This window comes from Opisthocomus hoazin, chromosome W (genome assembly GCF_030867145.1).
Source record: "Opisthocomus hoazin isolate bOpiHoa1 chromosome W, bOpiHoa1.hap1, whole genome shotgun sequence".
NCBI lineage: Eukaryota > Metazoa > Chordata > Aves > Opisthocomiformes > Opisthocomidae > Opisthocomus > Opisthocomus hoazin.
In genome coordinates, this window is record NC_134453.1 from 41,637,801 (window position 1) to 41,761,432 (window position 123,632).

At 46.0% G+C, this 123,632-nt stretch overlaps 1 pseudogene; it reads left to right on the forward strand.

The window, feature by feature from the left end:
- Positions 1 to 58,996: 58,996 nt before the first annotated feature.
- On the forward strand, positions 58,997 to 121,354 carry LOC142365556 (collagen and calcium-binding EGF domain-containing protein 1-like; annotated as a pseudogene).
- Positions 121,355 to 123,632: the final 2,278 nt, after the last annotated feature.

The window sequence follows — 123,632 nt, forward strand, 5'->3', positions numbered from 1 at the left end:
CATAGGCAGTTCCACCTGAACACGAGGAAGATCTGCTTCCCTCTGAGGGTGACAGAGCCGTGGAACAGGCTGCCCAGGGAGGTTGTGGATTCTCCTTCTCTGGAGATATTCAAGACCTGCCTGGACGAGGTCCTGTGCAACCTGCTGTAGGTGACCCTGCTTCGGCAGGAGGGTTGGACTAGATGACCCACAGAGGTCCCTTCCAACCCCTATGATTCTGTGATTCTGTGAAAATAAGCAATTGCAATTCGTCTTATTGCCATAGGGATGTTCAGTAATGGGTGTGATGGGCTGATGGTGGTGGTGCAGGCAAGGGTTTGGAGAAGGTGTGGGCACACATATGAGTTTGAGGAGAAGGAGAAAGAGTGATGGAAGGCCCCCAGGGGAGCAGTATCATTGATTTATTGTTTTTCACAGGTTCTAAAAATTCATCTGTCATGGAGACATTAACATGATGTGTTCTTCAGGTCAGGAGGGAGTTCCTCAGCAGCAGTTGCACCCTTCCCTGTGCCTGACTCCCAGCCCTTCTGGGCCACTTTCTACTGCTTTTGTGCTAAAGGCAAGCCCAGGGAACATTGCTTTCACCCAGAGGCCAGTACTCTTAAAGGTTCCCTGTAGACTTGATGCAGGCTACAAGCTGTGAAATATCTCCTGTTGCTTCATCTGGTGGAAGATAACATTTTTGACTTGACTATAAATATCAGTGTAGACAGTGCCCAGAGTTATAATTTTTGCTCTTCTGTGTGATATGTCTGAAAGCTGAGTCGGCAGAGTAGTAGAAACACAACTTTATTTACAGTACAGGTTCTGCATGTTCTTTGATTTTGTGATGAGGGTTTTTCCCGTAAAGCAACAGATACGGTACAGCCTGTCTCTTCTTTGTTTGGATAACTACCCAGTTTTGAAGGAGATGAACAAGCTAACAAGCTAAAAATAACCCCCTCATAGCACTGGAACAAGAGAGATGCTGTCACAGCCATGCAGTTCACATAGATTAACAGAAGGACAATAAAGGCTCTAGAATTTGAGTTAGCGTGAATGTTGTATCATCACATATGCAGTTTGTTTATCTGTAAATTCTTGAGCATGTACACAGTTGTTGGGCTCAGTTGAAATGTAATGTAGATACACTATGCTTGAATAAATGCCATCTATATAATAGATGAGGCTTCAGATATTTGATTCAAGTATGCAAGACACTTAATGCTTACGTATTCCATATCCTCTCATGTACTTAGGACGATATAAAATGTGGTTTTGGAACTAAAATCCAAAGCTCTCCACTAGCTGTGTCATGGGAACGCTCTCTGCAGTTGCGGGTTGACTTTGGTATTAGGAAGGTCTTGCTTTGTTCTCAGAAGAGTTGTTTATTTTGAGGATTGTTTATTGCTTTTTTTGTCCCTCACCCTAAATAAAAAGGTTGTCATTTTAAAAAAAAAAGGCAGAAGAAATTTATTGTTTGTCATGATGCATAGGCTCTGGATTTGTGCTAAGCCATGAGCTGAGTGTTTATTAAAGAAAATAGTGGAGGAGCTGGACTGACTTTCACACAACTTGAGTTCCATGTTTGTATCCTGTGTTTACCAGGACCAATCTTCTGGGACCTCTGTGCAGCACATGGAGACATCTCGTGGGCAACAATTAAACTGCATGGAAACATGCCATGCTTTTTGATGTAGGGAGGGGGAAAGGATAAAGCATGAAAAATAAAACACTAGTGATCTGTTTGCACACCGTTTCAGAAATGTATGAATTTGATTTCCTTTAGCTTAGAAAATGTTTCTCATGAAAATCATAATCTGGTCCAAAAAGGACAGGGAACTGTTTAGCTGGGAGCATCTTACTATTTCCGAGGCATGTGTTGTCTGTGATATCTGTTTCCTGGAGAACTTAACTGTATTAACCATTTCCTGCATTTCTTCCTGTCGTAGTTTAACCTGGCAACTAAGCACTAGACAGCCACTTGCTCACCCTCCCCTTCCCTTCCCTTCCCTTCCCTTCCCTTCCCTTCCCTTCCCTTCCCTTCCCTTCCCTTCCCTTCCCTTCCCTTCCCTTCCCTTCCCTTCCCTTCCCTTCCCTTCCCCCCAGTGGGGTAGGGACGAGAAATGAACAAAAGGGAAACTCATAGGTTGAAATAAAGACAATATGACAACAAAGTAAATACTACTACTAATAATGATAACAATTTTAATAATAATATGCAAAACAAACTATATACAAAGCATTTTTTTCTCACCACCCAATGACGGATCTGCAGCCAGTCCCTGAACAGAGATCATGGACCCCGTGGATTTTTGCAAATTTCATGAAATTCATGAAAAAGGCCAAATTATGTAATATTTCCTCTGGTGAGCTTGGCTGTCTGTCTGGCTATACTCCCTCCAAGCTCCTGCACACCTGCTCATTAGCTGAATATGGGAAACTGAAAAGAAGTCCTTGATTTCATAGCAGTGTCACCAAAAATCCGGGAATAAAACCTCGTAACACCACTGTAGTGTTTAAAGGCAGTCATTCTTTATTGCAGCGCTGGATGCACGGGGGATAATTCCACCGAACATGCATACCTCATACCTTTTCCATGCAGTTTATATAGATCAAAAATATACATATTTATTTTATTCATGCATATTCAATATTATTCTCTTTGGCGATTGGTGTAAACTTTCTCGCTTCCTATGTGGATTATTGCGCAGACTCAGCTACCCTCTTCTATTGTTTCTTTTTGAGTAGGTGGTATTACTTGAGTAGGGGGGCCAGTGAGTCAGTGGTCGCGATCTCCCCCTGCCGGAATTACCTTTTACCTACTAGGCTCGCAATCTTGGCAATCCCGGTCAGTTTCTTCAGTCCGCTTCACAAAACCTCACTCCATCATTTCTCTTGACAGAAACACAATTACCTATTCTTTTGTCTGCATTGATGGTTACCTAGAGACTAGACTCTCTGTCCCCAGACCTAATGTCCAGGTGGGTAGGGCTGTACAAGGGACATAGCAGCATTGTTCATGATCATGGTTAACTGATTCCATCACCCTGGTTATATTTCTCCCCTTTGGAAGTTTTGAAATAATCATTATTTTCAATACTTCCATCCTAAGTTAAATCATATTTAGTTACAGATTGATTCAATACTCTTCTGTCAATAATGATTCCATAACAATTTAATTATCCACTATATGATGGTGGGAGCATAGTGACCAAACCACTTAAATCTTGTCTTTTGGCTACTGCCTGAATAATCATTCAATTGAAAGCTGTTTTCTTAGTGAGTTCCTTTTTAAACAATAATAAACGAGTAATATCACTAAAAATACGATTAACAAATGTAGCCCAGTACTAATTAAGGATTTTACCTAGGAACTCAGATTCCACCCCAATCCATTGAAAATTTTGTCAAGCCAATTTTCTTCCAGAGTTCTTGGGAAGTATATTAACTGTTCTGCTTTTATTGACAGTGGATCCTCACTTCTTATTTTCACTTTTAATACTTTAAACAATGCTCCCATCATCATCAGTCTCCAGGTCAGAATTCATTCTTTCCATATTTTACAATGATAGCTGCACTTTTAGACATATTTTAAAATCAATTTTGCGGTCTTTGGCTCTCTATTGATGACTTTCTGTGAAGGGGCCTTCTTCACTCGAGTGTAGTGTATCCACGGTTCCACTCCTTCTACTTTGACAGCAGTGTAAGTTGTTAACAGTACCTGGAAAGGTCCCTTCCACTTCTCCTGCAGTGATTCAGAATTCCAAGTCTTTATGTACACAAAATCATCTGGTTGATATTGATGCACACGTGTATCCAAAGCAAGCGATCTGGTTAGCATAACGTATTTTCAGAGTGCTTCAAGGATTTTTCCTAGAGAAATCAAATACACTTTTAAATCTGTTTCCCCTGCTATTCTAATATCCCCTGGGATTAGAGGAGTTTGAAAAGGTCTGCCATAGAAGATTTCGTATGGACTTACACCATCTTTAAATCTTGATTGGATTCTGATTCTCAGGAGTGCTAATGGGAAGGCTTGTGGCCATTTTAAAGATACTTCTTGACAAATCTTACTTATTTGTCTTTTTAATGTCTGGTTCATTCTTTTATTTTTCTCACTTGATTGGGGTCTCCAGAAAGTATGTAAATCCCAATTTATCCCTAAAATTTTACTTACTTGTTGAACTATTTCTGCTACAAAATGTGGTCCCCTATCAGAAGACATGCCTATTGGTACTCCAAACCTTGGTATTATTTCTTTTAGCAATATTTTAACCACTTCTCTTGCTTTGTTGGTGCGACAAGGAAAGGCTTCCAGCCACCCAGAGAATGTATCAATCAATGCTAATAAATATTTAAATCCATTTTGCCTTGGCAATTCAGAAAAATCAACCTGCCAATAGTCTCCTGGGGAGTTACCCTGTTTCGTAACTCCTAGGGGTGCCTTTTTCCGATTTAAGGGATTATTTTTGAGACAAATTAGGCACTTGGCCACTATCGATTTAATTATTCCTGTCATTACTACACACACTACAGATGATTTTAAACTCGAGACCATAGCATCTACACCCCAATGTGTCTGCGCATGCTTTTCTTTTGCAAGTCCTAACATAACTTGCGGGGTTACTATTACCTGCTTTTCTGGCGTTACCTACCACCCTTCTGTATTTTGTGATGCTTTCAATTGTCCTGCCAATTGTTCATCCAACTTACTATATTTTGGTTTCAGATTTGGGATTTTTATCTGTTTTACTGCTACTAGTGCAAGGATACCTCGTTCCGCAGCCTCCTTTGCCGTTTTGTCTGCCAATCGATTACCTATGTTTACAGCTGTCTGACCAAATTGATGAGCCTTGCAATGCATTACCGCCACTTCCTTTGGCTTCTGCACCTCTTCGAGGAGCTGGAGGATTTCTTCTTTATGTTTTATCGATGATCCTTGGGCTGAGAGCAGTTCTCTTTCTTTCCAGATGGCTCCATGAGCATGAATCATGCCAAATGCATATTTGGAATCAGTCCCTATATTTACCCTCTTTCCTTCTGCCATTCGCAAGGCTTGCTTCAACGCCACCAGTTCTGCTTTCCGTGCCGAGGTATTTGCAGGTAGCGTTCCTCACTCCAGTACCTCGGTGGTGGTGACAACAGCATATCCGGCCGTTCGTCTTCCTTCTTTGACAAAGCTACTCCCATCCGTAAATAACTCCAAATCAGGATTTTCCAGAGGTTCATCTTTCAGGTCCGATCTGCTGGAATAGACTTGTTCAACAGTTAGCAGGCAGTCATGTTCTAGACTTTCTATCGGATTTTCCGTCGACAGAAACATTGCTGGATTTACAATAGCTGTGGTTTTTAATTCCACATCATCTTGTTCCAGTAAGATAACCTGATATTTCAGCATTCTGCTGGGGGATAGCCAATGACCCTCCTTTTGTTCTAAAATGGTTATCACCATGTGTGGTACATATACCACCATCTTTTGGCCCATAGTCAATTTTCGATCTTCCTGAATCAGCAATACCGTTGCTGCCACAGCGCGCAAACATCCCGGCCATCCTTTACTCATGTTGTCAAGTTGTTTGGAGAAGTATCCTACTGGCCGCTTCCAGGATCCCAGACGTTGTGCCAGCACTCCAAGGGCCAGATGTTGCCTCTCATGGACAAACAGCTCAAAAGGTTTGGTTAGATCAGGTAAACCCAAGGCAGGGGCCATCATCAATGCCTTTTTAAGTTCAACAGTGTTCCCTTTTCCTGGTTCTGTTTCTTCCATATTTCTAATTCTTTTGCCAACTGATTCCCATATATTGTGGGGCTGTTCTTAAATCCTTGTGGAAGTACAGTCCATGTCAATTGCATCTTTCATCCTGCAGCAAGGCTCTCCCATTCAAAAGCAAATATGCTTTGACTTTGTATATCCAGACATATGCAAAGAAAGCATCCTTTAAATCTAGTACAGTAAACCATTTATGTTCCTCTTTCAGAGATGTCAGTAAAGTACAGGGATTGGCTACTGCTGGGTGTATATCTTGAACTATCTGATTTATAGCTCTTAGATCCTGGACTAGTCGATATTCCTTGCCTCCAGATTTCCTTACCGGTAATATAGGAGTGTTATATTCTGACTCGCATTCTACCAAAAGTACATATTCCAATAATTTTGTGATTAACCCCTCCAATCCTTTTCGAGCCTCCCACTTAATAGGATATTGTTTTTGTCTTACCAGTTTGGATCCAGGTTTCAAGGTCACTTTTACCGGTTCTGCCAATTTGTACCGTCTCGGCACTTCATTTGCCCAAACCAAGGGGATTACTGCGTTTTCCACCTCTTCTGGAATTTTTTCCTCCTTAAAAGAACCTTCTAGCATAAATACTCTTGCCTCTACGGCTTTTGATTCTGATATCAATAATTCAGTTTCCCCATCCTTAAAGGTTATTTATGTCTCTAATTTACTTAGCAAGTCTCGTCTTTATAAAGGCAAAGGATATTCAGGTATATATAGAAACTGGTGTGTTACCTAATGTTTTCCCAATTTAAATTTCAACAGCTTTAAGAAAGGTTAATTTTTTTTTTTGCTCTGTCGCACCAACATCTACTGATTTACGACTACATTTCCCTTTACATGTGTTCAGTACTGAATGAGTAGTTAATTATTGTTTTAATTACTTTGGCTACTCTTTCGGGATCCTCCCAATAGGTGCTTGCAGTATCTGTCCATGATCTTAAACCAGTTATTGAGAAAGGGACTTTTACTATTACTGGACCATTATTCCCTACTGCTTCTCGGAGAGGGGCTTGGAGGGGAGCGGATTCGGCCACCCCCCCCCCCTTTCCTTCCCCGTGTCCTTCCTGAAACTGGGATGAATCCTCCTGCCCCCTCCTCCCATAGGAGAAGCAGAAGGACTATCAGCTTCCAAGTTTCGATCCTCCTGATCATATCCCCATCTCTGGCGAGGTGCAACCATTAATTTAACATCATTTTCCTCAAGTCCATATTTAAACACCTTTTACCAATACCACAAGCAGAACAAAACTTTTAAAAATCCTCTTCAGATTTCCCTTTCTTTAAAACCATCACCCTAGGATTTTGTGGATGTATCCCACACTGCTTTTGCCATTCCGGATGATTTCTCAGTGTGAAAAACAGATCTGCATATATTATCTCATTTACCTTCCCTTCTGTAAAACAACATTAATTGCAAGATGGTATTATATCGCAGTGTCCCATTCCCTGGTCATTTTTCCCCACTTTCCAAGGTATAGCTTGGCCACCGATGATTACAATAATTAATTGTTTCCGAGTCAGAGGATCACCCCCCAGATCTTTCCAATGCCTTAAAATACATCCCAAAGGTGTACTTTGTGGGATTGGCTTTTTACTCGGAAATGTGCCCATCTCCCAAACGACCAGTGGTTGTGATTGTGCGCTATCACAGGCACTAGTCAGAGGGACCCCAACCCTTGCTGGAGCTCCCTCTGGGATCCCAGATCCCTGCCGGAGATCCCAACCTTGGAGACTTCAAGCCCCCCGTTGAAGACTCCCCCTTTAGGCCCCGCTCCACAGGCTTTCGCCTAGCAGAGACTTACCAACCGAGGTACCTTTTTAGCCCAACCCTGCATGACTTTCGCTGCGCCTTATGAGTAGGCTTCAGTGGGACTCTAAACCATGTCCTGTGGGACTCTAATCCACATCCTACCAGCAGCTCCGTTACTTGTTAAAAGAATGCCTTATTTAATTTTCCAGGGGACTTACTTGGAATCCTTCGGTCCAGGGATCAGAGGTTCTCCTCGAGAATCCCTCGATGCCGGCTGGAGGTCCCGTGATCCCATGGATCCGTCGGTATTCACAAGCAGGGTCCCACCTGGGTCGCCAGAAACTGTCACCGAAAATCCGGGAATAAAACCTCGTAACACCACTGTAGTGTTTAAAGGCAGTCATTCTTTATTGCAGCGCTGGATGCATGGGGGATAATTCCACCGAACATGCATACCTCATACCTTTTCCATGCAGTTTATATAGATCAAAAATATACATATTTATTTTATTCATGCATATTCAATATTATTCTCTTTGGCGATTGGTGTAAACTTTCTCGCTTCCTATGTAGATTATTGCGCAGACTCAGCTACCCTCTTCTATTGTTTCTTTTTGAGTAGGTGGTATTACTTGAGTAGGGGGCCAGTGAGTCGGTGGTCGCGATCTCCCCCTGCCGGAATTACCTTTTACCTACTAGGCTCGCAATCTTGGCAATCCCGGTCAGTTTCTTCAGTCAGCTTCACAAAACCTCACTCCATCATTTCTCTTGACAGAAACACAATTACCCACTATGGTTAGCGTTAATGGTTACCTAGAGACTAGACCCTCTGTCCCCAGACCTAATGTCCAGATGGGTAGGGCTGTACAAGGGACATAGCAGCATTGTTCATGATCATGGTTAACTGATTCCATCACCCTGATTACAGCAGCAACTGAAAACATCAGTATTATCAACATTTTTCTCCTACTAAATCCAAAACACAGCAGATACTGGGAGGAAAATTAACTCCACCCCAGCCAAAACCAGGACACTTCCTATTTAAAAGAATATTTTAAAACTTTTTTTTCTTCAAATCATTATTATTAATTTTAGCAACCATTTGGAAACCTGAATATGAAATCTGCTTGTCGTGGTTTAGCCCTCCCTAGTAACAAAGAAAGAACCATGCTCTCACTCTATCACCCCTCCTCCTGCTGGTTTGGGGAGGAGAATGGAAAGAAAAAGGCAAAACTCGTGGGTCAGGATAAGGACAGTTTAACAGAACAGAAAAGGAAGCAAACAGTAACAACAACAATACCGATGATAAGAATACACAAAACAAGGGAATACATAGAGCAACTCTCGCACCGCCCAATGCCCAGCACGCTCCTGAGCCATGATTAAACTGGCCCTGGCCAGCTCCCCCACTTAAATACCAAGTATGACGTCACATGGTATCGAATACCCCATTTTTTTGGCTAGTTTGGGTCAGCCTACTGGGCTGTGTTTCCTCCTGGCTTCTTGTGAAAGTCAACCCTATCCCAGCTGAATCCAGGACATTATCCACCCCTTATTCTATACTACCTACATCATGCCCAGGGTCCACACTTTCCAGTTTTCTACTATCATTTATTTTGTTTTTATATATATATATATGTGCACACATATGTACAGAGATATATCGTTCCCTTAGTCTACATACCATCCCTCTAAAATGTCCATCGAGTTCATTTAGTGCATGATGTTGGGCTCCATCTGTTGTAACAGTCCTTCAGGGCAGGAGAGATGACTTGTGGTGTTGGATGGTTTCATGCTGCATCTGGAGCTCACGGCTGGTTTTATCAAAGTTCATCCTTTATAATTTTGGATGATTCTTACTGTAATACCATTGATATAGCATATAGCAACTACAGTACTGATGAGATACCGTGGCATAGTTATTTAGCAATTAACATAATGCAATATAATTTACTGGCTATTCTCACCCAAAATCAAATCCCTACGAGGTACACAGATTTCCCCATCCTTCTGCATCACCCACCAGGTACACCCAGGTCCTTGAGTAAAAGCAATCCCATGGAAAGGTTTGCCTCTGCCTGAGGCAGGACTAACCCAGACTGTCTTCCCTAACATGTTCCTCATGTGCACTATGGGGACTTTGTCCCCTTCTACGGGGCGTGGAAGTTTTGATTGGGCAGGGCCAGCCCGGTTGGTGGATCCTCTGGTGTTAAACAACCAGGTGGCCTTTGCTAAATGAGTATCCCAGTTTTTGAAAGTCCCAACCCCCATTGCTCTCAAGGTGGTTTTTAGCAGCCCATTGTACCGTTCGATTTTTCCAGAGGCTGGTGCATGGCAGGGGATGTGATACACCCACTCAAGACCATGTTCTTTGGCCCAGGTGTCTATAAGGCTGTTATGAAAATGAGTACCGTTGTCCAACTCAGTTCTTTCTGGGGTGCCATGTCGCCACAGGACTTGTTTTTCCAGGCCCAGGATGGTATTCCGGGCGGTGGCATGGGGCACAGGGTAGGTTTCCAGCCATCCGGTGGTGGTCTCCACCATTGTGAGCACATAGCGCTTGCCTTGGCGGGTTTGTGGCAGTGTGATGTAGTCAATCTGCCAAGCCTCCCCATATTTATATTTTAGCCATCGTCCTCCATACCACTGAGGCTTTACCCGCTTGGCTTGCTTGATTGCAGCGCATGTGTCACATTCATGGATAACCTGTGCGATGGTGTCCATGGTCAAGTCCACCCCTCGGTCACGAGTCCATCTGTATGTTGCTTCTCTTCCTTGATGGCCTGAGGTGTCATGGGCCCACCCCACTCTAGTCTGGCAGCAATATCTTGCCACAATGGGGCAGCCCAGATAGGTTTGCCTCTGCGCTGCCAGATGCTTTGCTCCCATTGCTGTAGCCACCCCCACAGGGCATTTGCCACCATCCAGGAGTCAGTATAGAGACAGAACACTGGCCATCTTTCTCATTCAGCAATGTCTGAAGCCAGCTGGATGGCTTTCACCTCTGCAAACTGGCTTGACTCACCTTCTCCTTCAGCAGTTTCTGTGACTTGTCGTGTAGGACTCCATATAGCAGCCTTCCACCTTCGATGTTTTCCCACAATATGACAGGACTCATCAGTGAACAGGACATATCGCTTCTTGTCTTCTGGCAGCTTGTTATACAGTGGGGCCTCTTCAGCATGTGTCACCTCCTCCTCTGGTGATACTCCAAAGTCTTTGCCTTCTGGCCAGTCCATGACGGCTTCTAAGATTCCTGGGCAACTGGGGATTCCCATTCGGGCCTGCTGTGTGATTAGCATGACCCACTTACTCCACGTAGCATCAATTGCATCATGTGTAGAGGGGACCCTCTCTTTGAACATCCAGCTCAGGACCAGCAGTCGGGGTGCTAGGAGGAGCTGTGCTTCAGTGCCGACCACTTCTGAAGCAGCTCGAACGCCTTCATATGCTGCCAGAATCTCTTTTTCAGTGGGAGTATAGTGGGCCTCCGATCCTCTGTATATCCGACTCTAAAACCCCAGGGGTCGACCTCGAGTCTCCCCTGGTGCTTTCTGCCAGAGACTCCAGGTTGGGCCATTCTCCCCGGCTGCGGTGTAGAGGACATTTTTAACATCTTGCGCTGACCGGACTGGACCAAGGGCTACTGCATGAACTGTCTCCCGTTTCATTTGTTCAAAGGCTTGTCGTTGCTCAGGGCCCCATTCAAAATCATTCTTCTTCCAGGTCACTTGACAGAAGGCTTTCAATGTGGCTGTAATTTGGGATGTGCATCCTCCAAAAACCCACAACACCTAGGAAAGCTTGCGCTTCCTTTTTGCTGGTTGGTGGAGACATAGCTTCTGTTTTGTTGATGACATCCATTGGGATCTAACAACACCCATCTTGCCATTTTATTCCTAAAAATTGGATCTCCTGGGAGGGACCCTTGACTTTACTTAGCTTAATGGCAAAACTGGCTTTCAGAAGGATTTTGGATTATTTTCTCCCCTTTTTCAAAGATGTTCAGGGGCATCACCCTGTTCTAGTGCAGTCTGGATCAGTCCGTGGCAAATGGTGGGACTGTGTTTCCACTCCTGGGGCAGTCGATTCCAGGTGTACTGGATGCCCCTCCAGGTGAAAGCAAACTGTGGCCTGCACTCTGGTGCCAAAGGGATGCAGAAGAACGCATTAGTGGTGTCAGTGGTGGCATACCACTTGGCTGCCTTAGACTCCAGCTGATATTGAAGTTGTAACGTGTCTGGCACGGCAGCGCTCAGTGGTGGCGTCTCTTCGTTCAGGCCACGATAGTCTACTGTTAACCTCCTGGTCTCCTTCATGCCATCCATCGACTCGGGAGGGGTGAGGAGAGAGGTTGCCAGTGAAGACTGAGGCAAAAAAGTTGTTGAGTACCTCAGCTTTCTCCTCATCTGCTGTTGCCAGTTTGCCGGTCTCGCTCATGAGCAAGGGTACGCTTTCTTTGACCATCTTTTTCTGGCTGACATACCTGTAGAAGCCCTTCTTGTTATTTTTCGCATCCCTTGCCAAGTTCAGCTCCAGCTGTGCCTTGGCCTTCCTGACCCCATCCCTACACAACCGGGCAGCTTCCCTATACTCTTCCCAGGAAGCCCATCCCTGCTTCCACTGCCTGTGCAGTTCCCTCTTCTTCCTTAGTGTGACCAGCATCTCTTGTCTCAGCCATGCCAGTCTCATCCCTTCTCTGCCCGACTTCTTACACTTGGGGATCGAGAGCTCTTGTGCTCTGTGGAATACATCCTTAAAGACCTGCCAGCTCTGTTCTGTTCCCCTGTCCCTGAGGACCGTTTCCCAGGGAGTCCTTCTGACTATCTCCTTGAAGAGCTGGAAATTTGCCCTCCTAAAATTTAGGGTCCTGACTATGCTCTTCGTTATTTCCATTTCCCTCAGTAGCATTAGTTCCACCAGCGCGTGGTCACTGCAGCCCAGGCTGCCTCCGATCTTGACATCCCCAACGAGCTCACTCGCATTGGTGACCACCAGGTCTAGTATCGCATCCCCTCGGGTAGGGGTGCTTATTACCTGGCTTAAGAAGTTGTCCTCAATGCATTCCAGGAACCTGCTGGATTGCCTACAGCTTGCCGTGTTGCTTTTCCAGCAGATGTCGGGGTAGTTGAAGTCCCCCAGTAGGACAAGAGCCTGCGAGCGCGAAGCCTCCTCGAGTTGGAGGAAGAACGCTTCGTCTGTCAGCTCCTCTTGATCTTGTGGCCTGTAGTAGACACCAACCACTAGGTTCCCTTTGTTGCGTCTCTCTCCGATTCTTACCCATAAGCTTTCGACCTGCTTGTGGTTATTCTTCAGGGACAGCTCTTCACTCTGTAGTGTTTTCTTGATGTAAAGGGCAACGCCCCCACCCCTCCTTCCTCGCCTGTCCCTTCTGAACAGCCTGTAGCCATCAAGAGCTACATTCCAGTCGTGGGATTCATCCCACCAAGTTTCCGTGATGGCAATCAGGTCGTAGCTTTCCAGCAGGACGATTGCTTCCAACTCCTCCTGTTTGTTTCCCATGCTGCGTGCGTTTGTATTAGAGGCATTTCATCTGAGCTGTTGGCCTCGTTACCTTCATAGCAGAGCACCCCTTTTTTCCCTTGAGATGTGGTGATGAATGGTGGCCAAGGAATCTCAGTTTGTGCGATATTGCTGCCGGTGCACCATCCTGGTAGCAATGGGCACCTGCTGTTCTTCAGTTCACAGCAATCCCACAACAAAGGGATCTTCTGAGAGGCCAGGCAGGGTAGAGAGCTGTTTGATCTTCTCTGTGTTCGCAGTGGCCACACCAAACGCCTATCGGTACCCCTTTGGGTCCTTGAAGTATCCTCTCCTGAGGCAGTCTATGCCAAGAATACAAGGGGTCTCTGGGCCGGTCATGATGGAGTGCTTTTCCAACTTGTCCTCGTCAAGCTCAACTCAGCCTCCAGTACAGACAATTCTTGGCATCCCCCTGTCACTCCAGAGATCCAGATGGGTTCTGTGCCCCTATACCCTGATGGTATCAGCGTACACTGTGCACCAGTGTCTACCAAAGCCTTATACTTCTGTGGGTCTGATGTGCCAGGCCATCGCATCCACACAGTCCAGTATACCCAGTCATCCCTTTCCTCCTCCTGGCCAAAGGCAGGGACCCTCTATTCCTGTTCATGGTCAGAATACTCACTATCTGACCCTTGTGGCGTCAGACCAGAAAGCCCCTCACCAGGATCAAGGGAGGTGATTTCAGTTCTTCTGTGTCTGGGAGATCGCTGATGGCCTTCTTGTGTCTCAACAGCAACTACGCTGACAGCCTTTTTGGGTGGCCCTTTCTTAACAGCTGTCTTCCCTCTCAGTTCGCATACATGGGCTTCCAGCTTAAAGGTGGGTTCACCATCCTGCTTCCTCATGTCTTCCCCCTGGTCACACAGGAAGAACCAGAGTGCACCGCGCAGCATGTGCCTGGGGCTCCCTTTTCCTCTGACCAGGCCAGGAGAGGACTGATTTCTTGAGGCGTCCCTGACACCTGAGACTCTGTCCCATAGGGATGAGGAGGTGCAGAGATTTTCTTCAAAGTTTTGGAGCCAAGAAGACACTCTCTCCACAGTTGGTGTATCCATATCCGAGCAATATATTGCTGCCAAGCTGATAGAATATGATGCTGGGGCACCTTGAATTACCTTCCTCCACATGGCCCATGTGCACAAGACATCCTCTGGATCTTTGGAGACCTCATCATCATCATCATCATCATCATCAAGATCACTGTAGATGACTTCCAGCACTGCTAATTCTCTCAGGTACTGGATGCCTTCATCTGCAGTAGTCCACTTTTCTGGGGAGTTTGCAAGATCTTCCTTGAATGGGTATCTTGCCCTCAACACTTGAGAGGTGCCATCTCCAGAGACTGCAAATTGCTGCCTCTTTTCAAAGTCCTCTCTCAGTCCCTCGGTTTCTAGCAAGAGATCCCAGCTGTCGGGCTTCTTTCCCTTCCAGTTGCTAACTGTCTTCCCCATTATCCCAGCATCAGAGCAGCCAGGCAGCAATCTGCTCACCTGGCTGGCAGCTGTAATCTTTCCGCATGTCTCGAAGTTCCGGGTAGTTTCCGCTTCCTGTTTGAGTTGTTTCACTCCTTCCCCCACTTCCCTTGTTGAAGGAGCAGCTTCTTGATCAAACCTTTCCTTTTCTTCCTCCTCTCTTACTAATCAACGATATGGACCCGTTGCTCTCCTTGTCCACTGTTATTTGTTTTTCACTAGTGGGGCAATTTTACTGTAGTTGTTGTTGTTTGGGTCCCTACCTCAACTCTATTGTCCTCAGATGCAGTCTGGGTCCCTGCCTCAGCCGCAGTCTTCTGAGTGTACTGAGCTGTGGCTCGATAGGCACAGGCCAGGCCCCAGTACAGTGCTAGAAGCTGCTGGTTTTCATTGGGGTAAACAAGGCACCCTTCTATCAGGAGGTGCATCAGTTTGCCCGGGTTGTTTGTCTGTTCAAGTGTAAAATCCCAGGCTAGGGGAGGTGATAACATGATCAGCTTCAGCCATTTTCTTGCCAGCTTGCACACATGAAAAAATACTGTTTAGGATCATGTCTGACATGAATTGACTAGCAGAGTTACTGTTTGCCTTGACAGCGATCAGCATGCTTAATTCAGCTCCTCCAAAGCCAGCCAAGAGTGCCTGCTCAGTGAGATAGGCATAATGCATCACCATTCATTGGATGTGCTACAGCAGCTTCACCATTCTGGAACCAAAATGAGGCTTCCATGAAATGAAATGGAAATAAAGTACAAGGGAAGAACTTTCACTTGTAAGTATCATTAAACATTCAGAAATCCAAGGCTATGTTCCTGTACTGACTGTAACATTCAATTCTATTAACATTATTTCTTCAGAGAGGTAGCTGCTTTCTTTGAATAAATAACATTCTCAAGAAAACTTGAGATTCAACTCAGATTCAACTTTAAGATCTACTTCTACTGAAGTTATTTTGTTACTTATAAAGACACACAGCAGTATTGTACTATTCTCAATAAATTCTTTGTAATGTTGAAAGAATCCTTCCACCAAACACACATACTTCAATATCTGTATTTCTGTAATATATATTCATGTCATATATAATTCTATACTGAAGTATGCTCCCCTCTGTGATGCATGAAGTATTTCCTTTATTATCAGAAAACATTATGCTTTCTTCTAGTTAATATAATGTATTGTCATGTTTTGAAATTTTTTTCATACTACTTTTTGAGCCTAAACAAGTAGCATTCAATCAATAGTTCTGTGAAATACTCATTTCATACACATGGGGTGCACATATTTATATTTATATATATAATATATATGCAAATATATACATATATATAATATAGACTAGAACTATGCAACATGGTGTTAATTCACAGAATTGTAATTTTTAGTCCACAAAGCAACATCCTGTAACAAATAACATTTCAATAAAGACTGGTTTAATTAACAAATGAGATAATCTCAACACCAGATTCCTGTCCAGCAGAATCCATGCTTTAGAAAACAAGGTCAGAAACCAAGCAACTGGTGTTTGCCTTGTGATATATAATCCCATGTTCCAAGACACTGACTTTTTTCGGCTTTTTCCTGAAGGTAATCTGAGCTCTTCGGTGAAGCGTGTCTGTGGACACAAGGACCAGAGGGTGACTGGGGAAACCAGGTTCCTGGAAGTCTTCTCCGACCAGGCTGAAGGGCAAGTTCCGTCTTGCCCCAAGTCTCCCTAAAACATGGTGAGGGGCTCTGCCCATCGCTATCTTTTTTCCCACCTGGCATTCATATGCAATATTGCTATAACATTCTTCAAAGAAATCATTTTGCGACAGCCATCCTTCAGTGGCTACAGGCAGCAAAATACAGCGCAAAGATCATTCTTCATCTCTCAGTGTCAGTGGAGTCTCTTGGTCCAAATCCACAAAGCCGAGGTCTTCCCTGCTTCTCAGCACGCCGTGTCCAAGGGCAGCTCACGTTTCCGGGCAGAACAGCTTCGTGAGGAGGTTCAGGATCTTCTGCCGCAGGTCCCACTTGTCGCCGATCCTGCACAGCTGCAGGGCACACTCCGCCACCGCCTCCCGCTCTGCAGGGCACACGCACGGCCGTCAGCCACCTGCACCGCCGCCTGCCCACCCATATTTGGCTTTAATTCTAATGAGATCTTGGCAATATTGTAAATAAGGTCGCTTTTTTCTCAATATTAAACCCCATCACTGCCACGAGCAGCGGCTGTGCCCCCCCCCCCCCCCCCGCCTCCCCCGCTGTGGCACCCCCCAGGTGCTGGAGCCGGCGGGTGGCGAGCAGCGGACCGGGCGAAGCGCCCACGCCCAACCCGCTCCCTTCACCCTCCGGTACCTGCGGGAGCCTTGCACAGGGTCCTGCCGGGCATCATCGCGGCGGCTGGGTACCGCACGGCTCGGCGGCGGCAAGAGAGTGCGGGCGGGCGGAGCGCAGTGGGCTTTCCCCGCACCATGACGTGGGGTAACCGCGAGGGAATCCCGCCCCCCCGCTGGGCAGGTGGCGGCATGCTGGAGCGCGCCACGAGCGGTGCGTGGCCGGGGCCGGGGCAGGTGCTGGGCCCCGGGGACAGCGCCTCCGCTGCGGGACAAAAAAGAATGGCGGGATGGAGTGTGCTTGAACAAGAGGAGATGGAGGCATGGGATGGTGTCACCGTTTAGCTCAGGGCGGCAACAGAGTGGCAGATGCTCTCTATAAAACCCCGCCTTCCCACCAGAGGAAGGAAAAAAAGAGGAAAAGGGAGAGAAACTTACAAATTGGATATTAAAACAGCTTTACTAATAACACTAATAAGACTAATAATATTAATAATAAGAGAAATAAAACAAAATATACAAAAACGATACTGAGTTTCCCGGAGTTGGGTGCTGGGGCGCTGGCCTCACCCCAGCAGCTGCCAGGCAGGCACCAGAAAGACCCGGGCTGGCCTCAGCAGTACACAGGAACTGGACTCAGGAATGCACGGATTGGAATCTGAATCAGGATCGCAGGCAGGACAAGGAACAGGGTCGTCTTCAGAAGCTGGCCATGAACACAGAGAGCGAGACCCTCATGATCCCCCAGCTTTAAAGTGAGTATGACGTGCATGGCATGGAATACCTCATTGGTCAATATCAGGTCACCTGTTCTCTCTGCCCCTCCCTGCAAGTGCAACCCTTTACAACTCCTCACTTGCAGGACCTCAGAGATCTGTTGGTGACCTTGGCTGCTATTGTAATAATTATAAACAGGGGCCTTTTTCTGCATTCCTTTCCTACCATTAGCTCAGTGTAACTATAAACATTAGGTGTTATCAGCTTTGGAGCGGACACTATCTGTAAAATATGCAGGCAACTTCAGAAAAATGCAGTTACTTAGAAGACCTTAGCTGTAAGGAAGATTCACTAAAAGGGAATCAGTTCTGTTTTAACCAAAGCCAGGACAGATGGGCTTGTGGGGGGCCAGGGGGTGTGGAGGGATGGGATTTGCATCTTCTGGGCAAGAATAGGTGGAGGGGTGGGGTGTGCTTGTGCTGGGCAAGGAGAGATGGGAGGGTGGGCTGTGCTTGTGGTGGTGGTTCAAGAGAGATGGACGAGGTTGTGCTTGTGCTGCGGAAGAGGTGGAGGGATGGGGTGTGCTTGGACAAGCAGAAGCAAGGAATGGGTTGTGCTTGTGGTGGGCAAGAAGATATGGATGGATGGGTCTGCTTGCTCTTAGTCAGGAGGTACTCCTGACAGCACTGTGTTATTATTCAAGGTGATGGTGACCTTGGCCTCAAACAAGTCGTAGAGAAACAAGCTGGTCCATATCATGTGCCATTTGCAACTTGGGGCCTCCCTCCTGCTGCTGGATCCTCCCTGTGGCAGTGCAGTGCCCACATGATGTGTTGCTGGCTAACATGCACCAGGGTGTGCTTAACTGTGCTTGCTGCAATTTTAGATGATGCTTTTTACAAGAAACAAGAGCTGGAATTATAGTTGCCCTTGTGACTTTGTGATTGTTGCACAGTGTTGGGAAAGCTGCTAGTGATATGTGAGTCACTCATCTGCCTCCTGTCCCTCGGAAAGTTGATATTTGATGTGGTGGCACATAGGATGGACTTTTGTTTTTAGGGGGAAATGAAAACAGTTTGACGTAAAGAGAGCAAGAGAGCACAGATGTGCCAGACATAACAAAGAACTGATTTGTGACTGAAAGCCAGTAAATGCCCACCTCTCCCATCGAAACACAGCTTCAAGCAGGAAAAGACACTGTGGTATAATACAGACCCACAAGGGGCTGTCAAGAAGCTCCTTTCTGTGAGATCAGAGCCTCTGAAGTCAAGTGTCTAGAAATGCTGATGACTTTGAAGCCTATTAGAAGAGGAAACTTTCATCAGCTCAGTTCGGAAACCTTTTCCCCTGCATATGTGCTGGAATTGATGGCACACCTGAAACAGGGCTGGAATTTATCTCCCTGTGTAGGAAACCTCAGCCTCTGGTGGAAGGCAGCAGGCCCAGTGGTGCCGTAGGGCTGGCATGTGGGAGAGGCAGCGGTGCCAGCTCATGGATAGGGCATTTCTCAGGGTGAGATGTCCAAATGAAGGCTATAGCTGGATGAGGCTTTTACACGGCCGTTCCCAAGACAGCGGCTGGGCTGCAGCGGGCGCTGGCTCTGGTGGCATCCCACAGTGTGCTCTGCTGGGTTGTGACCTGACAACTGGTGTCAGAGCACTTTAAGTTGGCCATAGAGGAGTTTTTTGAGAAGGTGTTGCCTTCATCCCTCATCCTTTGGTATAAAACCTATACTGCATATAGGCTTATTTGCCTGATGATGTATTCAGGGTCATTTTTCAGCTGTGTGAACACCCTTGTTTGTAACCCAGCCCCGTTCAGGGAGAGCTTCCCTTTGACTGTATCATTCCCGTTACATTAAGAAACTGTTTCTTCAAAATAAACCTATTGGGTTTTAGATGGCAGAAAGGCAGGTAAACAGCTCAGGAGCATGTCAGGCTGTGTGATGTGTTGTCCCTCGCTGTGGAGGTGTTGTGGTCTGAAGCATGCGATACTCAGGGCTGCATCTCATGGCCATAACATGGGCTGAGCAAAGCCTGATGGCTGCTCTGTAAATCACGACAGCCCCTCCAGTGGGCTGGCGCAGGGGGCCGGGGTGCTTACCTAGACCCCTGCGTGTCCCCAGTGCTCTCAATGCTCAGCAGTCCCAAATGCAGGGAAAGCACTCACGAACTCAGGCTGCAGGGAAGGACACACCGGTCCCTTGTGCTGCTGGGCATACGTGTGTAAGGTTGCGCATTTATTTTGCTTGTTTAGGCAGAGCCAGAGATGACCTAGGACTTGTTCTTTGTGAATTCAGAGACAGATCTAATACTTGGGCAAATTATTTAAATAACTGTTCCTCCAGTGAGGCCAAAAAAAAATGAACCTTGATCTGGTCCTGCTTAGCAATACTTCCTCACCCAAAAGGAGGATGATCTTTAAAGGCAACTTCTCCCTATATCTCTGTGGCAACACCAAGAGATGGGCCCTTCTTTTGGCCCAATGTGGATGAGGAGATGCTTTCCCTGCCAGGGCAGCTGGGCACAAACCAGTGGACGAGTAGAATCACAGGGATTAATTTATTTCTTTATTTTATTTTAAAATAGTGGTAGGGTAGTAAGAACAGTGGGGGACTTTAATGTACAAAATGGGATAATAGATCCACCTGTGAACTGGAGTATCTGAAGTGCTCATCTCTGGCTGAGTGCCAGCCCATCGCTACAGTCAGAGCTGTGTATGAGTGCAGTGGTGTAAGGCAGGAAGCCCCACTGTTTAGAGGGAAGCTGACTTGCACCAGCTCCAAATGTGGCCCAACTCCCCATAGGGAGAGGTCAGCCTGATTGCGCCTTACTGATGTGTGAAAAATCAGTCTGTTATGGTGGGAGCAGCACATGGCAGGGCTGCTGCCAATTATAGGATTGCACAACAGAGGCAGAGCAAAAGAAAATACGTTGTAGTTTCAAACCACCAGTGAGCTCTGATGCTTTTTTGTTTCAGTTCCCTTAAATAAAGCAGTGTAGCTGTGGGAAGCACAGACCTCTATGAAGCTGCTCTACTGGAGCAGTCACAAAAGCTGTTTCTTGCTGTGGCTCCACTGAGCAGGACCACAGGTCCCCATGTGGGCACAGCTGCAGCGGGGTAGCAGAGAGCAGCAGCCCAAGGAGCACAAGCCTCTCAGAGCATTCTTCCAGTTTATTTCTGTTTAACATAATTTAAAGTTAGCACAATTACACAGCTTAGAAGAGAGAATCATCTTGAGATAACATGCTCAGAGCTTCGCTGGTGTCTGGGCGATGTGGTCTAACCAGGAACGTGTTATTGAAAGCCAACATGTGACTGACTCAGTATGAATAATACCAGAGGGTAGACTTGCTGAAAGGAAATCAAATGTTGCAGAAATGAAATCAAGAGTAGGAGAGAAAGGAAATTAGCTGTTTTTTCTCTGAACTCAGTTATTTGTGCTGAATCAGATTCAAGCTGTTTCTGCACATCCCTATAAGATCTTAAATAAATCTCTGGTACTGCTTTGTTATTGGAGTTCTTCTGATCTTCCAAAGGCTGTCTGATGTTGACAGCTCGTGTGTTAACTGAGAAGTGTTTGTTTCTCTCTCTCCCTTTTCCTGTTTCTGCAAACCACAGAGTCGGTGATTCTTGTTGATCCTCTCAGGTCCAAGCACAGGTGCAGGAAACTCAGCTCTATTGCCAGGCGTACAAACCAAAGGTCATTTTGGGAAAGCATGTCAGGGTGCGGCCATGCTGAGCGTGGGTGATGATCACTGTGTGCTGGCCTCAGCGGGCTTCCTTTTTTTTTTTTTCCATTTCTTAACTCTCACTCTAACTCTCTTGTTTGCTCTTCTCTGGTACCTTTCCTCCAGGGATCTTTCTCATCATTACAAGTAAAGCTTCAGAAATCCTCAAGCCTTAAGCGTTAGTCCCAACTTCACTTTTCAAGGAAGCAGCTTTGTTCTGTGTTAGCAATTTTCTGGAGGCAACTGCAGCAAAGCTTCAGTCTCCAGCAGCTGCTGCTGCACTGCCGACACTTCCACTATGGTGAGGGAAGAGGTGAATGCAGATTTAAATAAAGTGAAATACTCCAGCTAATTCAACTTTCAGTTGCTGTTGTGATCCAGCACCAGACAGGAAAAGAAACTATGGAGAACTTCCTGCCTGCTGCTCGGATGTAACCCCCACTTGCACAGGTCTTATCTGCTGTTTAAATGTTACCTAATGGCCCTACCACTAATTCTTAGGCTCTCCCTCCTATGTTGTTCTCTCTTGCCTGCTTCCCTTGAAAGCTTAAACATATAATTTTCTTAGCAAAAGGTGAACTGCATGGCTTGTTCATATATCACAATGCTCTGTCACTAGCAGAGGGGATGAACACCTATCTTTTCCTCTGCAAGCACCTGTGTGCCAGGCAGGCTGCACTAATTATTTGCAAAATGCTTCTGAAAGATGATTCGCATGTGTCTAATCTGGTGCCCACCAAAGCCAGGGTGGGAAAAGCAGTTTTCCTACTGACAGCAATAGCATTTGGTTGAGGATGGGGTTGGATACCAGAACCCCTCCTTGATATAGCCGGAGTGTAAGAGAGTTTATATTAACTATGTGCTCTTTAATCAAGGAGTAACTGTAAAAAAACTTAGTTGACTAAATTTTCCTGGTCTTAGGTTGTTATACAGTCAATTCTAAATTAGCCGGGGCAGATTATCTGGTGAGCTGAATTTTCTGTGAAAGCAGAAAGCAAAGATGTTGCAAGTGGCTCCTTGTAAGGCCATTATGGATTCAGCCCATTGGTAGTCACCAAAATGCTTTCTGAAGAGCTAAAAAGGACGTAAGAGACAGCAAAATTCATTAGGTAGTTTGTTAAGTGGATTTTAGCCCTCGTGAAGATGACAATATCCTCATGAAGGCCAGTCTTTGAACTGCTATCCAGAAGAAGTAGGTATTAGTAAAGTAAATGTTGGCATTGATCACTGTTTATCAGGCTAGTGGAGTATTTGCTGAAGAACTCTCCTTCACATGCATAGGTGTCTTTGCAAACACCAAGAATACAGCTGCGCCATCACTGCTGGGTTTTTGCAGAATTCCTTCCTTGGATGGTGACTATGATTATTTTCTGTCTTGATATCTTTGTTGAGAATTTGAATGTGCTCCATTTCTGGAATTCATCATTGCTTTCTGGTCTGCCAGATTTTTTTTCAGGCTCTGGCTACCTCCTATTTCCTGTTCCCTATGCCTCCTCTGCACTTTGTCATAATTTTTGTATATAGTCAATACAGCAGATGTGGAAAAAAAATGGGAAATCCCATATGGGAGACACTTGGCGCTTTCCTGGCATGCCGGTGCCTTGCAGCTGAGCCAGCAATCTGGTAACCCATGCAGGGCTCATTATCAGTCACTTGCTGTGAATCACTGAAGTCTAACGGGAGAATTAGGGAATCCAAAGGAGCTTTGCTGGACACCGGCATGGTGACCTGGGATTCCTGGTCTGGCAGCAAGCTGTCCCTCAGTGCTGCAGTATCTCTCCTGTACCTTTCCAATGCTCTTCAGTTGGGACAGGAGCTATTTTGCGTGGTTAGAAGATTTGCAGACTATTCTAAACAATATTTTCTCTGTGCTGGGTTTTGGAAGTGCCTTGTTTGAATAATCTCTAATTGGATAAAGAATCACTTAGTGCCCCTAAATCCTACAAAGCAAATTTAAAGGGGAAAAGATTTTAATTGGGGAACTTAAGGCAAAAGGCGAACAGAATTAATAACAGAATTAATACCTTGAACCAAGGTAGAACGCAGTATGTTTTGTGAAACCTTCTCCTTTGCAATTTTTAGGGCTTAACTGTTTTATTCACTGTAAAGATTAGAACTCTACATTGGGAAAAGGTAGACGGTATGTTCAATGTTTAAGAAAGTGTAGGATCTCCTCTACAATTTGAATTGTCAGTGTTTTGTATGAATAAGAGATTAGGTGTGTTTGGTTGGGGATTTTGGGGCCATGTTTTTGCTATAACAAGGAAATACTGAGAATATGGTTTGGATTTCATTTCAAAATGTCTGTTTAGGAAAAAAAGGCACAAATGTGTGAGACTATATTGTGAGTAGATTATCACAGCCCAGACCTCAGGAGCTGGCAGGTGTATGGGATCAGGATGTGCCCCTACCCCACACATGCACACACACAAATACACAAACACTGCTAAGATATACCCATTTTGGGGTGCTCCGGTGAATACCGGCAGTCTCCAGCCACCAGAACATCACTGGGAGAGGCTGGACCATTTCAATTTCAGGATCTGCATGCTGCATTGTGGCAGTGTGAAACCTGCTTTATGCCCTACCTCTCCATACTAATGGTCCCTGCGCAGGTTGTGCTGGTTGAGAAGTGGGGCAGACTGAAATCATGTCTTGGTGAAAGCTGGCAGGGAGGCCACAGACTGTGAAGGCAGAGGGACCACTTGGTTCATCACTAGACTGACAACAGAGTTGGTATGAGAGGACTGACAGCATCCCATGTTGTGAGACAAAGCTTTGCCTCTGGTTGCTCTGAAATGAGTTAATTTCCTTTTCGGTTTTATTTTTCATATGTAGAAACATACACAGAGGGAGGAGGGTGTGACTTTTGCTGCTTGTTCTAAATGGGAGAGAAAATCAAAAGCCTCCCTGGAGATGGAAAGTCCCCTACAGCTATCCCACAGATTTGCCGCAGGAGCTTTAGCCAAGAAGGGCTGCAAGAAGAAATGCATCAGTGGCAATGACCTTGCACGGAAATGGAAGGAGTCTTGTCCCTTCCTGCCAAAAAGTGCTCCCTTTGAGGATCTCAGTGCTTTCTCTATAGGTGTGAGCAGCTTGTAGAGAAGAGGAGGACATGCTTGAAGTGGTGGGACAGGGTGGTCAGATGCAAACATGAGTGCTGTCCTCCCTCAGCACCCACATATTACCATGCTGACCTAAGGGCTGGATCTATCCACTGTCTCCTTCTTGACTTCAGGGGAGCCCTGTGATGGGGAACATCTCCACATGGCACCACCAACCTGCAGCCTGTAATCACAGAATCACAGAATAGTAGGGGTGGGAAGGGACCTCTGTGGGTCATCTAGTCCAACCCTCCTGCCGAAGCAGGGTCACCTACAGCAAGCTGCACAGGACCTTGTCCAGGCGGGTCTTGAATATCTCCAGAGAAGGAGACTCCACAACCTCCCTGGGCAGCCTGTTCCAGGGCTCCGTCACCCTCAGAGGGAAGAAGTTCTTCCTCATGTTCAGACAGAACTTCCTGTGCCTCAGTTTGCACCCATTGCCCCTTGTCCTGTCACTGGGCACCACTGAAAAGAGCTTGGCCCCATCCTCCTGACACCCACCCTTCAGATATTTGTAAGCATTTATAAGGTCCCCTCGCAGCCTTCTCTTCTTCAGGCTGAAAAATCCTCCCTTTGCTAAATGAACACCACATTCGAGAACCTGCTTTATTTCTAGGTGACATCAGAGAAAGCAAAACCAGCACAGAGCTGGTCGTGTTTGATGTCCACGCTGGCTCTATACACGGGGACAAGCTTATCCCATGCATCCACAGTTATATGCTGAGTCCCTTTGCCCCGGTATGCACGCTGCAGGTGTGCTGCTGTGGGATGTTGGTGGGAGAGGGAAAGCTGATGGGGTGACCTTTGGCATTAAGAGTGCAAACAAACAAGTCACAAATAAGAAGTCTCCCTTCGAGGGTTAGGACATTGTGTTCTTCCTCACCAGAGATCTCTCTGCAGATGCACCAGCCAACTCTAAGGGGTATAAAGGAGTGTCCCTGCAGCCCTGGGGGACACTGGGGTTTTGCAACCTGGGATCAACAGGACCCTGATGAATTAGTCAAGAGCCTGTGTGGTGATGTGGGAAATTGACGTTTAGTTTGATTTTGCTATATCTTTAGTTTAATTTTGTTATATAGCTTTGCAGCTATGTTAAGGGAAGAGTTAAACACTGTTACTTAGTTTAGTCCTGTTCTTTGTAATGTTGCTAACAAGGACTGTTGTGGCTCAAATGTAGCTAACGAGGACTGTTGTGAGCTCAAATGTAGCTAACAAGGACTGCTTGAGAGACAAACGAAGAGAGACAAGGACTGATAACCAGAACTTTGTTGTCTGTAAGAAGCAACTCTCTAGCTGAAACTGTTTCTATGGTTTGGGACTCAGCCAACACAGACAACTCAGGAATTTTTGTGCCAAAGGTGAAAGCACACAGTGAGGAAGACTACGAGCCTTCATCCAGAAGATCCCCACAGACGACCACCAGACAACACTGCGCAAGCGCTAAAGAGGGGCTGAGTATGATAATGAATTCCTAGAAATAATTACAATAGTCCAGCCTACTTGGATAAGCTTTGTAATAAATAGGTGCATGCTTTGTGACTTGGTGTGCAAGTTAGGAGGAGCGATCCCCCTTGCACCCGGTGCCGCAATAAACATACCTGCATTATAACTCTTTGTGAGTTGTGGAATTTGTTTCAGCACGTCAGTGGTGGGTCAATGATAAGGTGTTATGGGTACTTACTTTCCCTGTCTGGATCCTGATACTGCAGGCAGGAGTGTCTGAGGGAGATGCTCTGAAGTTGCCACTGGAGTGTTCAGAGAAGCCAACAGGGTACCCTGGGTGTTGGTGGGATGTTCCATGCCAGGAGGGCTGTAGGGTCCCACTGAGCATGGCAGGGAAGGAGAGGAAGCTAAAAGACCCCTTTGCGGGGCACCTGAAGCAGGCTGCACCATGAGCCCTCATCCACCCCTGCAAAGACTCCTTGGGGGCTAGTGGTCCGTGCCCCACTGGTGCAGTTCACCTCCTGCTGATAGGAGGGTGTCTGGCTGGCTGTCTCCCCTGCCCCAGGCATCCCTACTGACCCTGTGGTTGCTGGGGTGTCCCTGGTGACCCCATGGGATGTGACACTATTAGGGTGACCATAGCGACCTCCATGGCATGTGAGTTCCTCAGGTGACCATGGTGACCCCATGGGATATGACCCGCCAGGGTGACCTTGGTGATACTATGGGAAGTGACGCCCCCCAGGTTGTCCCTGGTGGCTATGGGTGCTGGGACATCCCTGGGCTGGGAAGGGGCAAGCAGTGTGGGGCTGCTTCCCTTGCAGCCCCAGGCCTTCCCTTGCTGGCCTCTTGTGGAGTTCCTCAGTTTCTCTGGAGACTTGGTGTTGCCACCACCACCTCCTTCTCCTCGCTGGTGATGAACATCCCACTTACCATCGCTCAGGCTGGGGATACATTTATGCCTATACGCATAGAAAATCAGGTCATGGGAGAGTCTGTTTAAGAACAAAACTGAGAAAAACCTTTATGCAAAAGAGGAAGCAGTCATCAAAACTTGTCTACGTAATTATGGGCTGTACACATATTTACTGAAACAGAGGAAATGGAACAACTTTAAACTATATGTTTAAAATGTGCTTCAGCCAATAGCCAGTATGACTAAAATCTATCTATTTTCACGCCTCTTCACTTTAGCCTTAACTGATGTTTCCACAGTTCAGTAATCTCTGGTATAGAGAAGAGGATAGGAGGCCTCACTACAATCCATTTTTATAGTGTTTCTCTGATTGTTTATCAAAGAATTATCAGAAATTCTTGCTTCTAAGTATAGACTAGCCCAGGATGTTGCAGATGTTGACAATGTTAGGTATGGGAGAAAGGGTCCTTTTAAAAGGATGAAGTTTTTGTGCAGTGACAATTTTTACTAATTTCTAGGTGATAAAGCATAGAGATGAACAGAATCGTGAGGAAAGCTGCACTCAATTAAGACCATTAAGCTATGTTCTCAAAGAGACTAAAAATGCAAAAACTGAGAAGATAAAGAGAAAAAGCAAAAAAACCTCCAAGGAACCCTTATGAGAATCAAACTCTTTGCCCCTCTCCCTCCTGTAGTGACTAGATGTCACTGTTTAGAACAGGGTGGCAATAAACAGAGTAGCAGATGCTCTTTATTAAACCCCACCCTCCCACCAGGGGAAAGGAAAAAGGAGGAAAAGGGAGAAAGACTTACAAACTGAATATAAAAAAGCTTTACTAATAAGACTAATAGTACTAATGATAAGAGAAATAAAACAAAATATACAAAAACGATACTGAGTTTCCCAGAGTGGGTGCCGGGGCGCTGGCATCCCTCCAGCAGCTGTCAGGCAGGCACCAGGAAGTCCCGGACTGACCTCAGCAGTAGACGGGAACTGGACTCAGGAATGCACGAATCGGAATCTGGATCAGGATAGCAGGCAGGACAACGATCAGGGTCCTCTTCAGAAGAAGGTGGTTGAGTCACCATCCCTGGAGGTGTTTAAAAAATGTGTAGATATGACACTTCGGGATATGTTTTAGTAGGAATGGTATTGTTGGGTGAATGGTTGGACTTGATGATCTTAGAGGTCTTTTCCAACCTATGATTCTATGTTTTCAACAGAGGGCTAATTTATTGCTCCACATGAGTGGGCACGTCACCACCACCCAGAAGTCACCCAGCAGAGCAATGAGTCATCTGCTGAAGTAGTCCACAGGCCAGTAAAATTCCCATCCATTATTCAGCTTTGCTCAGGTAACGTATCAAGTCACCCTCATTTTACAAACCAAGCCTTAAGTTACCGATTCAAAAATCACAAAAACCCACAAACTTTTTCAAGGTTTGAAGAAAATAAATATCTAAATTCTTGAACTCTGTGACAATGCAGGTTTTCAGACATTACTTGCTGATTGAAAGACTTAATCCTGAAAAAGTCCCTGCTTCAAAGCACACTGAAATCAGTCACCCTGTTTATGTCATGCTTCTGTAACTACATATATTGAAAGTTCCCCAAAGCCCAGCACACTAATCTTTTCTATTTAGAATTTTAAAAACCTCAGATCTCACCTTGAAGTTTTTCTCATTGCAGGTAACCTTTTGATTTAAATGTGGTTATTGATATCTGAGTTTTTCTTTACCTTGTAGTTCAGCCCTGGCTGATCGTGGTGACTTGCCTGTAAGATAATGCCATTTTCTCTGACCAGCTACAGTAACAGATCCCTTTGGGCAAAGTAGGCTGAGCAGTTCCTTTCCATCATTATTATGATGTGGTGTAATCAAAGATCAGTGTTGTCTCATTAAGAAGACCTTAATCTGTGTGACTGATGTTTATCTGACTTTATCTGACATTTTGTAGTTGATGTTTATCTGAAGTTTATCTGACTTAATGAGCTGCTGAAGAGGAGCACTTGCATTTACCTGGATTTCACTAAGTGCCTCTTATCTTGCTTTATTGTTTCTGGATTGTTGAAGAAGCAATGATCATCTGAAGGTGAGATCCCATTTGCCTTCCTCAGGGTCTACACTTTCACTTAATGGCAGTTACCTAGAGAAATAGTACTCTGGAAGAAAGGGCCTAAAAGCCAGTTATGAGAAAGGAGCAGGTTCCTTCAGAAACTTAGCATGTTTCTTAGAGCCTGGGCAACACGACTTGAGGGGCCAGATCCCACACTGAAAAACTGAGTTCCAGTGAAGCTGTGTGAGGCCTTCACATGCAGCTTACCTATGCACAGAAATGTTTCCCAATAGCTAATTTGATATTACATACTTAAAATTCACACTCTAGCATAAATTCCTCCAGTTTGCAGGCAGGCACAATACTGTGCTATTAGACAGATGACCAAAAGTTCATATCAGCTGTTTGCAAACAGCTGCAAGTTATCTCTGCAAGAGAAGAAAGAAACAACAACAGCCTCTAATTATTTGGAGTTGAAAAACAGATTTTAGAATATAATGATATGTTTAGGGATAGTTCTTGGCCAGAGAAACTAGTTATGTCTATCAAAATGATATTTTGTGACTGCTCCCCAAGTCTCTAGTCTGCAGTCCATGCTGGGGCAGAGATGGGAGCAGCTTGGCGCATTTTTCATTTGCAAGTTCCCCTCTGGAGCCTGGTACTGTTGGCACTGGTGGCTCATGGCTAACGCGAGTTCATGGAAGAGGGGGTTTGCTTTAGTTGGATAGTCTTTAATTACAATAACAATTTCAGTTAATTGGGAATATCAAATGAAATTTTCGCTTCTGATGCCATATCTTTGTAGAGGAGCTGGAGACAGCTGTGAAGGCTGTTTCTGTTTTGCATGAAAGCAATGCTGGTGCAAGTTCTGCTTCAAAGTCCTGAAGGTGCCTGAGTGAAAATTTTAGATGTGTGTTGGCAGTTTACAGCTCGCTCGGTTAGGGATTGAGTTTCCGACTTCACTAGAGTGCTGGGTAGGAAGGACGGTGGATGCAAAATGGCCTTTTTTTTGCCATTTTGAATACACAGCAGCAGAGTGGAGTCTCCATAGCTGTGCTGTTCGAAGCAAGGTGTTGTATTTTCAGGCCAGGGACCAAAAGGAGGAACATCCATGGTACCTGTCCATTGGCAGGGTCCATGTGAAAGCCAAGCTCCAGTCTCTGGCCCCAGCCACCTGCGGCAAAAAAAAGATGCGGCGAAGAAATCAGTTGGACTTTTTCTTTTCTCCAATCTAGTTTCCTTTATTCTGAAGCCAAGTAAACAAGTGAGCAAGCAAGCAAGCGAAAGGAATGAGAGAAAGCAGAACCTCTTTTAGCAGTAAAGAGCATATATTTATATCCACAGGTACAGGTCTGAGCTATGAGGCCAAACAGGATGTTTCCCTCCTTTCTCACACTCCCTAATCAGAGAGTTAGTTTTCTCACACAGTCATCCCTCGTGACTGTCTTCAGTCACAAACAATCATCCAGCTGCTTCAGGCGGTTTTCCAGCCTGACCTTTTCATGCACTCATGCATACAATAACTATTAATCCATGTGGCCTGCGTTCCCACAATTAATCTTGATTAATCTTCCATAGGTTGTGTATAGCTCCGTCAGCTACCCACATGAAGAAAACGGATGCCACTCCCCTGGAATCTGTACAACCAGCTGCAGCTCTGCTGCTGGTACTGATTTAATTTTGCATCTGGGCTTCATGCCACCTGCAAGCCTTGTGGGAAATGTCGTAGTTTAGCCTGGCTGGACAACAGGTGCCCACCAAAGCCGCTCTATCACTCCCCCTCCTCAGCTGGACAGGGGAGAGGAAATATGATGAAAGGCTCGTGGGTCAAGATAAGGACAGGGAGAGAGCACTCAGCAATTACCATCACGGGCAAACCAGACTCAACTTGGGGAAATTAGTTTAATTTATTACCAATGAAATCAGAGTAGGATAATGAGAAATAAACCCAAATCTTAAAACACCTTCCCCCCACCCCTCCCTTCTTCCCGGGCTTAATTTTACTCCCGTATTCTCTACCTCTTCCCCCCGAGTGGCTCAGGGGGATGGGGAATGGGGGTTGTGATCAGTTCATCACACATTGTCTCTGCCATTCCTTCCTCCTCACTCTCTTCCCTTGCTCCAGCATGGGGTCCCTCCTATGGGAGACAGTTCTCCACAAACTGCTCCAGCGTGAGTCCTTGTCCATGGGCTGCAGTTCTTTATGAATTGCCCCAGTGTGGGTCCCTTCCACGGGGTGCAGTCCTTCAGGAACAGACTGCTGCAGCATGGGTCCCCCATGGGGTCACAAGTCTTGCCAGAAAACCTGCTCCAGTGTGGACTCCTCTCTCCATGGGTCCACAGGTCCTGCCAGGAGCCTGCTCCAGCGCGGGCTCCCCACAGGGTCACAGCCTCCTTCAGGCACATCCACCTGCTCCGGCATGGGGTCCTCCCTGGGTTGCAGGTGGGTATCTGCTCCACCATGGACTTCCATGAACTGCAGGGGCACAGCCTGCCTCACTATGGTCTTCAGCACTGGCTGCAGGGGAAAAATCTCTGCTCCGGTGCCTGGAGCACCTCCTCCCCCCTCCTTCACTGACCTTGGTGTCTGCAGAGTTGTTTCCTCTGACATAGTCTCACTCCTTTATCCTGCTGCAATTTTTTTCCCCCCTTCTTAAATATGTTATCTCAGAGGCACTACCACCATCACTGACTGGCTTGGCCTTGGCCAGCAGCGAGTCCATCTTGGAGCTAGCTGGCATTGGCTCTATTGGATATAGGGGAAGCTTCTAGCAGCTTCTCACAGAAGCCACCCCTGTAGCCCCCCCGCTACCAAAACCTTGCCATGCAAACCCAGTACAACATTGTAAATAAAAATGTAGATACTTGTGAGTTTATCTTTAAATATATCTGACTACTTCACTTTCTACCACTGCAAAGGTCAAGGCACACAGTCATAGTCCAAGGAAACATGAGTCAACCTATATTTGTTTTTAATCTCAAACTTCTAGGACAGTAGTAATCTGCTCCACATATTTAGACAACTTCTTAAACCTCTAACTTAAAGAGCGTTTATTTATTGGTCTTTAGAAATGGTTTTGTTCTGGTGTCACAGACATTCCCAAGGGGTTTTACCAGGGGGTGTAACTGAAAGGTTAATCCCCAAAATGAAGCAGATTCTGCTGAATTCTGAGCAAAACATTTTCCTTGCTGAACTGGATTGAATTTTTACTATTAAAGAGGTATATCTGTTCTGCTTTAGCCCTGATTAGAAGAGCCTCACCTCTGTCCCTTAAGCAGGGTTAGCTGCAATGGCATTGTGTAAGGCAGACTGGCCAGCACTTAGAGGAGCAGGGGTATGGCCCCGTGAAGGATCCTTTGAATTTAAAAAAGTGGTTAAAATCCAGAAAATTATGTAAAATTAAAAACCTCAGCAAATGGATTATTGATATATATGGGATAATTGAGCATATGACCACCTGTCCTGGATTCATCTGGGATAGAGTTAATTTTCACTAGAAGCTGGTTGGGCTGACCCAAACCAGCCAATCAAATGGGATATTCAGTACCATGTGATGTCATGCTCAGTATTTAAGTGGGGAGCTGGCTGAAAGAGGGTGGTATTTGCTACTCAGGAGCAAGCTAAGCATTGGGTGGTGGGAACACTGCATGTTGTATATGCTTTTTATCAGTATTATTGACTGTTATTTACTTCTCCCTTTGCCATTCTGTCAAACTGTTCTCATCCCAACCCACGAGTTTTGCCTTTTCCTTCTGATTCTCCTCCCCATCCCACCGGGGAGGGAGTGTGAGCGCAACTGCGTGTTGCAAACTGAGGCCAAACCACAACACCACCATAAAGAGGATGGTTGAAAATGAGTATGAAAACTCAGGGAAGAACTTTAGCTGTAGTAATTGTGAGTAATTTAACCGAGGCGCCTGCAGAGCTGGTCTCTGCACCGCCCTATACTCCTTCCTTTGTATTGTCCCTCCCAATTGCCTCTGCTGTCCCCACTGCTTCTGCTGGATTCCTTGATCTTGTAATGCAGCCAGCGGTGAGTGTGGGTGTGTGTAATGTTCTTCCAGTGTTTCATGTATACATCTGTCACACCTGGAACCCTGGGATTTGATTATGTGGGGAAATCAAACGCCTAGGTTAAAGGAAGATGCAGGTTGGTGTGCATCATTATTTTCCACTAATTGTTTGGGATATGATCCATCCTGGGCCGATGTTGACTTGTTGAGGGAGTCCTTCTATCCAGAAGAGCAGGATAAGATAGTTGAAAAGAATGTAGAATTGACCCTACAGGCAGGAGGAAGTCAGACTTCCTGTCCTCAGGTTGATCCTTCTTGGGATTCTAATAATCAAACAGATAAAGATAATTGCTAAACAGTGGTTGGAGATCTGATAAATGTGATTAGAGCTTTTGAGGAGATAAGAGTAAATTGAACTACAGGAATGTAGACAGAGGCCAGAGGAACACCCCAGCAACTACTGGGGAAGATTTTAACAGGCTTTAATGACATACAGGGGAATGACTCTCCAGAAGTTTAATAATGAATTGGCAGCAAGTGTGTGTTGTAGTTTGGCCCGGCTGGCAACAAAGGACCATGTGGTTGCTCTATCACCCCTCCCCCCTCTGGGGCGGGGAGGAGAATGGGAAGAAAAAGGCCAAACTAATGGATCGGGATAAGGACAGTTTAACAGAAGAGCAAAGGAAGCAAACAGCAGCAACAGTAATACTGATAAGAACAGGGAAATACACAGAGCAACTCTCTCACCACCTGATGCCCAGTTCGATTACCCTCTCCCTGGCCAGCTCCCCCACTCAGAAACAAGCATGATGCCACATGGTATGGAATACCCTGTTTGTTTGGCAAGTTTGGGTCAGCTGGGCTGGCTGTGTCCCCTCCTGGCTTTTTGTGAAAATTAACCCTATCCTGGCCCAACCCAGGACAGTGTGTTTGTGGACCAAGCCACTTCTGACATCTGCAACTATTTTAAGGATTACATGCCAGGGTAGAAAGGAGAAAATTTGAAAGATATTATATTACCTGGAGGTTCTAGACTTGTACGATATGTAAATGATTTGTTACTTGCCAGCAAGACATACAAAGATTGTTTGAAAGATGCTATTTGTTTATGTTCTTTAGCAGAACAAAGGTCACTGTACATCTCTTTCTAAGCTTTAGCTGTATCAACAGAAAGTAAAATATTTGGAATTAATATTAACAGAAGGACAAATATTAATAGACCCAGAACAGGTCCGGGCTATGGTAGAAATACCTCAACTGGTAACAAAGAAACAACTGTGAGGATTTTTAGGCGCAATAAGATACTGCAGACCCTGGATACCAGGGCTAGGGGAGATAAGTAAGCCGCTGACAGAAGTTACCAAGGCAGAGGAAGTGGAGCCTATACATTGCACTCCAGAGAGAGAAAAGGCTTTCCAAGCTATAAAAGGAGCATTAGCTTCTGCTCTGGCACTGAGATGGCTAGATTACTCCATGTCCTTTGAACTATTTGTGCATGAGAACAAAGGACTAACTAGTGGAGTCCTTACTCAAAAGCTAGGTCCACATGGCTGCCCTGTGGATTATTATTCAACTCAACTGGATCCTATAGCAGCAGTGAATAATTCCTGTGTTAAAGCAATAGCAGTAACAGCGACTATCATTAAAAAGGAGCAGACCATTGGTTCTGGGTCACCCAACAACTGTATGTGTCCCACATGAAGTAGAACTGATTCTTAAACAGTATGCTACACAAACATTGTCCCCACAAAGTGTGGCAGCATGCCACAATAAGTTACGGCAGTCAAAAAGCAAGCATGCAAAGCAAAAGAAAGCAGACAGAAGCAGAAGCACTTTACTGGGTATCCATAACATTTTTATATTCCCTTGTCCCCCACCCTCAGAATCTCATTGGTGAGGGTCTCTTGGCACGCAGTTCCTTTTTTCTTCTGATTGATCATCATGCATCATTCACCTGACCTTCACTCTTGGCTAGGAGTTGGGGTCTTGTATCCTGTTTCTTTGTTCCTTTCTTCCTGTTCTTCAACCACAGGTGCACAAAATAATTAGCTCAAAGATATAGCTGAAATTCATTAAGATTGTCAAGGCTACCCATGGCCCAGCCGATTCCCACATCTCCCCCTTTTCGTTTTTCTACTAAAAATGCAGTGTTTACCATCCTCTGCAGGGCCCTTTGCAGACAGGATAGTAAACATGGAATGATGAGAAGGAGGCCATAGATAACACACAATAGAATTAACCCAATCCTCATCAAACCTTTAAGCCAACCACTAATTCCTCAATCACTAAAAAGACTTTCTATCCAACCCCATCCATCTTCAATCTGCAGCTTTTTAACTTCCTCTTTCAGTCGTTGAAGGCTACGGTGAATAGATTCCGAGTGATTGGAGAGATTCATACAACACATACCATCAAATTCTTCACACCCATGCCCTTGTGCGAAAAGTAAAAAATCAATTGCTGCGCGATTTTGCAAAGTTGCGTGTCTAACCGAATCAACATCTAAAAGCAAACTACTTAAGGCCTGAGAAGTAGCATTAGTCTGCTTGGCTAGCCAACATCCCAATTTCTTCAGGGTAGCCAGAGCCTGAGAGGCTGCAATCCTGGGAGCTAAGAGTGACGCAGTGATTATTTCACCACTATTCCAAAATTCGATATTGTCTTTACAATCTGAGGTAAAAGCGTGAATTGCTCTTTTCCCTCGGTATCGTGTATTTCGGTGGCCAATTATCATGGTCGGATTTGTTGTTAAAAGCAATAATCTCCCCAGACTACAGGGACCTCCCTTTATATGGGATGGGATGGCCGGCCAAGCACAATTCCCACAAATGAGAAATACTCCATGGGGTAAAGCAAGTGGTTGATTAGTTGATTTAGATATGTTGCTTGTGGTATAGGTGCACCAAGCGCTTGCGTTGTGATATATAATGTTCGATGTATTAACGCTCCATGCATGTGTTTGATTTCTCCCTGTATAGTTAAAATACAAACAAAAGTCCATTTGTATGGAGCCAAGTAACTTTATCTCCTGAGGCTCTAATTGTGTCAATGGCAGCTGAACTGTCCATAGGTCCCACATATCAGTGACTGCCGTTGTTTGGGGGGACCACACTGGTCAGTGCTGATGGTATGGGCCATGCATCCAAAGGGACACCAACAAGGCATGTTGAAAAGGGGTTCCCTGGAGATGCAATGGACAGGCAAATTGCATCTTGTCCTGTCAGATTCGCTAGCGTGACCTACACATTCATTTTTGGTTGCGGTGGCACCCATATTGCTTGTATACACCCAATCAAGCTTAAGAGGATCGTTATCATTTCCATCTTATATACTGGTCTGTGTTACAGCAAAAATAGTGGATCGAATAGATCTCACGGTATTAATTCTTTTACAGTGAATGCACAATGGTGTTAAGGTGCGATTCAGATAAATGCGTTGATTACCATTAAAATAAATCAAATGCTTTTTACAAAATATACAATGTGCAATAATATACCCACAACAGCGTTTACAGACTAAACATATAGACACCTGCGGCCTAGTGAGGCCTGATACACAACTCCTTACAGTCCCAAACAAATCACTTCCCATCAAACAGTGTGTTATCACTCAAAATGTCTTCTGATGCTTCAGGGTCTTTTGTAGATGCCTGTTGCTTGTCTAGCGCCAGCTTAATGCACTTTGCTGGGAACCATTTGGGTCCCACATTTGTGGAAACACAAGCATACCCGTGCTCCCACATTCATAGTTCCCATGGGCCTGTCCAAGCTCCTGATTGCAGATCCCGTTCCAACACTTTTGCCTTAGGCCGTATGTCAGCACTCTGTAAAGACAGAAAATGAGTTAGGATAGGGGGCGATTCTCGAGACGCCGGAAGTGTTAGGTGGTTCCAGGTGAACACAGCTTTGTGCAAACGGTCATGTGGAGTGGCTCCAAGCATTCCCCCTTTTTGTTTTTGCAAAAGGGACTTGAGCATACAATGCACATGCTCAACAATAGCCTGACCAGTAGAAGAATGAGGAATGCCAAGAATATGGCGAACACCCCAGGTAGAAAGCAGTTGAGTAAAAGACTGAGAAGTATATGCAGGGCCATTATCAGTTTTTACAGCGGAAGGAATGCCTAAAGCAGCCCAAGCTCGCAAAAAGTGAGTTTTGACATGTAGAGCACGTTCACCACAATGTGCAGAGGCCCAACAGGCACCAGCAAGGGTGTCCACAGAAACATGGACATAAGACAAGCGGCCAAATTCAGGTACATGAGTGACATCTGTCTGCCAGAGTTCTAGAGCACAGAGATCTCGGGGGTTAACGACTGGGGCCATACCTGGGCCAAGTCGTCGGCAGTCTGGGCATGCGGTAATAATAGCCTTGGCCTCAGAAAAAGGAATAGAAAAACAATGGGCAAGGGCACGGGAGTCTTGGTGGAAGAACTGATGAGACAAAACAGCTTGTTGTAGCTGGTTAGGGACAGGAGTCTAATAGGCGGCAGAAACAAGAAGGTTAGCATGAGCATTTCCTTCAGTTATAGTTCTCAGTAAAGAAGTGTGACTGCAAATATGCAAAACATAAAATGGGTGCATGCGTCGGGAAATAACAGTCCAAAGCTGCTTCAGTTGAAAAAACAAAACGGAATTATTAACTTCTTTCAATAAAGCTCGTTCAATCCGGATGACAATATTTACAACATAAGCAGAATCACTAACGAGATTAAAAAGAGTAGAGTGAAATTGATTGAATGTTGTCACAATTGCAGCTAATTCAACAATCTGAGGGGAACCAGACACAGTTTGTACAATGGACTGCCACTGGGTTCCATCATGCCAAGTAATTGCTGCTTTACTCGTTTTTCCGGATCCATCGGTAAACACCGTAGGTCCTTTCAAAGGAGTTGGTGACACCAGAGGGCGCTGTATTACCTGAACTTCGGAGTGCAGTTGTAAAAATTTATGGCTGGGTAGATGATATGAAACGCGTCCACTATATCCTTCTAAGGCAATTTGCAAAGAAATGGCATTGTGAAGGCACCAAGTGAGATAGTCCTTTTTCATAGGAATTATAAGAGTATCTGGTTCTTTACCGCTCAGTTGAACACATTGGGGTCGACCCTTCATAATGAGTCGAGCAACCAGTTCAGTCTGTGTACTTATAGTTTTCTGAGGGTGCGCAGACAGGAAGACCCATTCCAAAACGTGAAGTGGGCCGTCCCAGGCATCGTTCAGTTGTCCTATAATTCCTACAGGATGATATTCTACCAACAGAACAAACAGAATCACAGAATCACAGAATGGTAGGGGTTGTAAGGGACCTCTGTGGGTCATCTAGTCCAACCCTCCTGCCGAAGCAGGGTCACCTACAGCAGGCTGCACAGGACCTTGTCCAGGCGGGTCTTGAATATCTCCAGAGAAGGAGACTCCACAACCTCCTTGGGCAGCCTGTTCCAGTGCTCCGTCACCCTCAGAGGGAAGAAGTTCTTCCTCATGTTCAGACAGAACTTCCTGTGCCTCAGTTTGTGCCCATTGCCCCTTGTCCTGTCACTAGGCACCACTGAAAAGAGCTTGGCCCCATCCTCCTGACACCCACCCTTGAGATATTTATGAGCATTTATAAGGTCCCCTCTCAGCCTTCTCTTCTTCAGGCTGAACAAGCCCAGTTCCCTCAACCTCTCCTCGTAGGGGAGATGTTCCAGTCCCCTCACCATCCTTGTAGCCCTCCGCTGGACTCTCTCCAGTAGCTCTTCATCTTTCTTGAACTGGGGAGCCCAGAACTGGACACAGTACTCCAGATGAGGCCTCACCAGGGCAGTGTAGAGGGGAAGGAGAACCTCCCTCGTCCTGCTGGCCACACTCTTCTTGATGCACCCCAGGATCCCATTGGCCTTCTTGGCAGCCAGGGCACACTGCTGGCTCATGGTTAACCTGTCATCCACCAGGACACCCAGGTCCCTCTCCGCAGAGCTGCTCTCCAGCAGGTCCACCCCAAGCCTGTACTGGTGCGTGGGGTTGTTCCTCCCCAGGTGCAGGACTCTGCATTTGCCCTTGTTGAACCTCATCAGATTCCTCTCTGCCCAACTTTCCAGCCTATCCAGGTCACGCTGAATGGCAGCACAGCCTTCCGGTGTGTCTACCACACCTCCCAGTTTGGTGTCATCAGCAAACTTGCTGAGGGTACATTCTAACTCTTCATCCAGGTCATTGATGAAGAAGTTGAATAAGACTGGGCCCAGTACTGACCCCTGAGGGACACCACTATTTACCAGCCTCCAACTAGACTCAGCACCACTGATGACAACCCTCTGAGCTCTGCCATTCAGCCAGTTCTCTATCCACCTCACCGACCACTCACCCAGCCCACACTTCCTGAGCTTCCCTAGGAGGATATCATGGGAGACTGTGTCGAAAGCCTTGCTGAAGTCAAGGTAGACAACATCCACGGCTCTCCCTTCATCTACCCAGCCAGTCATGTCATCGTAGAAAGCTATTAGATTGGTCAGGCATGATTTCCCCTTGGTGAATCCATGCTGACTACTCCTGATAACCTTCTTTTCTTCCACTTGCTTGATGATGGCCTCCAGGATAAGCTGCTCCATCACCTTTCCCGGGATGGAGGTGAGGCTGACCGGCCTGTAGTTCCCTGGGTCCTCCTTCTTGCCCTTTTTGAAGATTGGAGTGACATTGGCCTTTCTCCAGTCCTCGGGCACCTCTCCTGTCCTCCAGGACCTCTCAAAGATGATGGAGAGTGGCTCAGCAATGACATCCGCCAGCTCTCTCAGCACTCGTGGGTGCATTCCATCAGGGCCCATGGATTTGCGGACGTCCAGATCGCTTAAGCGATCCCTCACACAGTCCTCCTCGACCAAGGGAAAGTCATCCTCTCTGTAGGCTTCTTCTCTTACCTCCGGGGCCTGGGATACCTGAGGGCCAGTCTTAGCACTGAAGACCGAAGCAAAGAAGGCATTCAGTAGCTCTGCCTTCTCTGCATCCTCCGTCACCAGGACACCCGCCTCATTCAGCAGTGGCCCCACATTGTCCCTAGCCTTCCTTTTGCTGCTGATGTAGTTGAAGAAGCCCTTCTTGTTGTTTTTGACATCCCTTGCCAGCTTCAATTCCAGGTGGGCCTTGGCCTTCCTCGTCGCATCCCTGCACGCTCTCACCACGTTCCTGTATTCTTCCCAAGTGGCCTGCCCCTCTTTCCACATTCCATGGACCTTTGTCTTCCACCTGATCTCCGCTAGAAGCTCCTTGTTTAACCATGCAGGTCTCCTGCCTCCTTTGCTCGATTTCTTTCTCAGGGGGATGCATTGCTCCTGAGCATGGAGGAGGTGACGTTTAAACAGCGACCAGCACTCTTGGACCCCCCTGCCTTCGAGAGCCCTGGCCCACAGGATTCCGCCCAGTAGCTCCTTGAAGAAGGCAAAGTCAGCCCTCCTGAGGTCCAAGGTTTTGATCCTGCTTATCGCCCTGCTTCCTCCACGCAGGATCCTGAACTCCACCATTTCATGGTCACTGCAGCCGAGTCTACCTCCAACCTTCACATCCTCCACCAGTCCCTCCTTGTTTGTTAATACAAGGTCCAGCAGCGCGCCTTTCCTTGTTGGTTCCTCCACCACTTGCATCAGAAAGTTGTCATCGATGCTCTGTAGGAACCTCCTGGATTGCGCCTGCCTAGCTGTATGGTCTTCCCAGCTGATGTCAGGGTGGTTGAAGTCCCCCATGAGAACCAGGGCCTGTGACTGTGAGGCTTCTTTCAGCTGCCTGTAGAAGGCCTCATCAACTTCCTCCTCCTGGTCAGGTGGCCTGTAGTACACACCCACCGTAATGTCACCCTTATGAGCCTGTCCCGTAATTCTAACCCACAAGCTTTCAACTTGTTCCTCATTTGCCCCCAGGCCAAGCTCAATGCATTCCAGTTGCTCCCTCACATACAGAGCAACTCCCCCACCTCTCCTTGTTGGTCTGTCTTTCCTAAAGAGTCTGTAGCCATCCATGACAGCATGCCAGTCATGCGAGTTGTCCCACCACGTTTCTGTGATGGCGACCAAGTCATAGCCATCCTGCTGTATAATGGCTTCCAGCTCCTCCTGTTTATTGCCCATGCTACGTGCATTGGTGTAGACACACTTGAGCTGGGCTGTCAATCTCACCCCTGGCCTTGGCACTCCAAGCCTGGGCTCATCCCTGGTGAGCTGGGCAATATCCCCTTCCCCCTTCGAACCTAGTTTAAAGCCCTCTATACAGAGTAATAGGCACTTGTTAGTCAATACGATACACTTGTTTCGAGTTTACTGCATTTTCAACCACCCTGACATCAGCTCATCAGCTGGGAAGATCATACAGCCAGGCACATGCAAACCAGGAGGTTCCTGCAGAGCATCGATGATAAATTTCTGATGCAAGTGGTGGAGAAACCAACAAGGAGAGGCGCTCTGCTGGACCTTGTACTAACAAACAAGGAGGGACTGGTGGAGGATGTGAAGGCTGGGGGCAGGCTCAGATGCAGTGACCATGAAATGGTGGAGTTCAGGATCCTGCGTGGAGGAAGCAGGGCGATAAGTAGGATCAAAACCTTGGACCTCAGGAGGGCTAACTTTGGCCTCTTCAAGGACCTATTTGGAGGAATACCGTGGGCCAGGGCTCTCGAAGGCAGGGGACTCTAAGAGTGCTGGTCGCTGTTTAAACATCACTTCCTCCACGCTCAGGAGCGGTGCATCCCCCTGAGCACTCTACTGCCAAAGGGATGGAGAAGAATGCATTAGCGATGTCAATTGTAGCATACCACTTGGCTGCCTTTGACTCCAGCTGATATTGAAGTTCTAGCATGTCTGGCACGGCAGCACTCAGCGGTGGTGTGACTTCATTCAGGCCACGGTAGTCTATTGTCAGTCTCCACTCTCCAGTAGATTTTCTCACTGGCCATATGGGACTATTAAAGGGTGAGTGAGTTTTTGTGATCACTCCTTGACTCTTCAGTTGATGGATCAGCTGATGGATGGGGAGAAGGGAGTCTCGCTTAGTGCGATATTGTCGCTGGTGCACCGTTGTGGTCGCGATTGGCACCTGTTCTTCTTCAACCCTCAGCAACCCCACAACGGAAGGATCCTCCGAGAGACCAGGCAAAATGGACAGCTGTTTAATTTCTTCCGTCTCCAAAGCAGCTATGCCAAAAGCCCACCGATACCCCCTTGGGTCCTTGAAATACCCTCTCCTAAGATAGTCTATCCCAAGGATGCATGGAGCCTCGGGGCCAGTCACAATGGGGTGCTTCTGCCACTCCTTCCCAGTGAGGCTCACTTCAGCCTCCAATACACTCAGCTCTTGGGACCCCCCTGTCACTCCCAAAATGCAAATGGACTCTGACCCTTTGAAATCTGATGGCATTAAAGTACACTGTGCACCACTGTCCACTAGAGCTTTATACTCTTGTGGATCTGACGTGCCAGGCCACCGAATCCACACCGTCCAATAAACCCGGTTGTCCCTTTCCTCCACCTGGCTGGAGGCAGGGCCCCTCTAATCCTGGTCAGAGAATTTGCTGCTCACCTGCTGTAAGAATGACTTGGAGGTCCCCTCCAGAGGATCGGAATCAAGATCAAACTGCCTACCTGGTCTGGAGAGCTGGCTGCTGGAAACTGGAGCGCCATTTTTCCTAACAGAATCCCCTTTGGTGATTGTTTTACCTCGCAACTCACGCACTCGTGCCTCTAGACTTGAGGTGGGTTTTCCATCCCACTTCCTCATGTCCTCTCCGTGGTCACGCAGGTAAAACCACAGGGTGCCCCGGGGTGTGTAGCCTCTGTATCCGCTCTCCTGAGCAGAGAAACGCTTGCCCCTAATAGCTGAGATGCTGGCCCGTACAGGTGGGGAGTAGGACATATTCTTTTCTAGTCGCTTGACCAGTTTCTCCACAGCTGAGACAAGGGAGGAAGAGAGACTTTCCTCATATTGCCGGAGTCTGACAGCCACCTCATCCACTGTTGGTGCCTCTTTACCTTTCCAGTCTACTAGTGCCAGTGAGTTGGCATATGAGGATGGTGCGCTCCGCACAAACTTCCTCCACATGGATTGTGTGCACTGGACTTCATCTGGGTCTGTGGGTAACTGCTCCCCTTTCCATATTGGTCCACTTGCCAGGATAGCATACAACATCCTCACTGAAGGGGTACCTCTCCCTCACGCCTGAGAGAAGTCTCCTCCAGAGGCTGAGGACTTGTTCCTTTTTCCCAATGGCCTTGTCAATGCCCCCTTCCCTGGCCAGGGATCCCAGCTGCTTGGCTTCCTTGCCCGCTAACTCCAAGCTGCTGGCCCCGTTATCCCAGCACCGCAGCAGCCAGGTGACAATGTGCTCGCCTGGGTGGCGGCTGAAATCTTTGCGCATGTCTCGCAGCTCGCTCAGGGACAGGGACCGGGTGATGATCTCTGTCTCTATCTCCTGCGATGACCCTGGCTCATTGTCATCCCTCCCAGAGTGATCTGCTCTCTTTGCGTCTTTCTTTAGTTTTACAGGGGCGACTGCTACCGGCACAGGTTGGTTTTTGGGCTCAGCTGCGATGCCTGCTGCTGGAGTTGGGGCTGGAGCAGCTGCTGTGCCCATCGGGGAAACCGGGGCTGCCCCTGCAGCTGTGGCAGCGGCAGCGGTTGTGCCGGTTGGGGAGGCTGTGACTGCCTGCTGAGCTGGAGGGGCTGCAGGGCCGGCTGAAGGGGCAGCGCTAGTCACAGTGCCTGCAGCTTCATTCCCCCCACTTTCCCCTTTAGGGCACTGAACAGTGTTGAACAGGGCTCGGTAGGCGTGGGCCAGACCCCAGCACGTGGCGGTGATTTGTGTCTCTCTGGAGTTCCCAGGGTGGCAGTACACTTTTTGCAGTTATTTTACTAGTTTGTCGGGATTCTGCACTTGCTCAGGGGTGAGTTTAAAAAACATTGGGGGTGTCCACTGCCCTAGGTACTTGCCCATGCTGTCCCACACACCAAGCCACTCACAGCTATCCAGCCCCAGGGCAGGTCTCTGCAGGATGCTGTTAACTACTTGTTTAATCCTAAAGAAAACCTGAAACCCATTCGGGAAGCATAACAATAGAAACCCGCTGGCCTGAGCATCCCATGGGACAGGGCTCTGAGCAACCTGATCTAGTTAGTGGTGTCCCTGCTCACTGCGGGGGGAGGTTGGACTAGATGACCTCTAGGGGTCCCTTCCGACCCAAACTTTCAGTGATTCTATGATTCTACTCGAAATTCTCAAAAGCCGTTGGGACTAGCCTGAAGGAGAGAGGGGGGGCGAAAGAGTGGGGGAAGGTATCCCCTCCGGTTTTCCCCACAGATTGAGTTTGATTATCAACAAATTCTAAGACATAGGATCCGAGGTATGGAAATGACCGCAGTGCCGCATGCAAATACAAGCCTAATTTCATGTACATTGATGTTATCATGTCATAAGTCGACATCATACAGTACAACAAAATCGTAATCCTGATCCTTTTCCCTGAGGTAATGAACATCACCACAGGGAACGCATACACCAGGTACAGATTTACATACCACAGCCATTTGATCAAAGTCAGTAACATTTTTACCAGCGACTATTTAACTAACACAGTAAATGCGTACAACAAATTATAACAAAATGTAAGAAAGCTGTTTTAACACACGCTGCTCAGCCCTGCCGTTATCTCCGCCCCACGCTTGGGTGCCAAATTTAATGTTATGGTTTGGCTGCGGCCGGCAACAGAAGCGCCACGCAGCCGCCCCTCCCCCCACCGGGGTGCGGAGGAGAATGGAAAGAAACAGGCAGAAACTGGTGGGTCGGGATAAGGGCAGTTTAACAGAACAGCAAACAAAGAGAACAGGAACAACAATGATATATATAAGGGGAATACACAAAACAAACCCGCAGAACTGAGCCGCTGTCTCCCAGACCGCCGCCACGCGCTCCCGAGCCGCGAGTGAGTTTCCGCCGCCCTGCTCCCCCCCAGGAACCCAGCATGACGGCACACAGTATGGAATATCCTGCTCTGTTTGGCCAGGTGGGGTCAGCCTGCCTGGCTGTGCCCCTTCCTGGATTCCGGTGAAAATTAACCCTGTCCTGGCCAAACCCAGGACACATGTTGTCGCAGTTTAACCCAGCAGCCGGCAACTAAGATCCAACAGCCGCTCACTCACCCCTCCCCTTCCCCCCAGCAGAATGGGGAGGAGAAATGGACAAAAGGGAAAACTCATGAGTTGAGATAGACAGTTTAATAAGGCAACAAAGGAAATAATAATACCAATAAAAATACTACTAATAATGATAATAACAAATACGCAAAACAAACTATATACAATACAATTTTCTCACTGTCTGATGACCAGTTCGCAGCCAGTCCCCAATCAGTGATCGCAGAAGGCTAAACTCATGAATTTTGCAAATTTCGCATAACTCCTGAAAAACACCGAACTCCCAGAAAATTTCGAACTCCCGGAAACAAGAAAAGCAGAAAACTTCCTCCTCCTGTCCAACCCCCATTCATAAACTAAGCATGATGTCTATGGTATGGAATATTTCCATTGGCCAGCTTGGACTAGCTGTCTGGCTATGCTGTCTCCCAGCTCCTGCACAGCTGCTCATTAGCTGAATACGAGAAACTGGAAAAAGTCCTTGATTTCACAGCAACAACTCAAAACATCAATGTCATCAACATTCTTCTCATACTAAATCCAAAACAGAGCAGCTACTGAGAGGGAAATTAACTCTATCCCAGCCAAAACCAAGACATCATCCACCCCTTATCCTATACCATTTACATCATGCTCAGGCCCAACACTTTCCAATAAAATACCACCACTTTTCCTGTCTTTTGATACATAGACACAAATATCATTCCCTTACTCATCCAAAGTCACAGCTATCATTCCCTCTAAAATGTCCGTTGAGTTCATTTAGTCCGTGACTTTGGATTCCATCTGTCATAACAGCTTTCAGGGCAGGAGAGATGGTGCAAAGTCCACTCAGTCGGTAGAGCAGCATTGGGCTTCAGTAAGATGCGGTGGGCAGATGACACTGGACGCAGCAAGAGGATGGTGTGTTGTGTTCAATTAAAGCACGCTGCATCTGGAGCTCATGCCTTGTGTATCTGGCATGGCTCATGTCCACGCTCTGTGGATTGAAGATGACAATCTCATGGAAGTTGCTGGGTCCCAGTTGTTGAAGTCATTTCTCATTCTGTCACCACTGCACCTTGCTCAGTTTCCTCAAAGTTCATTCTTCATTAATCTGGGTGCGTCTTACTGTAATACCTTTGATATGACATATAGCAACTAAAAGAATCAATGACGTGCAGAATTATACAGCAATTAAAACTATACAGTTCAAATTATTGGCTATTCTCACCCAGAATCAAATCCCCGTGAGGTACACATTGGACTTCCCCATCCTTCCGCATCACCCACCCATAATGCACGACCACTGCATCAGCCATAAATGTGTATCAAAATGCTTGAAGGTTCCACCACCCAGTGCTCTCAGAGTAGTTTTTACCAGTCCATTGCATCGTTTAATTTTCTCAGAGGCTGGTACATGATAGGAGATATGATATACCCACTCAATGCCATGCTCTTTGGCACAGGTGTCTATGGGGTTGTTTCAGAAACAAGTCCCATTGTCTGACTCAATTCTTTCTGGGGTGCCAGGTCTCCACAGGACTTGCTTTCAAGGCCCAGGATTATGTTCTGGGCAGTGTCAGGGGGCACAGGAAATGCTTCCAAACATCTGGTGGTTGCCTCCACCATTGGGACCACACGGCACATGCCTTGGCGGGTTTGTGGCAGTGTGATATAGTCAATCTGCCAAGCCTCCCCATATGTATGTTTCAGCCATCCTCCATACCACTGAGGCTTACCCGCTTGGCTTGCTTGACTGCAGTGCATGCTTCACAATCGTGGATAACCTGTGCGATGGTGTCCATGGTCAAGTCCACCCCTCGGTCACGAGCCCATCTGTATGTCGCATCTCTTCCTTGGTGGCCCAAGGTGTCATGGGCCCACACAGTTATAAACTATTCACCCCTATGTTGCTAATCCAAATCCACCTGAGATACTTCAGTCTTAGCAGCCTGATCCACCTGCTGGTTGTCTAGATGTTCCTCAGTGGCCTGACTCTTAGGGAAGTGGGCGTCCACGACGCACTTTTACAGGCAGCTTCTCGAGCCAGACAGCAGTATCTTGCCACAATGGGGCAGCCCAGATGGGTTTGCTGTCTGCGCTGCCAGTTGTTCTTCTTTCATTGCTGCAGCCACCTCCAGAAGGCATTGGCCACCATCCATGAGTCAGTATAGAGATAGAGCACTGGACACTTTTCTCATTCAGCAATGTCTAAAGCCAGCTGGATGGCTTTCACCTCTGCAAACTGGCTCGACTCACCTTCTCCTTCCGCAGTTTCCACAGCTTGTCCTGTAGGACTCCATACAGCAGCCTTCCACCTCCGCTGCTTCCCCACAACGCAACAAGACCCATCAGTGAACAGGACATATTGCTTCTCATTCTCTGGTAGTTCATTATATGGTGAGGCTTCTTCAGCACACATCACCACCTTCTCTGGTGATAACTTGAAGTCTTTGCCTTCTGGCCAGTCCATGATTACCTCCAGAATTCCTGGGCGACTGGGGTTTCCCATTCGGGCCCACTGGGTGATCAGCTCGACCCACTTACTCCACGTAGCATCAGTGGCATGATGCGTAGAGGGGACCCTCTCTTTGAACATCCAGCCCAGGACTGGCAATCGTGGTGCTAGGAGGAGCTGTGCTTCAGTGCCGACCACTTCTGAAGCAGTTCAAACACCTTCATATGCTGCCAGAATCTCTTTTTCAGTGGGAGTATAGCGGGCCTACGATCCTTTGTATCCCCGGCTCCAGAACCCCAGGGGTCGACCTCGAGTTTTCCCTGGTGCTTTCTGCCAGAGACTCCAGGTTGGGCCATTCTCCCCGGCTGCGGTGTAGAGCATGTTTTTAACATCTTGCCCTGACTGGACTGGACCAAGGGCTATGGCATGAACTATCTCCCGTTTAATTTGTTCAAATGCCTGTTGTTGCTCAGGGCCCCATTCAAAATCATTCTTCTTCCGGGTCACTTGATAGAGGGGGTTTACAATCTGGCTGTAATTTGGGATGTGCATCCTCCAAAAACCCACAACACCCAGGAAGGCCTGTGCTTCCTTTTTGCTGGTTGGTGGAGACATAGCTGCTATTTTGTTGATCACATCCATTGGGATTTGATGGCGCCCATCCTGCCATTTTATTCCTAAAAACTGGATCTCTTGTGCAGGTCCCTTGACTTTACTTCGCTTAATGGCGAAACCGGCTTTCAGAAGGATCTGAACTATTTTCTCCCCTTTCTCAAAAACTTCCTCTGCTCTGTCACCCCATACAATGATGTCATCGATGTACTGCAGATGTTCTGCAGCTTCACCCTTGTCCAGTGTAGTCTGGATCAGTCCATGGCAAATGCTGGGACTGTGTTTCCACCCCTGAGGCAGTCGATTCCAGGTGTACTGGATGCCCCTCCAAGTGAAAGCAAACTGTGGCCTGCACTCTGCTGCCAAAGGGATGGAGAAGAATGCATTAGCGATGTCAATTGTAGCGTACCACTTGGCTGCCTTTGACTCCAGCTGATATTGAAGTTCTAGCATGTCTGGCACGGCAGCACTCAGCAGTGGTGTGACTTCATTCAGGCCACGGTAGTCTATTGTCAGTCTCCACTCTCCAGTAGATTTTCTCACTGGCCATATGGGACTATTAAAGGGTGAGCGAGTTTTGCTGATCACTCCTTGACTCTCCAGCTGGCGGATCAGCTGATGAATGGGGAGAAGGGAGTCTCGGTTAGTGCGATATTGTCGCCAGTGCACCATTGTGGTCGCGATTGGCACCTGTTGTTCTTCAACCCTCAGCAACCCCACAACGGAAGGGTCCTCTGAGAGACCAGGCAAAATGGACAGCTGTTTAATTTCTTCCGTCTCCAAAGCAGCTATGCCAAAAGCCCCCCAGTAGCCTCTTGAATCCTTGAAATAACCTTTCCTGAGGTAATGTATGCCAAGGATGCACGGAGCCTCGGGGCCAGTCACAATGGGGTGCTTCTGCCACTCCTGCCCAGTGATGCTCATTTCACCCTCCAATACAGGTAGCTGTTGGGATCCCCTTGTCACTCCCAAAATACAGATGGACTCTGACCCTTTGAAATCTGATGGCATTAAAGTACACTGTGCACCAGTGTCCACTAGAGCTTTATACTCCTTGGGGTCTGACGTGACAGGCCATCGAATCCACACAGTCCCATAAACCCACTTGTCCCTTTTCTCCACCTGGCGTGAGGCAGGGCCCCTCTATTGCTATCTGCAGTAGTTGTTATTGAGGAATAAGTTCGCGTGGCACGCATGGGTTACCCCATCCTTGGTACTCACATCCTGTAAGAACCAATCAGAAGTTCCTCCCCTAGGATCAGAAGTAAACTCAACCCTTCTGGTCTGTCTGGGCAACTGCCCACTGTAAACTGGAGCAGCAGTTTTCCTGGGAGAACCCTAATTTCTGATTTTTTTTCCTTGCAATGCGTGCACTCGTGCCTCCAGGGTTGAGGTAGGTTTTCCATCCCACCTTCTCATGTCTTCTCCATGGTAAGACAGGTAAAACCACAGGGTGCCTCGTGGTGTGTACAGTCTCTCTTGAGCAGGGGCACACTTTCTCCTGGTAACTGAGACACTGGTCTGTACAGGTGGGGAGTAGGACCTATCCATTTTTTGAAACAGTTTTTCGAACAAGGTTTTGGATTTTTCAGATAACCTTTCCACAGCCAAAACACAGGCCTGTAGGGAAGAAGAGAGATTGTATTTGTATTGCTGGAATTGGCCAGCCACTTCATTCACCGTTAGTGTCTCTTCACCTTTCCAGCTCATTGTTGCCAATGAGTTGGCATACAATGACGGCATGCTCCGTACAAACTTCCACTACATGGGCTGTGTGCACTGGACTTCATCTGTATCTGTGGGTAACTGCAGGTTCTCCAGGTCATAATAAATCAGCTCTCGCACAGCTAGCTCCCTCAGGTACTGGATACCTCTCTCCATGGTGGTCCACTTGCCTGGATAACACACAACATCCTCACTGAAGGGATACCTGTCCTTCACGGCTGACAGAATTTGCCTCCAGAGGCTGAGGACTTGTGTTCCTCTTCCAATGGTCTTGTCAGTGCCCCCTTCACTGGCCAGGGATCCCAGCTGCTTGGTTTCCTTACCCTCTAATTCCAAGCTACTGGCCCTGTTATCCCAGCATCGCAGCAGCCAGGTGACAATGTGCTCGCCTGGGTAGTGGCTGAAATCTTTCCGCATATCTCGCAGCTCGCTCAGGGACAGGGACTGGGTGATGATCCCTGGCTCTGCCTCCTTCTCTGCTCTCGTGATGGCCCTGGTTCTTTGTCATCCCTTACGGGGCAAACTAATTTCTTTGCATATTTCTTTTTCCGTATGGGGCGATTGATACCGGCACGGTTTGATTTTCTGGTTCAGCCGTGGTGCCTGCCACCGGGGTTGGAGCAGCTGCCATCCCCACTGAAGGGGCTGGGGTAGCCACGATGCCGGCTGGGGGGACTGGGGCAGCTGTGGTGCCTGTCTCGTTGTTTTCCCCCCTTTCCCCTTTAGAGTACTGAATCATGTTGAACAGGGCCGGTCAGTAGGCATGATCCAGGCCCCAGCACATTGAAACTGTATCTCCCTGGAATTCCCAGGGTGGCAGCACATTTCCTCCAAATATTCTACTAGTTTTTCAGGATTCTGCACTTGTTCAGAGGTGAAGTTCCAAAACACTGGGGGTGCCCACTGTCCTAGGCCCATGCTATCCCACACACCCAGCCACTCATAGCTATCCAGCCTCGGGGCAGATCTCTGGGCGATGTTGTTAACTATTTGTTTAACCCTAAACAAGACCTGAAACCGATTCAGAAGACATACCAATAGGAGCATGCTGGCTTGAACACCCCACAGATACTCGAAATTCTCAAAAGCTGTTACGACTAGCCTGAAGGAGAGAGGAGGGGTGAAAGAGTAGGGGAAATGATCCTCTCTGGTTCTCCCCATAGATTGGGTTCGATTATTAATAAATTCCGAGAGATAGCATCCAAGGTATGGAAATTACTGCAATGCTGCACACAAATATAAGCCTAACTTCATGCCCAGTGATGTTGTCATATCATAAGTCGATATTACACAGTACAGCAAAATCGTAATCCTGATCCTTTTCCCAGAGGTAATAAACAACACCGCAGTGAATACATACAGCCCACATACATACCACAACCATGTGACCAAAGACAGCAACATTTTGACCAGCAACTATTTAACTAATACAATAAATGGGTACAACAAATTATAACAAAGTTGTTTTAACACACTGTGCTCAGCCCTGCCATTATCCCCGCCCCACCTTGGGCACCAAATACTGTCGTGGTTTGGCCCTGGCCGGCAACACCGCTGGGGTGGGGAGGAGAATGGAAAGAAAAAGGCAAAACTCGTAGTCAGGATAAGGGCAGTTCAACAGAACAGCAAACGAAGTGAATGGTAACAACAACAATACCTATAAGAAGAATATACAAAATAAACAGCAGAAAACGCACAGAGAAACTCTCACCACCCAATGCCCAGCGCGTTCCCGAGCCGCGATTCCCTTCACCCCCCAGTCAGCTCCCCCACTCACAATCCAGCATGATGGCACATGGTATCAAATACCCCATTTGTTTGGCCAGTTTGGGTCAGCCGGCCTGGCTCTGTCCCCTCCTGGCTTCTGGTGAAAATTAACCCTGTCCTGGTCAAACCCAGGACACCATGGTATGGAATATTTCCATTGGCCAGCTTGGACTAGCTGTCTGGGCATGCTTCTTCCCAGCTCCTGCACACCTGCTCGTTAGCTCAATATGCGAAATTGGAAAAAGTCCTTGATTTCATAGCAACAACTAAAAACATCAGCATTATCAACATTCCTCTCACACTAAATCCAAAACACAGCAGCTACTGAAAGGAAAATTAACTGTCCCAGTCGAAACCAGGACACACGTTTAACTAAAAATGCCTCTGACAGAAAGCAGAGACTTTTTGTCTCCTAGATGAATTAAGGGCCATAATAGTGTTTGTGATGAGCAGTATCTTCCCTCTGTCTCAGTATTTTAATTCAATGCATATTTTATGGCTTATTTCATACGTTGGGCTCCAGAGGTAAGATAACACCTTGTACCTACTAGGCAAAATAAATAAAATATTTTCACTTTCAGAGTTTCTCATCTTTTCAAGATATGACACAGGATAGCTGGAACAAGGACATAAGAAGCGTAATCACCTTCCCCCAGCATTTTAGCCCTTCTCCTCGCCCTCTGCTCTTTGCCACCCAAACATAACTGCATGCTGCTGTGACTATACCACTGTCTTCTCAGTATGTTTTCCTACGTCTTTACTGCTCCGACACATGCTCTCCTGGATGCTCAACCATCCTCTTTTAGGTTGTATTACCTGTTTAGACCTGGGCAGACCTCAGCCCCTGCTGTAAGGTTCCCTGACATTTCTTCAGCTCCTTTCACTTCTCTGCTTTTCCCATGCATCTTCCTCTTTTTTTCCTGTCCTTTCTCTCCCCTCCTTACTGTCCAAGATCTGCTTCCTGTGGACCCATGGATCATCTCTAACAGCTTTTTCTTTCACTCATTGCCTTTGCTCTGCTTATTTCTTTTTTGCTTCATGCAGCCTTTACAGATCAAGCGACTCTGTTAATCACAGAGAGGTTAGGAAGACACTCCATCACTCTCTAGGGAGCTAGATATAATTATTCAGGACATGTTTTTTTCTCTCTGCTGTCTGGTTCTGGCTTTTTTCTAAGATGGGACACTGCTCTAGATGCCTCCTGGATTTGAAATGGCATGGGAAAACCCCACATTGCCCAAACCTGGGTGAGTGCAACTAAGCTTGGACTGTGCAATATCCCTTAGAAGTACAAGTCTGGATCTGGACAGATTCAATCTGGGCATTCACCTGGAAAGGAAACTAGTTCACAAATGACCAACACGAGGCCTTTCAAATCCAAAAAGTATCCTAGGCCCAAGATGTTCTTTAAAACTTATGTTTTCTGTTTGTTTACACCTTCAGTCCTGCTCTGATCTCCCCAAACACATCAGTGCCGACAGCTGGAGATCTGGTGGAGTTGCCACCAAGGCACTTGCTGCAAACACAATGTTGTACTGGGATTAAGACTATTTACAATAACTGGTTACTTGCTTTTAAATTGAAGCAGATGGAAAATGCACTGATGAAAATGTCAGTTGTAAACAGATTAAGAAAAATCACAGTGATACATCTTTTAAAAAAAAAAACACAACCCCAAAGCAAAAAAACCCCAAATCCAACACCACCCCTCACTCCAAAACATGATGTTCATAATATTTTTAAAGGTGAGGATAGAAAGCAGGGAAAAATAATTTTCTATGTTCAGGATCACCATTAAACTTTCAACCCTCCCTGTGCATTTGTACTGAGCCTAATACAGCAGGCTCTGACTGAGTTCTATGAGAAGTAGGATAATATTATAACTGTTTGAGATCTTGTGAGCTCTTCATGGATGCAAATGACCTCAGTGTATTTCTAAAGAGTCAGGATTTCCCTGTACACCCTTCTCTTTCTGTTCTGCAGTATGTAGAGGTTGTGCCTTTCCACTATGGAAATGGGCTTCTGAAAAAGCCTCTTCTGAGGTGGTGATCAAAGTTTGCTTCTGAGATGTTCCAGTTACCAGCAAAACCCAGAAAAGAAACTTGAATTCGTATTATTAATTTAACAACATCATTATGAATGAACTGTAAGAAACAACGCATTTTCCTACATAAACAATACAAACAAAACTTCTGACAAGCACTTTACTGCATTGATTTCCTCATTCTTTTCTTTGAGAGCATTCCAAAATTTAGTGTGCCGCTTAATAAAATTCATACATGCTTAGAATCATAGAATGCTTAGGGTTGGAAGGGACCTTTAGAGGTCATCTAGCCCAACCCCCCTGCAGTGAGCAGGGACATCTTCAACTAGATCAGGTTGCTCAGAGCCTCATCCAACCTGGCCTTGAATGTTTCCAGGGATGGGGCCTCCACTACCACTCTGGGCAACCTGTTCCAGTGTTTCACCACCCTCACGGTAAAAAATTTCTTCCTTATAACTAGTCTAAATCTACCCTCCCTTAGTTTAGAAACATTACTCCTTGTCCTGTCACAACAGGCCTTCTAAAAAGATTTTCCCCATCTTTCCTGTAGGCCCCCTTCAGGTACTGAAAGGCTGCAATAAGGTCTCCCCAGAGCCTTCTCTTCTCCAGGCCAAACAGCCCCAACTCTCTCAGCCTTTCCTCATAGGAGCGGTGCTCTAGCCCTCGGATCACCTTTGTCGCCCTCCTCTGGACCTGCTCCAACAGCTCCATGTCCTTCTTGTGCTGGGGGCTCCAGAGCTGGATGCAGGACTCCAGGTGGGGTCTCACCAGAGTAAAGGGGCAGAATCCCCTCTCTCGACCTGCTGGCCATGCTTCTCTTGATGCAGCTCAGGATATGGTTGGCTTTCTGGGCTGCAAGCGCACATTGTTGGCTCATGTCCAGCTTTTCATCCACTAATACCCCCAAGTCCTTCTTGGCAGGGCTGCTCTCAATCCCTTCATCCCCCAGCCTGTATTGATATTGGGGGTTGCCCCGACCCAGGTGCAAGACCTTGCACTTGGCCTTGTTGAACATCATGAGGCCTGTAACCTGATACCTTTCTGTCCTAGTCTCTTTATACAAGCGTTCTCAAACTCCAGAGGGATTTTCCTCTGGCTCCTGTCATACTTTATACAATTTAGACCCATTCCCATTTCCTTTTGCACCAGAAAAATTCCTCCCTCCAAAGCTTATCCAGAACATGTTACAATAAAATAACCTCTCTACTTCTCAACCAATCAGTTAACACAACACACACATCCTAGAGGGGATCTTTTTAAAAACCCTCTGCTTACAAACTGTGTATCACTTAAGTACAACAATATATATACATACAGTGTACAACTAAACTATCTCAACCAATATGTTTATATGTATATGCACATAGAGGTCATTCGAGATTACATATACAGTATATACAATATACAACCCAAAACCAGAGTCCCGAAATGATCGATCAGTGCCAAATAACCAGAGAATTTGTAACCCCACAATAAGTACTGATTTGTAAATATCCCAAAGCCAATTCCCAAATTCCCTATTCAATTCTCAATTCAGTTCCCAAATTGTACCAATTCTCTTTAAATAAACCAAATCCCATACATTATTATGTTGTTTTTGAGTGAGAGGTTCTCCCCCTACTTTTCGCAATGTTTCAACATACATCTCAGGGGAGACTTTTCAGAATCCGCCCTTCCACTGAGGGTTCATCATTATAAAATACAACAACACAAAAGACAAAACTATATCCAAACACACAACAAATCCATAGTTCCAATATTCAGACCAAACAAGACGATTAACTAAGTTGGGGGACTCTAACCTCTTCTACTTAAGTGGGACTCACATTCTTGCTTGAGGCCTGTGATAGTCACTCCTTTGTTTTTTGCTTAATCTTTGTGAAACTCCCTATCATTCTTATGCATCACGTACCCCTCCTGTACATCACATACATTTCCCCCCCATCACATCATGCACCCTATTTTACAACATCACCAGCACCTACACAGAAGACCTCTAGCTTTCTAGAATTGCTATATAAGTCACCAAGAGGTGTGACTAAGGGCGGAGACTGAGTGATAAAAGACACATGTGCAAAGAGCCTGGTTTGTGCCTACCACCAGAGGATGCCATGCCTGTTGTCATTGTGGGATCCTAGGGTGGTGATATACCTCTTTTCGTTGTTCTTCTTTTATCTCTTTTCTTTACTCTTCCACTTATAGACATTTTTTATAAGAACCCACATTGCCAATGTTTTCCAAGTTACCTCTGTTATAAATAAAATGCTTAAATTGATCATTTGGTGTAGTTTCACCTTAATTTAGCCCGAGGGCATTCACAGAACCGGAGTTGCTTCCCCCCCCCCCATAGGTGGGATTCGACAGCATCCTGTCCTTCTGGCATGTCGACTGCACCACTTAGCTTGGTGTTATCTGCAAACTTGCTGAGGGTGCACTCAATCTCACTGTTGAGCAAGTCAAACTAACATGACCCTGCACAAGAAATCACTTTCTGCTTATTTACTATATATGAAAACAGTCCCAGATAATTCTTTCCCTGAGGCAACAGGAGTATTTCAGTGTTTCCTTAACCACCATCATCTTTCAACACTTTCCAGGAAGCCAGCCTTGTTCTCAGGATGGCCCTGGCTGCACCGTCATGAAAGCTGAGATGAAGCTCATGAAGCAAAATGATGAAACCCTCAACTTTAATGTATTCAGCAGTAACAGAGTTACCAACTGCAAAGTAAGGATATTATTGCATGGTGCTGTTTAATCTCTCTTCTATCTACTATTGATCACACTTAAATTTTTTCATATATAAAACTTTGGGGCCTGCTTTAGCAAAGAGTTGAGTACAGGATTAGCTTCACCTGCAGGTTACCTTGTTTAAATTAACAAGACTGTTTGCATGAGTTTAAAAAAAGACATATGTAAGCTGCTATAATATTTTTAATTAAAAAGATAATACAGTGCTATGTGGGTGGGAGGCATTAAACAAAAGGCAGAGAGCCAAGTTAAGCAATTCAGGTAGTGAATCAGATCTACACTGAATGGCAAAAGTTCTTGAAAAAAAACTCTTTGGAGGGATACTTATCCCAGGCCTATATAGGGATCCTTTTAAAATCAGTCCTTCTGAAGTCATGACACTTGAGTAAGGGTTGGAAATCATCCAAAGGATTTCAGTTCTGTGTTCAGGTATGATTCAATTTCTAAAAAAAATAGAGCATTTTGGAAGGACTGTGACCACTTCTGGAATGTGGTAAATTAAATCCTTTGTTATCTATAGACAGACATCATAGGGGTTACAGCAGTGCTGTAAAGATCTGTTTCAGATCTTGTCACTGGATACTTTCTACTTGGGGCAGGAGAGTAAAGAACACAATGTGGAGATAGGTGTCTCCTGAGCACTTGGATCCAAGCACCCAGATCCTGCTTTTGTTCCTGTTATCTCCCAATCAGGAGCGGCTGTGTGAGAGAGACTGAGAGCTTAGCCCTGCAAGAAACACCCACAGTTTTCTCTGGCTTCAAAACAGCAAGTCCTGTCTTTGCTTACTCATTATTTGTATAAAGGGAAAGAGGTAATTATAAAGGAATCAACATCCAAAACATTCTCTCAACAGCAAAAACAAGGGGGGGAGAAATATATGCCATGCAGAATTCCTTAGCTTAACTGAGCATGGGAATAGAGAGAATATGCAGTGGCACCTAGAGTGGAAAAATACCTTGAAGTTGGGAGTTCACAGTGCATACAGCAGACCGTGGTGACAGCAGATGCTGCGCAAGTCAGGGAAAAACTTCTGACAAGCCCTAGAATTTCCCAAGTAAGAGTCCATCTATCATTAGTCTTCTTCTATGTACCGAACAATGTACCAAAGGGATTAACAGCTTTAATCATAGCTGATTCATACATGGGGATAAGCACTGTTATTTTTTAACTATTAGGATCTTCCTGTTATAGAAAGGGGAAACTGAGGCACGAAGTGGCGAAGTGACATGTTCAAATGTTGCCTGTGGCAGAGCCAAAAATAGAAGGCAGGTTGCTCAAGTCCTTTTACACCCCCTTTATTACTTCTGTGCTGGTTTAGTCTAGGAATTACAATTTGTTACTTGCATATCCCTGACTTTTCTGGCTGTAGTAATATACAAGTACAAATCTGTTGCTCACATATCCCTGATTTTTCTGGCTGTAAAATGAGATTATTTATACTACAGGTGAAAGTGCTAGTAAGGCTGACTTGCACACCCTCATTTCCCTGAAGCCTTTCATGCTTGCAGGAGGTTTTGTGATGATCAAAGCCAATGCATCAGCCAAACACTTTGCAAAGGCATTGTCATTTTGCAGGTTTGCTCCCCTGGTTCTGTTATGGTCAAAGAGACTGAAATATTTTAAATTTGGAATAAATTTATTTAAGGCAAATGAGCAACGCAGCGCTGGGCGGCCGGGGAGTCTCCTGCTCCACCAACGGTCCGCAAATTCAGGAAATTACAGTCCATATTTTATACTTCCACGACTTCCTCCTTTTCGGCAATCTCCTCCCCGCTTTTTACGTCTTTAGTCCTTTCTGCGCAAACTCAGTCTTGTTGCTAGGAGGTCGGTCCTCTTCTTCGGCTGGTCTCGGGATTAAGGCAGTAGGTCTTCCTTAAGCGGCTTTATCTCTTGCGCTTGTGTATTTTGTTCGTCTTGCATAATTCTAAGCATTTCTTCCTTATCAGTACATTTCAAGGCTTACAGCTATCACAACAGGATATCGCTCAAGGTCTACAGCTAACATCGGTTTAGACATTTAGCAATATACATAAATCTTTGACTACAAGCTCTATTTGAACAGCAAATTATCTGTTCCTATCTTTCGTTAACTATTACAGTTCTAGGAAGTTTAATCATGAAAACAGGATATGATACAATAGGCCAGACCTGATGCATTATTTTATCAAAGTCTGTTGTTGCTAATCTCCTTTTTATGAATGGTGAGGAAGTGGCAGCCATACACAAGGATAAACAACTGTTGCAGCAGAGATGCTTTAAACTGTTCTGTTCCTTTGTGAAAGAGATTTAAGATAAAACCAATCTAAAGCATCAGTGATGGTGCACAGAGAGCCGCTTATCAACCCCAGATAAGTATCAGACCTTTCCCTTTCCATCACTTTCTGCCCCGCTCACCCTGGGGTGGGCACCCCCTGCACCTTTCCCCGTGCTCCCTGCAGCCAGGGGCGGGGGGGTGTAGGGTGGTGTCCCACCACCCTTGCTGCACATCTGCCGCAACCCTACCTTGCTCTGCCGCGGAGCCACATATGCCGGCACATCTGGGCGGGCGCGGCCCCTCCCTGTGGGTATATCTGGCGGACGCGGGGGACGACCCTCCGCCGGGGTAGGAGGAGCAGCGGATTAGCACAGCTTCAGCGGTGGCTGGGGTGGGCAGAGCCAGCGCGGCATGCAGGGGAGAGGAGGCTTGATGGGGCGGCTGGCCGGCAGCCTGGCCTCGCTCCGGCTGCTGCTGCTCCTGGCGCTGGGGCACGCCTGGACCTACCGGGAAGAGCCACAGGACGGCGACAAGTGGGTGTTCCCCCATCGTGGACCCCCGTGCTCCTGTTTCTGTGCGTTTTCCCCCTCATCCACCACCTTCTTTTTTCTTCCTTTTTCTAATAATCCGACTCTCCGCCTTACAGGAAGTTTTGTTCCGAGAACAAAATCGTCACCACCCGGCACCAATGCCTGAAACCCACGGGCGAGCTCACTATCTGCTTCAGGGTGTAACCACAGTGATGGAATTAGTTAATCATAAAGCACGAACAATGCTGCTATGTCCCTTGTACAGCCCTGCCCATCTGGACATTAGGGCTGGGAACAGAGGGTTTAGTCCCTAGGTAATCATTAATGTTAAACAGTAATGGTGAAGGGTGATTTTTAATAGAAATAGCGTTAGCAAATAGTTGCAGGTGTATTTGTGGTACCTGTCTATTGTGTGAATTAACTGAAGCAAAAAGTCATACATCTCCCCCCAAAGAAGTTAGTGTTAATTAAAACTAGCAGGTGCCTAGAACTGGTCAAGACGACCCGTGCCGCAGGGACAAGAGCCAGAAGAGGACTGAGTTTGCGCAGAAACTGTGATGAAGAGGATAAGCCTTCATCTTAGGACCCCCGACGACCACCACTAGGAGGCACTGCGCAAGTGCGGGTGGGAGGAGTGTATGAAAATGGACTGATTTGACTATGAAAGAAAGGGCTTATGTAACCAGATGAATATGTATATTTTGATCTATATAAACTGCACGGAAAGGGTATGGGGTATGCACGTTCGGCGGAATTATCCCCCGTGCATCCGACGTCGCAATAAAGAATGCCTGCCTTTTAACACTACATTGGTGTTACGAGGTTTTATTCCCGGATTTTCGGTGACAAGGGGAGGGCGCGGAGCCGCGGGGAACACGCTGCGCCGCCCCGGGGGGAAGTGTGGGGGACACACGCGTGTTGACTGGTGGCAGGCGCGGGAGATGCAGACGTTTACATTTAGGTAGATGAATCATACTCTCAAAATGACAAACTCGTTTAGCAACCAGCTCTGGAGGAGACTTCGGCAGAGGCATCTCAAATTAAGTAAGATGAATCCAACCCTAAGTTTTCATTTTTCAGGTGTGTATTTGAGAAAGTGGTATTCACCATCCCAAAACAGCAGACTGTGAATGAGTGTTTCCAAATCGCTGCATTGCACCATAGGTTGTTTTGGCTCATGTTTCAAATCTTTTCTGTATCTATGACTGCTAGGACTGCCTTGCTTTAAAAAAGGAAAAAAATCAATTTCCATGTAATCATGTGTTTTCAAGGTCTAGCCTTTAGGATCGGGTGAGGAGGGCTCCATCCCCCTCTCTGCAATGTCTCTGTTTTGTGATGTCCATTTCACAAGAGCTGGGCAGCATCTTGGAAATGGTGTGTGGCTCAGCAGAGCAGCTTTGCACGGATAACATACCTGTGCTGTGGTATGCTGCTGGTCCTGCCCCTCTGAGATGTGTAACACCGATGCAGACTAGCAGCATCACCCATCTGTGATGATGAACCTTAGAGGAAGAGCAGCATCCCCATTGTTCCTGGTAGCAAGGTGTGCTTCCAGCAGACATGTGGAAATAACCTTGGCAGAACATGTTTTAATTTAAGATTCACTGATATTTCAAGATTGAAGTTGATAACAAGATGACAGGAAATGTGCAAGTGTTGACTAAGCCTGTGGTGCCTCAAGGTGGGTTTTAGGGCATTCAGGTACTTAGGAATTCAGTTTTCGCATCTAGAATGACAGGGAACATTTAAAAAACTTCAGCTGAAACAGAAACTCAGCTGTGGCTTTAGGCAATTTTCACTTCAAATTTCTGAGAAACTTGGTTTTGATGTTGTAATATTTATTCTTACAAAATTTCTTTTTTTTTCTTTTCCTAGACACTTTTTCACAGTATTTCATAATGACAATAGTTGTAAATAATATAGTAATTAAAATACGTTGTTAGCGATAGTTTAAAAAGATAGTTTATGTCAGCTGGTATTTACTATTAGCATACGCACCTAATATCTTTTCTAGGTCAAAGTATCTTTTGTGTAGAAATTAAACAAAATGACACAAAACTTATGTCATAACATGCCAGGCATAAGGCAACATGCACCACTACTAATGATCTGCTGTGCCCTAAGTTAAATTAAAAAAGTAATAAATTTAAAGTCAGATGTCAAAATTCTTGAGCAAAATTAGTTTTCCAAAGCATAAATTCTTGACTGAAAGCAATTTCATCCTTTTTGATCTCCTGCTGGGATTTTTCATGAAAATCACGTTTGCAGAGTATTTCAATAAAAATAGCATCTATTCGTCACAAAAATCACTTCTTGATTTTTTTAAATTTCTTTTTTAAACTAGATTTACTCATGAATAAAGATGAGCCAAATAGAGGGCCAAGCCAAAAGTAGGGCCAAGCACTGAGAACATATTTGCATTTTTCCCTGTGGTCATAGCAACCTTGTACATAATTAGATGTATTTTTTCTTTTTGAATGTGTGCAGTCTGGCCCTTGGCTTAGTTTTGTATTTTTTTAAATTTTCTCTGTATTTATTTTCATAAGAGTACAGAGGAACAGATGCAAAAAGCAGTTGGAGCTTGTGCAATATAAGGAATTGGCTGGATGGCCACACTCAGAGTTGTGGTCAATGGCTCGATGTCCGGGTGGAGACCAGTGACAAGTGGTGTCCTTCAGGGGTTGGTACTGGGACCGGTGCTGTTTAACATTTCTGTTGGGGCCATGGACAGTGGAACTGAGTGCACCCTCAGCAAGTTTGCAGATGACACCAAGCTGAGTGGTGCAGTTGATTTGCTGGAGGGAAGGGATGCCATCCAGAGGGACCAAGACAGACTTGAGAGGTGGGCCTGTGTGAACCTCATGAAGTTTAACAAGGCCAAGTGTAAGGTCCTGCACCTGGGTCGGGGCAATCCCAAACAAGGATACAGGCTGAATGATGAGTGGATTAAGAGCAGCCCTGCAGAGAAGGACTTGGGGGTACTGGTGGATGAAAAACTGGACATGAGCTGGCAATGTGCGCTTGCAGCCCAGAAAGCCAACCATATCCTGAGCTGCATCAAAATAAGTGTGGCCAGCAGGTTGAGAGAGGTGTTTCTCCCCCTCTACTCCCCTCTCGTGACACCTGTGTTCAGCTCTGGGGCCCCCAGCATAACAAAGACACGGACCTGCTTGAGCGGGTCCAGAGGAGGGCCATGAAGATGATTAGGGGGCTGGAGCACCTCCCCTATGAGGACAGACTGAGAGAGTTGAGGTTGTTTAGCCTAGAGAAGAGAAGGCTGCAGGGACACATTATAGCAGCCTTCCAGTACTTAAAGAGGGCTTGCAGGATAGATGGGGAGGGACTCTTTATCAAGGAGTGTAGTGATAGGATGAGGGGTAGCAGTTTTAAACTGAAAGAGGATAGATTTAGATTAGACACTAGGAAGAAATTCTTTACTGTGAGGGTGGTGAGGCACTGGAACAGGTTGCACAGAGAAGTAGTGGATGCCCACTCCCTGGAAGTGTTCAAGGCCACGTTGGATGAGGCTTTGAGTGCAAATTTTGCAAATTTTCAGTGCAAATCTCCTTTAAACTCTTGTACACAACTGCACAAAGTACCTGGTACTAATGACCCCATCATGTATGCATGGAGAAGAAGTTCTGCAGATTTATTGATAATGAAATAGTCCAATTAGACTCTGAATTCCTACTGTCTGCAAAATTAATCAAATTTGATGGAGTTTGGACAGCATGAGAGCATGAGGCCCCAATTACATGTTACTGTCTTCTCCAGCTGTTTGAATGTGATGATAACCTGTTTCACTCTCAGAAATTTAAACAGTATGTTGGCAACTTAAATTATACGAATGTTGCTGCAGTTTTCTTCAGTGCTTCCATGTGTTATCACTTGCATGTCACAATTCATTTTGTACATCTTAGCAGTAGTCCTTTTCATTACAGTCCTTCATTCATTTTCGTTTTAAACAGTACTTCCGTACAGTTTCTGTGGTCAGCATCTGGAATGGGCGTTCCCTGGCTTTATCTTGATAGTTTAGCAGTGTTCCAATAAGGGGATGGTAGTGGTCCTGTCACTTCCAAGTTCAGGAGGCTCAACATGCAATCTGGTACAATTTATTAATTGGAGTTTGCCCCCTTCTTAAAAACCAGCAAAACTTGATCACCTAATTAATTATATATACTAACTGTATATCAGGAGAGCTAAATATTATATTCAGTTAGAATTCGGTGAGAGTGGTGAAAATGATTCAGTGACGATATACAGACTTAAAAGAAACATTTGCTAGTAGGAAGCCATTTGTCAGTCACCAGTTGTAGGAAGATTCAAGCATGAAACAGATGGGAAAATGAGAATATTTGTATCCCCTGATGTCCTGGGTTTGGCCAGGACAGAGTTAATTTTTCATCAGAAGCCAGGAAGGAACACAGCTGGGCGGGGTGACCCAACCTGGCCAAACAGCAGGGTGTTCCATACCATGTGCCGTCATGCCGGGTGCTGATTGGGGGAGCTGGGTGGCAGGAAGGAGTCGTGTCTCAGGAGCGTATGGCGGCGGTGGGCAGTGAGAGTAGCTCTCTGCGTTCTGCTGTTTTGTTTGGTGTATTCTCCTTATCGGTATTGTTTTTGTTGTTACTGTTCCCTTTGTTTGCTGTTCTGTTAAACTGCCCTTATCCCAACCCACCAGTTTCTGCCTGTTTCTTTCCATTCTCCTCTGCACCCCAGCGGGGGGAGGGGCGGCCGCGTGGCCCTTCTGTTGCCGGCCGCAGCCAAACTAGAACATTAAATTTGGCGCCCAAGCGTGGGGCGGGGATAACGGCAGGGCTGAGCAGAGGAGGTTAAAACAGCTTTCTTAGATTTGGTTATAATTTGTTATACGCATTTTCTGTATTAGTTAAATAGTCGCCAGTAAAAAATGCTGCTGAGATTGATCAAGTGGCTGTGGTATGTGAACCCGTACCTGCTGTATGTGTTCCCTGTGGTGATGTTCATTACCTCGGGGAAAAGGATCAGGATTACGATTTTGCTGTACTGTATGATATCGACTTATGACATGATAACATCACTGGGCATGAAGTTAGGCTTATATTTGCATGCGGCACTGTGGTCATTTCCATACCTCAGGTGTTAATTCTCTGAATTTATTAATAATCGAACCCAATCTGTGGGGAAAACTGGAGGGGATACCTTCCCCCACTCTTTCACGCCTCCTATCTCCTTCAGGATGGTCCTAACGGCTTTTGACAATTTCGAGTACCCGTGGGATGCTCAGGCCAGCACGCTCCTATTGTTACGCCTCCTGAATGGGTTTCAGGTCTTGTTTAGGGTTAAACAAGTAGTTAACAGCATCCTGCAGAGACCTGCCCTGGGGTCAGATAGCTGTGAGTGGCTGGGTGTGTGGGACAGCATGGGCAGGTGTCTAGGGCAGTGGGCACCCCCGGTGTCTTTGAAACTCACCCCTGAGCAAGTGCAGAATCCGGACAATCTAGTAAAATATCTGCAAAAAGTGTGCTGCCACCCTGGGAACTCCAGAGAGACACAAATCACAGCAATGTGCTGGGGCCTGGCCCACGCCTACCAAGCTGCCCTGTTCAACACTGTTCAGTGCCCTAAAGGGGGGGAAACAAAGCGGCAGGCACTGTGACTGGCGCTGCCCTCCCAGCTGGCCCTGCAACACCTCCAGCCCAGGAGACAATCACAGCCCCACCAACCGGCACCACCAGTGCCACAGCGACAGGGGCAGCCCCGGCTTCCCCAGCGGGCACGGCAGCTGCTCCAGCTCCAGCAGCAGGCACTATGACTGACCCCAATAACCAACCTGTGCTGGTAGCAGTTGACCCTGTAAAACTAAAGAAAGATGCAAAGAAATCATATAGCTCCGGGAGGGATGACAATGAGCCAGGGTCATCGCAGGAGATAGACAGAGATCATCACCTGGTCCCTGTCCCTGAGCCAGCTGCGAGACATGCGCAAAGATTTCAGCCGCCACCCAGGCAAACACATTGTCACCTGGCTGCTGCGGTGCTGGGATAACAGGGCCAGCAGCTTGGAATTAGAGGGCAAGGAAGCCAAGCAGCTGGGATCCCTAGCCAGGGAAGGGGGCATTGACAAGGCCATTGGGAAAAAGGAACAAGTCCTCAGCCTCTGGAGGAGACTTCTCTCAGGCGTGAGAGAGAGGTACCCCTTCAGTGAGGATGTTGTATGCTATCCTGGCAAGTGGACCAATACGGAAAGGGGTATTCAGTACTTGAGGGAATTAGCTGTGCGGGAGCTGGTTTACTATGACCCAGACGATGAGCAGTTACCCACAGACCCAGATGAAGTCCAGTGCACAGCATCTATGTGGACGAAGTTTGTGCGGAGCGCACCATCCTCATATGCCAATTCACTGGCAGTAGCAGACTGGAAAGGTAAAGAGGCACCAACAGTGGATGAGGTGGCTGTCAGACTCCGGCAATATGAGGAAAGTCTCTCTTCCTCCCTCATCTCAGCTGTGAAGAAACTGTCCTGGGAGTTCCAGCAATTCAAAGAGAGCATGTCCTACTCCCCACCTGTACGGGCCAGCATCTCAGCTATTAGGGGCAAGCGTTTCTCTGCTCAGGAGAGCGGATACAGAGGCTACACACCACGGGGCACCCTGCAGTTCTACCTGCGTGACCATGGAGAGGACATGAGGAAGTGGGATGGAAAACCCACCTCAGCCCTAGAGGCACGAGTGCGTGAGCTGCAAGGTAAAATAGTCACAAAAGGGGATTCTCTTAGGAAAAATGCCACTCCAGTTTCCAGCAGCCAGCTCTCCAGACCAGGTAGGCAGTTTGATCTTGATTCCGATCCTCTGGAGGGGACCTCCAAGTCATTTTTACAGCAGGTGAGCAGCAAATTCTCTGACCAGGATTAGAGGAGCCCTGCCTCCAGCCAGGTGGAGGAAAGGGACAACCGCGTTTATTGGACGGTGTGGATTCGGTGGCCTGGCACGTCAGATCCACAAGAGTATAAAGCTCTAGTGGACACTGGTGCACAGTGTACTTCAATGCCATCAGATTTCAAAGGGTCAGAGTCCATTTGCATTTTGGGAGTGACAGGGGGGTCCCAAGAGCTGAGTGTATTAGAGGCTGAAGTGAGCCTCACTGGGCAGGTCTGGCAGAAGCACCCCATTGTGACTGGCCCCGAGGCTCCATGCATCCTTGGTATAGACTATCTTAGGAGAGGGTATTTAAAGGACCCAAAGGGGTCCTTTAAATAAACTGCTCCCCAGTTCAAGAAAGATGAAGAGTTACTGGAGAGAGTCCAGCAAAGGGCTACAAGGATGGTGAGGGGACTGGAACATATCTCCTACGAGAGGCTGAGGGAGCTGGGCTTGTTCAGCCTGAAGAAGAGAAGGCTGCGAGGGGACCTAGTATATACTTACAAATATCTGAAGGGTGGGTGTCAGGAGGATGTGGCCAAGCTCTTTTCAGTAGTGCCCAGCGACAGGACAAGGGGCAATGGGCACAAACTGAAGCACAGGAAGTTCCACCTGAACATGAGGAAGAACTTCTTCCCTCTGAGGGTGACGGAGCCCTGGAACAGGCTGCCCAGGGAGGTTGTGGAGTCTCCTTCTCTGGAGATATTCAAGACCCGCCTGGACAAGGTCCTGTGCAGCCTGCTGTAGGTGACCCTGCTTTGGCAGGAGGGTTGGACTAGATGACCCACAGAGGTCCCTTCCAACCCCTACCATTCTGTGGTTCTGTGATTCTGTGGTATCGGTGGGCTTTTAGCATAGCTGCTTTGGAGACGGAAGAAATTAAACAGCTGTCCATTTTGCCTGGTCTCTCGGAGGATCCTTCCGTTGTGGGGTTGCTGAGGGTTGAAGAACTACAGGTGCCAATCACGACCACAACGGTGCACCGGTGACAGTATCGTACCAACCGAGACTCCCTTCTCCCCATTCATCAGCTGATCCGCCAGCTGGAGAGTCAAGGAGTGATCAGCAAAACTCACTCACCCTTTGATAGTCCCATATGGCCAGTGAGAAAGTCTACTGGAGAGTGGAGACTGACAGTAGACTACCGTGGCCTGAATGAAGTCACACCACCGCTGAGTGCTGCCGTGCCAGACATGCTAGAACTTCAATATCAGCTGGAGTCAAAGGCAGCCAAGTGGTATGCTACAATTGACATCGCTAATGCATTCTTCTCCATCCCTTTGGCAGCAGAGTACAGGCCACAGTTTGCTTTCACCTGGAGGGTCTTCCAGTACACCTGGATCTCCAGCCTGCAGGCTGTGGGCACGGGCCGCACCAGATACATCAGCCTTGAGCTCCGGATGCAGCAAGTGACCGCCCATCACCACACATCACCTCTCCTGCCACGGAAGACCATTACGACAGATGGAGCCCGAAGTCATGGATTAAATGAACTCAACGGACACTTTAGAGTGATGATGCATAGACTAAGGGAATGATATCTGGAGACAGGAGAAGTGGTGTATGGGATTTCTGGAAGAGCAGGGACATACTGTGAGGAACCCAGACACTCTGAATATGGACTTGATCGGTTTTTAGCAGCACAGGTCTCAAGGCCATTCTCAGACCAGCTGCAGGTAAACAGTCGTTCTATGAATAATGAGTACTGCTTATGTAACCCGGGTGTTTTATTGATAGATGTTTTATGCATCGTGACCAATCATAACTGAGTGCTGTATAGAGTGTTTATGTGTAGTGACTAATAATCAAGTGCTGTCTATATAATCCAGATTCTCTGCTAATAAAGTTGACTGTTATGGATCATATTGGTCGAGTCCTTGGCGTCGCCGCAACAAATGGCGCCCAAACAGGGACCCTCAGATCCGCACTAGCATCTACGGGTGATTTTTCCAGGAAGACCGAACCCTGAGGGAGTGGAGGCTGGCCTAAGGTAAGTGCTGCCCCGGCACTCGGGAGTCGCTAGCGCAAAAAATTGGGAAGAGAAAGCCTGGGAAATCCTGCCCTGATCAAGCAGGTGGCCGGGGAGGAGATGGGGTCCGCACTGACATAGGAAGAGTCAGCAGTGGTTAAGCTCCTCCAACATATCCTTTCTGTGAGAGGGTTACAATATGACTCAGCTACAGAATATCACAGAATAGTAGGGGTTGGAAGGGACCTCTGTGGGTCATCTAGTCCAACCCCCCTGCCGAAGCAGGGTCACCTACAGCAGGCTGCACAGGACCTTGTCCAGGCGGGTCTTGAATATCTCCAGAGAAGGAGACTCCACAACCTCCCTGGGCAGCCTGTTCCAGGGCTCCGTCACCCTCAGAGGGAAGAAGTTCTTCCTCATGTTCAGACGGAACTTCCTGTGCCTCAGTTTGTGCCCATTGCCCCTTGTCCTGTCACTGGGCACTACTGAAAAGAGCTTGGCCCCATCCTCCTGACACCCACCCTTCAGATATTTGTAGGCATTTATAAGGTCCCCTCGCAGCCTTCTCTTCAGGCTGAACAAGCCCAACAACCTTGAAGTCTCTGTTGCTTTGGGCGTGGAGAAAGGACTTAATCCCCTCAGTTAATGCTGCCTTTGAAGTTCAGACATGGGCGGATATAGCAACGAAACTGTGGGAAGGAATTGGTATGGGATCCAAGGAAGCGAGCAAATTCTCCACTTTGTGGAGGTTGAACTATGAGACTTTAAAAGCTATGAGAGCTGAGAGGGGAGCCGCTGCCTCTGCTTTCGCTGTGTTAACACCCGAGGGAGGGTCCTGCTCGGCGACTGGTTTTCCGTTCGCGGGTCCCAGCACCCTCGCGCTGCCTGTGTAAGCAGGAGGGGGTCCGAGTCAGCGGCCCGTGGAGGCAGGGGAACCCGCGGTCCAGGAGCAGGAGCACGCGCGGAGCGACCCGCTGACGCAGGAGTTTCCACCCCCACTGCCAGAATCGCTGCCACCGTCACCACGCCGCAGAGAGGGGTGCGTGGGGGCGCCGCCGCTGCTCCCTCCGATCATCCCATGTCCCCGAATCCTGTACCGCGGTATCCTCCACTTCCTACGCCGCCGTCTCCCAGGACTCCAGTGACTCGTTGCACAGACGAGAATGTTATGGACATTTCACTGCCGGAGCCACCAGTTCCTAACCCATATAACCCGTTTTCTCTTCCAGCCCCACCTTGCGCTGTGCCGTGGGATTGGGGGTTGGGAATCGGAGGAGGGTTAGGGGTATGGTGGAGAGGGATAGCTACTGTGATGACAGTTGCAGTTGGTGTGGTGGTGCGACTGTTGGTCACAAAACAGAAAAGGAAAAAACAGGACAAGAGTTGTTTTAATTGTGGAAAAAAGGGTCACTTTCGGAAGGAATGTGGAGTCAAAGGACCGGTTAGCCAAGGGGGAAGAAAGTGGTGTGTGAACTGTAAGCGGGATAACCACAATACCAGTGAATGCAGAAAATCAGGAAACAGATCAGTTGTTCGACTTGGATGTGTGGCAGAGAATCGGAGACTCTGTTCATGCAAGTCGGCAACCAAGAGGAGCAATAATTAGCTCCTGTTTTTTGAGCTGTTGTTAGCCTGACTCAGAAGTAATGGAGTGCCCGCGGAATCACTGGGTGTTTTTGGTGTTTTAACTTGGAAGGTGTCAGGAGAATTACCTTTTAAACATACTTCAAGGGGTGATGTGAATGCTAGTCGAGTATTAACAACTTGGCATTTGGTTTATGAAGCGTTAAAAGATGTGTGAGCAGAGAAAAAAAAAGTAGCCAGCGCCATTCAGAAAAGTCCTTTTGTTGCAAATGTACCACCTGAAGAAAGCAGTGAGCAGGGGCTGGGTCCAACAGGCCCTGAACAGGAATCGGGTCTGCCCCCTCCCCCTGGCTTGCTGAAGGATGGGACAGTCACCTAGAAAGGAGCGAAAGCTCCATTAAAAGATTTTACAGAAAATTTTGTAAGAACAAAGTCTTGCAGCTTAAAATCCCTGAGGAAATCATTACTTGGAAAAGAGTGCATACCGCTTTCAATGCTCTAAAACCCGCAGAAACTATCTTACAAGCAGCTGCTACTCCTCCACTGTTATCTCAAAAGCAAGGACAGAGCCACAGTTTTTTGAAATTTAACCCCACATATGATGAAATTCCTAACCCAACACGAGAAATGAGGGAGATAAATCCGCCAAAACCTGACGATCCTTTAAATCCAGAGGAATGGAAAGTGGGGTGCAAAATCCGGCATCCTGAAAGTGTACAACAGGGTCCCTCTACAGCAATTGGCGTACCCGACCTGAGATCAAAACAAGGTGAATTCCAACATAAAACTGCGCAGTCCCTCCGACACAGTAAAGCTGTCGTGCCAGCAGCCACCGCATCGGACGGGTCAGCGAACTGTACACCTGGTGGGGCACACGGCCCCCCCCCCCTTCCCCGCGCGGCCTGGCCCCGCCCCCCCCGAGAAGCAGCGCGGCGAGAACCATCTTAAGCGGCTGGACTTTGTTGTCTTTCCACGATTCTGATGGCCTTTCTAGATGAGTTGTCCCCTCTATTTACCTTGTTAAAAGAGACACAGATTTGTTATTTTCCCGAAGACTGACGCCAAAAGCAAAAACTGTCTTACAAAAGTTTCGGATAAAATTGCAATTGCCTTTACCTCCAGAATTAAAGTCAATTTACCAACAAGTTGTATATAACTTATGAGTTGTTTTTTCTTCCAGCCTTATGCTCTTTTAGGTCGGTGGTGTGTTAATGCGCAGGAGTTGAAGACTCTGGAATGGATCTTTTGGTATCATACGACCATGAAAACATTAACCACTTCTCGGAAATGTAATGATTATGTATGTTAACATGGCATAAATATCTGGTAGGAGTGTCTTTTCGGTACACACATTTGGGTAGAACTATCCCCTGTGCGTTCAGTACTGCAGTAAAGAATGCCTGCTTTCTAGAACTCCAAAATTAAGTTTTAGAGAGTTAATTGTTTTGCTGCTTTCTAGTAATAGATTTTGGGTACCCAGGTAGGACCCTGCTCTTGAACATCAATGGTCCGAGGGATCGCAGGACCTCCAGCCGGCACCGAGGGATTCTCGGGGAAAACCTCTGATCCCTGGACCAAAAAGTTCTGAGCACGGATCATTAATAAGGCAAAGGCATTCTTCCAGTATTGTTTCTTGTTGCCTGCCTGTTAGTCGAAGTGAAAGCTTCACAGCATTGGGCTATATCCCTGACGAGAAAGGAAAGCGTCCTTCCTAAACCAGAATTGAAAAGAGAGTACTCTTCCTGAAACTGAGGCTTGGGAGTTTGTCTGTTAAATGTTGAATATTATTGTAAGTCCTTGTCTGTTCATAAGTCTTTGCAATATTTGGATTTATGCTGAAAACTTGGTGTGCCTGTGTGTGTGTGTGGTCGCGACCATGAACGTGTGGTTTTATGTTATAGTGTTTGTATTTCTGTGATCTGATGGATTTATTTGGTTTCTGTGATCTAACGGATTTGTCTGGACTAAGTAACAGGTTTTGTGCCTTCCGGTTTGGTAAGTTCTGCAGGTATTGATTATTTTCTGGTTTTCCTTTTTCTTTTTGACTTTAGACTCTTGTGTTTGGACTCTGATTTATCAGGACTCTACAAGCATTTGATGCAACAGGGGTTAGATGTGCTGATGTTTGCAGCTTTGTGCTTTTATGTACATTAATTTTAGCCTATATAGTTAATGAGTCGCTAGGTGATTAATATGGTTAGCCAATACTGAATGTTAGGGATGTTTGTATGTGTGATAAGCATACCTATAACCCAAGTGCAAAATTATTGAGCTCATATTATTAATACACTGTTATTTCGACTCCTGACATGGTGAGATGCATCCCCTCCAATTGGCAATAATGATATGTTGTGGTCAGGCAGTGCTTGGATCCCACCATCCTCACAGAAAGAAAATTGGATGCAAGTAAATCAATCTACACCCATATGTTAGGTAACAGATTTGCCATCAATATGTATCATTCTCAGGCTAATTTGATCTTTCTTTATACCCAGCAGGTTATGGTATGCACTTCACATCTCTATGTCTTCAATTAGCATTTGTGTTCTTATGTCTGTTTTTTTCAGTATTGTTGTTTGTGTGGGCCTCTGAGAAAGTGGTAGCAAATGGAAGGCTGAATTATGTCAGCTCTTTTCATCAACAGCGTCTGGCTAAACAAAAAAGGGGGATGTGGGAAACCATATAATTTGAGACAGAACAGCACCGTCTCATGACCCTGAAAGATCAGCGCGTCCTGTGCCTCCCTTCTCTGTTCTCAGGAGATAAGCTGTTTTCACACATCCAGCTGCAAAAGATCCTGGAAAACAGCAACCGTGAACTGGCATTCGCAAATCCACGAATCCAAAGCTGATTGGCTCTAGTAACTATAAGGTATTCACTTGAGCAATATGTCCTTTTATTAACATTTGTGTTCTTATGTTTGTTTTTAGTATTACACCATAACAGGGCTGTTACTGAACCATAATGCCAATAGTGATGCTTACGCATGTCAATTTAGCAGTAAACAGTCGTTCTATGAATAATGACCAATCATAGTTTGAGTACTGCTTATGTAACCCGGGTGTTTTATTGATAGATGTTTTATGCATAGTGACCAATCATAACTGAGTGCTGTATAGAGTGTTTATGTATAGTGACTAATCATAACCGAGTGCTGTCTATATAATCCAGATTCTCTGCTAATAAAGTTGACTGTTATGGATCATATTGGTTGAGTCCTTGACGCCGCCGCAACAGTGGTGGTGATCAACTGGAAAATGGGGGAACTGGGCATGACGTAGATGGTATGGAATAAGGGGTGGATAATGTTCCTGAGCTGCTCTCTGTGTTCTGCCGTTTTGTTTTGTGGATTCTCCTTATCAGTATTGTTTTTGTTGTTACTGTTCCCTTTGTTTGCCCTTCTGTTAAACTGCCCTTATCCTGACCCACCAGTTTTTGCCTGTTTCTTTCTGTTCTCCTCCGCACCCTGGGGGGGGGAGGGGCGGCAGGGCAGCCGTGTACCCTTTTATTGCCGGCCGCAGCCAAACTATAACACCTGATTATGTAAATTTCTTTGTCTACTAGACTCTTGAATACTGTCGTAAATTGACTTGAAAGAAATAGTTTTGCTCCTGTTCAGAATTTTTTTACTTAAATAAAGGGCTAAATTAAGAAAACCAGCATGCATGAATTGGGCAGATGAAAATTTGAACCTGAATCTGCATATCCTGGAAGAACACTTTAGTGCAGACTCAAAGAGGGGTGGTCGCACCTCAGAGACGGGTAGCCTTTGGGATGGAGGTGTGTTTTGGTATTAAAATGATATTAAAATAAGCAAAGTTCATGAAAGGATAGCACTTTGGCAAGGTTTCGAAAACCTGTTGACTCAGGGGGCCAGATGAGCTGCTTATCAGTTCTAGAGGACCATTTCTTCCCGCTTTATCGTCACGGAATCTTCACTCCGCTCCATCCTTTATGGTATGTTGCAGGGAGTTGCTGTGTTAGTGGATTCCTCGCATGTCTGCTGCAGCTGTGTCCCACTCCATCATTTCTCTTGATAAAAACACAATTACTTACTGTGGTTAGCATTAATGGTTACTTAGAGAATAGATCCTCCATCCTAATGTCCAGGTGGGTCGGGTTGTACCAGGAACATAGCAGCACTGTTCATGTTTATGGTCAACTGATTCCATCACCTTGGTTACATTATCAACTGACTTTTCTTTTTAGAGATTTCTTTTCTATTGTTGCCATTGTGTTTCCTCTCTGAAGTTTTGCTGATCATTTCAGTTTTAATAGAATTGCAAAAGCCTCAATTGATATTATAATATAATATTATGAACAAGAAATTTCACAGAATCACAGAATCGTAGGGGTTGGAAGGGACCTCTGTGGGTCATCTAGTCCAACCCTCCTGCTGAAGCAGGGTCACCTACAGCAAGCTGCACAGGACCTTGTCCAGGCGGGTCTTGAATATCTCCAGAGAAGGAGACTCCACAACCTCCCTGGGCAGCCTGTTCCAGTGCTCCGTCACCCTCAGAGGGAAGAAGTTCTTCCTCATGTTCAGACGGAACTTCCTGTGCTTCAGTTTGTGCCCATTGCCCCTTGTCCTGTCGCTGGGCACTACTGAAAAGAGCTTGGCCACATCCTCCTGACACCCACCCTTCAGATATTTGTAAGTATATACTAGGTCCCCTCGCAGCCTTCTCTTCTTCAGGCTGAAAAAGCCCAGCTCCCTCAGCCTCTCCTCGTAGGAGAGATGCTCCAGTCCCCTCACCATCCTTGTAGCCCTTTGCTGGACTCTCTCCAGTAGCTCTTCATCTTTCTTGAAGTGGGGAGCCCAGAACTGGACAGAGTACTCCAGATGAGGCCTCACCAGGGCAGTGTAGAGGGGAAGGAGAACCTCCCTCGTCCTGCTGGCCACACTCTTCTTGATGCACCCCAGGATTCCATTGGCTTTCTTGGCAGCCAGGGCACACTGCTGGCTCATGGTTAACTTTGTCATCCACCAGGACACCCAGGTCCCTCTCCGCAGAGCTGCACTTCAGCAGGTCCACCCCAAGCCTGGACTGGTGCATGGTGTTGTTCCTCCCCAGGTGCAGGACCCTGCATTTGCCCTTGTTGAACCTCATCAGGTTCCTCTCTGCCCAACTTTCCAGCCTATCCAGGTCACGCTGAATGGCAGCACAGCCTTCCGGTGTGTCCACCACACCTCCCAGTTTGGTGTCATCAGCAAACTTGCTGAGGGTACATTCTAACTCTTCATCCAGGTCGTTGATGAAGAAGTTAAACAAGACTGGGCCCAGTACTGACCCCTGGGGGACACCACTTGTTACCAGCCTCCAACTAGACTCAGCGCCGCTGATGACAACCCTCTGAGCTCTGCCATTCAGCCAGTTCTCTATGCACTTCACCGACCACTCATCCAGCCCACACTTCCTGAGCTTCCCTAGGAGGATATCATGGGAGACTGTGTCGAAAGCCTTGCTGAAGTCAAGGTAGACAACATCTACGGCTCTCCCTTCGTCTACCCAGCCAGTCATGTCATCGTAGAAAGCTATTAGATTGGTCAGGCATGATTTCCCCTTGGTGAATCCATGCTGACTACTCCTGATAACCTTCTTTTCTTCCACTTGCTTGATGATGGCCTCCAGGATAAGCTGCTCCATCACCTTTCCCGGGATGGAGGTGAGGCTGACTGGCCTGTAGTTCCCTGGGTCCTCCTTCTTGCCCTTTTTGAAGATTGGAGTGACATTGGCCTTTCTCCAGTCCTCGGGCACCTCTCCTGTCCTCCAGGACCTCTCAAAGATGATGGAGAGTGGCTCAGCAATGACATCCGCCAGCTCCCTCAGCACTCGTGGGTGCATTCCATCGGGGCCCATGGATTTGTGGGCGTCCAGATCGCTTAAGCGATCCCTCACACAGTCCTCCTCGACCAAGGGAAAGTCATCCTCACTCTAGGCTTCTTCTCTTACCTCCGGGGCCTGGGATTCCTGAGGGCCAGTCTTAGCAGTGAAGACTGAAGCAAAGAAGGCATTCAGTAGCTCTGCCTTCTCCGCATCCTCTGTCACCAGGACACCCGCCTCATTCAGCATCGGCCCCACATTGTCCCTAGCCTTTCTTTTGCTGCTGATGTAGTTGAAGAAGCCCTTCTTGTTGTTTTTGACATCCCTTGCCAGCTTCAATTCCAGGTGGGCCTTGGCCTTCCTCGTCACATCCCTATTTATCTGATTAGAGCAAGGTACTGCTTAATCTCCAGTTATCTTGCAGGGAAATGCACTCCATGGTGGAATTTTGTTGAAAGTTTAAGAGAGGATAAGATTTTGAATTCTGTTTTGGTTTTGGAAAACTAAACATACACAACAGCTGTAATTCAATGGCTGCCTGTCAGTCCTTAGTTTGATTCGATTTCCTTTGCTGTGGTCGCCAAGGGAACAGATTGCTCTCCCTTACTGTGATAAGTTGTGAATATCTGCTGGCTAAGAGTAACACCAATGCCACACACGTGTCTGTAGGTTTCCATACAGTATTTTGGAGACCATGACTTTCTGGGTCACTTTGCTGTCTCAGGTCCTAAGGCTAGGGATCTTAATTCTTACTGAATTTTGGTGAGGTTAGGGACACTTTGCTCACCTGAGATCTCAGAATATATGGATGTTACTGGCTGGAGCAAAGCCTCCCGCAGCAAAATGTGGTGCTACTGTGGGTTTACTGTGCAGTGTCTCCTCAGTACAGTCAGTTCACTCCAAAATGAACCAATACAATTAATGATCTTTCAGAACATTGCATAATTACTGTGAGGGGTGCACTGAGGTAGAAATTGCTACAATTAAAGGATGAGATCTGGCAAATAGTTGTTCATGTAGTCCAGAAGTTTTTGATGTTCACATCAAAGCAGTTTGGAGAATTTTAAAACTGGCAAGCCAAGAGCTTTATGATAAGTGCCCTCCTTAGTGGTTTGATTGATAATGAAATCCAGGTACATTGTATTACGGTTTTCATCTACAGAATATAGTGTTAAATATGAACTGACTTTCCCAGGCATGTCGTCTAGCACAGAGACTCCAGACAAACAAAATAGTAGACTTCTTATGGCTGATACAAAATATGTATTAAAAATAGGCAGCCAAAGGGAATATGATTCTTGTAAATATCCTAGGTATTGTATATGCTCCCTAAGGCCAGGCTTCTTTGTCCTTAAAAAAGTGATTGCAGTCTCTCTTGCTAACAGCAGGACGTTATTAATACTTGTGTTACTGCTCTCATTGTGCTAGAGACCCGTTGAGCTGGATTGTTTTGTACTGATTGCAGTAAAAAATAAGTAAGGCAGAAAAGGGGGGAATGGAAGGATGAAGATACGGAGCAGCAAGAAAGAGAAAGGAAAAAAACAGGGGCATGGAACAGGCAGAAAAAAAAAGCACAAGAGCTAATTAATTAAGGTCAGGGTGTCGGTTTTGCGAAAAGGAGGTGAAAGCACAAACCGTAGTCCGTAGGGCGGAATTTGAAAGGAAGCCTCCACGACCCCCGAGAGTGGGCTTTGGGAGGAAAAATGTCGCGGAACCAGTTGTGGAAAGAACGGCTAGTGAGGGGTATCCCTCGAGAGTTGATGGACAGGCAGCCGCTGCAGAATTTGCAAATCTTAGTAGAGATGTGGAAGTCGAGAGATAAGAGCTTGCCGCGGGAAGTAGGCGTTCCTGAAATCCCCCGGCCCCCGGGGCCGGTACTGCCCACTGCTCCAGGGGAGGAGCCCATCGGCCCTCCCTAGCCAGGAAACTTCCCGCGCTGTTCCCAGTGAGTGAGCTGGGGGATGGTGGGTGGAAATATTTTAGAAGGCTCACTGAAAACGAGAAAGGGGATCTACTGGTAACTTTCCCCCTTGGCCCTTTTAAGACTCCTCCCACCTTTTTAGTAGATACAGGGGCCCAAATGTCCGCTCTGAGTGCTGACACTGCAGGCTGGAGTGGGGTTGTCCCTGATAAAAAACAGATATGGGTAACTGATGTGTTTGGGTATTCCAAACTTCTGCTGACAGCCTGGGTAAAGTGCTGGTTACCAGGGGACAACACCCCCACTGAAACCAATCATGGTATTGGGAATGCTCCCTATGAACATTTTAGGATTAGATTTATTCTAATAGTTCTAATTGGAGTTTTCTCTTGTTTTCTCTTGCAGGGAATAAGAATCTCAGGAAGAAGGAAGGAAAGAATCTGAGGAAGAAGAGTCTGAGGAAACCTTGTCGCAAGCCAAGAGCTTGTGCTGTTCTTAAGTTTGTCAATAGTTTGTGTGTTTTTCTGTCTTATAAACTTTTTAATATGTATATATTACTATTGCTCTCACTGTTTTGGACGACCTGTCTCCTCTCCTCTAGTACCGGAGAACAGGGTGGGAATGCCTCACATAATCTAGCGTGGGAACTGGTTCATGTATTTGTAATCATACCTATCAGGGAATGTGTATAGTGTTTCCCCAGTCTGTGGAACAAGGGTGGAGGTTTTTTGTCACTCCTACTGGGGGACTATAACCTTCTGGGAGCTTTCTGACCCATTTTTCTATCCTTTACTGAAGGAAGGGGTTAAAAGGGATTTTAGTAGAAGTAGCATTACCTAATAGTTGCTGTGCATTTAAAAAAAAAAAAACCCCCGATAGTGCTTATCTATTGTGTAAATTAACTGAAGCAGAGAGTCTTGTATCTCCATACAAAGGGGTTAGTTCCTGATAGGGGCTGGGAGTCGCCTAGAACTGGTCAAGACCGACCCTGCTGTATGGATGGGAGCCAGAAGAGAACTGAGTTTGCGCAGAAACAAGGGTCAATCAGCGAACACCGTGATGAAGAGGATGGGCCTTCATCTTGGGACCCCCGACTGTATCTCGATCTGAAAACTAATGATAATAGGAGCACTGTTCAGTGTATTAGAAGTAAGAACAGAAAACGTTGATTCACTGCCAATAAAAGCAGAACAATTAATATACCTCCTAAGGAGGACTCCAGAAAAAAATTTGATGATCGGACTTATAAAAGAATTTGCAAATGTACAAAATGTGACCCAAATAACTGCATGTCTTCCAATCCCAAGGGCGGTAGGAGAATCAGTCCCATGGGGAAATTCAACAAGACATGCAAGAAAATTGGCTTCATAAAATTTTTAATGGATTCAGGTAGAATATTAGTTCTTGGGTCAAATCTTTAATCGGTACCGGACTGCTTTTACTGGTAGTAGTTTTAATAATAATACTGCTCATTTATTATTGTCTAAAAAAGGAATTCACCAACAGAACAGCTTTTAATCGAATGATTATTCAGGCTATTACAAGAAGACAAAACCTTAGTGAGTCGGTTATAACACTTCCACCACCCTATAGCGAAACAAGTGGACTATAAGTGTAGTGTTGTAATTTTGAAAAGTATATTTTAATAGTATTTAATCATTATATGATCAAGAAAAATTTAATTATGGAAGTATTGAAAAGATAATTATTTCAAAACTTCCAAAGGGGGGAAATGTAACCACGGTGATGGAATTAGTTAATCATAAAGCACGAACAATGCTGCTATGTCTCTTGTACAGCCCTACCCATCTGGACATTAGGTCTGGGAACAGAGGGTTTAGTCCCTAGGTAATCATTAATGTTAAACAGTAATGGTGAAGGGTGATTTTTAATAGAAATAGCGTTAGCAAATAGTTGCAGGTGTATTTGTGGTACCTGTCTATTGTGTGAATTAACTGAAGCAAAAAGTCATACATCTCCCCCCAAAGAAGTTAGTGTTAATTAAAACTAGCAGGTGCCTAGAACTGGTCAAGACGACCCGTGCCGCAGGGACAAGAGCCAGAAGAGGACTGAGTTTGCGCAGAAACTGTGATGAAGAGGATAAGCCTTCATCTTAGGACCCCCGACGACCACCACTAGGAGGCACTGCGCAAGTGCGGGTGGGAGGAGTGTATGAAAATGGACTGATTTGACTATGAAAGAAAAGGCTTATGTAATCAGATGAATATGTATATTTTGATCTATATAAACTGCACGGAAAGGGTATGGGGTATGCACGTTCGGTGGAATTATCCCCCGTGCATCCGACGTCGCAATAAAGAATGCCTGCCTTTTAACACTACATTGGTGTTACGAGGTTTTATTCCCGGATTTTCGGTGACACGACGACCACCACTAGGAGGCACTGCGCAAGCGCAGCTAGGAGGAGTCTATGGAAATTACTTCTTGGAACTGATTTTAGTATGAAGCAGGGATAGGTTATGCATAGGTATAGGCGTATTGGTAAATATAATGCATATGTAATACTTGATTGTATAAGTTGAAGAGACAAGTTGCTGCTGGGCGTGCACGACTGATGGGACTACCCCCTGTGCCGCCCGGAGCCGAATAAACATACCTACTTTACAATCTTACAGATTGTGGAGTCTGTTTTCCGCACATCATTACCTTTTATTCTTTGAACCTTGCCCTCCCCAGATGTACAAAATTACCCAACAGTACTGGAACCCTTAGAGTTTGTAAATCCCCCACAGTATGATTCCTGTGACCTTTTTCAGTGTGACAAAGTTCTTATCAATGAAACCTGTTATTTATCTTTTAGACTATGAGGATACTTGGATTTGCCAGACCAGTATTTATCCTGCACCATTTGGATTGGCCTGGGGAAGCTCAGCTGGAAAGTTTTCAAACCCCATATACAATTCAAAAGATCTTTTGCGACTCTAATCCATAATAAGGGTTGGATCAACACTATTCAAGAACCAGATTACTGGACATTGGGAATGAGGATGGCATTCAGTCTTGAAGCTGTCTTTGTTCCCTCAGCGGTGTTCTTGCAGCATCAATGGGCCTTGGAAAACCTAACCTGGCAAGTCCACGTACTATCAAATTGGACTAGGTTTGCTTTCGGGGAATTAAATTTGTAAGTTCAACAAGTGTCAAGGAGCACTGCATATGTTGTTACTTAAGGAACAGGGCCTATGTGGGATGTTAAACCTGACTGAAGGAGAATGCTGTATTACCATTCACGATGCCACCACTTCGACTGAAGAAGCCTGAGCAAAAATGAAAGAAATATCTGACCAGATGGGAGAATTGTTCCAATACATGCAACTGAGTGACTGGTTTGATGGTTGGACTCCGGGTTTCTGGCTGCAGTACATACTATGATCCTTGGGACTCTCGGGGTGGGGAGCTTGGTTAATGAAAATAGGACTAACCTTAGTCACTGGTTTTATATTCTTAATGATAGGCATAGCTATTGTTCGTTGATTACCCATGCCATCTCTTCCTTTTCCTCTCTATTTGCTCCCTCTGTCCACTATGTCAGAATCACCACCCTAGAAGAAGATCTTTCTGAAGATGACGTCAAGATGTCTGTTTGAGCCAGGAGGTGGTGTACAGCCCCAGGCTGGTGTGGACAGTTGTCACAAACATCCCCAGGCCAGAGTGGGCAATTGTCTCAAACATCCGTCTTGGGAGAAACTGATAAAGATGCTCAAATTAATCAAACTCCTAAATCGGGCATTGTGCTTTGGCAACTTCCTCATCTTGATAAGGGAGTGTGGAAGACAGAGTGAAACCCTGTGGAGGCAGGGTGTCAGCTTGTGAAATCCACCTATGTCACATAGGCAAGGAAGTTGAGCACTTGCCTTTGGGGGAGGAATGTGAGACCACCAAGACACACACCCCCCCTCCCCGCCTCCCCCATGCCCACTGACTCATTTTCGAGAACTTTCGGGAAGCTATGAGACGGGCACCCAAAGGGTATAAAAGGAGAGGGGGCCAGCCCCTTGTGGCGCGCGTCCACCACCAGAACATCCAGACCATGAGATACGTGCCCACCACCAGAGGACCCCGACCACCAGCTCAGAGACCACCGCTGGATCCAAGGGTGGTGATATCTTTTCTCTTATTTCTTCTCTTGCTCTGTCTCTGGCTTTTTTGGCACATAAGGGTAATGTTATAAGTTTGTCAACCTGCTATATTCTGGGGTTTTGTGAAATCAGACATTGTGTTGTTGAAATCTTTTGCCAAGTCAATATCTGTTTCCAACCTCACTGCGCTAAAAGTAACATTATGAAGTTACAGAGTTATCATCTTTTGTAATTTCACTTCCATTCCAAGTAAAGCTTTTAGTCAAGCCTCTTGGTCATTGTTGTGACTCTCAGTACCACGCAGAGAATTAAAAATATCACCTTCCCCTATTCCCGCTGAGCGGGACGGGACAGCTCCCTAAGGCCAGGCTGCTTTGTCCTTAAAAAAGTGATTGCAGTCTCTCTTGCTAACAGCAGGACGTTATTAATACTTGTGTTACTGCTCTCATTGTGCTAGAGACCCGTTGAGCTGGATTGTTTTGTACTGATTGCAGTCAAAAATAAGTAAGGCAGAAAAGGGGGGAATGGAAGGATGAAAATACGGAGCAGCAAGAAAGAGAAAGGAAAAAAAACAGGGGCATGGAACAGGCAGAAAAAATAAAGAATAAAGACACATAAAAAGAAAAACGTCATCTTACTGGTGGCTTCTGTGACAGATACATGTGTGATAGAAGGGAGATAATCATTTCCCAAAGAAGTATAATTTAAATGCTTCCAGACTTCTATTTAAGTAGAACCCAGGAAAACAAAACATCAGCCAAAACAAAATCACACACACACACACACGCACCTTGGGGAGGATGCCTGTTCTCCCAACTAGACTTGGAGCTAAGCTACAAGAGCTGCTGCATCTTCCTTTGACAGCCTCTCCCCTTCTTTAATTTCCTCAGTTTGGAAAATCTGTCTCTCCTTCTGTAAAGCGCAGGTCTGTATGAGGGCAGGAGGAACACCTTACAGGCAGATACTTAAATTGCCCGTTCAGTATTTGCTCAGTTCAGATTGCCTTCGCTCATTGTCACAGCACAGAATTATTGAGAAGCAGTTGATCATTAAATATTTAAACTACACTTGGAAAAATAGATCAGGCTTGCTAGACATCCTAGATAAGATGGGATTGCCCATATTCTGCTTTGAAAGTCATTGCCCAGTAGGAAGAGCACACAGGGAACAGATTTTCTACACTTGTGCTGTTCCTGCATTTTTTTTGTCATTGCACGTTTGGGAGAGCAGTTACTTTGTGTGAGCAACAACATCACACAAAGTAGACATGTGCAAGATACCTGGTGTGGCACGTATTGGTGATTTACAGATGTGCAGAGAAACTTTACCAGGGATATATCACATTTCAGATTGCACTCGCTCTTGTGCGATGCTGGTACTTTGGGGCATGTGTGATAATGGTTTTTGTCGAGATTGTGCTGAATTCTCACAACCTTGAGTTTAATCTTTTGGTTTTGTCTTCACCGCAGTGCACCGAGTCCCGAGATGACTTTTTTCTCAATGTGTGAGTCGTTGCGGGGTGCTCAATATCGGTGTCACTTCAGCTGGAGCTATTGGGGTCAGAGGGATTGTAGTGGGCTTGTTTTGTGCCAAGTCAGTGACAGGGAGAAGATCCGCTCTGGTGACCTTCGCTTGTGTTGCTTATGTCTCCTACAGATCCATATGGATCTGTCCTGGGTTCGGCCAGGACAGGGTTAATTTTCACCGGAATCCAGGAAGGGGCACAGCCAGGCAGGCTGACCCCACCTGGCCAAACAGAACAGGGTATTCCATACCATGTGCTGTAATGCTGGGTTCTGGTTGGGGGGGAGCTGGGCGGCAGGAACTCACTCGAAGCTTGGGAGGGCAGTGGCAGCTACCGTCGGTGAGAGTGGCTCTCTCTGCCGGCTATTTTGTTTTGTGTATTCCCCTGGGCATGATGTAGTCATTATGGAATAAGGGGTGGATAATGTCCTGGGTTTGGCCAGGACAGGGTTAATTTTCACCGGACTCCAGGAAGGGGCACAGCTGGGGTGGGCTGACCCCACCTGGCCAAACAGAGCAGGGTATTCCATACCATGTGCCGTCATGCTGGGTTCCGGTGGGGGGGAGCGGGGTGGCAGGAACTCACTCGCAGCTCGGGTGCCAGTCCTGTCCGGGAGAGCGGCTCTCTGGGTCGTGCGGTTTGTGTTGTGCTTTTCTCCTCATCTGTATCGTTGTTGTTCCTGTTCCCTTTGTTTGCTGTTCTGTTAAACTGCCCTTATCCCAACCCACCGGTTTTTTTGCCTCTTTCTTTCCATTCTCCTCCACACCCCGGTGGGGGGAGGGGCGGCCGCGTGGCGCTTTTGTTAACGGCCGCAGCCAAACTATGACATTAAATTTGGTGCCCAAGTGTGCGGCGGGGATAACGGCAGGGCTGAGCAGCGTGTGTTAGAACAGCTTTCTTAGATTTTGTTCTACGCATTTATTTTGTTAGTTTAACAATTGCCAGTAAAAAATGTTTCTGGCTTTGCTCAAATGGCTCTGCTACGTAAACCCGTACTTGTTTTATGTGTTCGCTGCTATACTGTTCATTACCTCGGGAAAAGGATCAGGATGATGATTTTGCTGTACTGTATGATATCGACTTATGACATGATAACATCACTGTGCATGAAATTAGGCTTGTATTTGCATGTGGCACTGCGGTCATTTCCATACCTCGGATCCTATGTCTTAGAATTTGTTAATAATCGAACCCAATCTGTGGGGAAAACCGGAGGGGATACTTTCCCCACTCTTTCGCACCCCCCTCTCTCCTTCAGGCTAGTCCTAAGGGCTTTTAAGAATTTCGAGTACACGGTGGGATGCTCAGGCCAGTGTGTTTCTATTGTTATGCCTCCTGAATGTGTTTCAGGTTTTGTTTAGGGTTAAACAAGTAGTTAAGAACATCATGCAGAGACCTGCCCCGGGGCTGGATAGCTCTGAGTGGCTGGGTGTGTGGGACAGCATGGGCAAGTACCTAGGGCAGTGGGCACCCCCGGTGTTTTTTAAACTCACCCCTGTACAAGTGCACAATCCGGACAAACTAGTAAAATATCTGCAAAAAGTGTGCTGCCACCCTGGGAACTCCAGAGAGACACAAATCACCGCCACGTGCTGGGGTCTGGCCCACGCCTACCGAGCCCTGTTCAACACTGTTCAGTGCCCTAAAGGGGAAAGGGGGGGAAACGAAGTGGCAGGCACTGTGACTGGCGCTGCCCCCCCAGCCGGCCCTGCAGCCCCTCCAGCTCAGCAGGCAGTCACAGCCTCCCCAACCGGCACAACCGCTGCCGCTGTCACAGCTGCAGGGGCAGCCCCGGTTTCCCCGATGGGCACAGCAGCTGCTCCAGCCCCAACTCCACCAGCAGGCATCGCAGCTGAGCCCAATAACCAACCTGTGCTGGTAGCAGTTGCCCCTGTAAAACTAAAGAAAGATGCAAAGAAATCAGATCGCTCTGGGAGGGATGACAATGAGCCAGGGTCATCGCAGGAGATAGAGACAGAGATCATCACCTGGTCCCTGTCCCTGAGCCAGCTGCGAGACATGCGCAAAGATTTCAGCCGCCACCCAGGTGAGCACATTGTCACCTGGCTGCTGCGGTGCTGGGATAACAGGGCCAGCAGCTTGGAATTAGAGGGCAAGGAAGCCAAGCAGCTGGGATCCCTGGCCAGGGAAGGGGGCATTGACAAGGCCATTGGGAAAAAGGAACAAGTCCTCAGCCTCTGGAGGAGACTTCTCTCAGGCGTGAGGGAGAGGTACCCCTTCAGTGAGGATGTTGTATGCTATCCTGGCAAGTGGACCAATATGGAAAGGGGTATTCAGTACTTGAGGGAATTAGCTGTGCGGGAGCTGGTTTACTATGACCCAGACGATGAGCAGTTACCCACAGACCCAGATGAAGTCCAGTGCACAGCATCTATGTGGACGAAGTTTGTGCGGAGCGCACCATCCTCATATGCCAACTCACTGGCATTAGTAGACTGGAAAGGTAAAGAGGCACCAACAGTGGATGAGGTGGCTGTCAGACTCCGGCAATATGAGGAAAGTCTCTCTTCCTCCCTTGTCTCAGCTGTGGAAAAACTGGTCAAGCGACTAGAAAAGAATATGTCCAACTCCCCACCTGTACGGGCCAGCGTCTCAGCTATTAGGGGCAAGCGTTTCTCTGCTCAGGAGAGCGGATACAGAGGCTACACACCACGGGGCACCCTGTGGTTTTACCTGCGTGACCACGGAGAGGACATGAGGAAGTGGGATGGAAAACCCACCTCAAGTCTAGAGGCACGAGTGCGTGAGTTGCGAGGTAAAACAATCACCAAAGGGGATTCTGCTAGGAAAAATGCCACTCCAGTTTCCAGCAGCCAGCTCTCCAGACCAGGTAGGCAGGTTGATCTTGATTCCGATCCTCTGGAAGGGACCTCCAAGTCATTTTTACAGCAGGTGAGCAGCAAATTCTCTGACCAGGATTAGAGGAGCCCTGCTTCCAGCCAGGTGGAGGAAAGGGACAACCGCATTTATTGGACGGTGTGGATTCGGTGGCCTGGCATGTCAGATCCACAAGAGTATAAAGCTCTAGTGGACACTGGTGCACAGTGTACTTTAATGCCATCAGATTTCAAAGGGTCAGAGTCCATTTGCATTTCGGGAGTGACAGGGGGGTCCCAAGAGCTGAGTGTATTGGAGGCTGAAGTGAGCCTCACTGGGCAGGTCTGGCAGAAGCACCCCATTGTGACTGGCCCCGAGGCTCCGTGCATCCTTCGGATAGACTATCTTAGGAGAGGGTATTTAAAGGACCCAAGGGGGTATCGGTGGGCTTTTGGCATAGCTGCTTTGGAGACGGAAGAAATTAAACAGCTGTCCATTTTGCCTGGTCTCTTGGAGGATCCTTCCATTGTGGGGTTGCTGAGGGTTGAAGAAGAACAGGTGCCAATCGCGACCACAACAGTGCACCGGCGACAGTATCGTACCAACAGAGACTCCCTTCTCCTCATTCATCAGCTGATCCACCAGCTGGAGAGTCAAGGAGTGATCAGCAAAACTCACTCACCCTTTAATAGTCCCATATGGCCAGTGAGAAAATCTACTGGAGAGTGGAGACTGACAATAGACTACCGTGGCCTGAATGAAGTCACACCACCGCTGAGTGCTGCCGTGCCAGACATGCTAGAACTTCAATATCAGCTGGAGTCAAAGGCAGCCAAGTGGTACGCTACAATTGACATCGCTACTGCATTCTTCTCCATCCCTTTGGCAGCAGAGTGCAGGCCACAGTTTGCTTTCACTTGGAGGGGCATCCAGTACACCTGGAATCAACTGCCTCAGGGGTGGAAACACAGTCCCACCATTTGCCATGGACTGATCCAGACTGCACTGGAAAAGGGTGAAGCTGCAGAACATCTGCAGTACATCGATGACATCATTGTATGGGGTGACAGAGCAGAGGAAGTTTTTGAGAAAGGGGAGAAAATAGTTCAGATCCTTCTGAAAGCCGGTTTCGCCATTAAGCTAAGTAAAGTCAAGGGACCTGCACAAGAGATCCAGTTTTTAGGAATAAAATGGCAGGATGGGCGCCGTCAAATCCCAATGGATGTCATCAACAAAATAGCAGCTATGTCTCCACCAACCAGCAAAAAGGAAGCACAGGCCTTCTTAAGTGTTGTGGGTTTTTGGAGGATGCACATCCCAAATTACAGCCAGATTGTAAGCCCCCTCTATCAAGTGACCCGGAAGAAGAATGATTTTGAATGGGGCCCTGAGCAACGACAGGCATTTGAACAAATTAAACGGGAGATAGTTCATGCCATAGCCCTTGGTCCAGTCCAGTCAGGGCAAGATGTTAAAAACATGCTCTACACCGCAGCCGGGGAGAATGGCCCAACCTGGAGTCTCTGGCAGAAAGCACCAGGGGAGACTCAAGGTCGACCCCTGGGGTTTTGGAGCCGGGGATACGAAGGATCCGAGGCCCGCTATACTCCCACTGAAAAAGAGATTCTGGCAGCATATGAAGGCGTTCGAGCTGCTTCAGAAGTGGTCGGCACTGAAGCACAGCTCCTCCTAGCACCCCGACTGCTGGTCCTGGGCTGGATGTTCAAAGAGAGGGTCCCCTCTACGCATCATGCCACTGATGCTACGTGGAGTAAGTGGGTCGCGCTGATCACCCAGCGGGCCCGAATGGGAAACCCCAGTCGCCCAGGAATTCTGGAGGTAATCATGGACTGGCCAGAAGGCAAAGATTTTGGAGTATCACCAGAGGAGGAGGTGTCACATGCTGAAGAGGCCCCACTGTATAACAAGCTGCCAGAAAATGAGAAACAGTATGCCCTGTTCACGGATGGGTCCTGTCTCATTGTGGGGAAGCAGAGGAGGTGGAAGGCTGCTGTATGGAGCCCTACACGACAAGTCGCAGAAACTGCAGAGGGAGAAGGTGAGTCCAGCCAGTTTGCAGAGGTGAAAGCCATCCAGCTGGCTTTAGACATTGCCAGTTGAGAGAAGTGGCCAGTGCTCTATCATTACAGCGACTCCTGGATGGTGGCCAATGCCTTGTTGGGGGGTGGCTGCAGCAATGGAAGAAGAACAACTGGCAGCGCAGAGGCAAACCTATCTGGGCTGCCCCATTGTGGCAAGATATTGCTGCCCGGCTGGAGCAGTTGGTTGTAAAAGTCCGTCACGTGGACGCCCACATCCCTAAGAGTCGGGCCACTGAAGAACATCAAAACAACCACCAGGTGGATCAGGCTGCCAAGACTGAAGTATCTCAGGTGGATCTGGACTGGCAACATAAGGGTAAACTCTTTATAGCTCGGTGGGCCCATGACACCTCGGGCCACCAAGGAAGAGATGCGACATACAGATGGACTCGTGACCGAGGGGTGGACTTGACCATGGACACCATCGCACAGGTTATCCATGAATGTGAAACATGCGCTGCAATCAAGCAAGCCAAGCGGGTAAAGCCTCAGTGGTATGGAGGACGATGGCTAAAATATAAATATGGGGAGGCTTGGCAGATTGACTACATCACACTGCCACAAACCCGCCAAGGCAAGCGCTATGTGCTCACAATGGTGGAGGCCACCACCAGATGGCTGGAAACCTACCTTGTGCCCCATGCCACCGCCCGGAATACCATCCTGGGCCTTGAAAAACAAGTCCTGTGGCGACATGGCACTCCCAAAAGAATGGAGTCGGACAACGGGACTCACTTTCTTAACAGCCTCATAGACACCTGGGCCAAAGAACACGGTATTGAGTGGGTGTATCACATCCCCTACCATGGTACAATGGGCTGATAAAAAGCACTTTGAGAGAATGGGGGGTGGGACTTTCAAAAATTGGGATACTCATTTAGCAAAGGCCACCTGGTTTGTTAACACCAGAGGATCCACCAACCAGGCTGGTCCTGCCCAGTCAAAATCTCAGCGCCCCGTAGAAGGGGATAAAGTCCCTGTGGTGCACATGAGGAACATGTTAGGGAAGACAGTTTTGGTTAGTCCTTCCTCGGGCAAAGGCAAGCCCGTCCGCGGGATTGCTTTTGCTCAAGGACCTTGGTATACCTTGTGGGTAACGTGGAAGGATGGGGAAGTCCGATGTGTACCTCATGGGGATTTGATTTTGGGTGAGAATAGTCCATAAATAAATTGTATAAGCTTAATTGTTAAAATAACCCTGTCACTCCCTGTTATCACTGTTATAATTGTTATATGTTATACCAGTAGAAGCATAGTAAGAATCGTCCAGATTAAAGAAGGATGGACGTTTTGATGAAACCTAGCAGAGCACAGCGATGATGGGACTGGACCTGGTTTTGAACAACTGGCACCCAGCAACTTCATCGAGATCGACGTCTCCAAGCTGCAGACTGTGGGCACGGGCCGCACCAGATAACATCAGCCGTGAGCTCCAGATGCAGCAAGCGACCGCCCATCAGCACACATCACCTCTCCTGCCACGGGAGACCATTATGACAGATGGAGCCCAAAGTCATGGATTAAATGAACTCAACGGACACTTTAGAGTGATGATGCATAGACTAAGGGAACGATATCTGGAGACAGGAGAAGTGGGGGTGATCAACTGGACAATGGGGGACCTGGGCATGATGTAGATGGTATGGAATAAGGGGTGGATAATGCCCTGGGTTTGGCCAGGACAGGGTTAATTTTCACCGGAGCACAGCCTGGCGGGCTGACCCCACCTGGCCAAACAGAACAGGGTATTGCATACCATGTGCTGTCATGCTGGGTTCCGGTGGGGGGGAGCTGGTCGGCGGGAACTCACTCGCGGCTCGGGAGCGCAGTGGCAGCGGTGTTCCATGAGAGCGGCTCTCTCTGCGGGCTGTTTTGTTTTGTGTATTCCCCTTATCTGTATCGTTGTTGTTACTGTTCCCTTTGTTTGCTGTTCTGTTAAACTGCCCTTATCCCAACCCACCGTTTTTTTGCCTCTTTCTTTTCGTTCTCCTCCACACCCCAGCGGGGGGAGGGGCGGCCGCGTGGCGCTTTTGTTAACGGCCGCAGCCAAACTATAACAGGGTCACTCCAGTGTTCTTGTCTTTAAAATTCACTCTTACTAAGAGGCTGAGACTTGCACCTACCATCCAAGCAAGCAGAGTTGACATTTGACTTACAGTAAAAAAACTTCCCCCCAAAATTCTGCTCAGATTTTTTTTCTCTGTTGTCCGTTTTCTGTTTGCTCAGTTTCAATTTTAAAACTAATGGTGGCTTCTTTTGTAAACTAACAGTATCAAATGTCATTCTACTGCTCTACTTTGGCATTTCTTCTATGTTGTTCCAATTGTAAGCAAAAACAATGCAGAGTAGAATCCATACAGTGCTCACTCAGTTTCTTTTCGGCCTAGGAAAAGTAAGCAATTCATTTGCATCTCCTTGAGGGTAGCTCTGTTTAACAACCAAAGAGAAAAACAATTTCAGTTGCAGACAGTAATCTCAGAGCTTAGTTGCGTTTGGAAAATCCTTCTCACTATAGGAGTGTTTTCCATCATGTTGTGTTGATTTCATTGTTGATCCTGGTTCAAAAAATTAAGTACGAGTCCGTAAAGCATTTAGCTTACATCCAGCTATTAAAAACATGTACTTCTGGGTTTTTTGTTAAACTTAAATTCTAACCACATGCATTTTAATTCATGATCGCTACTGGAATTTAAATAAGGTGAAATACACAGTGATTATATTTACTGTATTAATATTAGCAGCCATAAAGTACTAAATGCACAGCAAACAGAATTTTTCCTCCTTTGTTTTCAAATGGGCTTGGAGCTAAAGCAGCGCAAACACAATGTTTTAAGTGGGCAAGAGAAGCAAAATCATAGCTATAGTCAGAATTTTTAAAGGGATTGTTCTTGGAGAATGAGTAGGCTTATTATAAGTTACACTAGAGAGAGGGAGTTTGGAGAAGCGTAGGACAATATTCATCTGGGCTAGCAAGTGTATGATGAACAATAGTCTTTCCATTGAGAAATGAGTGGTGCATAGCTTCCAGTGTAAGCCAGAAGTGTTCATGTTGGCTTCATAGTCTCATTACACTCCCTCGAGGGGGAAGGTTGACAGCCTAATTCTCTGTAACAAGACACGCAAGTCCAAGAAGTCAGACAGAATCTAAGAATCATTTAGGTTGGAAAAGACTCTTAAGATCATCGAGTCCAACCGTAAACTTAACACTGCCAAGTCCACCACTAAACCATGTCCCTAAGTGCCTCGTCTACACATCTTTTAAATACCTCCAGGGATAGTCACTCAACCACTTCCCTGGGCAGCCTGTTGACAACGCTTTCGGTGAAGAAATTTTTCCTAATATTCAATCTAAACCTCTCCTGATGCAACTTGAGGCCATTTCCTCTCATCCTATCACTTGCTACTTGGGAGAAGAGACCAACACCCACCTCGCTACAACCTCCTTTCAGGTCGTTGTAGAGAGCGATAAGGTCTCTCCTCAGCCTCCTCTCCTCCAGACTGAACAACCCCACTTCCCTCAGCCGCTCCTCATAAAAATTGTTCTCTAGACCCTTCACCAGCTTTGTTGCCCTTCTCTGGACATGCTCCAGCACCTCAGTGTCCTTGTAGTGAGGGGCCTGAAACTGAGCACAGTATTTGAGCTGCGGTCTCACCAGTGCTGAGTACAAAGAGACAATCGCTTCCCTACTCCTGCTGGCCACGCTATTCCTGAAACAAGCCAGGATGCTATTGGCCTTCTTGGCCACCTGAGCACACTGCTGGCTCATGTTCAGATGGCTGTCGACCAGCACCCCAAGGTACTTTTCTGCCAGGCAGCTTTCCAGCCACTCTTCCCCATGCCTGTAGCATTGCATGAGGCTGTTGTGACCCAAGTGCAGGACCCGGCACTTGGCCTTCTTGAACCTCATACAGCTGGCCTCGGCCCATCAATCCAGCCTGTCCAGATCCCTCTGCAGAGCCTTCCTACCCTCAAGCAGATCACAGAATCACAGAATCACAGAATGGTAGGGGTTGGAAGGGACCTCTGTGGGTCATCTAGTCCAACCCTCCTGCTGAAGCAGGGTCGCCTACAGCAGGCTGCACAGGACCTTGTCCAGGCGGGTCTTGAATATCTCCAGAGAAGGAGACTCCACAACCTCCCTGGGCAGCCTGTTCCAGTGCTCCGTCACCCTCAGAGGGAAGAAGTTCTTCCTCATGTTCAGACGGAACTTCCTGTGCCTCAGTTTGTGCCCATTGCCCCTTGTCCTGTCGCTGGGCACTACTGAAAAGAGCTTGGCCCCATCCTCCTGACACCCACCCTTCAGATATTTATAAGCATTTATGAGGTCCCCTCACAGCCTTCTCTTCTTCAGGCTGAACAAGCCCAGCTCCCTCAGCCTCTCCTCGTAGCAGAGATGTTCCAGTCCCCTCACCATCCTTGTAGCCCTCCGCTGGACTCTCTCCAGTAGCTCTTCATCCTTCTTGAACTGGGGAGCCCAGAACTGGACACAGTACTCCAGATGGGGCCTCACCAGGGCAGTGTAGAGGGGAAGGAGAACCTCCCTCGACCTGCTGGCCACACTCCTCCTAATGCATCCCAGGATCCCATTAGCTTTCTTGGCAGCCAGGGCACACTGCTGGCTCATGGTCAACCTGTCGTCCACCAGGACACCCAGGTCCCTCCTTCCGCAGAGCTGCTCTCCAGCAGGTCCACCCCAAGCCTGTACTGATGCATGGGGTTGTTCCTCCCCAGGTGCAGGACCCTGCATTTGCCCTTGTTGAACCTCATCAGGTTCCCCTGCGCCCAACTCTCCAGCCTATCCAGGTCACGCTGAATGGCAGGACAGCCTGCTGGTGTATCCACCACTCCTCCCAGTTTGGTGTCATCAGCAAACTTGCTGAGGGTACATTCTAACTCTTCATCCAGGTCGTTGATGAAGAAGTTAAACAAGACTGGGCCCAGTACTGACCCCTGGGGGACACCACTAGTTACTGGCCTCCAACTAGACTCAGCGCCGCTGATGACAACCCTCTGAGCTCTGCCATTCAGCCAGTTCTCAATCCACCTCACCAACCACTCATCCAGCCCACACTTCCTGAGCTTCCCTAGGAGGATATCATGGGAGACAGTGTCGAAAGCCTTGCTGAAGTTGAGGTAGACAACATCCACGGCTCTCCCCTCATCTACTCAGCCAGTCATGCCATCATAGAAAGCTATCAGATTGGTCAGGCATGATTTCCCCTTGGTGAATCCATGTTGACTACTCCTGATAACCTTCTTTTTCTTCACTTGCTTGGTGATGACCTCCAGGATAAGCTGCTCCATCACCTTTCCCGGGATGGAGGTGAACACTCCCGCCCAAGTTGGCGTCATCTGCAAACTTACTGAGGGTGCACTCGATCCCCTTATCCAGATCATTGATAGAGATATTAAACAGAACTGGTCCCAGTATGGAGCCCTGCGGAATACTACTCGTGACCGACCGCCAACTGGATTTAACTCCATTCGCCACAACTCTTTGGGCCCAACCATCCAGCCAGTTTTTTACCCAGCGAAGAGTACACCCATCCAAGCCATGAGCAGCCAGTTTCTCCAGGAGAATGCTGTGGGAAATGATGTCAAAGACTTTACTAAAGTCCAGGTAGATAACACCCACAGCTTTTCCCTCGTCCACTAAGCGGGTCACCTTGTCATAGAAGGAGATCAGTTTAGTCAAGCAGGACCCGACTTTCATAAACCTGTGCTGGCTGGGCCTGATTACCTGGTTGTCCTGTACGTGCCGTGTGATGGCGCTCAAGATGATCTGTTCCATAACCTTCCCCGGCACTGAGGTCAGACTGACAAGCCTGTAGTTCCCCGGATCCACCTTCCGACCCTTCTTGTAGATGGACATCACATTTGCTAACCTGGTGCAGTCTGCAACATGGATGAAGAAACACATGAAGTATTATCGCAATATTTTATGAGTAATGGGTAAATGCTGACAATTTAGAAAGTTGTGAAAACACACCAAAAAAAGTATGCTCAGAATTCTTTCTATAAGAGAGAGCAAATAACTTTACTGGATGCGTTATCTCAGTGTAAATAACTTCCTTCCCATGTGGTGAATGACTTCACTGACCCCATTTCTAGTATCTGTCTTAATAACCAGAGCTAAGCAAAAGAGCAGATAGTAAGGTTGGGTTGGGGGTTTTCTCCCTAAGAAAAAGAAAACCGTAAGATGTGGGTAAATTTATTTTACTTAAGTAGCTAATAAGAAACATGGCTTAGACTCAGACAACGCATTAATCATTGAAAATATGACTTTCAGAAAAATCAAGTAATGGGTTGCAGTGATTTTTTCTGAGTTCCAGCTTTTCTGGTGAAAGGTGGCTCTCTGTGGTTGTTCAGGCAAATCCTGCTTTATTCAGTCAGTTAAGAAATAAAGATGTGCACATATACATACTGTGGTCATAGGTGCTGCAGCATTTCCTAGGCAGTGGAAGACACGCACAGTACTTTCTGTTATTCACTCTCAGCTGGAAGGGCTAGGGCTGGCCTCGGACCTTGTGTCACATCCAATGTGAACGTAAATTATCTCTTTACAAAACTTTGAAAAAGTACTAAGTTTGGAAATCACAGCAAAGTGCATGCTGAGCAAGTCTGCAGGGAGGCCATCCTTTCTTACTCAAGATTTCACTATGTATCCCATGGAAAGATCTTCTCTCCACGTGAATTATGGCGAAACTGCAGACAACTACTGAGCTACTTCCTTAATACTCTTGCGCTGCAGATAGGCTTTGTCTGTGCATGTTCTGGCAGACAGACCTGGCCCTCATTTGAATTTTATATAGAATATGAGAAAAACAAGGATTTGGGGTTTTTAAGGTACTTTGTTGGCTTGCTTTTATAGTTGACTAATTATTTTTTGTAAGTTAATTGCCATATGTTATATTTGCATTTTTTCTGCATTGTGTATTTTTGAAAGTCAAGATGATCAAAAAGAAACATTGGGCAGGCACAATAAGAAGCCATTCTAACAAAAACCCCTTTGTACAATTGAACACAGTCATGCCATGGCCTTTGCTGACTCAGGTCTTCAAGATATAGCATGTTATATATATGTTCATGTTATGACATTGTCTGAAAAAATCTGGTTAAAAAAAAAAATTCTATCTTTTCCCAATAGGAAATTGGCTCTTTGATTAAACACATTTGCTTGACTGTATTATCATTATTTTCTACCAGCACCGACCTGTGCTATTGACCCAGCACAGTGTCGATACACCTAAACCTACATAAAATGTCAAGCAGCTCTTACGCCCCCTAAACTGCAACTCTTCTGACATTCATAGATCAGAAATAATGTGTCAGAGAGAGCAGATTTGACCTGCCTGACTGTGGTGAACGACTTCACGGACCCCAGTCTTGTGCTCAATCAGAATCATTTTATTATAGACGAAAGGCTGGACATGAGCCGGCAATGTGCGCTGGCAGCCCAGAGGGCCAACCATGTCCTGGGCTGCATCAAGAGAAGCGTGGCCAGCAGGTCGAGAGAGGTGATTCTGCCCCTCTACTCTGCTCTGGTGAGACCTCACCTGGAGTACTGCGTTCAGCTCTGGAGCCCTCAGCACAAGAAGGACATGGACCTGTTGGAGCGGGTCCAAAGGAGGGCTACAAAAATGATCCGAGGGCTGGAGCACCTCTCCTATGAGGACAGGCTGAGAGAGTTGGGCTTGTTCAGCCTGGAGAAGAGAAGGCTGCAGGGAGACCTGATTGCAGCCTTTCAGTACTTAAAGGGAGCCTATAGGAAAGATGGGGACGATCTTTTTAGTAGAGACAACAGTGACAGGACGAGGGGTAATGGTTTTAAACTAAAACAGGGTAGGTTTAGGCTGGATATAAGGAAGAAATTCTTTACAATGAGGGTGGCGAAACATTGGAACAGGTTGCCCAGAGAGGTAGTGGAGGCCCCATCCCTGGAAACATTCAAGACCAGGTTGGACAGGGCTCTGAGCAACCTGATCTAGTTAGCGGTGTCCTTGCTCGCTGCGGGGGGATTGGACTAGATGACCTCTAGGGGTCCCTTCCGACCCAAAACTTTCTATGATTCTATGATTCTATGATTCTATTGCTCAAGTGAATACCTTATATACTAATACAATAGCAATGCAAGAAATGTATTAATCGGAGTGGGTGGTGCACCCACTGCAGCCATCAGAGTACTTGCATTTGCTGTAATTTTTTCAGTTTTCCCCGTGTAATAGGATCATCTGGAGTGGATATGTTCCGCTTCCACGTCAGAAGTTGCTCCTTGAGAGTGAGTGTGGTCATCTCTGGCATCGGATTCTGTGTTGCATTCTTTCAGCTCATGATATCGTTTCACATATTTTGCTGGTATCCATCGAGGGCCTGTTGAAAGAGGAACACATGCATACCCTCTTCCCCACGTTATTAGTTCTACAGGACCTGCCCATTGCAATTCCCCAAATTCTTTATAACATACTTTTGGTCGAGCCACAAATGGAGGGACCATCCAAAATTGGCGGTCAGCTGCTGTTGTAAATAATTGATGATAGAACCATTCTAAGTACTGATCACCAGTGAGAAGGGGTCATGACAGAAGATTCTCCTATAGCCTGTATAAGGTTCATAGTAAACAAAGCCTGGAGACCATATTCTCATATGGATTTCCGAACTTCCTTAGTAACCTCGTATGGTAAGTAAGCATACTCTGGGGCTTGGTTGGGCTTATATACTACAGGCATGGCTTCAAGGATAGAAACATCTCCTTTGCAGAGCGCATCAATCCTACACTTATCTAAAAATACATTTGACCATCGGACAACATTCAATGGTCCCGTACGAGTCAGAGGCTGTGTAGGAGCCAAAGGGGGGGGGGTGTAGAAGCAGAAGGGAGTGGTTTAGGAGCAAAAAGGGAGGGGTTTAATAAGTGACATGCGCGATATTGATTTTTGTCGTTGTGCCTGTAAAATTTCATCTGCTGTGGGGGCGGGGGTTGCCGTAACCTTCACCGGAGTTAGTGGTGGGTATAAATCAGGTCCATCCCCCAGTGTCTATTTCTCCGGGATCAAAAGGATCGTCAGATTCTGGCGGATCTACCCCCCGCATTCCCTGTGTTGAGTTAGGGGTTTCATCGTACGCAGGACAAATATTTCAAAAGACTGCAGCTTGGTCTGTTCCTGCTTTTGCGAGAACGGAGGAGGGGCAGCCGATGCTTGTAAGATAGTTTCTGCAGGTTTTAGAGCATTTTAAAGCTGTATACACTGTTTTCCAAGTCATAATGATTTCCTCGGGGACTTCAAGCCGCAAGTCCTTTTTTGTCTGCAATTCCTCCCCTGCCTTTTCCCACAACGAGCTATCATGAACCTGAGGAAGGGTACCACGGGCAATAGTCTCTTATCCAAACTAACAATTTAACCAACTTTGTAACTGATACTGCAAACCCTTGCTCTTTCAAAATTCTCTGCAAAATCTCTTGATGGAGCTTTTGCTCCTTTGTAGCTGACTGTCCCATCTTATAATTTCCGCAGCTGCTCACCTCAATCGTTTCAGCGAAGGGTGATGTCTCCTCTTGTGTGTGCGCACATGTGCATATGTGTCTCCCCTTGGTCCCAGCTGTGGTTCACCACCGGTAATAATCTCCAACTCTGAATATCTTCATGTCCAAATATCTTTATATCCAAATATCATTATGTCCAAATATCTTCATGTCCGAATACCCACGTTCGGGCACCATCTGTGGTGAATGACTTCACAGACCCCAATCTTGTGCTCGATCAGAATCCTCTTTATTGCTCAAGTGAATACCTTATATACTAATACAATAGTTACTAGAGCCAATCAGCTTTGGATTCATGGCTTTGCGAATGCCAGTTCATGGTAGCTGTTTTCCAGGATCTTTTGCAGCTGGATGTGTGAAAACAGCTTATCTCCTGAGAACAGAGAAGGGAGGCACAGGACGCGCTGATCCTTCAGGGTCATGAGATGGGGCTGTTCTGTCTCAAGTTATACGGTTTCCCACACCTGACCACCTATGGAGCTGCTGCATCTTCCAGTGAAGAGATCTCAGGTGTCAGTTAAGCTATAGAAACTGTCCATGCATGTGCTCATAGACCCTGATGAATGAGAGGTAAAGTGCCTCTGTTTGAACTATTTCTGTTTGGGTGGAGCCATGCTGGGGGCTGACTGTCTGCCTGAACCTCAGCACTGTAAGGATAAAGTAAGAGTAATATTTTATCATAAGAACTCACATTCTGGCTCATTGTAGGGATTTCTGTGTCTGCTTTGCTCCTAGGAGGCAAATATTTCCTAGTGTGGACTCTTCTGTTTCTTCTTTTGACATCTTTAGCAAGAGATTCTTTAACATATCATGTTTATTTGAAACCAGTATAAAACTTTTGGTTTTCCCTTCACATTTCTCCTTTGCCTTCCATTTTTTAAAACATTAAATGGCCATCATGTATCTTTTTCAACATAATTGTCATGATAGAGTTTCAGAGTTGGCTTTTTGCTCAAGTTAACCAAAACCTCTATAATGCATGAAACAGCTCCAAGCCAGCTGTTGTCACATCCCAAGTCCCTGCTTTGTTACTGCGGACAGATATAGGTTAATTCTCACGTTAAATTTTTATCCTGTTATTATTTGCATTTCCAAAGCATTTCAGCTGCTGTAGGACCCTGAATCACTCCCTGCCCTCTCCCACAGAAGCATTTTCTCAGTTCAGCGTACCCCAGTCTCTTCAGCACTGCCACCAGCCACGGTATCCCAGCAAAGAGCAGGAGGTGGGCTAGGGGCAATGGCAGCCCTGCACCAGGTGGAAACAATTATGTGAGAAAGCTGTGGTCTGCACTGGATGAGTTACTGCTGATAGCTCCCAGATAAGCTAACTTGAAGTGGTGGCTTAATTAAGCCACATTCCTTACATCTTGCCTTTTGTCCTGCCTGTCTGGAGTGATGCTATCAAGCATCTACAGCTTTGCAAGATGGGGCAGGGGGTACTGTGGTGGTGCACCACTGTGTGTCAGGCACAGGGGGGACCCGCGGGCAATGTGACATTGGGGTGCTCCTGGAAAACTCAGCTCCCCTCCCAGTCTGCAAGGCAGTGTGCCACAAAGGCCTGAAACAGAGGTAGATCCTCTGCTTGCCTAGTCATAGATGTGTTTATTGGTATCAAAGGCTTGACCCTATATCTCCTCTTGTAACATTCAGCAATCCAGGAGCACCTCAACTTCCACAGCGGTGGGGGGGTAACTGACCCTTTCTCTGCTGCTCCTGCAGCTACCTGTCAGAAAAAAAAAGGTGAATTTGCTTTGAGAGAGACCCTTAGCTCAAAAATCCTCTGTGAATTTAGGCTTGTGCATGTTCCTGAGTGAAGATTGCATGAGAATCAGAAGTTGCTATATTTTTAATAGTTGAAGCACCCTATTAAAAACTGTAACAGATAAATCTTCCAGAAGTTTCTTCCTTTGGAAACCAAATTTAATCTTAACTAATCAACTTAATTTCCCAATAGATCCAGATTTTAGTGGTTGAGCTTCTTACACAGCCATGTATTAGTTCACGTTTGGTGTATGCTCACATGTACAGATGTGTAGCAACTGCCTTGCTGAAAGTTATTCAATAGCTAAAATTATCAGTGGGGACCCCCTCTTACCTCTCATTATATATAACAAGATTGCTGCTGTGCAACACTGATTAGACATGTCAACCTGGAGCTGAATGTCTGAAAATGAGTATTGCTATTAAAATGCCTTTGCTAATAATCAACTCATGCGTCCATCGTTTTGATGGATTTCTCTTTAGGAATGTAAAAAGGTAAAGCATGCAGGAACCCCAGGGTTGCAATGTAATGTTCAGAGAAACGGGTATTGTTGTATCGTCGTATTTCCTGCACATTAACCCTAAAGTAGCAGTTTCCCTGACAAAATCATGCTGATGGCTGAAGCTTGCTGTTGAGTACGGATTGTGCTAATACAAAGAGCTGTAATCTTGAATTGGTCAGCATCTCATGGCAGGGATGCCCTCCTCTCCCATCTCCCAGCCCTCTCTCCTTTCAAGACAGGCTGTATCTTCCTCTGAAGAGCAACTACAAGCAAGCCTTTATCAGCCTCCCTTCTTCCGCAGGCAGGAGGAGATGAATGTGTACTTGGAAAGACATTGGCATAGCTTGCAGCATATGAGCAACCTCCTGATGCACATTTGAACTCATTCCTCCTGCATTTGTTTGTACTGCAGATAAAACTTTACAGCAGTGTTTGGAGAAAAGTCTAATGAGGAACCACTGTTTGCATAACAAAGCAAGGCTTCCTCTTCAGATGTTCAACCTTCATTAAGCATAATTTATATTCCAGCTAATCTTTGGAAGCAGATAAAATATGGAGCCAAAGTTTGTTTTTACATAGTTTGGAGTAATGCATTGTTTAAGTGGTCAGTTGCAACTGATAGTTGATTTAAATTCAACATAATGATGATTTGTGATGGTTGCGTGTTGTCTAGTGGAGTGTCATGTCATTGACTGCCATGGCTTTAGCACTTTTCAGTGTCAGTTAAGGGATAAGATCAAATAGATGATTTCCCAGTTTTGCAGATATTTCAGCATGTCCACAGGGCCTGAAAAACTGTGAATTTGTAAAACACACAGGTTTTTTTTCCCCTCAGACTCATGTAGACTTGATAAAATAGTGCACTGAAACAGCAGTTTGCTTGTCTTGCAACAATCCTGGCAGCCACCACCCTGGGGACCCTTTGAAGGTCACCAGGCCCCTGCAGTGAGTAGCTCTGAGGGTGATAAGGGACATAGCTGTTTGTAAAGGCTCCTCAGTGCTGCTGGGAGTCCTGGTGACTTGCTGTGGTTTGCTGCCTAGAAAGCAAAGAAGCAGATATAGCTGAATGCATAAATGTCATCACAGGCCAGTGTGTAAGAAACATTAATTTCTCAGCACTCATTTGTTCGTATCATAGGCACATAAAAAGTGTCTGATCCTATTGAATCTTCACTGCAGTTTTCAACCCCTGCCTATATAAGATGCTCTCCCTCATTCCAGTTGAAATGCCCAATATATTTCACTTATCACCTTCCAGGTTTATTAAAAGATGAGAAATTACTGATAACATTTATCTTGTGTGTACTCCAAGTTGAGGCTTACCCCTTTCTGCAAGTTCACATTGTAATGACAGATGTTTGAAAACACCCTTCACCGTATCATGAAAATTATGACTTGAGCTGTGTATATTGACAGCACCAAGGTGTGCTGCATTCTTTCAACATAAGGAAGCAGGACTTTCAGAAATGACTTGCGATGTTGAGTGGGTCAGTGTTGGGGTACCCAGCCTCAGACTCCTCAGGCAGCTGGCCGTACTGTAATTTAAAAAGCCTCATGGATTGAGTGGTGGCTTTCCATGTCGCGTTCTTTAATGCTGAAATATCTCTAACTGCAAAGCTCAGGATCCTCATCTTGTTTGATTCATCACATCCATGATCTATCCATGACTGTTTTTAAAGGCAACACCAACCTTTAGAGAATGTATTTATTTATTTGTTTGTTTCTTTGTTCTATTGTTTTTCAGGAAAAAATGCTGTAAGGGTTACAAGTTTGTTCTTGGACAGTGCATCCCTGAAGGTATGTGATTTCACTGTTCTTACCGCTCATGTCCCTGTGCATTTGTCTTTCCCCATTTGCCCTGTTCTCCACACTGTCGGTTTGGAAGAGCATCCTGATGCAACCACAGACTCGGCCGTATCTCATGTGTCAGTGGGGGAACTGTTTCCAAGAAATTGTTGGAAAAATAAAAAGGTCAGCATCTTCCAAAAGTTTCACTTAGCATTCCAAGCCTTGATCCTCCTCTAAGTACACATGGCTGCACAGATCTTGTAACACAACCTGCTGCAAACACAGGGCAGCATTCTGCTCTTGGCTAGGTATGCAGGAGCCATCTGTGCATCCAGGAGCACGTTTCCTGGCTGATGGCTTTCGCCATGTATCCCTTGGATCTAGCACAGCTGATTTGGCTTGTAAGTGCACAGGGAATGGGTGACAAGCTGAGTTAGTCCGGCCTTCAGTTATTTATTTCCTGAAGACGTCAGTGAGGGGAGAGCACTACCAAACAGCATCTCTCTTCCACCACCTCTCCTGGTCATGGGCACAGCTTTCTTGTGACCAGGGGCAGAGGGAGATGGGGAATTACTCAGGGTAGTTCATGTAGTAGTGAAAAGGAAATGTTCCCCTCCTGGCAGAAGAGAACCACTCATACACTTTGCAAAGACAGTACCAGGGACCCAGTGCTCAGAGGTTGCTGCAGTGAGATCTCTTTTAGGAAAAGGCTGAGCTCTGCCTGCCTTAACCTTGGTGGAGGTCTCTGTTGGGTCTACCCAACAAGCCAATGGCTTCACATGATCAGTAGCAATGTAACTTCTTCAGTCATTCCCGCCACTTCACCCAATTTGGATGAAATAAATTGGCTCTGAAGTTATAGAAGAGGAACTGTCAGGCAGAAGTAAAGACGGCAAGCCAATAAACCTTGTTTGCTCCAAAAAGCAGGTTAAAAAGTTGATTTATGGTAACATATCCTTCTATTTTATGACATATGGAAAGCCTCAAGTTGACCTGAGAGTTTTCCCAGTTTGAGATGGTGATGTTTTGAAAAGTGACACATTAACATACTTGAGTCAGCCATTTTTTGTTACAGTCTCCAGCCAACCCAAACTCTTATCCTGCTGCTTTTTTTATAATTTCTATTTTCTTTGCTGCTGGCTGGAAACACTAGCAGACTGGTTGGGGGAAAAAAGCCATCTTCTTAAAACAGGAATTGTACATTTGCTGCTTCCTTGCAAAGGAATGGTTCATGGTGCCAGCCTGAACCCTGGGGAGATGGGTAGGGTTTGAGTGAAGTTGGTGCTCACAAGGACTTCCTCAGCCCATGGTTTTGCAGTGAGTTTTGTCTTGGTGTATGTGGTATGAGATGACAGCTCCAGTATGAGATGAACACTTGGAGGAGATGGTTATGCTGTGTTGTACAAGGCTGTTGTGTGCATAGTCTGGCACAGTCTGGCCTCCAGCTTTCCTATGGATTGTAACAATTTTATACACTGGTTATTCACTAAATAAAATGGATACAGCAGGAGAAGTAATAGGAGCAAAAATAAAGTGAGAGCCATGGCAAAAAATTATTTTAGGCTTCTACGAGGTTTTAGGTGATCATGAAAACAGCTTTAATTATGTACCCACTGACTTCACTTAATCCTGTCTATTAGCTGCATCTCAGTAACCTGAGAGTTTCTGTCATTAATTGAATTTCTCTGCTGGCTGTGGCTTCTCTCCCTTTGTATCTCCACTTATCTCCACTTCCCCTTTTTCAGCTCAGTCTATATTTTGCCTTGAACTTCAGAGGCCACAGCAATTGCTATAGCATCTGAGATGATCTGGGCCATTGGTATAGGGCCATGATTCAGTGAAGCACTCGTTTCACTTACTCTGTTACAATACATCACTTGGCTCTTCACACATTGTTTTGGCATAATCTTGACAGAGTAGCTGTATGAAATGCATATCTCGACACAGGCTCATAAATATATTACAGATGTGAGCCTATTAGAGTACAGTGACTTACCGTACCCTAATCTTCACATTGCTATTATTAAGAGTGATGATGGGTTTGTAGCAGTGTGTTCTTTGCTAGAATGGTTATATCTGGCTTTGAACAATTACTGTATGATTTTAATTAACTTTTCTTTATGATATACTTTCCACCCAGATTTGGCAGTTAGCCTCACAGTGCTTCACAGTATTTTGCATGGAAATGTTGCTATTAGCACTTAAAAATTTGTGGAAAAAAGTAGCAAAAAGCTTTTAGGTAATTTAATATTTGTGAGAAGAATTCTTAAGTTCTGCAAACTGGGAAAGTGCTCCTTGCTTAAAATCTAACTTTAAGAAATAGTCTAAAACTACTATAAAGCTGTGATTAGCATTTACAATTTTGCTATAATTCTTTGATTATGTCTCATGAATGTTTTATTTTTAGTTTTCTTCAATCCTCAAAAACAATGTAACTCAACTTTATTAATTAACAGAGAGATGAAATATTTGCTGTCATATCATCCAGCTATTGCCATAGGTATTTTTCCTAACCACGTTTTTCTCTCTCTAGACTATGATGTCTGTGCTGAAGCTCCCTGTGAACAGCAGTGCACAGATAACTTTGGACGAGTCTTATGCACTTGCTATCCTGGGTATCGCTATGATTGGAGAGGCACAGGAACAGAGAGAAACCTTGTTGCCTGGGTGGGTAGAAGTGTGTGTTGCACTTATCTCTGGTTAATGATGTATCCTGCTTCTTCAGTTCTTTTAGGAGTCAGTTTAGATCTGAAACCTTTCTTATTTTCATTACTACTACAGAATAAATGTGGTTTTTAACTATGTTAAGGACTGGTTCCTAGAACTAAGAGATCTAAATTCCCCTGGAATTATTAGGAGATAGCACCTAAAACAAGACATATGCACCCATACTCTTTGAGATGTTGGGCTGATGTAATTTTTCTTTTATTAACAACTCCTGCAGGTTTTGAGCAATATTTGGGATTTTGGCCTGAGAAGAGCGACATGATTCTAACAGTAACCCTCAAAGCACTATAACTGTGCCTGACTGTGAAAATAAATCCTTGGGGTTTGATTCAGATGGCATCTAATTCAGGACTGATCATTTACATGTGGTCCTTGTATGGCTAGTCCCCCCTGATTCAATAGTCCTGCCCTGCATGGTTTGCTGTGCCAAGGAGCCATAGTTTGCAGGATCAAGCTTTGCTTGTGAGCTTTTTGATGCAAAGAAACGTTCACATGGTGTTCACTGATAAAATGACAGGTGTGCTAATTATTATTATTATTATTAATATTAATAGTACAGTTTTCACAGAGCTCCAGCACAAAGCACCAGCGGTGCTGCAATTATTAATTTATTTAAACCCAAAGTCTCCTGATACCTTTAAAGGCAGTCTTTTATTGTATTTGAGGTCTGAAACCCCTGGCTTTAGGACATTTTCAAATCTTGATATCTCCAGATATTGATGAGTGTGCTATGAGCAATGGGACGCTGTGCTCTCAGATCTGTGTCAACACCATGGGCAGCTACAGATGTGTCATGAAGGCTATACAGAATCACAGAATCACAGAATGTTAGGGGTTGGAAGGGACCTCTGTGGGTCATCTAGTCCATCCCTCCTGCCGAAGCAGGGTCACCTAGAGCAGGCTGCACAGGACCTCGTCCAGGCAGGTCTTGAATATCTCCAGAGAAGGAGAATCCACAAACCCTCTGGGCAGCCTGTTCCAGGGCTCTGTCGCCCTCAAAGTGAAGAATTTCCTCCTTGTTTTCAGGTGGAACTTCCTATGCTTCAGTTTGTGCCCGTTGCCCCTTGTCCTGTCGCTGGGCGCCACTGAAAATAGTCTGGCCCCATCCTCCTGACACCCACCCTTCAGATATTTATAAGCATTTATAAGGTCCCCTCGCAGCCTTCTCTTCTTCAGGCTAAACAAGCCCATATCCCTCAGCCTTTCCTCATAGGAGAGATGCTCCAGTCCCCTCATCATCCTCGTAGCCCTGGGAGGAGGGCGGCAAGATGTACACCAAAGGAGATAAAGGTCTATGGTAATGTGGGGTAAAGTTCCTGGGCCAAAGGGCCATCTAAAATGTTGATCTGTTATAAAGAGGAATTGCTCTCTACATTAAACTTGGAGTTGGGGATCCAAAGCTGAGATGTAGCTAATGCCCCTGGAGAGCCCCGGTTGTTCACTGGGCATCCGAGCACCTGTGGATCAGTCCTGCGGCAAGCTCTCCTCCCCAGTTTGTGAGCTGCACACACAGAGCAGTAAATCAGTAGTCACATCTATAAAGAAAGAGCACAAGTATGTTGAAGGATGTGGAAAGCATCTTCCTCTGGAGAGTCAAAGTGGCTGAACTGTGAAACAGCTTCAGTTAGACCATATCTCCTGGATCATACAAATGCTAAAAGCCTTATTTTGCTCACTTACCAGCCTGGCTTATACCTAATTTGTGATCCAGAGTTCAGGAGACACAGAAAAAAAATTTGCCAGATGCTGACCCTTGTAAGCCTTCATTAATTAATGTTTAACATCTTTATCAATGATCTGGATGAGGGGACTGAGTGTTCCCTCAGTAAGTTTGCAGATAACACCAAGTTGATCTGCTGGAGGGTAGGAAGGCTCTGCAGAGGGATCTGGACAGGCTGGATCGATGGGCCAAGGCCAGTTGTATGAGGTTTAAGAAGGCCAAGTGCCAGGTCCTGCACTTGGGTCACAACAACCCCATGCAACGCTACAGGCTTGGGGAGGAGTGGCTGGAAAGCTGCCCAGCAGAAAAGGACCTTGGGGTGTTGGTCGACAGCCATCTGAACATGAGCCAGCAGTGTGCCCAGGTGGCCATGAAGGCCAACGGCATCCTGCCTTGTATCAGGAATAGTGTGGCCAGCAGGAGGAGGGAGGTGATCGTGCCCCTGCACTCGGCACTGGTGAGGCCGCACCTCGAGTACTGTGTTCAGTTTTGGGCCCCTCACTACAAGAAAGACATTGAGGTGCTGGAGCGTGTCCAGAGAAGGGCAACGAGGCTGGTGAGGGGTCTAGAGAACAAGTCTTACAAGGAGCAACTGAAGGAACTGGGGCTGTTTAGTCTGGAGAAGAGGAGGCTGAGGAGGGACCTTATTGCTCTCTACAACTACCTGAAAGGAGGTTGTAGTGAGGCAGGTGTTGGTCTCTTCTCCCAGGTAACTAGTGATAGGAGTTAAGTTGCGTCAGGGGAGGTTTAGATTGAATATTAGGAAAAATTTCTTCACTGAAAGAGTTGTGAAGCATTGGAATAGGCTGCCCAGGGAGGTGGTGGAGTCCCCATTCCTGGAGGTTTTTAAAGAATGTGTAGATATGGCACTTGGGGATATGGTTTAGTAGGCATGGTGGTGTTGGTTGGATGGTTGGACTTGATGATCTTAGAGGTCTTTTCCAACCTATTATTCTATGATTCTATTAATTTAATCTGTTAATTAGATTAATTTTAGTGAGTTTAATTTTTATTTACATGCCTACATCTGAGATTAGCAAATGGCCCTGGGTTGGGTGGTTAGTGCCTCTGGGCACTCAGACACTCAGAAAAGGTGTGCCTGGGAATTCCACACACTTTTCAAGCATTGCTTAAATCAATTGATAAATCATGTTGAGTAACGCTGAATTCTGCTGACCTGCAATTAGTTTATGTCTCATAATTGCAGTCAAATTTTTTTTCTTTTTTTAATGAGAATAATATGTGATGGGAAAGGGGTAAAAGTGAGAGCTTGTTCTTGCTTTTCACTGTTGATTTCAAAGTATGTATGTGTACTGTGTATAAATGATTTTAAAGTGTTTTTTACCTCACCCAGTTATTATATTACAGCATTTAGAGTACTGCAGATTAAATACTGATATGACAATTTAAAAAGAAGGGAGGAAGAGAACAACCTGTGCTCTGGGAAAAAAAAAAAAACACCTTTTGATGAATGGCAACTTACCATTGGTTCATCAATTAATGCCTGAACACATGTATCATTGGGTGCTCCAAATCCCTCTGGATGGCCAGAGCAATTTATAATTTTGATTTTCCTCTGAAAACGTGTAACTGGAGCCACTCCATTAACTTTATTTGTTCCTTGTAGTTTTCAAATGTGGGTTATTTTTCCTTATAAGTGTGTAGGGGGATCATAAAGGAAAGAGTTATAACATATATAATCCCCTTGCAAATATTTTTTTAGTTAACTTTTCTTCTGGCTAGTTCAAATTTCCTGACTGGGTAATGTCCAAAGCATTCCAGATAATTGACCATTCAAGATATTCAAGGCTGTGGAAATAATTCTGATATTTGCAAACCAGCAATTTTACACTGAATGTACATGGCACATAAAAATGTCAGTTCCGGTAGTTAATCTGAAATGTAATATCCATCTCAAAACATTTCTCAAATCAGCTGCGTGAAGCAGAGAAGGACACTTTCTGCTCTGTTACCCCGCTGTATTCTAAGTTAATATTACTAATTGCCAGACTTCTGGTGCAAATGAAAGAGGAGTTGGCCATCGCTGTTTCGTAGGGCTTGTGTCTAATTTGTCCCAAAGAAAATCAAGGTTTTCGGCAGCTGTGAGGAACCGGCTGTAGCGACGCACCACCCCGTGGTCAGCCCCAGCCCTGCATCGCCCTGGAGAGCACCACATCTGAGCTGGAATTACTTCCTAATAAACAGATGATTTGCTTTTCATAGTAGCTGGACACTTACTTACATTTTATTCTAAAATAAAAAGCAGTTTGTGCAAAGTGAATGAAATGACCATATTGTGAGGGATTTTACTGTAATTTATAGCATATGAAAATTTGCTCTTCGGGGGGGACTGTAAATCAGTTCAGATCTATAGGATTCATCTACCCTGAACACAAAGATAACAGAAGGGGTGTAAACTTTTTCAAGTATTAAAAAAAAGAAATTCTTTAGAGACTGTTAACTGGAAACAGCCGCTTTAAAAATGAGCTCAGAGCTGTCCCTGCAAAGTTTCTCAGCCTTACATAGCAATTGATTGTCAAAGCATTAATAATGGTAAGATTCTCTCTTCTTTTCACAGTCTGGGGAAATGTAACAACCTTCAAGGTTGCTTATGCAATCATTTTATGAATTTCTTTCCTTTGAATCTTTATATTTGTATTGGAAATTGATTCCTTTCAGCTGGGCTTCCTGAGAAATCTGAAAATGTGGTGAAACCAGGGACATGCTGTGCCTCTTGTAAGGAATTTCATCAAATAAAGCAGATGGTTTTACAACTGAAGCAAAAGGTATGAACATTGATCAGTCATGTCTTTACCAGACCTGCGTGTTTTATGACAACTGAGGTTAAATTTAAGTGTTTGGAGCTGTCATTGCCATAGGGCTCGTGCTCATAAAAGATGATGGCAATGTATTTTAAAATCGTATAGGAATGGCATATTTTCTTTATGCTTCTGCATTGCTTGTAAGCAGATTGCTAACCAAACTCGTGGAGCTGTGTTACCAAGCTCATGGTAACAGAGTCTGGCAAACACCCATCCCAGTCTGAGCCCAGGTTTCTTAGCAGTCCTTGTTGTCCTCAGCTTTTCATTCATTCTGAATGCACAGGATTTTGGACTTGACCCACCTTGTTATAGTTTGGCTGCGGCCGGCAACAAAAGCACCACGCGGCCGCCCCTCCCCCTGCCAGGGTGCGGAGGAGAATGAGAAGAAAACAGGCAGAAACTGGTGGGTCGGGATAAGGGCAGTTTAACAGAACAGCAAACAAAGGGAACAGGAACAACAACCATACAGATAAGGGGAATACGCAAAACAAAACAGCCGGCAGAGAGAGCCGCTCTCACCGCCTGCCGCTGCACGCTCCCCAGCCGCAAGTGAGTTCCCGCCGCCCAGCTGCCCCTCACCAGAACCCAGCATGACGGCACATGGTATGGAATACCCTGCTCTGTTTGGCCAGGTGGGGTCAGCCCACCCAGCTGTGTCCCTTCCTGGATTCTGGTGAAAATTAACCCTGTCCTGGCCAAACCCAGGACACACCTTTAGTATATGCAAGTGCAAGACATTCTGCAGGAACGTGGGAGAACATGATTTTGCATTAATAGGGTGCTGATACAGTATTCTTGCCAAATAGGAGGTGTGTGGCTAGACAAAAATGTCACTAGCAGATACGTTAGCTTTGATTTTTTCTTCTAAAGAAAAAACCTCAGCCCCAATCTTTTTTTTCCACCTGTGTCCTTGTGAGTATAATGCACTTAAAAATTCCCCTGGCCTTTAACTTTAATTGCTCCTATATTTGGCCTCCTTTTGCACTTGGGTAGGATTGAAATAACCCAGAGACTCAGCCCAGGATTTGGAGACCCAAGTGCAGGTGTGCAGTTGTAATGCCTTTTCTGGTTATATCTCTTTTGAACATTCAGGTTCTCTGAAATGGAAATGTTCTGCAGGAATATTCCCAGCAATTCATGTTGACAGGCTGCAATTATTTCACCCAGGGTGCTCATTTCATTTCATTGTGTCAAAACACAATTTGATATATTCACTTGTTGCATTTAATGTTATGCATTGAATGTAATTTATATTAGGAAGAAAGAAATCTGCTTCACTAAAATTAAATATGCTGAGGTTTGAGATACTCTTTACCACAAAAACCTCAAAATGTAATGCTTTCCTTCTGAATCAGCATGAAGACAAGTGTGGAAGTGACAGAATTTCATGTGTGATAGAAATTGTGGTTTTCAAACAATTGGTAGCAAATGCGTTAAAAAAGGAGACATACTTTTGAGTGGCTGTTTGTCCAGCCACAGTCCATGATGCTGAGCAGGCTCGCACTGACCTCCAGGGAGGAATCTGGGATCACACTGTTGGTCAAGCCATTTGCTGCGAGAATTAGTAGAAACCAATGGCCTGAACTAATGGAAAGTTTTCTGTGTCTAACTTCTACTGTTAGGTGCTTATGTTCAAAACTCAGTCATGGAAAACTAACACTGTCAATACCTGTCACTGTGAGCACTTGTTGTGCAGTAGCTGTGGCCAGACTAAGCAGCTCACTCTCACCTCATTGCTAAGTCTTCTCATGGTCAATAGCCTAAATTTTCCCCAAGTATCTTCCTAGTGGGTCTTGACCTATTTGGTATCCTCAGAGGGAGCCCACTGGGTTGTGCCTCATGCAGACAGGGCCGGAAGAGATGGTCCCCTGATACCCTCAGCATTTTTTTACCCCACTGATGTCTATGCTGAGAGGAGATCTGGCCTCATGCTGCTTCTCTGCCCAGGGAGACATGAACCCTCATATTTCACCAGCTGCTCCCCATGGCCAAGTTCGTCTGGGAAGACATCTCTCAATATCTGTGGTCAAAGTTCTGTTTTGCACAGAGAAATTAATTTCTGTCTGCCAGAGAGTTTATAGGAATGAGTCTTTAGTCTTGTGGTTAAGGCTTTCATATTTTATGAACTTTATGCAAAATTATGTTTAGCAGAAGAGCCTGTGAAGGATCCAATCCAGCAAACCCTACAACTGGGAATTGGGGTATGCTTCTGGAAGTGAGAGGTGTGGTTTTGTGTCTCCTTAGGAAAGGACAAGGGTAAACTCAAGTCCTGCCACCTCTGGTGGTGGCACCAGTACCTTTTTGGAGGATTGCAACATTGATTACAGATCTAGGATAGAGTAGTTCTAGGATCAAAAACAGAAAGTCACCTTGCATGGTCATCCAGTGGGATACTCTGTCCCAATAGTAGGGGGCTGTGGGCAGTCATAGGTTGATCTCAGACCTTGCTGGAAGGAAGAAGAGCAGAAAGCTGGAAAACTGGGGGAAAGATATCTGACATGCTGACACACAACCAACAATTTTTAAAAAATCAAGTAAGCTGGATCCTATTGCACAGATGTGTTCAAACATCTTAATTAGAAAGCCATGTTCCACATCACTCTTGTCAAGCACTGTCAAAGTCATCTAAATCACAGATCTAGAAACTATCCAAAACTCCAGATGAAGCATGCAACACAACATATGGGAGTATTGTTTCTAGCACTGTCTTTCTTTAAATTTTACCCTCAGTAATATTTGCACACACATGGAAAAGAAAAATATTTTCCAAGGGCCATTAAGATTTGGAGCTGTGGATGGAGAAAGCCAAGGTCACCTTGGAACAAGATCCTGGTTCAGTTAAAAGGTGAAATAGAAATTAGGCCAGCGAGTATAGCCAATCCCTGAGAGGATGAGTCAACATCAAAAACACATGGTTTGGCCTCAGTGTATTTAACAGCCATTTTCTGGCCAGAAGATATCAGAGAGCAGTGAGCTAGACCAGAGCCTGGATATTATGGCACTCCTAGTATATGCCTCAAGTCCAACTGACTCAGTGGGGAAGCATATGTAGATGTTTTCACAGCAGCTATGTGATTTTTTTTAATGTACTGAGTTGTTAAAACAGCCTTGCTGGCAGGAACAAGTCAATATCTTATTTAAGCAACAGAAAAGAATACACTTCCAAATCCTCTTCATGATGAGTCTTCGCCACTAAATGCATCTTTTTACTCCAGCCTGGCCATTTGCAATATAATCTGAAGAGTTATTCACAGCATGGACTATATACTAAGTGACATTTATTTATCAGCTGGGATACTAATAGAACCCCAAAACAGGATCTGGTCAGAAATTTAAGTACAAGCTCTAGAGAGATCAATTAATCTTTTGCTCAACCATGGTGACCCCTAAGGAGAAACGCTCACTGATGACACTGAAAATATTCTCACAAAAACTGCTTGAAAAATATAATGCTCTCAGGCGGTAGTAGGATTTAACTCTGTGTCTTGGTTTTAGCATGGCAGCATTGGCACTGTAGAGCCCTTGGTTGATTTGTGTCACATAATGGAAGTTTTGCAGCATGATGGTCCTTGCAACCTTCCATTTGTATCCAGCCAGGACCCCACACTGGACAGGGTGGACGCACCTCAGGGAAATACAACGTTATAGTGTGCTGACCAGAGCTGGCTGGCAGACCTACTCGTGCCAATCCCTAGCCAATGTGGCTATGAGAGCCCCCAGCTACTGAATTTTCCTCTTCAGCCACAGATGTAAGGTGCTGTGACCCATGTAGTAGCCCTTTAGCTTCAGCAGTCCCACGCTTTGGTCTATGCTGCAATGGCTGGGATGCTGGCTGTGAATCTGCAGGGTCACTGTTAAATGAAGACAATGTTTTTCTTTGGAAAACCAAAGATGACAGCACAAAGGGCCCACCCCAGAGCAGTAGGTATGCTGGATCCCCATTTCTATGTAAGAAGATTCATAAGAGTAAGCACAAAAGAAACACCCTGTGGGGCTTCTATGAAGTGCTGAACTCATCCAGCCACTGATTTGTGTGGGAGTGGAGTAAATATACCAAAATCTTGTAAGACTTACATAATGTCGCTTAATTTGCCTTTAGTGCAGTCATCTTGTCTTTGGAACAGCAATGCTCTCCAAAACCTGAGTCACAAATGGCTGATAAATCCTTGTATCCTGTCATCACATTTTGAATTCCAGTCTGAAAAATCAAGCTGGTGTTTCGGAAATGCTACCAGGAACCATCTCAGCATTTCCAACTTTTTTTCTCAGTTTTGCTTCCTTCAGAACTGTTCTGTGCATCCAACCCCAAACTGCAAGCAGCACTGTCTGCCCTTTAAAGTGCACTCCTTAACTAATAACTTTTTTTCCAAAAGAAGTTTTCTCATTTCTACTATGTACTGCAAGTACATAGCATTTTTTTTTTCTGTGCTTTACAAACATTATGTTTGCACTAAGGGCAGGAGTCTCTCTCCACTGTGTATATTAAATAATTACAGAAACAAGTAGGAGTCTTGAGAACAGTCCAGTGCAGAGAATTCCAAATAGTTGATTAAAAGCATTGTCAGGTAGCAGAAGTCATCATGTATTTTATTTAATACAGTTCTCCCATGCAAATGTTGCAGAATAGAGCATCAAATTATCCATTGAGCCAAATTAATTCAGGACAGCAACAAAGCTGACCCAGGGATAGATTTGTCCTGGTATTGCTAAAATAGCTCTTCAGTTCTGTTTGGCAGAGCAAAATTCCCAACTCTACATACAGCCACTCACCACTAATAATCTTCTTTCCTTGCTGCAGATCAGCCTCCTGGCTTGTCATCTCCCCTCAGCTGTCTCTGGAGAGACTAAATGTTTGCAGAATATTTCTAAACACATTTAATTATTAAATATATTCAATCTAGGCAAGCAGATTGATCTTTAGTGGATAATTAAACATCTGACGTAATAGATAATAGCATTTTAAACCGTAGTGTGCAATTCTCCTTATGTTCTCACTTTTGTTTTGTGACTATGCAGAGCAGATCCAGACATCTGTTGGGTTAAATAGTATGGTTACAGGGACAGATCCACAAAGGATTTGGGGCTCTCATTGAAACCTTTGAAAATTTAAGGGCTTATGCAGCATTTGAGAACTTAAATATCTGAGCAAAAGTTGTCCTGAGAAAGGGCAGTAAACGAATAGAGGAAAACTCAGAAAAGGAAAAAGAGGTTTCCTGAGAAGATCTGAGCAGTTATGAGACTTAAGGTTTTGACAACTTGTTGCTGTGTCTCTCCCGAATTTCTCCTGCCTTCCATTTGGATTGACTTGCAGTATTTCTGTGGTGACTTGAAAAGTGAACAGCCTCACAGGAAACATCAGGATTTCTACTAGGGTAATGGCTCAAGGTCCCATGGAAATGAAAGTACCAAATGAATAAATGCCTTAAAATCAAATGGTGCCATGATTTTCATGTGGCATCTTTCAAGCCTGGGCGACCTCCTGGGTATATGAAACCTGAAGTATGAATCATCTCTAGGATCTCCTACCCAGAGCTCACACCACACACCCACACCCACCCCACCCCCCCCCACACACACCCTGTGTGGAAGAGAGAGGAGGGTACCACAGAACACAGAATCACAGAATCACAGTAAGGTAGGGGTTGGAAGGGACCTCTGTGGGTCATCTAGTCCAACCCTCCTGCCGAAGCAGGGTCACCTACAGCAAGCTGCACAGGACCTTGTCCAGGCGGGTCTTGAATATCTCCAGAGAAGGAGACTCCACAACCTCCCTGGGCAGCCTGTTCCAGTGCTCCGTCACCCTCAGAGGGAAGAAGTTCTACCTCATGTTCAGACGGAACTTCCTGTGCTTCGGTTTGTGCCCATTGCCCCTTGTCCTGTCGCTGGGCACCACTGAAAAGAGTCTGGCCCCATCCTCCTGACACCCACCCTTCAGATATTTGTAAGCATATATTAGGTCCCCTCGCAACCTTCTCTTCTTCAGGCTGAACAAGCCCAGCTCCCTCAGCCTCTCCTCGTAGGAGAGATGCTCCAGTCCCCTCATCACCCTTGTAGCCCTCCGCTGGACTCTGTCCAGTAGCTCCTCATCTTTCTTGAACTGGGGAGCCCAGAACTGGACACAGTACTCCAGATGGGGCCTCACTAGGGCAGAGTAGAGGGGGAGGAGAACCTCCCTCGACCTGCTGGCCACACTCCTCCTAATGCATCCCAGGATTCCATTAGCTTTCTTGGCAGCCAGGGCACACTGCTGGCTCATGGTCAACTTGTCATCCACCAGGACACCCAGGTCCCTCTCCACAGAGCTGCTCTCCAGCAGGTCCGCCCCAAGCCTGTACTGATGCATAGGGTTGGTCATGCCCAAGTGCAGGACCCTGCATTTGCCCTTGTTGAACCTCATCAGGTTCCTCTGCACCCAACTCTCCAGCCTGTCCAGGTCACGCTGAATGGCAGCACAGTCTTCTGGTTTATCTACCACTCCTCCCAGTTTGGTGTCGTCAGCAAACTTGTTGAGGGTACATTCTAACTCTTCATCCAGGTCATTGATGAAGTTAAACAAGACTGGGCTGAATACTGACCCCTGGGGGACACCACTAGTTACCATTTCTGCAAAACCTGACTTGTCCTCATGGGTCACCCAAAACATCCCATGGAAAGGTGTTGTAGACTGTTTCTCTCCATAATAACATTTTCTTATCAGATTTCTGCAAGGTGGTGTCCCATCCCACTCAGTGGGTAAGGGGAGGTGAGCTTTTTCAGTTCTCTGTGCGGTATCCAGGAGTCACGACAATGACCCAAGAGACTCAACTGAAAACAAAGCTTTACTTGAAATTCAGCAAAATTACAAAGATGGTAACTTTGCGACTTTATAACAACATTACCTTTAATGCAGCGAGGTTACAACGGATATCAACTTGGCAAATCTTACAATATAATGTCTGATTTTGCAAAACTATAAAATGTAGTGGATTGACAAACTCACAACAACATTATCCTTATGTGCCTATGAATCAAGTAAAAGATAGAGGAAGAGAGGAAAGCAAGAGAAGAATTAAGAGAAAAGATATCACCACCCTTGGATCCAGTGGCAATCTCTGCTGGTGGTCAGGGTCCTCCGGTGGTGGGCACGAGCCTGGCCCTTTGCAGGTGTGTCTTTTGTAGCTCAGTCTCCGCCCTCAGTCACGCCTCTTGAGGACTTGTATGGTACTTGTTCTAGAAGGTTCGTGGTCTTCTGCGCAGGCGTCAGTGGGGGGGGTGGTCACGAGGGGTCTCTTAGGTGATCTTAAGCCCCTTCCTCGAACTTTATATGACCTCTGGCCATATTTGGTAAGGCACATCAGAACGCGGAACTGTGCATCCTCTGATATGCCCTCCATGTCCCTTGTTACCTAGCTTCTCATTTGCAGTCTTCTGTCACTGGGCAGACCACAACTGTGGGTGGGCGTGGTCCTGCCCCACTGTCGCAGATGGATCTGGAAGGCTTCAGTGAGGATGCTTGGTGAGCTCAGGGTGGCTATTTAAAGGACTGCCCTGAGACTGAGGCAGCTGTTTTACCACGTTTGAGACATTAACACACATTAACTCTTTCAGTCTCTCACAGGTGGTCGATCAGAAAGATGTACAAGTGAGAGTAAGAGTCCCCAGGCATCCTTCCAGCTGATTTTGACTACCTGTGAGGAGGTAACATCAATGCTGACAGGAGACATAGGGTCAGGGAGCCAGTTTTCCTTGGGACCACAAAATATGGCAGGAGCTTAAGGAAATCTTCATATCCATACTTGAAAAAAATCAAGCTGGCCAGCTTAGGAGTAGGCTGTCATAGGTTTCAACACAGTCACATTTTTTTCTGATTATTTCAATGAAGGAGATGAATAAACATTTTATATTTTCCTGAAGTATTTAAATATGCTATTTGTCCACATGAAAGCTTAACCAAAAAGGTAATTTATCTAGCTGAACAATGAAGCGCTTACAGTGATTTTTGGGTTTGGCAGGTTGCTTTGCTACCAAATAATGCTGGTGATCTCAGCAAGCAAATCACTGGTGAAAAAGCACTTGCATCTAATGCATATCTCTCTGGCCCCCCAGGCCAGCCTGGCCAACAAGACCCCCCCAGGTAAGATACAGACCAGATGGATGTGTGTAATAGAGCCACAAATAAAAATAATAAGCTTCAGTCTTGCAGTGTGATAGGATTTCATGTGTTTCATATTTTGATTGTTATTATTATATTTGTATTTTAATTTTTAAAAGAAAAACTTTCTGGTCATTATGGTCAGCCTCTGCCAACTGTCTAACATTACTCCATTGTGTTTCTTAGTCTCCATGTATTTCTTGGTGTGCAAGCTGTGTTTGTCCTGTATGTGTTAAATTTCTCCCTCTCCCTAGGATATTTCACCTGTTTCAGTTGTCATTTCCTGTTTTTTAGCTCTGTCTTAAAACACTCTCTTTTCAGGTATATCTATTGCTTTATCTCACTGTCATTAGTAGGGAAGAAAATGTGCTTTCAGTTTGTGGGGGTTTGTGCCAACTGTTTTATTTTTCCTCATCTTGTTTTGCAAGGATTCATTTGTTGGTTTTGTGTTCCAGGTTCAAAGGAATCTGAAAAGTAAAACTCCACTCACACCTTTGCTAAGGTATAGATTGAAACAGAGAGTTCCTAAAGCTCTAACTTAAGCCAGACTCCTTGAAACCTGCAGCCAGTGATGCTAAAAGTTTTTCCAACTCTGTTGAATGCAGATCTAATTTGGGGTTAGCAATAAATACAAGGAATTTTAGCATCATTCTGGGTTTCGGTAAGATTCTTACAGAGGACTAGCAGACATTCCTTATGAGGTTTGATTTACTGCCTACTGAACTGCCCCCCATTTATCCCCACTTTTGCAGTCTTGCTTTGTTTTTTGAGTCTTTATCTCATTTTATCTCATTTTCTTGGAGGACGAGTATCTTCAGTCTTCATAAATGCAAGGACAATGTGGTTAGAGATTCTGCGTCAGACTCTGAAATGTACAGTGTGCCGCCTTGCAATCTCTCTAACATAGGCCTGACTCTGCATGTCTTCAATTTGGTTTCCCCATGACTGAGCTGTCCAAGGTACTGTATAATTATCTGCTCCACTTGAAAACCATCCCTGCTGACTTCCTCCTCTGCCCTGCTGTTAGCAACAGTGTAGCTGGGTCTCAGGAGGAGTCTGAGAGGTTCATCACTGAAATTGATTTTACTCCTTTTGAAAAGCCTAATTGTAAATATTCTGCCCTGCTGAACCCTTTTTACTCTCTACCTTTCATTTCCTGTGTCTTTCACATGCCTTCAGTATAAAGAAAAGTGCTTTCCCCTCTAATTATAAAGCAATTCAGCTAGTGACACTTTCATGGTCTTTATTTTGTGCAGATGTTGTTTTAGGTGTCTGATTTTCTGTTTTGTTTTTCATAGTGTTTCTCTTGAACTAAACATATACTTTGTTGTCTGTGTGCTTTCTAAAAACTAACATTCTCTGCTGAACCAGCAGAAGCTGAAAAGGATAGAAAGCAAAATGGAAGAAAAGAGCCTTTCTTGCCCCTAATACATTGGCAACCATACTGGGCAAAAAGAGAGGTGCAACCCACCACTGAAAAGGGCTTGCTTCTATGTAGATGCCTTTGCCCCAACATTCCCATGAGGTTTCTGAGGCTTTCATTTTATGAGATGTATCTCAGATGTGATTTGTTCTTTTGCTCTTTTCTTCTTTCTGTGAAAATGAGGCATTTCTACTTTTCTTTTCATTCCCAGTCTGTGTCCTTAATCACCTGGCAGTGGCAGTCTTGGTTTCTTTGTATACACAAGGTTTAATTGTTTTGTGAAAATCTCCTGTAGCCACTGCGACAAGGAGTGATGTCTCAGATGACTGCTGTGTTGGTTGTGTTGTTGTGGATTTGTGGATTTGGGTGAGTTAAGGCAACCAGCCAATTGGGTGGTTCAAAAAATGGTCAGTCCCCACTGCTTGCACTGATGAAGCATCCCGAAGGCTTTCCCTGACAGGTAACCTTTGCTGTTGATTGCAGGGGCTCCAGGACCAAAAGGGAGTCAAGGATTTCATGGGTCACCTGGACCTCTGGGACAGCCAGGCCCTCGTGGATCAGTGGGACCTATGGGTCCATCTCCAGACATATCGCATATTAAGCATGGCAGACACGGCCCCGTGGTCAGTATTCTCACTTCCTGTCATGCATCGCACAATTGGCCTTAGCTCCACGACCTGTCACGTCCTTGTGAACTTTTCTCTTGCAGGGCCTACCAGGAGCCCCAGGGAGAGTTAGTAGCAAGGTGAGGAGAGGTACTGTTTTCTGTAATGTGGGCACATGCACATGTGAAGTGCAGGCTTGCTAGAGAGACCCTTTACACACTTGTAGTTGCATCCTTTTACCATCTCATTTCCTTTGCTAAGCTGAAAATGTCCTGTTGTCCCATCCTTTCATGTTTTCCTTCTACTATTTTGTGCTTCCCGTTCCTTAAGTCTTGTAAATAGCCCTGCCAGGCTATCTGTCAAACAGGGTCCTTTCCTTTCTCTGCAGCTCTTTTGTCTTTTCCATGAAGAAACATTGATGCTTTAGCCCATTTCATTAGTGTCCTGGGTTCAGCTAGGATAGGCTTAATTTTCATAAGAAGCCAGAAGGGGACACAGCTGGGACAGCTGACCCAAACTGGCCAAACAAACGGGGTATTCGATATTATGTCATGCTTTGTTCTGAGTGGGGGAGCTGGCCAGAGGGAGGTTAATCACAGCTCGGGAGCACACTGGGCATCTGGCGGTGAGAGAGAGTTGCTCTGTGTATTCCCTTGTTTTTGTATATTCTTATCAGTATTGTTGTTGTTACTGTTTGCTTCCTTTGCTGTTCTGTTAAACTGTCCTTATCCCGACCCACAGAGTTTTGCCTTTTTCTTCCCATTCTCCTCCCCACCCCATGGGGGGGAAGCCAATAGAGCGACCGTGTGGTCCTTTGTTGCCAGCCAGGGCTAAACCAGGACAATTAGACTGCTCTTTTGTGAATTTCTCCTGTTAACTGGTTTGTTTGTTACTGTCTAGGAGAAATATCAGAAGTGCCCAACTCTGCTCCCACCAGAATCAGTGGCAATTTCCTTGCGTTCCTCCTTCACTTTCTTTTCTTTTTCTGAGCAAGCGTAAGCTGATGATTCTTGACCTGAGGACGGTAAGGGAGTCTGCAGAGGCAAACTGCCTTTTTGGTTTCCTTTAGTCACAGCAAACTGACTGAGATGATATTGATTACAGGGGGAGTGAGGTGCACCAGGACCAAAGGGGAAACCTGTAAGTATTGCTCACAGCAAGCATTTCTACAGCAAAGTGGTGTTGGCTACTAAAAACAGGCCAGCCAAAAGGAAAAAAAACAACAAACCTCTCCTGTGTCAAGAGCACAGTGAAAGATACTTTACATGCACAGAAAATGTTATTGGAAAGAAAGTAATTACCTGTTTTCATCCAAGCTTTTTTGCCTACACACCTCTTCCCTTGCTGGGTGTGACACTGAAGGCAATAAGTGCACCTCTACCCTATGACAGTGGTGGGACATGCTCAGAAGGCAGTAGCATGAGATCCCATGCAGAGTGCTAGTTAGTACAGTTCAGTCAATGCTTCTAATAGGAGTTTGATCCCTGAAACCTTTTAAAATCCTGTCCCTTGTATCTCTCTGGGCCTTGGCAAGCTATAGGCTTTGAGTGAGTCATCAGGAGAAGGATGGGTAGTTACAATCTGTTTTCAGGTGAAATTGTTTAAAATTTTGTTTCTTATGGTCTTTTCTCATTGGTGAAATGGATTTTTAAGGGTGTGTCCAGCAGGGTGTCCTCAGTATTAAATAGTGTACTTTACTGTGTGAAGTCAGCTAAAAAGAAATCATGATTTTCTAAAATCAGATAAAACCAGATGGATACTCTCTGCGTTGTAATTACCAATATATTTAGTAAGTGGTGAATAGTAGTGGGGTTACCATATTGAAAAGATACCTTCCAAATATCAGCATTCCCTAAAGAATTTTTTAACTAAATATTAATAATTATTGATTAATTAGTCATTCTAAGGATGTAATTTCTATCAGTTTAATAAGGAACACAGGGAACCAAGATTTAGCTCCTTTGTTCCCATGAGGCATTGAGATGCTCTTGGGAGGCAGATATAGCAAAAGAATTGTTAAGTAACAAAAGGGCTGAGCTTCTTGTAAATGTAGGCTCTGTCTGAAAAAATATTTGCCTTTTGAAAATTGTTTCCTGAACAGGTTGATTCAAAAAGAGACCTTTAATTTCTGGTGACTGATATGAAGCAGCATTTTACTGAGTTACCCCTGCAAGACTAATTATATCAACCTGTTTGAAAACTGTAAGAGCAAAGTGGATTTTTATTTATTACCGTGCCTTCAGGGCCCACCAGGTTCATTTGATTTTCTATTGCTGATGATGGCAGACATCAGAAACAACATTGCTGAGCTGCAAGAGAGAGTGTTTGGACACAGGACTCATTCATCAACAGAGGAGTTTCCATTACCCCAGGAATTTACAAACTATCACAACACAGTAGATTTTGGTTCTGGAGAAGACTACAAACCACAGGCAGCACCCAGAGACTCCAGGATACAGAAGGCAGCCCATCCTTAGCTATGTCTACTGAAAAATAAAGCCCCTTTAGAGTTGTTCAATATAAAAATGCACTGGTGATGCAAAATATATATATTATTTCCCAGTTTTGTCTGTGTTTTTTCCCCAACCATGCTGCCTGTACTGTAGCTTTCCCAGTTCATGGTAGCCTCCTTGCAATAATTCCATACCTGCACTGTGCGTTGTACCTAGACTATCAGGAAAACCTTCTTAGTGTATTGGGCTAGCATGATTAAGGCACGCTCTAGCTAATGGCGCAGACCACAGCATCTCATCTGCCTACCTTGCATTGTGTCCAAATGACCCGGTACCCAAATTTTGCCGGGGTAGAGGGGTAGCTGAACATCATCCCTGAATGACGTCAATAATGAAACCCTAGGTCCACAGTCATACATGTAAATGTATTATACCACTGAATTTAAGTCTCCAGCTAGTGTCCCCAGGCTTAGGAGTGAAAAGTAGATCCCTGTTTCACAGCAGAGGCCAGCTGTAAGTGTAATGTCTCCTTGTATTATGCCCTACTATGGCAGAAAAAGGCAAAATAATATGGTGAAGCAGTGACACAAGGGCGCTGCTTGTTGATCTGGAAATTATTTGGCTTTGTGTTGCTATTGTGCAAAGAGAGTAAAAAAGATGTGTTTGTCCTAAACTAGCACTACTTTTCTCTTACCGTTCTCCCACTATTCAGTGTGGAAGCTGGTTCCCTTCCTCAACAGATTGTTATTGCAATAGATGAGCAAGAGAACAGGGAATGTATAAAGCAGGAAAAACAAGGATAAGTAAGTGAATCAAGTAGGCTTGTTGGCAAGCACAAAATCAAGCCCAGCCTTACAGAAAGAGTCAGATTTTGACCTCCTGTAGGTGTGTGTCTTTCTTGGTGAAATGCTGAAGTCCAAGTGAAATCAAGACTAGAGAGAAGTCTCATGTTTGCAAAGAGCTTCCACCTGTTCTGTTCCTCTGCTGCATGAGAGCAACCTAAATGGCATTCACAGAACTGGAACACAGAGTTGCAGTGTATTTGGCTGGGTATATGAGGTGTATGAGTAGGTGCAGGAGTGCACATGACAAAAAATTTCAACTGGTACAAGGATAGCTAAGGTGAGGTACTGCACATGGGATCCTATATTGTGAAGAGGGATGAAAAGGAGTGCCCTTTTTTTACACTGGAAAATTGGATGCACAAGTTAGACCATACCTCATGGATGATGTATGTTACCGTTTCTTTTGGATTACCACAGCTGCTGAGGACTTTGCCATGCCTAGAAGATAAAGGAGTATGTTAAGCACAAAACTTCAATGTTGTATCTGTGTAGCTGCTACTTTTACAGTATGTTTAGTGCTGGGTCATGTCCATTTTGCAAATGAAAAGACAAACTTTTTATTTTGCCATGATTTTCAGGGCTTGCATGTTCTAATAGAATAAATACAGGTAAAAATATAAGCAGGCCCTTTTCAGATAGCCCGTAAAGGTTTGAATTCCCTTCCATATTCTCTGAGCCAAAAGACAGTTGGTGTAACCTCTATACCACGAGTACAGGTCATGTTGCATAAACAGCTGGATGTCTAGACCTTTCTTATCTTTTGTATATTACGTTAAGACGATGTGTCCATTTGTTCTGGTTTGGCTGCAGCCGGCAACAAAAGCGCCACGCAGCCGCCCCTCCCCCCGCTGGGGTGCGGAGGAGAATGGAAAAAAAGAAGCAGAAAACTGGTGGGTCGGGATAAGGGCAGTTTAACAGAACAGCAAACAAAGGGAACAGTAACAACAACGATACAGATGAGGAGAAAAGCACAACACAAACCGCACGACCCAGAGAGCCACTCTCCCGGACAGGACCGGCGCCCGAGCTGCGAGTGAGTTCCTGCCACCCCGCTCCCCCCCACCGGAACCCAGCATGACGGCACATGGTATGGAATACCCTGCTCTGTTTGGCCAGGTGGGGTCAGCCCACCCCAGCTGTGCCCCTTCCTGGAGTCCGGTGAAAATTAACCCTGTCCTGGCCAAACCCAGGACATTATCCACCCCTTATTCCATAATGACTACATCATGCCCAGGTCCCCCATTGTCCAGTTGTTCACCACCACTTCTCCTGTCTCCAGATATCATTCCCTCAGTCTATGGATCATCCCTCTAAAGTGTCCGTTGAGTTCATTTAATCCATGACTTCGGGCTCCATCTGTCGTAAGGGTCTTCCATGGCAGGAGAGGTGATGTGTGGTGATGGGCGGTCGCTTGCTGCATCCGGAGCTCACGGCTGATGTATCTGGTGCGGCCCGTG